The 133,358-nt window shown below is 51.5% G+C and overlaps 14 protein-coding genes across 42 annotated transcripts in view; 7 read left to right on the top strand and 7 right to left on the bottom strand.

The window, feature by feature from the left end:
* The window catches only part of SGF29 (SAGA complex associated factor 29), a 30,269-nt gene extending 27,401 nt beyond the window's left edge, over positions 1-2,868 (top strand). For all 3 annotated transcript variants that reach the window (XM_070362749.1, XM_005894485.2, XM_070362750.1), the window contains exons 5-10: positions 1-13; positions 1,001-1,130; positions 1,206-1,352; positions 1,580-1,615; positions 1,712-1,874; positions 2,666-2,868. The exon at positions 1-13 is cut by the window's left edge and continues 52 nt beyond it. In XM_070362749.1, coding sequence (XP_070218850.1) covers positions 1-13; positions 1,001-1,130; positions 1,206-1,352; positions 1,580-1,615; positions 1,712-1,874; positions 2,666-2,782 — 606 coding nt within the window. In that variant the 3' untranslated portion in view covers positions 2,783-2,868. The remainder of the gene's footprint in view (positions 14-1,000; positions 1,131-1,205; positions 1,353-1,579; positions 1,616-1,711; positions 1,875-2,665) is intronic.
* Positions 2,869-3,021: 153 nt separating this feature from the next.
* LOC102273409 (sulfotransferase 1A1) lies at positions 3,022-6,904 on the bottom strand. Of its 6 annotated transcripts, none has more exons than XM_070362745.1 (8): positions 6,766-6,904; positions 5,283-5,467; positions 5,050-5,175; positions 4,864-4,961; positions 4,222-4,348; positions 4,006-4,100; positions 3,329-3,509; positions 3,022-3,203 (listed from the first exon to the last, which is right to left on the bottom strand). In XM_070362745.1, the coding sequence occupies exons 2-8, from the start codon at positions 5,428-5,430 to the stop codon at positions 3,091-3,093; spliced, it is 888 nt and encodes a 295-aa protein (XP_070218846.1). In that variant the 5' UTR covers positions 5,431-5,467; positions 6,766-6,904; the 3' UTR covers positions 3,022-3,090. The 6 variants fall into 6 exon arrangements, with proteins under 6 accessions (XP_070218846.1, XP_070218847.1, XP_070218848.1 ...); XM_070362746.1 differs by having other exon boundaries at positions 5,283-5,463; positions 6,766-6,884; XM_070362747.1 differs by lacking the exon at positions 6,766-6,904 and adding an exon at positions 6,327-6,466 and having other exon boundaries at positions 3,022-3,234.
* On the top strand, positions 6,028-14,076 carry BOLA2B (bolA family member 2B). Of its 12 annotated transcripts, none has more exons than XM_070362760.1 (5): positions 6,028-6,283; positions 6,783-6,876; positions 11,381-11,478; positions 12,861-12,882; positions 13,393-14,076. In XM_070362760.1, exons 2-5 carry the CDS (start codon positions 6,796-6,798, stop codon positions 13,459-13,461), a joined length of 270 nt encoding a protein of 89 aa, XP_070218861.1. In that variant the 5' UTR covers positions 6,028-6,283; positions 6,783-6,795; the 3' UTR covers positions 13,462-14,076. The 12 variants fall into 12 exon arrangements, with proteins under 12 accessions (XP_070218861.1, XP_070218857.1, XP_070218855.1 ...); XM_070362756.1 differs by having other exon boundaries at positions 13,354-14,076; XM_070362754.1 differs by having other exon boundaries at positions 12,861-12,929.
* On the bottom strand, positions 7,697-10,788 carry SLX1A (SLX1 homolog A, structure-specific endonuclease subunit). 2 transcript variants are annotated; one of them, XR_011462647.1, is made up of 6 exons: positions 10,622-10,788; positions 10,057-10,108; positions 9,557-9,895; positions 8,168-8,295; positions 7,904-8,054; positions 7,697-7,822 (listed from the first exon to the last, which is right to left on the bottom strand). XR_011462647.1 is itself a non-coding variant. In XM_070362751.1 (6 exons), the coding sequence occupies exons 1-6, from the start codon at positions 10,786-10,788 to the stop codon at positions 7,793-7,795; spliced, it is 804 nt and encodes a 267-aa protein (XP_070218852.1). In that variant the 3' UTR covers positions 7,697-7,792. The 2 variants fall into 2 exon arrangements, 1 of the variants encoding a protein (XP_070218852.1); XM_070362751.1 differs by having other exon boundaries at positions 7,904-7,991.
* A 122-nt stretch (positions 14,077-14,198) lies between the features above and the next one.
* Positions 14,199-19,689, bottom strand: CORO1A (coronin 1A). The gene is made up of 11 exons (XM_070362744.1): positions 19,537-19,689; positions 17,807-18,005; positions 16,522-16,644; positions 16,295-16,424; positions 16,024-16,208; positions 15,746-15,865; positions 15,450-15,554; positions 15,191-15,336; positions 15,022-15,079; positions 14,713-14,928; positions 14,199-14,412 (listed from the first exon to the last, which is right to left on the bottom strand). The coding sequence occupies exons 2-11, from the start codon at positions 18,002-18,004 to the stop codon at positions 14,308-14,310; spliced, it is 1,386 nt and encodes a 461-aa protein (XP_070218845.1). The 5' UTR covers position 18,005; positions 19,537-19,689; the 3' UTR covers positions 14,199-14,307.
* A 38,965-nt stretch (positions 19,690-58,654) lies between these two features.
* Positions 58,655-65,431, top strand: MAPK3 (mitogen-activated protein kinase 3). Its single transcript, XM_005894479.3, has 9 exons — positions 58,655-58,843; positions 59,871-60,053; positions 61,892-62,081; positions 62,243-62,359; positions 62,616-62,730; positions 63,342-63,473; positions 63,656-63,765; positions 63,857-64,010; positions 64,809-65,431. The coding sequence occupies exons 1-8, from the start codon at positions 58,671-58,673 to the stop codon at positions 63,977-63,979; spliced, it is 1,143 nt and encodes a 380-aa protein (XP_005894541.3). The 5' UTR covers positions 58,655-58,670; the 3' UTR covers positions 63,980-64,010; positions 64,809-65,431.
* A 146-nt stretch (positions 65,432-65,577) lies between these two features.
* Positions 65,578-71,530, top strand: GDPD3 (glycerophosphodiester phosphodiesterase domain containing 3). Of its 4 annotated transcripts, none has more exons than XR_011462589.1 (10): positions 65,578-66,336; positions 66,614-66,656; positions 66,887-67,022; positions 67,110-67,155; positions 67,293-67,411; positions 67,493-67,582; positions 67,887-68,020; positions 69,371-69,435; positions 69,537-69,588; positions 71,335-71,389. XR_011462589.1 is itself a non-coding variant. In XM_005894478.2 (10 exons), exons 1-10 carry the CDS (start codon positions 66,198-66,200, stop codon positions 71,470-71,472), a joined length of 957 nt encoding a protein of 318 aa, XP_005894540.1. In that variant the 5' UTR covers positions 65,578-66,197; the 3' UTR covers positions 71,473-71,530. The 4 variants fall into 4 exon arrangements, 3 of the variants coding, with proteins under 3 accessions (XP_005894540.1, XP_070218361.1, XP_070218362.1); XM_005894478.2 differs by having other exon boundaries at positions 69,371-69,430; positions 71,335-71,530; XM_070362261.1 differs by having other exon boundaries at positions 66,231-66,336; positions 66,614-66,686; positions 69,371-69,430; positions 71,335-71,530.
* Positions 71,531-72,790: 1,260 nt separating this feature from the next.
* On the top strand, positions 72,791-76,139 carry YPEL3 (yippee like 3). The gene is made up of 5 exons (XM_070362712.1): positions 72,791-72,923; positions 73,590-73,772; positions 73,878-73,921; positions 74,136-74,244; positions 75,644-76,139. Exons 2-5 carry the CDS (start codon positions 73,656-73,658, stop codon positions 75,731-75,733), a joined length of 360 nt encoding a protein of 119 aa, XP_070218813.1. The 5' UTR covers positions 72,791-72,923; positions 73,590-73,655; the 3' UTR covers positions 75,734-76,139.
* A 106-nt stretch (positions 76,140-76,245) lies between these two features.
* Positions 76,246-81,458, top strand: TBX6 (T-box transcription factor 6). Its single transcript, XM_005894476.2, has 8 exons — positions 76,246-77,395; positions 77,482-77,722; positions 78,591-78,858; positions 78,964-79,110; positions 79,209-79,279; positions 80,303-80,376; positions 80,459-80,642; positions 80,736-81,458. The coding sequence occupies exons 1-8, from the start codon at positions 77,278-77,280 to the stop codon at positions 80,947-80,949; spliced, it is 1,317 nt and encodes a 438-aa protein (XP_005894538.2). The 5' UTR covers positions 76,246-77,277; the 3' UTR covers positions 80,950-81,458.
* Positions 81,459-81,740: 282 nt separating this feature from the next.
* PPP4C (protein phosphatase 4 catalytic subunit) lies at positions 81,741-89,973 on the bottom strand. Its single transcript, XM_005894474.3, has 9 exons — positions 89,822-89,973; positions 89,424-89,586; positions 85,729-85,780; positions 84,738-84,788; positions 84,422-84,523; positions 83,658-83,831; positions 83,451-83,577; positions 82,280-82,469; positions 81,741-82,189 (listed from the first exon to the last, which is right to left on the bottom strand). The coding sequence occupies exons 2-9, from the start codon at positions 89,519-89,521 to the stop codon at positions 82,060-82,062; spliced, it is 924 nt and encodes a 307-aa protein (XP_005894536.1). The 5' UTR covers positions 89,522-89,586; positions 89,822-89,973; the 3' UTR covers positions 81,741-82,059.
* A 2,170-nt stretch (positions 89,974-92,143) lies between these two features.
* Positions 92,144-97,859, bottom strand: ALDOA (aldolase, fructose-bisphosphate A). Of its 2 annotated transcripts, none has more exons than XM_070362708.1 (9): positions 97,703-97,859; positions 95,113-95,239; positions 94,816-95,027; positions 93,904-93,958; positions 93,613-93,773; positions 93,196-93,279; positions 92,905-93,079; positions 92,541-92,740; positions 92,144-92,451 (listed from the first exon to the last, which is right to left on the bottom strand). In XM_070362708.1, the coding sequence occupies exons 2-9, from the start codon at positions 95,222-95,224 to the stop codon at positions 92,356-92,358; spliced, it is 1,095 nt and encodes a 364-aa protein (XP_070218809.1). In that variant the 5' UTR covers positions 95,225-95,239; positions 97,703-97,859; the 3' UTR covers positions 92,144-92,355. The 2 variants fall into 2 exon arrangements, with proteins under 2 accessions (XP_070218809.1, XP_005894535.1); XM_005894473.3 differs by lacking the exon at positions 97,703-97,859 and adding an exon at positions 96,604-96,756.
* LOC106700785 (uncharacterized) lies at positions 95,246-105,652 on the bottom strand. Of its 4 annotated transcripts, none has more exons than XM_070362710.1 (8): positions 105,538-105,652; positions 105,033-105,068; positions 103,937-104,080; positions 103,530-103,685; positions 98,333-98,742; positions 97,985-98,068; positions 97,625-97,702; positions 95,246-95,665 (listed from the first exon to the last, which is right to left on the bottom strand). In XM_070362710.1, exons 2-5 carry the CDS (start codon positions 105,036-105,038, stop codon positions 98,629-98,631), a joined length of 420 nt encoding a protein of 139 aa, XP_070218811.1. In that variant the 5' UTR covers positions 105,039-105,068; positions 105,538-105,652; the 3' UTR covers positions 95,246-95,665; positions 97,625-97,702; positions 97,985-98,068; positions 98,333-98,628. The 4 variants fall into 4 exon arrangements, with proteins under 4 accessions (XP_070218811.1, XP_070218810.1, XP_014333334.1 ...); XM_070362709.1 differs by lacking the exon at positions 105,538-105,652 and adding an exon at positions 105,285-105,418; XM_014477848.2 differs by lacking the exon at positions 105,538-105,652 and adding an exon at positions 105,298-105,402.
* A 10,670-nt stretch (positions 105,653-116,322) lies between these two features.
* TLCD3B (TLC domain containing 3B) lies at positions 116,323-127,280 on the top strand. 3 transcript variants are annotated; one of them, XM_014477849.2, is made up of 5 exons: positions 116,323-116,447; positions 121,170-121,253; positions 124,163-124,397; positions 125,489-125,584; positions 126,220-127,280. In XM_014477849.2, the coding sequence occupies exons 1-5, from the start codon at positions 116,323-116,325 to the stop codon at positions 126,505-126,507; spliced, it is 828 nt and encodes a 275-aa protein (XP_014333335.1). In that variant the 3' UTR covers positions 126,508-127,280. The 3 variants fall into 3 exon arrangements, with proteins under 3 accessions (XP_014333335.1, XP_005894533.1, XP_070218414.1); XM_005894471.3 differs by lacking the exon at positions 116,323-116,447 and adding an exon at positions 119,559-120,345; XM_070362313.1 differs by lacking the exons at positions 116,323-116,447; positions 126,220-127,280 and adding exons at positions 119,559-120,345; positions 125,709-126,124.
* A 221-nt stretch (positions 127,281-127,501) lies between these two features.
* Positions 127,502-128,392, bottom strand: C25H16orf92 (chromosome 25 C16orf92 homolog). Its single transcript, XM_070362573.1, has 4 exons — positions 128,329-128,392; positions 127,851-128,009; positions 127,645-127,732; positions 127,502-127,523 (listed from the first exon to the last, which is right to left on the bottom strand). Exons 1-4 carry the CDS (start codon positions 128,390-128,392, stop codon positions 127,502-127,504), a joined length of 333 nt encoding a protein of 110 aa, XP_070218674.1.
* Between the last annotated feature and the right edge of the window lie 4,966 nt (positions 128,393-133,358).

The raw sequence follows: 133,358 nt of genomic DNA, 5'->3' as shown, positions 1-133,358 counted from the left end.
GAGAGGCGGATTGGTGAGTTAGAGACCGCCCGGTGGAGTGATGGTTCCTGAGAGCGACAGTCGGGCTCCCTGTGGGGGCGCCTGTGACTTCAGTCCAGTGGGATTGTCTGGGGGTTTCTGACGGAGCAGCAGCAGCCTGGGGCTAGGAAGGGAATGGGGATGGTCCCCAGTGCTCCCTGCGGACCACGCTGATTGCCCTGCTCTGTCTACTGTCTGGGGCACTTACCCCCACCCCCTTTACTACTGCCACCTCACATTTCTTTCTTTTTTAAATCCACACCCTCAGCCATAAAAGCGCAGAGTTCTAACCATTGGACTGCCAGGGAATTCTCCCCCCTCCCATTTCTTGCTCTGAAGAGAACCTGGCCGTGTTTTGAGAGCTGCACCCTGGGGGTCTTGAAACCAGCCTTCCACATGGAGTTTACCTACACGCGGCGCTGGCTTCCAGATCCCTCAGGCTCCTGGGGCCTTCCCGACTCTCTTGCCCCAGTGAACCCACAAACACACCTGCTCATCCATCAAAAATGCTGTCACACCACCAGCTGGGTTTGTATAACGTGGCTGGGTGTGTTGAACCATGCCCAAGGAGATCAGGGGTCTGTCTACATTCGTTTTTAAAAATTTTTGGTTGTTGAACTACAACATATGTTAATAGGAAAGAACACAGATGTGAACACACAGCTTGCTGAAACTTTTCACTAACTGAACAAAATGTTCACCCAGATCAAGAACTAGAACGTGACCACTGCCCCCCAACCCCAGCTTCTGCCCTTTCCTGTTCCTTCCCCTTAGGGTATCCACCCTCCTGGCGGCTCTCCATCTGTCAGTCTGAATGTTCTCACTGTGGGCATCTTGAGGAAGGGGCAGGATGGCACATGGGCCCTTGGTGCTCACTCAGGCCAGGGTGCTGCAGGCTGAGCTCTGAAGGCCCAATGTGGGAGGGCTGGGGTGGGCGCCCTATCTCTGATATCCTGAGGGCTCACGTCTCTCTTTCCAACAGCGGCCAAGATCGCAGGCCTGTACAATGACTCGGAGCCGCCTCGGAAGACCATGCGCAGGGGGGTGCTCATGACCCTGCTGCAGCAGTCAGCCATGACCCTGCCCCTGTGGATCGGGAAGCCTGGTGACAAGTGAGGGTAGGCCCTGGGTAGGGTAGGGGCTGGCAAGGCGGGGGCTGGGACTGAACATTTTAATTCTGTTCTCAGGCCCCCGCCCCTATGCGGGGCCATTCCAGCTTCTGGGGACTACGTGGCCAAACCTGGAGACAAGGTGGCTGCCCGGGTGAAGGCCGTGGATGGGGATGAGCAGTGGATCCTGGCCGAGGTGGTCAGTTACAGCCACGCCACCAACAAGTGAGTGGTCCCCCAGCCCCATGGGCTGTTCTCCCGTCACCACAGCCGCATGGGCTACACTCTTACCCATCTGCAGGCTGGGAGAAAAGCTACACCCCTGGGTGCCTGTGGGGACCAGGGGACTGCTTCCCCCTCCCTGCCCTCCTCTCCCTTCCTCACGACTCCCTGACTTGGACTGTGACCCTGACCCTTTCTGCATCCAGCCCTTTCCTTTCGTCCACCCACAGGTATGAGGTAGACGACATTGACGAGGAAGGCAAAGAGTGAGTGTGCTGGTGGGGGGTGGGGGGCCGTGGAAGCCGGGGGGGCAGCCAACCTGCGGGGATGGGGCCCCCACCTGACCTCAGCCCCACCCCCAGGAGACACACCCTGAGCCGCCGGCGGATCATCCCACTACCCCAGTGGAAGGCCAACCCGGAGACGGACCCCGAAGCTTTATTCCAGAAGGAGCAGCTTGTGCTGGCCCTGTATCCCCAGACCACCTGCTTCTACCGCGCCCTGATCCACACGCCCCCACAACGGGTAAGGCAGCCCCCACAACGGGTAAGGCAGCCCCCACAGGAGAGGCCGTCCCTAACATCAGGGCCAGGTGGCCACATGGCTCCTGGAGTCACCTTCCTACCTCCTTCCCCTCTTGTCCTCATCTCACAGCCTCTCTGAGCTCAGAGGGCCCTGTAAGTTGCTCTCTGTCTTCTTCTTAGTCTTCCCTCCAGCCCTGCCCTCTGGGGCAACACTGGCCCACCCTCCTCTTCCTGAGTTTCAGAGCCTTAGCGAGCCCTGAGCTGAATGGACATGATGCGTACACTAGTCTAACCTTGCTTTTGCATTGAGATGAGAAGCTCCATGCCCAGGGCCTGTCTTGGAGCCCTTAACTCCAGCCCCACTGCCTTTTCTTTGGCTGAACCGCTTTCCCTCATGCTCTTAACCACATTGCTGATGCCCTGGTCACCTGATGACAGTTTAAAGGCTATTCTTGCCTCTTCCTCCGGGATCCTTGCTGTTGCCCTCTAGGTTGTCCTTGATCCCTTTAACCCAGGCTCCCTGGTGCCACACCCTCCAGTTACGGCCCACCCATGTAGGTGGTGGTCTCCTTGCTCTTCATCCCTTACCCTTGGCCTTTTGTTGCTGAGGAAAGAGTTCTGTAGTAACAGGGACTGTGTTCACACATCTCCACTTCCTGAGTGACTATGAGGACAGGCGTGTCTGGGGGCCACGAGCCAGAGGTTCCTGTCACTAGCTTAGTGGTGGTGCTGTGGGGCGGGGGGCTCGCCTGGAGCTCTCTGACCAGTCCCTCCTGTCTGCCTCTGCTGCAGCCCCAGGATGACTATTCCGTCCTGTTTGAAGACACCTCCTATGCAGACGGTTACTCCCCTCCCCTCAATGTAGCCCAGCGGTACGTGGTGGCTTGTAAGGAGCCCAAGAAAAAGTGAAGTGGCCTAGTAGACTCGCAATCAGCTGACACCCTCAAAGGGGGACGCACAAGATTTTGTGATCAAATAAATATTCTTCCTCCTTGTCCATGTCTCCTGGGTTTTGCTTTTCCAGACCCTTCTCTCCCTCCCCACTAGGGCGAGCTAGAGGCCACCAGGGGAGATGGCCTCATTGGGTCCCAGTGGGCATCTACCCTTCTAGCTCAGGTTTGTTCTTTGCTCCCAACAGAGGCTCTCTGTTTAACACACATCAGATTTTATTTCTGAAGCCATGGCTGGGCTTGTTTCACATGCCTCCAGAGGACCACTCACAGCTCCCAGCGGAAGCGGAGCTTGCAGCCCGCCATCTTCTCAGCATAGTGGGCTTCAAAGAGCTCATTCTGGGCCACAGTGAAGGTGGATTTCCAATCACCAGTGATGCCTGGGTAGAGATGGCAGGAAGGAGGTCCCGGCTGCAGAGGTGGCCCCGAATGGCCGAAGGGCAGCTCCATTTGAGGCTCCCCCACTTCCCAAATGCCCACACCCGCCCCCTGGGGCGGCTCTCACCTTTCCTCATGAAGGCAGAGATGCTGTGGTCCATGACTGCAGTGGGTATGGTGCTGTAGTTGGTCATGGGGTTCTTCTTCATCTCTTTGAAAGATGTGCGCTGGACAATGTGATCCACAGTCTCCTCAGGCAGGGAGCGCCCTATAAACTCCAGGATCTTCTGAATCTCCCTTTTGGGGTCCTGGAGCAGTGGAGAGGCTCTTCAGGGAGGTTTGGATTACTTGCTGAGCAGAAAAGGGAGGCGCCTTTCTAACCCTGAGGGGATCTGGCCATTTCTGCCTAGAGACCTCAGGCCCTGTTCCTTGACTGTGGTCCTCTTTTCCAGGGGCAGGTGTGACTGTCTTCTACCCTGTGATCCTTGATCACAGAGGTCTGGTTCCTTTTGGCTGAGAGGAGGGACAGTCCCCTTTCATAATGGTGGTCCCAGGAGAAGCACTGGCAGTACAGAGCAGATGAATGTCTGCACGTGTTGCTGACTCAGGCGTTAGGACATAAAGGGCTGCACAGGGCGCTGCCGCGGAGGGGGCACTCCTACTCTTCAGTCCTGGGCAGGGGATCCAGGAGGGCTGGTCTGTGGGCTGCCATAGGGGAGGGTGCTGAGTGGGCCTCAGCAGGCCCTGTGAGGTTCCTGCCTTCCTAAGTGTGACACGGAGGGAAATGGGAGCTGGTGGTCTCACCTCCTTTATGTCCTCGTAGAAGAGGTAGAGAACAGGGTGGGTGTGACTCAGCTCCCACCACTCCCGCACGTGCTGGTACCAGGACCCGTAGCACACTGGAGACAGGGCAGATGGCCGGGACACAGAGGTTGGCATAAATTTTAGCTGGTGCCCCTTGACTCCACACACCCCCACACCCCCCCCCCCGGCCCCGCCGCCCTCCAGAGTCAGCCTCACCTTCCCCGGCCATGAACTTCTCCAGGAAGCTGTCCCAGGTGCCAGGGTCAGGGTGCACCTTGGCCATGCGATAGAAGTGGTAATAGGAGACGGCCACATCCTTGGCGTTTCGGGCGATGTAGATCACCTGGAGGGGCAAGTGATCACCCAACCCCAGCGTCGTCACCACATGGCACACCAGGCACTAGGTGTCCCCCCTTTATGGCCTCCTTGCCAGGGAGGTTCTCTCAGTTTGGCCAAAGGAGAAGCAGGTAGAGGCTGACTCGCCTGCAGCCCTGGGGTGCAGGCAAGATCCAGCTGGGACCTGAACCCTGCTCTGATGCTAAACTCTGGGCTGAACTCTGGGTTCCTGAAACTGTTATTTTATACTAATCTAATCCCCTTAACGCCACTCTGTCTGGATTTGGAACAAGGCATGCCGGGTTCCCACCAGCCCCTCCTCCACAGGCCTGTGAGCACCCAGACTGCACAGAGGAGTCTCATTTTCACCAGATACCTGACCCCACTAGAGCATCAGGCAGATGCCCCTCACCCCATCCTTCTTAAGATGAGACCAGGCTGGAGGAAGTGAGACCTTCCCAGAAGGCAGGGCCAAAGCTGGGATGGCCCTAGAAGCCTCCTCTGGCTCCCTCTGCCATTCACCTTGACTTTCTGATCCAGCAGGGTCTTCGGAAGCAGGGCCAGAGGCAAGTGTGTCTTGAGGAGCCGTGGGGCTGGTGTATCTTTCAGAAGCTCAACACCTAAGCCGTAGGTAGGGCAAGATCCGTGAGCTGGAGCCCCAATCAAACCTCCCTCCACTGTGCTTGCCCCCAGCACCCTGCCACACACCTGTGGGAACCCCAGGGGCCTTGAACTCAAGGAAGGGCACCCGCAAGAAGACAGGGGCTCTCTGACACTTCTCCAGGTCACCCTCCTGGTAGATCAGGTCCAGGATCTCGCTCACCCAGGTGGTGCCTGGCAGGTGGGAACGGATGGGGGATGAGCAGGGCTGAGGCCATGCCCCTCCCAGCCCAAGGTGGGGACTGCAGCCCAATGGAGGCCTGGGTATCCCCATCACTTACCCGACTTGGGGTAGGTGCTGATGAGCAAGTCATCAGGCCAGGCTTCAAAGCTCTCCAGTGGCCCCAGGGCCTCTGCAAAGTACTTGATGAGAGGGATGCCCTTCACATACTTTGCTGGAGGGCGGGAGGTATCCTGGATCAGTTCCATGCTGTCTTCTCAGGGGCGCCGGGGTGTGGCCTCCTTCCTTGAACAATATGTCAATGGTGCCAGCTGTTGAATTCTTGCTTTGAAGTAAAGAACCCAAGGCTGAGGGAGCCTGAGCCACTTGCCTGCACTCACAGAGCTAGCTCACAGTGTGGTGGGGCAGGGATTCAAAGCCAGATCCTGTGTTCCTGCAGTGGATCACAACTCAGGGTGCATTTTCATTTGCCTGCAGAGCTTTTAAATCAATTAAATCACTCTCTGGAGATGGGACCCTGATAGCAGTTTTTTGGAAGCTCTCCAGGGGATTTCAATGTGCACTTGAGAAAACCTCTAGGGCCTGCCTGTCTGAACTTCTGGCCAGCTGCTTTGTCTTCTCCCTTCTGCGATAGGCCTAATCCTGATGGGCTCCTCCCTCTCGTTTCCCCCTTGAGCTCCCCTGGGCCCTCACATATGGAAAACTCCCAAAGGCCAGTTGGGCCTGAGATCCAGCTTGCCCAACCAGCCCCTCCCAGTTGGAGAAAAACACAGCCAATTGAGCAACTGTGTCAGAGTTTTGCAGATGAGTGAGCAAAACTGATGACTCAGCGGAGAATAGGAAGTACGAGGAGGAGAGAGATTCAAGCCAGGCTGGACACTGAGTTGAGCACTCCTAGGGGAAAGGGTACTCACTTCAGTGTTCTTGCCTGGAGAATCCCAGGGACGGGGGAGCCTGGTGGGCTGCCGTCTATGGGGTCGCACAGAGTCAGACACGACCGAAGCGACTTAGCAGCAGCAGCAGGGGAAAGGGCAGATGGTGAGAAGTGGGAGTGGAGAGATCAAGTGACAGGACCGGAGCCAGAGCCAGCAGCAGCGAGAGGTGAGCGGGATCCAGCCCTGCTGCCCCCCAGCCTCGCTCTCACCTGATCTCTCTGGATCTTGGCCTTGTGACCCTGCCTGTGTCTGCGTGGGGCTTAGAACAGGCACGGTGTGGTGAGTGCAGGACCGCTCTCTGAGCTGCAAGCTTTGTAGTTCCCAAGTGGGAGGGGCCTGGCGCCAGCACTGGGACTTGGCTGTCCTCCAGGAAGGAGAGGGTTACGTCTGGGGTGGGAGGACCCTCCTCAGCTGGAACCCAGCTTAGCCCGGCCCGAAAACCCAAGATGTGCGTTACTGTGTAGAAAACAGAAGGCTGAAACTAGACACAATGGTGCAATAGTTTTTCGGGGTTTTTTTTGGTGTTTTGAGCTGGAATCCTGACCTGCCCTCTAGACTCCTCCTCTGTTGAGAGGGCCAAGAGACAGCTTTTTCTAATGTGCCTTGTCTAGAAAGGGCAGGGGAGAGGAGGTGAAACGGGGCACTCACGGTTCTGCCGGCTCCAGGCCAGGTTTGAAGATGCCAAGGGTTCAGGTGGAAGGCAGCCCGCAGGCCCCCAGCAGCCTGAACATTCCGGGAACTTCTGGCTCTGACCACAGGGTAAGTCCAGAGTCCAGAGGGATGTATGTGGGCAGGGTGATGGGGTTTGGGGTGGAGCCATGCAAGGCAGGCTCTTTTTGAGGCAGCTTTGGATAGGAAAGAGCCAGAATGCTTGCGTCAACCCTGGGAGTTATTTGACTTCTCCACGTGCCCCTGCTCCACATGTCCCTGGCTCCACGACTCCCATGGAGGGAGCTCCAAGGACAGCGTGGAGCCTCATTTATGGTTGGTAAAACAACAGCCCCCAGAAGGTGCTTTTCTTTCTCTGGGTTTGAACGAGGCTCCGCAGACAGAGACAAGAAGTTGGGGCTTCGAGAGTCACAGGACCTTGTTGGGGGAGAGCACCCTCCTCTCCTCCTCGGCCTTTGTTCTTACTCTTTGGATTAAAGTCCAGAGTCTTCCCTGTTGGCTCAGACAGTAAAGAACCCACCTGCAATGCAGGAGAACCAGGTTCAATCCCTGGGTCGGAAAGATCCCCTGGAGAAGGAAATGGCAACCCACTCCAGTATTCTTGCCTGGGAAAACTGATGGACAGAGGAGCCTGGCGGTCTACTGTCCATGGGGTTGCAAGAGTCAGACACAACTTAGCGACTAAACCACCAGCACCACCAGAGTCAAGCTGGGCACTGGAGCTGAGTGGGCTCTGCAACCAGGGTGTGAGTCTCCTAACCCCTCAAAGGACAGTGTGACTTCAGAGGTTGGGCCATGCTGTGGCCAGCAGCCCCTCCCCGCTCCCCTGTCCTCTTCAGGCCCCAGTTACCAGCAGGGTCTCTGCTTCCTACCCATGCTCCCCACCCCCGGAAAACACCAGCAGGTACCCTGAACTCAGACTTTTTATTGTATTCAAGTAAAAACTGGCCAGAGCCACAAAGGGTGGCAAAGAAAAGGAGTGGGTGGAGGTTGAGAATGCTGGGAATCAGGTCTTGAGCATGTCAGTCCAGTGCTCCTGTGGAGACAAGAGGGTTGGTGAAAGGCAGCCCAGGAGACAGGGTGGGATAGAGAGGCTGGGGTCCAAGCCACTTCTCACCTCTTCTAATTCTGAGTCCTCCTCGTCCTCCTCAGTGCCCATCCGGCACAGCCAGATCAGGTCTCCCCACAGCAGTGAGTTCTTACAGCTACCAGCGGGTATGGTTGATAGGAAACAGAGTCAGGATCACAAGCCTCCTCCAGGCCAGGACCTGGGTGCCAAGAGAAGGCCTTGGCTACCCCCAGGCCTGGACTTGGGCAACTGGGCACCCCCTTCCCACCTTCCTGGAGTTAAACCAGCCTGGAGCAGGGATGTGGGACTCACCCAGGGCATGCGCCCTCTAGAGGCAGGAGCTGCCCTGGTTCCTCCTGCAGGAACTCCTCTGCCAGGCAGATCACATGGGCTCTTAGGGAGCAGCCAGGGTGCGGGCAACATAGGGGGCTCTCTTCATCCTGCAAGAGGTGGCAGGCAGGTAAGAGAGAACGGGGAGTAATCATGTAGCTAACAACGGACCACACACTGTTCCAAGGGCTTTACATAAAAAACCTTATAAGGCATGTGCTACTGTATTTGCATTTATGGAAAAGAATCCACCTGCAATGCAGGAGACCTGGGTTTGATCTCTGGGTTGGGAAGATCCCCTGGAGGAGGACATGGCAGCCCACTCCAGTAGGCTCGCCTGGAGAATCCCCATGGACGGAGGAGCCTGGCGGGCTACAGTCCATAGGGTTGCAAAGAGTCGGACACGCTGAGCAACTAAACACAGCACATAGATAAGGAAACTGAGGCACCGAGAGGCTAAAATACTGGTCCACAGGGACTAAGCTGGCCAGTTTTCTCTGAGTGCTAGCAGTGATTATGTAACAGCATGGCTAGGGCAGCCAGACCTAGAGCTCCTTACAGGTTGAGAGATCTCAGATAGGTCACTTAATCCTTGAATGGCAAGAACTCAACTTACACTTACTGAGAGCTCAGGAGAAGCGGACACATCATCTCAGTTAATTTATTAAATATTTATTGGCCACTTGCTCTGCACCAGACACTGTTCTACAGTAGTGAAAAGGAACTAAATGCCCCTGTGGAGTTTAATATGGGGGTGGGGGTGGGAAAGACTGATAATAAGGTAAATAAAATATACAATATGTCAGACAATAACAGGCTTTAAAGGAAGCCAGGGAGATGTACAAGAAAGAGAGGCAATTTTAGATGGAGAGCCAAGGAAAAGCTGACCAGAGGAGAGGTGGCATTTTCTTAAGATGGAGGGTCTAGGGAAGAATCTTCCAGTCCAAGGGAAAGGACAAAGGCCCTGAGGAGGCCTTGGCATTGAGGAATAGCCGCAAGCACTATTCCCATTGTAGAGATGGGAGCGGGACTTCCCTGGTGGTCCAGTAGTTAAGAACCCGCCTGCTAGGGCAGGGGACACAGGTTCGATCGTTCGTCTGGAAAATCCCACATGCCTGGGGAGCCCGAGCTTGTGCTCCACAAGAGAAGCCATGCCAATGAGAAGCCCGGGCGGCAAGTAGAGAGTAACCCCCGCTCTGAGCAACTAGAGAAAGCCCATTGACAGAAAAGTAGACCGAGCGCAGACAAAAGCAAAAAAAAAAAAAAAAAAAAGGATAGAGATGGGGGTAGAGTGGCCAAAAGGTGTCAGTGGACGGCCCTGTCCCTTGATCCTAAGTCCTCTGAACCCTAAACTGCTCTGACCCATCTTACCTGGAGCGCACGTGCGCACAGGGTGCAGCGGACGTCGACGTCTTGCTGCGGCTCGAATCCCATGTCGTCGGAAGGACCTGCTTGGCTTCTCGGGGGTGGGGCCCGGGGTGGCGGCGGCCCGAAGGCCAGTGGCATGTGAGGTGGCGGCGGCGGGCAGAGGTCCTGGCGGAAGTCAGCGCGCAGCCAGCGCAGGGTGAGCGGAAGGCGCACCCAGGGCGGCGCGCGCAGCATGTGCGCCAGGACGCGCAGGTGGAATGCGAAGGTGGCCTCTCCCCGCACGCGCCGACCCACGTGCGTCAAGCGGCGCGAGGCCTGTGGGTGTTGCCAGGCCCACTCGAACTGCAGGCGAGGGGGTACAGAGCTTCAGGATCAGCTGAGGAAGGGGTCCGCGGGGGGAAAGGGGTCGCCTGGGGAAGGGAGTCGCCCCGGGGAAGGGGGCTGCCCGGGGAGGGCCCTGAGCCCTAGCCCTGATCCTCCCGCTGCCCCCAACTCCTTTTTACCCTAAGGGCGGCCACTGCAGAAGGGAAGCCGTGTACGATGAGCACCATCTCCCTAGGGAAGAGAAGGAGGGCGCGCGACCCGTGAGCCCCCTGCCCCACTCCGTGTCAAACCGAATCCCCTGGCCTACCGGAGAGTGGAGTCACATCGGCTTCACCCCTAGCTCACGAGGCCCTGCTCCCTTCGTGGAGATATAGCCAGCCCCTCGCACCTGCTAACCTCAGGCCCCACCTCTAGTCACAGGTGCTGAACAGCCCTCTTCAGTTCCTCTCCCTTCCAGGCTTTCTCTATTCTAACCCAGTCTTGTTCACCAAACTCCCTGTCACTGACCAAACGTAGATCAGTCCTCTTCCCACCCAATCCCGTCTTCTGAGACCCAGGCCCAAACAGGGCTCCTCCTCCGCGGCGATAGGCCCGCCCCCGTTACTCCCGCCCCCGGCCCTGCCCCCTCGCGGGCCCCGCCCACTGCCACAGGCCTGGCTCCGCCCCTTTCAGCCGGCCTCTCCCTCGCCGGCCCCCGCCTTCTCCTTGAAGTCCTCCTCCAGACAGTGACCCGCCTTCTCTTACCACGGCCCGCGCCCACTGGTCCGCCAGGCCCCGCCTTTTTTGCGGCCCCCGTTGTGCTGCTGCACTCGACGCGCAGGGTTGACGGTGAACCCCACGTAGACGCGGCCCCGGTGCCGAGGGTTCAGACAGTAGAGCAGGTAGACGCCGAAGAAGCATCCGGGGCCCATCGCCAATTTCGGGGTCGATTGTTGTGGCCTGTGACCCGGGGAGGGCTGGCCTGCCACGGCCACAAGATGCTTGTTTCAGAAAAAGCGCTTGGGAGCTATCCCGAGGTACCCTAGAAGTCACAGCAATGCAAACCCGTGCACCCTCTCCTAGTTGGAGCTAGGGTGTCCAAACCAGCGCACAGAACCCGGGTTGCTGTTCAGGCGGCGGGTACCGATTAGAGTCTGCTGGAGCCTCATACTGACTCTGACAGGAGCGGCAACCGAAGGCAGTTGGAAAACGGCTTGGGATAGGGCGGAAGTGCTGAGTTTACGGACGTCTTAGTAAGGGCGGAAGTAGGTGCCTCAGCGGAAGTGGCGCCAGTAAGGGCGGAAGCAGTGTGGCTGGGGTCAGAACTGGGGTCCCATCCCCGGTGGGCTGCCACCCTCCCTGGGCTGCCACAATGGAACTCAGTGCCGAGTACCTCCGGGAGAAGCTGCAGCGGGACCTGGAAGCGGAGCACGTGGTGAGTTGAGCGGCCTGAGCTCGTCCAACGAGGGGAACAGGGCTCCTGGGGGGCGGACTTGGCACCATCCACGCCATTCTGCTCCATAGGAAGTGGAGGACACGACTCCCAACCGTTGCGCGTCCAGCTTCCGAGTCCTCGTGGTGTCGGCCAAATTCGAGGGGAAGCCGCTGCTTCAGAGACACCGGTGAGATTCCGGGAACACCTTCTTCAGCGCGGCCCCAGCTCTGGGACCACATACCGGGCCGCTTCCTGAAACCTTAACTCTCACTCTCATCCATGCGGCCCAACCACAGACCACCACCCCAGGGATCCCGCCTTCGTGGCCCCAGCATCAAATATTGAGACTTAAGCCCTCTACCTCTCTTGTTCCCAGGTCCCGGGGACTACAACCTGGGGGACCCCTCCAGTCTCCCGGCAGACCCTAGCTTCAGGGACTGCGACCCAGGCCCCAGCCTGCCCATTTCTAACCTCATCTCTCTCCCAGGCTTGTGAACACTTGCCTAGCAGAAGAGCTCCTGCACATTCACGCTTTTGAGCAGAAAACCCTGACCCCAGAGCAGTGGGCCCGTGAGCAGCAGAAATAAGGGACCCGGACCTGCACACGCATTAAATTATGAATCAGGGCCAGCTTCTGTGTCAGTGTGTTGTGTGTATGGGAGGTGTGCAGAGGCTGGGTCTAGGGCCTGGCTTCTCCCTGCCCTCCACTCTCCATTGTTTTACTTTGGACAAGTCCCTCTCCACACATAGGCCTGTGTCCCTACTTATAAAGTGAAACGTCTGTCTTTAAAGTCCCTTCCGGCGTGGGCCTTCGTGGACTCCTCGGATACTTCCAATACTCACCCAACCCCCCATTCTTTGACCATTTCTGGGCGTTCTGTTCAGTCCTCTTTCAAAATACACAGATGAGAAAGTGCCCAAGGTTTCAGGACCCTGGGAAACTTGCAAACCTCTCCTTCCTCCCAGTATATCACTCCAATGTCAAAGCATAATAGAGGATTCCACACGCCCCCTACAAGTCCTCCACAGCCTCAGGAACCTGGTCCCCCAGCAGGGCCTTCCCAGCGCCTGGAATGCTGGTGTTTTCTGGCCCCTGGAGAAGGTCCAGTGACCCTTTGGTCCTGGGCTTGATGTGGCCACAGCTGCCCCCGGGGTGAGGTTTTTCTGGGATGGAGAGGTGGGCTGGGCATAGGGGTAGGGTTACAGCAGGAAAGTAAGGTCACCAGAGCCACACAATTGGGGCAGGTGATGCCCTGGTGTCAACAAGGGTGACAGGGTTGCCTAGGCCTTACACAGACAAGGTCTCCACGACCCAAGAGGAATAGCAGGTGTCCTAATTGGGGCCAGGGCTCTTTGGGGGAGAGAAATTGTGGGTTTCAACCATCCCACCCACCCTGTTCCTCTGTTTTCAAGGCCAGTTTCTTGGCCCCTAAATTACTGTCACACACACACACACCCCCCCCCCCTCTCTCTCTTGTTTCTCTGGCTCCTCGGAGCTAGGAGTCATGGTGAGTAGGGGCTAACCTTTCTGAGTTCCAGGGATCCTTTCCTGAACTTTTTTTTTTTCAGTTTCCCTGGACCAGGAGAACTGGTAACTACTCGCAAGTCTGCTTCACTGGGAGAGCCCAACATCGCATTGTGTGTGTGTGTGTGTTGGTAGGGTGGGGGTGGGGAGGTTAGGCTCAGGCTCCAGCTCCAGATGCTCTGCTTCTCTCTATGCCACACCCCTGATTGGATCCACCCCCCGTGTTCACAGAGCTGTGGCAGAATCCCTACCCTTTCTATAGATGAGCAACGGAGGCCTGGAGAAAAGGGACTTGCCCAGGGTCACATGGCTTACATAGAGACTGAGGCTCAAGTGGGCAGACAGGGACATTTGTATGGCAAGCCCAAGGGGAGTAGAGGTTCACATGGGACATTTCCTCCTTGCTGGTCCCTGCATGGATGAACGAAGCCCTGCTGTGGCCAGGACACCCATCGTCAATAACCCTGTGTCCCAGCTCAGGGGGTCACCTGCTAAGTTGGCCATCAAAAACCGACTTCCAACCCCCCTTCCCCCAAGCCCCTCTCCACTCCTTGCCAATACAGGTCCCTCTTACAGAGGCCAGGCCCAGGCAGAAGCCACCGACAAGGCTCAAGTGGCAGCCGCACGGTGCAGGAAAGGCTCTGAACTGGACGGAAGACTGTGTCATAACTCAGGATCTGCCCTCTCCTGCTCTGCCCCTCAGTTTCCTCACTTGTAAACTAAGGTCGGGCCCACTATTTTGGGCCTAAGCTTCCTCCCTACAAAGAACCCCTTATTTTGATCCCTTGGGCCTACAGCTTGACAGCTGTCATGTAAGCGCTGGTTGCTTCATTTCCCCAAGCAGCAGGGTCAGGACAGCTGATGTTGTGGTTGACTAGCAAAGGCACACTGGGGCGTAAACATGAGAATGACTGAGGCGCCGTCCAGGCTAGAGCCCTGAGCAGCTCAGACCTACCGGCTGGAAAGCAGAGCAGGCTCCCCACCCATGTCAGCACAGGGTGGCTCCCCTGCCCCCCAAAGGCCTGTTCCTATCTGCGGAGGGCGGGGGTTCCCAGGCCCCGGGATCTGCTGCCTGATGATCTGGGATGGAGCTGATGTAGTAATAATAGAAATAAAGTGCACACTAAATGAAACGCACTTGAGTCATGCCTGAACCATCCCCCAGCCCACCCCCACCCCCCTGATCTATGGAAAAATTGTCTTCCATGAAACCAGTCCCTGGAGCCAAAAAGCTCAGGGACCACTGGTCTAGGGTCATCTAGAGGCATCTCTCCAGCCCCTTGCCAGGGGTCAGGCTCATCAAGGCTATGGAGAGGGAAGCACAAGGCAGGTCAGTTCAGCATACCCAGCATCCCCTTGACTAGTCATCAGAGTCTGCGAGGTACCAGAAAATAAAGCCATTTTATTATTATTTTTTTATCCGCCATTGTGGCCTGAGGAGTGGGAATGGAAGGGAGGGAGGCGAGGCTGTCGGCCCCAGCCGATGGTCCTCTACTTGGCCTGGACTGTCTCCTCCAGCCTATCCAAGCGCTTCTGCAGCTCCTGCACCGTGGCCTGGAGCTTTCTCATCTCCTCCTCCAGCCGGGATATGGCATCCTGGGGAACCCCAGGCAGCATTAGCCCCAGCCCCTCCTGGGCCACTAGGCCTCCTCCCATGAGCCCCCAGGGCTTGGACCCCTTTGCCTCATCCAGAGAACTGCAGGCCTATAAGCCTGGAACCTGTTTCCTGAGGCCTCAGGATTATCCACTCCCAGCCCCAAAAGGATCCCCAATATTGTGTATGTGGCTGCCCCCAAACGCCAGCCTCTTTCCACTGGGTCAGTGACCACATCAGTAGCAGCCCCTGCCCTACCCCACCTTCCTGCCCTGGTTCCCAGGCTCCCATCTGCCTCTCACCGAGCTGGGAGCACCACTGGCCTCAGGTGCCGTCCTCTTGCGCCCAGTGTCCAGGCCCCGGTTGACCCTCAGTTCCCGGCTCTTGGGGGGCACGTAGCCATCTTTGAGGGAGATGAGGAGGGGCCCAGCATCCCGACCCCCCAGCCACTCCTCAGCCGTGAGGGCAGCATCAGGCCCTGCAGTGGGCGGGTACAGGTCTTCCTGGAACAGGTCCGACTGTGGGGCAAGGCCAGGACTGGTTAAGAGAGTGCTCAGGCCACCCACCACCCGACCACTCCGAGAGCCTGAGGGGGGACCTGGGAGCATCACCTTTCTAGGCACCGTCATGGCAATGGGTTCACACTTCCGCTCGTGCAGCTTGTAGAATCTGTGGAAACGGGAAGGTGAGCAGTGCCCACAGCATGGCTGGGACTAAAGGTCAGCATGGGGGTCAGCGCTGCTCAAGGAGTGCACTCAGGTCAGGGGCAGGGGCAGTCACCTGGCAATCTCACACTTGTTCACCTCCAGACCACGTTTGGGCATGTAGCCCATTCCACGCTGGGACTCCTTGGAACTGAACATAGAGAGATAGTGCAGGAACGGGGCCTCAGAGGTGATCTCGAAGTACCGGATAGAGCTGTCCCCCTGCAGGCAGTAGGTGCATGGGAGGGTCAACACCAGCAGATGCCTCCAGCTGTGGTCCTTTCTAAGTCCCCCTGCCCACCTCACTCCCCTGACCCCCTGCCCAGCAGGGTCACCTTGCCACAGAGGTAGACGATGTTGGTGTCAGGGTCAAAGAAGGGCAGCAGGACACCACTGCTCGTGTCCAGTTCCTGCAGAGACAGTGGCTCCTCCAGGTGCTTCTGTAGAGATGGGCAGGAGACAACCATGAGCCGGGCCGTGTCAGGACTCCACCACTGGAGAAGTGGGGCCCGGGGCTGAGAGGCCAACCAGCGGAAACCCCCATCTCATGGTGGGTAAACAGGCCCTGCCCTTCCAGCCAGGCACGTGGCGGGGCAGAGGGTACTAAACCTGGTCCGTGCCCAGTACTCACCGTGTCCCACAGTGCCACCTGCCGCTCGCTCATGCGGCTGAAGCCTGTGGTCAGGATCTTTCCATCGGATACAAACACGGCACGCACGGGCCGGGTCCCCTCATGGGGACGGTCTTTCTCCTGGAAGGAAAGGGAGGGGACCAGTCAGGCATCCGCACACACCCTCTAAGGGCCAGGCCCCAGCTAGGAGCTGGAGAGGGCAGCATCTAAGGGAGCCTCATCAGGGGTGGGGGGTGGGGGGGATTAAGCTCCTAGGGTCAAAGGTCAAGGCAACTCACAGCTACTATGGTGCCTTTTCGGGGCTCAATGATGCGGACTCGCTTGTCACGGCAGGAGGTACAGATGAGGGCGCCATCTCGGCTCCAGTCCACGCTGTAGATGGTGTCCGGGTGCACGTCGGAGCCCAGCGTCAGCACGGCCGCCCCCGTGCCCACGTCCCACACCAGGATCACATTGTCACAACCTGGGTGATGTCCCCAGTGTCAGAAGCCAGGAGCCTCCCCCCTCACTATCAGGTAGCCAGCCCTCCCCGCATCTCCCCCTTGGCACCTGCGCTGAGCAGCACGTTCTGGGCCGTGGGGTGCCAGGCCACAATGCCCACACGCTTGGTGTGGCCCTCCAGGGTGACGACAGGCTCCCGCAGGGGCAGCATTAGGCCCCCATCGGGGATCTCCCACACCTGCAGAGAAGAGGCGAGCGAGCGAGTCTTGGTGGCACCCAACATCAGCTCTAGTGCCTGAGCCCCCTCCTGGCCCCTGGGTCCCCCCTACACTCACCATGACGGAGCAGTCCTCGGAGCCACTGGCAATGACGTTATCATTGTGTGGGCACCAGGCGATGTCCAGCACCGGGGCCGTGTGGCCACAGACCATAGGCACATTCTTGTCTACACGGCCAGTCTGGAGGACACAGCGGGGCTTCTGAGGGAGGTGCTCTGGCCCTCTAAACCCAATCCCACCTCCCCACGCCCCTTCAGAGAGGCACAGAGGGGAAAGTTGTGGGGTCCCTGGGAGGCAGAGAGGGGCCTAGGGTGGGAGCATTTGGGGCTCCTCCCCAGTCCCAGAGCTGTCTGGGCAACTCAGAGGGCTGGCCACAGGTAGCGCAGGATGGACATGTGGGCTTGGTCCTGCCCCTCTGTCAGACCCTGGCCAAGTTCCTGCCAGCTCCATCTCAGCTTCTTATCCATGTCCTGGGGCTGGTACCCCCACCCTCACCACCACCCCAGATTCTTCCATGGCACAACAGGCCAGGGTCCCCAGCGTGAGACAGGCTGAGGGTGTGGTTATATCAGGGCTGGGGCTCCCCAGGGAAGCGTGTGTGAATGATTGGCCTGTGGGAACAGGTCCCCACGAAAGGACAAGGATGGGGAAGTCTGTTATAACGGGTTTAAAATGGCTGCTTCCGGGGACGGCTGCTACAGCAGGGTTTCCTGTGTGAAGCGCGGGCCCAGCTCTTACTCCGACAACCACTTCCTCTTCTCTATGTTTCCATCGGGCCTTTTAAGGTAACAACTGAGGGCCCATCTCCCCTTCCTGTCTCACCCCCCAAGAGCACGGGAGTGTGCTGGGGCGGGGGGGTCCGCAGACAGCAGGGAGGGCAGGATTTGAGGGAGACCAGGGTTGGGGCCGGGGAGAGGGTCTCTTACCTCATCCCTGCCTGTGAGCTGGGAGCCACTGAGCTCGCTGGGTTCCCAGGGGCTCAGGGAGGTCCCTCCAAACCCTAAGAGCACTGCTGGGCCCGCCCAGACTCCATCCCAGGCCTCTCTCTGTGCAGGAGAAAGCTCCAGGCTGAGACTTGGGAGGGCTAATCCTGGGTCTGCAGGACTTGCTATTTGGCACTTCCCGTGTCACCCCCTACCCTGAGCTTCAGCTCCATCCGAGCGCTGCATGGAGGCGCTGCAGGAAGCGTAAGGTTCATGTGGCTCAACCCGGTTTTGCAGAGGACAGCACTGCGGCCCGGGATGGCTGGGTGACAGTCACCTCATCGGGGCCGCCAGGGAGCCACTAGTGACCTGAGGCCCCCTTAGGAGAAGGACCTGTCCCCAGGGCTCCAGGGGCTCACCTTGCCCAGGGGCAGCACCAGGAAGGCCCCTCCCCCACTGGCCTCACAGATCAGGGCCACGAATTTGGGGTTGACAGCACAGAAGCCACTATCCCAGGTGTTCTGTGAGACGCGCACATCCTCATAGCACTGGTCAGCCTTGGCCGGCTGTCCAAACACGTGGCGGAACTTGCTGGAACGGACCACCTGCCGGCTCATCCTGGTGAAAGAGGGATGAAAAGCTTTTCTCCCCTCAGGTCAACCCTGACCTTCCAGTGGCCCCCATCTCTCCCAGGACACCCACCCCTCAGTCTGGCGGTCATGGTCTCAGCTAACTTCCCTGCCGCTCTCCTCTGTCACTGACATCCGGCTACCCTTATACATGCCTTGCCCACCCCTCCTCATCCCTGGCTGACCTGCAAGGCCCACCGTCTCAACCCATCCCAGGCCTGGCTTCCGTACCCTCGGCCTCCACAGCAGAGCCTGGGGTGAGGGGTAGCACCTAGTGCCAACTTGACCACGGACTGGCTGACAGACACAGGGCCCATCCTCTCTGACGGGCCACCCTCCGGGGCCTCAGGACAACAGCTTGGAGGGTGCACTCAGCCTCAGCGTCCAGACCTCACACCCACATGAGGAGCCGCCTAAAAGGCAGGGGCCCTCCCCACCTCTAGGCCCAGGCTGGATACATGGAGTGAAATGGCATGTGGGTTTGCCTGGGAGGCATGTCCCTCGTGGCCAGAGGGCTTCCCCAGCGGGTCTCGGCACCAGAAGCAGGCAGATGGCTGGGGTCCCAGCATCTCCTCCTTCTCACACCTCATCTTCTTGCCCCAACTTAAGCAGGTGCCCTTAAGTGCCTTCTCCACCCCACTGAAGCCATCCACAGGAAGGAAGCAGCCGGTGCTCACTTCTCGGAGGTGTAGCGAGAACGATTTTCCTCCACGGCTGGGTGGACAGCGAGCAGAGCCAAGGGACCTGCCTCTGGCTCTCCAGGCTCCAGGCCCCATGCTGGGGCCCCAAAGCATCTCCTGCCAGCCTGGTGTGGGGGTCCCACGGCCTCTCCTCCACTGCCTCCCTCGTGCCTAGCCCTTCTCCCTTGGAGCTCCCGCCACCCTCACCCACCCTGGGACTGGAGGAGGCTTGTGGATCCACCTGTCCAGAAAGCGGATGAGGCGCCTGTGAGAGGAGCTGGCTGGGGGCAGGGGACCCGTCCAGGAGGGAAGCCGGGGTCTGGGAACAGGGGAGCCCCAAATTGGAGGCTGGGAGACAGGAAGCCATCGCCCCACCCTGCCTCCTCCCCCACCGCAGGTACCAGGCCCCGGAAACCACGGAAAGGGGAACTTGGCCTTTTCTTGTTTTGCTCTCAACCCCTTCCTGTCTCCAAGCTCAGGGCAGCTACTGGGCTCACCCCACCCTGCCCCTCACCGCCACCCCAAAGACTCCGTTCTGGGGAGAGGCCGGCCGGCGGGTGTCCTGACCCCCGGGCTCCCCCACCTCCATCTTGGCTGCGTGGTCCCTCACCCTCGCCCCCTCACGGAGCTCTGGGACACACGGGTGGACCCTCCCACGCGCACCCACACGCTCAGGCGAGTCCCTCCACGCGGGGCGTGGACGGGCCCCGTCCCCACCTCAGAGCCAGCGGCTCTGACAGTCTGTCCACCCCCACGGCCGGCTTCTGCCAAGCTCTCGCCTGCCCCACAGGTGGCCCAGGGCAGCGATGCCGAGCCCGGGTCGCCGGGCTCCAGCCTTACCTGCGGCTGAGAGATGAGCGACCCCCCAGACGGAGGAGGGCGAGGAGGAGGAGGAGGAAGGAGCCGGCGGAGCCTGAGACCGTCCGCGGAGGATGCTCTTGTCAAGACAATGAATGAGAAGCGGCGGCGCCCGCCTCCTCAGGGGTGGCAGCGCCCCTTTGGGCGGAGCTCTTAAAGGGGAGAGCCCTTCCCTCCGCCGAGGCGCCGCCTCGGCCACCAGCCCGCAGCCTCCCCTCCCTTCCCGCCGCGGCGCTCAGCGCCTCAGCTGCCAATTCCAAACCAAAACAGATGCTGCTGGCCAGTCGCTGAGAATCTAATCTGCACTTTTTTAATGTCAAATATGCAAAAATAGCCTGTTCCTTCTTCCCTTCTCCAGCCCACCCCCAGCCTACTCGCCATCCTTTCCCTGGCATTCATAAAATGGCCCATCAGTTCCCTCAAAGTGGGTCTTAGTTTAGCCCCCATCCCTAGCAAAGGCTGTGTTACCATCTCTCTGCCCCACCTCCAGTCAGGGAACAAGTGGTGGGGGGCAGCAAAGAGGAGGGGGAACGTTGTGTCCACCTGCACCCTGGAGACCTGGGGTCTACTCAGGCCCCTACACGTACAAATGGGTGGCCTTGGGAGGGTCACTTAACCTCTCTGGGTGTGTCTTCACTTAGAAGCACCCCACCCTGCCTGCCTCCCAGGGGCAAATGACATAATTTGGTGTTATAGAGGTGAAAGAGTCAGAGTTTCTGCTCCAAAGAGCTCTCAGCCCACTGGAAGGACAGGCACAAATAACAGCTCCAAGAACTAAGCAGAGGCTGGAGCCTGGGCTTGAGACTCAAGAGGAAGGGGTTCATTCCCATCCTTTGGTTCAGAGACTGTGTCATGGAGGTTGCCATGTGAAGGTTCAAGAAAGGCCACTCCAGAATCAGATGCTTTATGGATTTGACTCTCGGATGTCACACCTCCTGAGTGATCTTGGGCGGATTCCCTAACCTCCTTCAGCAGCCTCAGTTTCTCCATCTGAAACAGTGTCTGACTCACCTCATGACGTTATGAGAACAGAAAGCCTTCTGCACCTCATCCAAAGTGTAGCAAGTGCTTAATAATACTACCTGGCATGTAGGAAAAGTGAGCCCACACAGAGGACTGCAGATGCAAGATATGAGCAGACATATTCTAGACATCATTTGAGTAACTGGTCAAGCTGTGCCTGAATCCCTTAACCTTAAATAGGTTCCCTTTCCCAATTAAGTCAATGCATTTGAGTTGGACTTCTGGCATTTACACCCGAAAGAGTTCTGACTGGTACACCTGCCAGGAAGGAGACAGGACTACAGGCCCTTCCAAGGTGCAAGATACCCATAGTAAAGAGGGACTGAAGTGCTGAACTCAGAATATCCAACCTCGTTAGCAAGGCCCGAAAGATCTCCTCTGGTCTGTCCTGCCCTAAAGGGTCTGTAGAACATGATGCAGTCAGCCCAGAGAACCTTTGCTCCGTGGTTTTCGGGATGCCTCAGCGATGCTTTCTCACCTGTAAAAGGTGCACAGCACTGCTCACTTACCCTAGAGTATGTACCCATCACCCAGGTTCAATAATTACCATCAATCAGGACTCCCTGGTGGACGAGTAAGGTTAAGAATCTGCCTTGTAATGCAGGGGACAATGGTTTGATCCCTGGTCCGGGAAGATTCCATATGCTGCAGGGCAACTAAGCCCATGCACCATGACTACAGAAGTCCGAGCACCTGAGAGGCTGTGCTTCACAAGAGAAGTCACTGCAGTGAGAAGCATGTGCAACTAGAAAGTAGCCCCAGCTCGCTGCAACAAGGGAAAGCCTTCGGGCAGCAACGAAATCTCAGCACAGCCAGAAATAAAATATATAATAAATAAAAATTTAACAGACGTCCCTGATGGTCCAGTGGTTAAGGCTCTCTGCTTCCAATGCAGGGTGCACGGGTTTGATCCCTGGTCGGGGGACTAGGATCCCACATGCTGTCTGGTGCAGCCAAAAATAAAAATTAAAAAATAAAATAATCTTTAAAAATAAAAATAAAGGTCTTAAAAATTTTTTAAACAAAAAAACCCAGTTACCCAATTACCATCAACTGGGAAGCAACAGTTAGAACTGGACATGGAACAACAGACTGGTCCCAAATCGGGAAAGGAGTACATCAAGGCTGTATATTGTCACCCTGCTTATTTAATTTATATGCAGAGTACATCATGAGAAACGCTGGGCTGGAAGAAGCACAAGCTGGAATCAAGATTGCCAGGAGAAATATCAATAACCTCAGATATGCAGATGACACCACCCTTATGGCAGAAAGTGAAGAGGAACTAAAGAGCCTCTTGATGAAAGTGGAGCCTCTTGATGAAAGAGGAGAGTGAAAAAGTTGGCTTAAAGCTCAACATTCAGAAAACTAAGATTATGGCATCTGGTCCCATCACTTCATGGCAAATAGATGGGCTAACAGTGGAAATAGTGGCAGACTTTACTTTTTTCAGCTCCAAAATCACTGCAGATGGTGACTGCAGCCAAGCAATTAAAAGACACTTACTCCTTGGAAGGAAACTTATGACCAACCTAGACAGCATATTAAAAAGCAGAGACAATACTTTGCCAACAAAGGTCTGTCTAGTCAAGGCTATGGTTTTTCCAGTGGTCATATATGGATGTGAGAGTTGGACTGTGAAGAAAGCTGAGCGCCAAAGAATTGATGCTTTTGAACTGCGGTATTGGAGAAGACTCTTGAGAGTCCCTTGGACAGCAAGGAGATCCAACCAGTCCATCCTAAAGGAAATCAGTCCTGAGTGTTCATTGAAAGGACTGATGTTGAAGCTGAAACTCCAATACTTTGGCCACCTGATGCGAAGAATTGACTCACTGGAAAAGACCCTGATGCTGGGAAAGATTGAAGGTGGGAGGAGAAAGGGATGACAGAGGATGAGATGGTTGCATGGCATCACCGACTCAATGGACATGAGTTTGGGTGAACTCTGGGAGTTGGTGATGGACAGGGAGGCCTGGCATGCTGTAGTCCATGGGGTCGCAAAGAGTCGGACACGACTGAGCGACTGAACTGAACTGGGACTTAGCTGGTGGTTCAGTGGTTAAGAAGTCACCTTCCAATTCAAAAGACATGGGTTAGATTCCTGGTCAGGGAACTAAGATTCCACATCACGGGGCAACTAAGCCTGCATATCACAACTACTGAGCCCATTTGCCACAACTAGAGAGAAGCCCTTGCTCTGCAATGAAAGATCCCATGTGCTGCAACTAAGATCCGAGGCAGCCAAAAATAAGCAAATATTAAAAAGAAACAAGAAACAGTTACCAACATATAACCAATACTGGTTCCATCTTCCACATTATTTTCTTGGAATCTATTAAATCCCAGACAGAATAGCACTTCAACTTAAGTACTACTGTATTTATTTTTAACAGATAAAGACTTTTCAACTCAGAGTTTTTAATAAAATTGCATTAACTTTACAGATTGATTTGAGAAGGATATTAAGACTTCCATCCATGAATGTAGTGTATTTTTCCATATATTTATGTCTTTTATATCCTTTAATATAATTTTATAATTTTCTCTGTAAAGTATATCATTAGATTTCTCCTCACAGGTGTTATTATATTTTTGTGGCTATTTTGAGTGGATTCTTCTCATTTGAGTTGTAACCTTATTTCCTTTTATTTAAAAAATATGTATTTATTTCATTTATTTGGCTGTGCCAGGTCTTACTAATACTTGCAGCACATGGGAATATCAGTCTTCATTTCAGCTTTTAGTTGCCGCCTACGGAATCTTTAGTTGTGGCATGTGGGATCTAGTTCCCTGACCATGGATGGAACCCAGGTACTGGGAGTACAGAGTCTTAATCACTACAGCATTACTTAAAAACTAAAATAAACTTTATTTCCATACAATAAAATTCATCTTTATTTCCATACAATATAACACACTCAGTTTAAGTACAATACATGGATCAATTAGTTTTGACAAATGTATATACCTATGTAATTACCAGGCTTCCCCAGTTGCTCAGCAGTAAAGAATCTGCCTGCAATACAGGAGATGCAGGTTCAATCCCTGGGTCGGGAAGATCCCCTGGAAGATGGCATGGCAACCCACTCCAGTATTCTTGCCTGAAGAATCCCATGGACAGAGGAGCCTGGAAGGCTGCAGTCCTCTGGGTTGTAGGGAGTTGGACACAACTGAAACGACTTAGCAAGCACACGCATGTAACTACCACCATAATCGAGATATGATTTTTCCATCATTCCCAAAAGTTCACACCCTTCTACAATCAATTCCCACCCTCAGACCCCAGCAACCATTGATCTACTTTCTGTCAGTATAGACTAGCTTTGCCTGTTCTAGAATGTTCCATACAGATGAAATCATACAGTATGGGTCTGGCTTTTTTCATTCATTTCATGAGAAACCTGTATGCGGATCAAGAAGCAACAGTTAGAACCCTGAATGGAACAACTGATTGAGGATTGAGAAAGGAGTAAGACAGGGCTGTCTGCTGTCACTCTGTTTAATTTATATGCTAAAAACATCACGAGAAATGATGAGGTACAAGCTGGAATCAAGATAGGCCCAACAAACATCAACAACCTCAGATATGCAGATGGTACCACTCTAATGGCAGAAAGCAAGGCAGAACTAAAGAACCTCTTGAAGAGGGTGAAGGAGGAGAGTGCAAAATCCAGCTTAAAACGAAACATTAAAAAAACTAAGATCATGGCATCCAGCCCCATTACTTCACGGCAAATAGAAGGAGAAAAGGTGGAAGTACTGACAGATTTCCTCTTCTTGGGCTCTAAAATTACTGTGGATGGTGACTGCAGCCATGAAATCAGAAAATGATTGCTTCTTGGCAGAAAAGCTATGACAAACCTAGACAATGTGCTGAAAGCAGAGACATTACTCTGCTGACAAAGGTCCATATAGTCAAGGCTATGGTCTTCCCAGTGGTCACATACGGTTGTGACAGCTGGACCATAAAGAAGGCAGAGCACCAGAGAATTGATGCCTTTGAACTGTGGTGCTGGAGAAGACTCCTCCTGAGAGTCCCTTGGACAGCAAGGAGATCAGACCAGCCAATCTTAGAGGAAAGCAACCCTGAATACTCATTGGAAGGACGGATACTAAAGGAGAAGCTCCAATATTTTGGTCACCTGATGTGAACAGCTGACCAACTGGACAAGTCTCTGATGATGGGGAAGACTGAGGGCAGAAGGAGAAGAGGGCATCAGAGGATGAGATGGCTGGATGGCATCACCAATGCAACAGACACGACTGTCTAAAAAATACAACCCAAAAGTGAATTTTGTTTGTTTTTAAAATATATTTATTTTTTAACTGAACGATAATTGCTTTACAGAATTTTGTTGCTGTCAACAAAATTGATGGAGAGAGGTTCAAGAGGGATGGGGCATATGTATACCTATGGCTGATTCTTACTGATGTTTCACAGAAAACAACAAAATTCTGGAAAGCAAAAGTGAATCTTATCATCAAAAGTAGGACAACCAGACATTATATGCCTCCTATAAAATAATAAATTTATGTGTAGCATCACCTTTGCAGTATTCTTGTCAAAATTATCATTGTCATCATTACCACCACCCAGAAACTAATCAAGCCTCTAGATTTAACTTCCCTGGTGGCTCAGCTGGTAAAGAACATGCCTGCCCAATGCAGGAGACACAAGAGACACAGGTTCAATCCAGCGTTGGGAAGATTCCCTGGAGAAGGAAATGGCAACCTACTCTAGTATTCTTGACTGGGAAATCCCAGGGACAGAGAAGCCAGGTGGGCTACAGTCCATAGGGTCAAAAAGAGACAGACACGACTGAGCATGCACCTATACACGTGCATATATATATGCATACACACACACACACACACACACACACATATATATATATATGATCTTAGTTCCCCGACTAGGGATTGAACCTGTGTCCTCTGTACTGGAAGGCAGATTTTTAATCACTGGACCACCAGGGAAGTCTCCCACATAAGTCTTTAAGTAAAGCGGTGCCTGGGTCTCATTTGCAAGAAATTACTCTGATAGCCTGGACCCTGCCCCTGTGACCCCCAGGCCTTCTCACCGTTGTGGTCCTCACCCACCTGCAGGCTCTGCCCTGACCCACATTCAGGAAGCATTCTGGTTTTAAGTGGGAGGCCCCTAAGGATGCCTTGTGCATAGGCTCAGGCTTAAGCCAACCTTGCCCGCCGCTTCTCACCAGCCATCTACTCAAGCAACTTTCCCCAGCTTTATGAGACGATCACTGCTCCAATTTGATGGACAAAAGAGGTGAGAACTCTTTCAACCCCTCTGCTCCCACCAGCGACCACATCTTCATCTCCTATAAACAATCACAGACCGTCATCACAGAGGGGGTGTCCTCCTGGGGTCCAAGGTTAATTCTTCCCTCTTGGGACACATTCCTTCCCACTTCTTCAGTGACCTCACTCTATCGTTTAACCCCCTTCTCCTGCATTACCACATTCTCCTCTCCACAGACCTTCTCTCTTTAGTATCTAAAAACAAGCTGAGGTCCCCTGTGTCTTTGGGGGAACCTCTCTCCACTTAGCAACCTCAAACCACTTCCCCAACTCTGTCTTACTTCACAATCAAGTTACTTGAAAGAGCTGTTTACACTTGTTGAATACACTTCCGCATTTCCTACTTAGTCTCATGGGTCTGTCTTCTGTCCCCACCTTCCCACACAGACGTGTCTTGGCCGCGACCACCAATAATCTCTTGGTCATTACATCAAAGGAGCATGCTACTGATGCTACTCCCTCCCTCTGGAATCTTTTCCTTTCTTTGGTGTCTGGGCCTCACTATCTCATAATCACCTGCAATGCAGGAGACACAGGAGACTTGGGTTCAATCCCTGGGTTGGGAAGATCCCCTGGAAGAGAAAAATGGCAACCCACTCCAGTATTCTTACCTGAAAAATCCCATGGACAGAGGAGACTGTCAGGGTACAGTCCAAAGGATAGCAATGAGTCAGACATGAGTTAGCGACCACGCATGCATGCACGTCTCCTAATTCTCTTCTTTGCACTGCAGCTCTCTCTGGGCTCTGCAGGGTGTCTCTCCCTTTGCTTAACACACTGTCTGTAGGCTACTCCCTAAGACACCACCTCTTCTCCCAAACTCCCTACACTGTCTCTTTCACATCAGCAACTTCAAAATATATATAAAAATAAATAAATAAATATATATATATATATATATATATATATATAATTTAATTTGCTGCACCAGGTCTTAGTTGCCGCACGAGGCCCCCTGCATCAGGAGTGAGGAGTTTTAGCCACTGCACCACCAGGGAAATCCCTGCAACTTCACGCTTTGACAGTCCCCAGGCTGTTTCTGTGGCCTAGTCCTGTTCCTTGTGCTCCCTAGTTCTGACTACCAACTCCATGGCTCAACCAATATGTCCCACTAGAACCTCAAGGAGAGGTTCACAAGAGGAGGAAGTCTTGACCTTGAATCTCTCCCTTTCTCTCTATGCCCACCGTCACCCCCCGAGCTTGCTTGGACCATCGTGCTAACTCCCTGACCAATCACGTTCCTCTGATTCATCTGTCACAGCATCACTAGAGGCAGGTGACACTGTCATAGTGTGATCCCTGGTCATTCTATGCCTACCTTACAAAACTTTACCAGGTCCTCAAGGCTTCCTGGAAAAAGCTGAGACTACCTCAGGATGGCAGACTTCCTTGGTGGCTCAGACGGTAAAGAATCTGCCTATCCCTGGGTGAGGAAGATCCCTGGGAGAAGGGAAGGGCAACCCACTCCAGTATTCTTGCCTGAAGAATTCCGTGGACAGAGCCTGGCGGGTTGCAGTCCATGGGACCACAATGAGTCATACACGACTGAGCGACTAACACTTTAACTTTTTAGCATGGCATCCAAAGCCCTTCATCATCTCCCCCCATCCACTCTTCTGGCTCATTAGTTCAGTTCAGTTCAGTCGCTCAGTTGTGTCCGACTCCTTGCAATCCCATGGACTGCAGCACGCCAGACTTCCCTGTCCATCATCAACTCCCAGAGTCTACTCAAACTCATGTCCATTGCGTTGGTGATGCCATCCAACCATCTCATCTTCTGTCGTCCCCTTCTCCTCCTGTCTTCAATCTTTCCCAGCATCAGGGTCTTTTCCAATGAGTCAGTTCTTCACATCAGGTGGCCAAAGTATTGGAGTTTCAGCTTCAGCATCAGTTCTGGTTCATCATCCAAGCTCAAAATGCTCCCTCATTCCTCTGGTCCATCCAGGGGCTGAGCCCTCAGATATCAACAAGGGGAGGAGTGGGGGTGGGTGTTCTGCTTATCTCTTGCAAAGGAAACCATTCAAAAATTTTATGACTTAAAATGACAACTGCAGGACTTCCCTGGTGGCTCAGTGGCCAAGACTCCATGCTCCCAATGCAGGCGGCCCAGGTTCGATCCCTGGTGAGGGAACTAGATCCCACATGCTGCAACTAAGACTCAGCACAGTCAAATAAATATATGTTAAAATGACAACTGCTTTATTATCTCTCATTATTCTACGGTTTTGAGACAGCGTCCCAAGAGAAAGCACTCAAGAGGCTAGGCCTGTGACTGGCACAGGGTTACTTCCACTGCATTCTGTTAGTTAAGCAGCCCAGGTCCCAGGGGAGGGAAAATTAATGCCTCCTTTTGATGCAGAGAGTTACAAAGAATTTTCAGCCATCTTTAAGCCACCACAAAGACGAGGGGGGTCACACACCTCGCTGATGCAGGCCAGGTTATTTCTAATAGGGGTGGAGGAATTGTGGCTGCCCTAGCCCTCTGTCACCTGGAGGGCCCAGGGTAGCCAAACCTTCTGTTAGAAATACAGATTTTTAAGTGAGAGCTGCAGATCTCTCAGTATTGGCAACCAATTCAAAAATTTCTAAAAATATTACACGAGCAAAACTAAATATATCTTTGGTTTGGATGTGTTTTTTTCTGGCCAACAGTATTTTTGGACTCTATTTTCTGCCCTCAGCACAGGGCTGAAATCTCTTGTTTGCTACCAAATTCTTCTGTATCCTACTTATCTTTTAAGACTCAGGTCAAAACTTCCTTCTCTGTGGGAACTATATAGTCAATGTCTTGTAACAACCTATAATGGAAAATAATCTGAAAAATAATGTATGTGTATATGCATAATTGAACTACCTTGCTATGCAACGGAAACATTGTAAGTCAACTATACTTCAGTAAAATATATATATTTAAAAAACAAAAAGAAATTTCCTTCTCTGTGAAGCCGTCCCTCACAGTCGCCGCCCCCATACAGCCACTCCTCAGATGATCTCTTTTCTCCTCTGTGCCAGTGGCCCCAGTGCATCCCTCTATCTCATTAATTAGTACTTTAGATAGTAACTATTTATAGGTCCAGCTTCTCCATCAGACTGCTGGGCACAGGGCCCAACACGTGATGGGCACTCAATAAACATAAACCCTTTTTTGCCAACACTGCTAATCAACCACCAACTCCTGTCCACGCCACTGCCACCAATTTCCTTTCTGACTGATTCATCCTTTGTCCCAACTGCCATTACAGGAAGTCCTCTACGTATGAACCTTCAAGTTGCAAACTTTCAAAGATCCAAACAAGAGGTCACATGTCCAGTCATGTAAGTCAGTTCACATGAAGTTGCAGCCTGCTGTCTGTCTCCTATTGGTGATGATCCTTCAGCTCTACCATCTCCCACCTCCTCGCCCTCCTCCAGTCAGTAACTCTTCCTGCCTCAATGCCACCCCCTGGATGCCAGCTGTTGTACTGTTACTATTGTGCTTCTCAAGGCACTATACTGGAAGATTAGACATGTTTTCTTGTGTTTGTATTTTTTGCTTTGTGTGAAAAGTATTATAAGCCTATTACTGTACAGTACTCTGTTGTTCAGTCATCAGTTGACTCTTTGCGACCCCATGGACTGTAGCCCTCCAGGCTTGTCTCTTCTTGGGATTTCCCAGGCAAGAATACTGGAGTGGGTTGCCATTTCCTTCTCCAGGGGATCTTCCTGGACCCACATTTCTTGCATTGGCAGGCGGATGCTTTACCACTGAGCCACCAGGGAAGCCCATAGCTGATTGTATTAGTTGAATTACCTAGGTTAACTTTGTGGTACTTATGAACAAAACTGGACTTACAAACACGCTCTCAGAATGGAATTCATTCGTATGTAGGGGACTTATTGTACTCTAGTTCAAACCCTTCTCACTTCTGCCCAGAATGATTCCAAGAGTCTCTAACAAGTCTCCCAACTCCATCTCCTCTGTTGCCCTCAATTCCTGACCTTCACCCAGACTCCTCCCTAACACACAGATCTGACCATGTCAATACCCTACTCAAAAGTTTTAAGATTGCTCCTTTATTCTTCTGAATAAAATTCAAACTCCATGAACTGGGTTAATGGATGGTGATTTTGTGCCTGTTCAGCCCAGCTGGTTCAGGGGTGGGAGCAGGGCCATTTACGGTCTGCCTTGGCTCTTTCTCTGGTTGCCATTTCTGTCACTATGTGGGGCAAGCCTTCCTGCGAATGAAGCCAACAGGCAGAAACCATGTGGGAATGAGAAATGCGGGAGAGAGAGAGACAGAGAGAGATACAGAGGGAGAGAAAGAATGACCTTGTTGAGCCCCCTCGATCTAGCTGTGCCTTATGTACATCACAGGCTTTCCCAGTTCTGAGAGTCAAGGTGAGATCAACAGCCCACTAGTTAAGACTTGGGGGCCTGGTTCGACTGGTCTGAAAAGCAGAATTGATCCACACATAAAACAAGGATGTTCATCAAAGAAGTATCACACTGTATATTCCAAGTATTCCAACCATGCTGCATTCTCAGGGAACCATACCCACCACTGATCCACTTCCACTTTGGAATTGGCAAACCAAGCTCATCACACATGACCTATTAGGAGAATTTTATCCCAAAGCCTGGTCAGTCCCAGGTAGGATCTCTCCACGTGATACAAGTCCTTCCTATAGCTTACCTTGGGAGCTCTGCAATTGCATCTTGGGACATTAATACTAGAAGGGATCTTTGTCCAGCTGCTCCTTTTTATGGGTAAAGAAACCAAGATCCAGAGACCACCATTAATTTAGATAGAGTCTGAACAAAATCCTGGGTGTGGATTTCCATAGTACAACATTACCAAGTTTGAGAGAAGATCCTTGTCTCTTTTTCACACCCTTTTTTTGTGTCGCAGCTTAGACACAAAACAGTCAGTCTTTAGACATTTTCAAAGACCCACAAGGTATCCTGCTTCCTTTCTTATGATAAAGAAAACCAAATAGGGAAAGAAAAGGGGCTGTACTAGCTAGTGAGTAAAAATTTTTTTCACTTCATATGTGGCTATTTATGAACCCATTTTCTTTCATCTATGTACAGATTTTACTCTCATATTTATACCACATCAGAACATCTAATTGAAACTATAAGCAAATAATTGGTCTTTATTATCCAGGTCTTTTGGGTAATAAGTTACAGAAACCAGCTTAAATCAATGTAAGCAAAAAAAAAAGGGGGGCGGGAATTTAGGGGGTCACACCACTGATCAAACGATGCTATCAAGATTATCAGGATTAAAAAAAAAAAAGATCAGGCAAAGATGACCATCAGATCTCCAGGTTTAAAACCTACCAGATGAGCAACTCCAGAAAAAGAAGAGATTCTCTTTCCCAGCAAACGTCATGAACAGACTCTCACTGGACCAACTAGGGTCACTTGCCCATCTTTGCACCAATCTCTGTGGCCAGAGGGATGGAATAGACTGTGGCCAACTTCTGTCAAGTGCCCACTCTTCAGGCCGGGAGGATGGAGTCAATCAGGGCCAAACCACTGGGATTGAAAATACAGGCTTAGACCAATCATTTAAAATAGAATGGGAGGACTTCCCTGGTGGTTCGGTGTAAAGAATCCTCCTTGCAATGCAAGATCCCCAGTTGGGGAACTAAGATCCCACATGCTAGACAACTAAGTAGTTGTCTTAGTCAACTTAGTAGACAACTAAGCCTACTGCAACGAAATATCAACAACAGATTCCCACATGGCATACCAAAGATCAAGATCCCACATGATGTAATGAAGATCCTGCATGATGTAACGAAGATCTTGCATGACGTAACGAAGATCTTGCATGATGTAATGAAGATATTACCTGATGTAATGAAGATCTTGCATGATGTAATGAAGATCTTACCTGAAGAAATGAAGATCTTGCATGATGTAATGAAGATCTTTCATGATGTAATGAAGATCTTACCTGATGTAATAAAGAACTTGCATGATGTAATGAAGATCTTACATGCTATAGCTAAGACCCAACACAAACAAATAAATGAATAAATATTTTTAAAAATTAAATAAAAACGAATATTGGAAGGCAAATACCATGACCGCTACAGCTTCCCAAGTAAAATCAGAGCAGAAGAGACACTAGTGTTCAGCAGGCAAACATATAGACTAAACTGAAATGATGTAGCTACTGTCACCAAATCACCTATGTTTCTGGGAGCCATATGGTAAGTAAATATTAGGGTAATAAGATTTTGAATGGTAGTTACCAAGGTTTTTATGTTCTTCTCTGAGTTGCTGAAAAGCATGAGCCATTTTCCATTGCTAGAAGGCAGGATATATACTAATCACAGTATTTCAAAGCTGGAAAGAACCATTTTATTTGAAGAAACTGAGGACCTAAGAGTGGAATAGTCTCTGGTATGACCCAATAAGGTAGTGACAGAATCCAGGATCCAGGCTGGTGATTTTTCTGTGTTCCAGCTGTTTCTGATGGTACTGCTGCTGCTGCTAAGTTGCTTCAGTCGTGTCCGACTCTGTGCAACCCCATAGACGGCAGCCCACCAGGCTCCTCTGTCCCTGGGATTCTCCAGGCAAGAACACTGGAGTGGGTTGCCATTTCCTTCTCCAATGCATGAAAGTGAAAAGTGAAAGTGAAGTCGCTCAGTTGTGTCCGACTCTTAGTGACCCCATGGACTGGAGTCCACCAGGCTCCTCCATCCATGGGATTTTCCAGGCAAGAGTACTGGAGTGGGGTGCCATTGCCTTCTCCATCTGATGGTACAGGAGACACCTATTGTTTCTGCCTGATTCTTGTGTATCCTCTCTGCTCTATAATAGGAACCAGAATTTCCTTAGTGATTTCCTTAGAAAGTCTGTAGTGACGGTATGATTGTTGTCTACCAACCTCCATTTCACTCCAAATGACTAGCCTAACTTAATCAGGGAAATGGTATTCCCGTGCCAGTAACTGGTTCAAAGATGGAAGTGAAGTGAAGTGAAGTGACTCAGTCGTGTCTGACTCTGCCTCTGTCCAAGGAATTCTCCAGGCAAGATTGCCGGAGTGGGTTGCCATTTCCTTCTCCAGGGGATCTTCCCGACCCAGGGATCGAACCCAGGTCTCCTGCACTGCAGGCAGACTCCTTACCCTCTGAGCCACCAGGGAAGTGGCTCAAAGATGGAGATTTGCCATAAACTGGACAATGAGACCAGAAGTCATTAGCGAGTGTGTCGTGTAAAGACATCCTTGCTCACTAAAAAAAAAAGATACACTGGTGATCACTTCCTTCCGAAACTTCTGATGATTATCTGTTTTATTATAGCCACCCTACCGGATGCAAATGAAATCTTATTGTTCTTTTTATTTGGATTTCCCTGATGATGAATGATTTATCTTTCCACGTGCTCATTGGCCATTTATATATTTTCCTTGGAGGAATGTCTATTCAGATCTTTTATCTACTTTCAGTTGAGTTGTATTTTTAATACTGAATTGTAGGAGTTCTTTACATATTTTGGATATGATTTCTATGTAAGATGTATGATCTGCAAATATTTTATTCTGTGAGTTGTTTTTCACTTTCTTGATGGTAGTTTTTGTCTTTCTAGAACTTTGTCCATTCCATCTACATTATCTAATTTATTGGCATATAATTGTTTATAGTTTTCCTTTATAAACCTTTTTATTTATGTAGTTAGTAGTCATGTCCCCAAAGTATCTCATAAGAAATTGGAAATCTCTTAATTAAATGGAAGCTGACATAAATCAACAAAAATAACTTTTGGAAAGCCAGGTACTATGTTTTAAATCTCTTTCATTTTGCTGATAAGAAAAGCTATCTATAAAAACAAAAAACAAACAAAAAAAACACACACCAGAATCCAGAAGTTAACTAATCAGGGTAAGCAAAAACTTAACCTGTGGCCTGTCCAGAAAAGGCAAATCCAGAGAGACAAAAATTGGATTAGTGGTTGCCAGGAACAGGGAGTCTCAGCAGAGGATAGGGAGTGGCTGCTAATGAGTTTGGGGTTTTTTCTTTTAGATGAAAACATCTGGTACTACCTAAGTGATGACGGATGCACAAATTTGTGACTATGCTAAGGACCAAAACCACTGAACTCTATACTTAGGTAAACTTTATATAATATGTATTTTAATATGCTGTTTTTTAAAAAAAGATTATATGTGACCAGACTCTAATTTTCCTAATTTTAAGGTATTAAATGCCATATTTTTTTACATTCAATGAAAAGAGATAAGGGGTTTCTTTCTATCAACTTATCTTATTACCCATCTAAAATATAAATCTTTTTTTGGGAATTCCTGGCAGTCCAGTGGTTAGGACTCTGCACTTTCACAGCCAAGGGCCTGGGTTTGATCCCTGGTTGGGGAACTAAGATTCCACAAGCCACACAGCACGGCCAATAAATAAATAACATAAAGGTTTCTAAACCAGAATTATTAAATATATTTTAATAATTATGAGGAATTATCAATCAGTGTAGGAGTTTAATATTTCATTAATTTTAACCCCTTCATCACTCCAGGTGAACCTGATTTACAATGAAAATTGTGAGATTTCTCAAAGTTTCTCTTTTGCTCCTTCAAACCATAAAAAGCTGGTACAGCTTTTAATTTTCGAGAAAAGTGAAAGAAAGTGATGTCACTCAGTCGTATCCAACTCTTTGCGACCCTGTGGACTATAGCCTACCAGGCTCCTCCGTCCATGGGATTCTTCAGGCAAGAATACTGGACTGGGTTGCCATTTCCTTCTCCAGGGGATCTTCCTGACCCAGGGATCAAACCCAGGTCTCCCACACTGCAGGCAGACGCTTTACCCTCTGAGTCACCAGGGAGATAACTTTTTTTTTTTTTTTTGAGATCATCGCTACAATTTTCTATCTTCCTTCTGCAGAAGTAAAAAACACCAGCTTAAATTAAAACAACAAAGACAGTACATATGACAGTTTCTAGACCTAAACATATCTTGGAACTTTGTTAACACAACTATTAATACTAGATAGCAATATTTTGTATTGGCCTTGTCAACATTCCTCAAACTGGTTTTCTCTTGAAATGTCTATTTGAAAGACTCAACTAAGAAAACAGAGTATGTTCCCTGTGTCTGGACTCAACCCTTTGACGACTTGGATGTGGGCTAACATCAGTTCAACTCCTTCTCAGGGTCAGGATGATGACTAAAAGAGTGTGAGAAGCAGGGCCTTGGCATCTATCTGAGTCTGAAGTGTCTTTCACAAAATATCCAGATGGTACTCCTGCTCCTTGGCATTTGAAGCATCTCTTAAACTTCACCCACAGAATAGTAAATAATTACATTTTTAATGTTTTCACCATTAAAAATTTTAATCTCAAGAGTGTGTTAGTCACTCAGTTCTGGCTGACTCTTTCAGACCCCATGGACTACAGGAGCCCGTCAGGCTCCTCTGACCATGGAATTCTCCAGGCAAGAATGCCAGAGTGGGTTGCCATTCCCTTCTCCGGGGCATCTTCCTGACCCATGGATGGAACCTGGGTCTCCTGTATTGCAGATTCTTTACCATCTGAGCCACCAGAATTTTAATTTCAAGAATAATACATGCTAATTGTATATTCAATTCCAAAATATACATTAAAAAAAAAGTCATTTCACCACTAACCCTCAATTCCCATTGCCCTGAGGTAAACAAGGTCAACAATTTGATGTGTTTTCAAAAGAGAAATGTTGAATGGGAAATATAATTTTCACACCTGGTAAAGAATATCTTAAATGTGGATATTTCCCAGAGAGCCAAAGAAATTCCTGGGCCACGTAAGTATTCAAAGGAAGATGAGTCTAGAAAAGAGAATAAGATGAAACAGCCAATGGGCGGCAAATGGACCTAAGAAATCTTTCGGGGGTGATTCTAAAACCAGATTGTGGTAATGATTGCACAACTCCAGAAATTTACTAAAGTCATTAAATTGTGCACATAAAATGGGTGAATATAAATTATACCTCAATAAAGTTGGGGTAATTTGTGTGCTTTCGTTTTGCTGTTGTTTTGTTTTTTAAGCAGCCAGGAAGATGGGAGGAAAATCACCAGATGGGGACACAGCATGGATGTAAGCAGAGCTCTGCGCCCTTAGCAGCTACCTAGACAACCAGGCAGGCAGAAAAACGGCCCTTTGAGGATGTCCACACCTAATTCCTGGAATCTATGCTCCCTGACACAGATAAAAGGATTTTATTAGTGTAATTAAGTTTGTGCTGTGCTTAGTCACCTCTGACCCTTTGAGACCCTTTTGGACAGTAGCCGCCAGACTCCTCTGTCCTTGGGATTTTCCAGGCAAGAATACTGGAGTGTGTTGCCATTTCTTCCTCTAGGGGACCTTCCCACCCAAGGAAGGAAATTGCATCTCCTGTGTCTCCTGCATTGCAGGTGGACTGTTTACCCGCTGAGTCACTGGGGAAGCCCATAATTAAGTTTACAGACCTTAAAACAGGGAGATTAGCCCGGATTATTCAGGTGAGCCCAATCGAATCACTTGATTCTTTAAAAGCAAAGAACTTTCTCCAGCTGGAAGCAAGAGCGGTATGGCAGAATACGGAAATTCCCAGCCTGTACTAGCTTTGGGATGACCCCGCCGTGCGCAAGCGCAGGAGTGAGGCCTCTAGGAGCGCAGGACATCCCCCAGGTAAAGTAGCCAGGAAATTAGTCCCATCTACAACCGGAATGAGTGGATTCTTCACTGTGCCTCCCTGCCAGAGTTCAGCCAGCCAACACCCTGACTTCTGCTCAGAAAATTCCAGAATGGAAAAACCAACCAGGCCAACGTGGACTTGTGTACCACAAAACTGAGAGACCAACTGAGAACTGAGATGTGGTGTCTTAAGTCTCTACATTTGTAGTCATTTGTTAGGGTAGCAATAGAAAGCAAATGCAATACCAAAATTATAAATCAGATGTCAGAGCCCACTTCAAACCTTTTAGTGACTTTTTGCTGTCTAAAGCTAAATAGTCTAAACTCCTTAATGTAGCACGTGTGGCCCTCATGACCTGACCCTGGACTCACTTATTAGCTGTAGGCTCTTCACTCACCTACAGGTACCCTGATAACTTTCTCATTCTTGTGGACTAAACTGAGGATTTAATGGATTTCTGTTCCAGGAAGACTCTCTGGTCTGCATTCCATAGCACCTGCTGAATGGTTTCTTCATTATAATACAATATAATAATAATGTGTGCATGCTAAGTCTCTTCAGTCGTGTCTGACTCTTTGTGACCCTATGGACTGCAGCCTGCCAGGGTGCTCTGTCCGTGGGATTCTCCAGGCAAGAATACTGGAGTGACTTGCCATGTCCTTGCCATGATCCCCCTCCAGAGATCTTCCCCACCCAGGGGTTGAACCCCTGTCTCCTGTGGCGCCTGCACAGCAGGTGGATTCTTTACCAATGAGTCATCAAGGAAGTCCATAATAATAATAATATGGCTGCAGTCCATAGGGTCGCTAAGAGTCGGACACGACTGAGCGACTTCACTTTGACTTTTCACCTTCATGTATTGGAGAAGGAAATGGCAACCCACTCCAGTGTTCTTGCCTGGAGAATCCCAGGGACGGGGGAGCCTGGAGGGCTGTTGTCTATGGGGTCGCACAGAGTCAGACACGACTGAAGTGATTTAGCAGCAGCAGCAGCAGCATATAATTCCACTTATAAAGTATAACAATGAACCATTTATATGCATGGATCCCCGTTTAGGTTGTAACTTCTTTCAAGGAAGGATCAAATCTTATTCATCTTTTTTTCCCCAGTACCCTCTACACAGTGGATGCCCCATAAATATTGTTTACATGTCCCATTTGGAAGAAAAAGTTTGGGCAACCAATAAAGAAGTTTATTAATCAACAAGTAGGTTAGATCATGAGGGCTGTTCATATGTTCATTCATCTGTAAGGAAGCAAGTAGGAGTTAGGCTGTGTATCCTAGATTAGATTATTTCTATGAAACAGTACTGTATCAGTCCTCAACTTTAGAACAAGCTCCTCAATCCTCCTTGCAGGTAACTTTATAGGCACTACTGTTGACATTCTCAGCAGAAGAAAATCTCCTTCCTAAATATCTTGGTGTCAGTGGGAAAACCTCACAGCTACCCACATCCACCTGGTTACTCACTTGGATGCTGGCTCTGTAGGAAGGGCCTTGATATATGAAACACCCAGAGTCAGGTGACTAAAGTTTCCACGCAGTACCTTCACTAAGCTTTGCCCATAAGTTTTACTAGTGAATATCAAACTAATATGTATTAGAGGCACTTGCCAATCAGTTTTCCTCCTCTCTTTTTAAAAAATATCTATTTTATTTATTTGGCTGTGCTGGGTCTTAGTTGCAACACATGGTATCTTCACTCTCAAGTTGTGGTATGTGGGATCTAGTTCCCTGACCAGGGATCGAACCCAGACCCTCTGCCTTGGGAGTGCAGAGTCTTAACCACTGGACCACCAGGAAAGTGCCCACTTTTCCTTTTCTCTCTTTTAAACAATGGTCTCTGTCTTGGGCCGCTTTTAAAAAATCGTATTTATTTATTTAGGGCTGTTCTGGGTCTTTGTTGCTTGGCACAGACTTTCTCTAGTTGTAGCAAATGGGTGAAGGGCCCACTCTTCATTGCAGTGCACGGACTTCCCATCGCAGTGGCTTCTCTTGCTGTGGAGCATGGGCTCTAGGCACGTGGGCTTCAGCAGTTGCAGCACAGGGGCTCAGAAGTTGCGGCTTGAGGGCTCTAGAGCGTGGATGGGCTCAGTAGTCATGGTCCACAGGCTTAGTTACTCTGCAGCATGTGGAATCTTCCCAGACCAGGGATCGAACCTGTGTCCCCTACTTTGGCAGGCAGATTCTTATCCACTGTGCCACCAGGGCAGTCCCCTTCTTCTCTTGATGATTAATGTCAATGACACATTTTTGCAGGTTGCATAATTGGATCTTTGTTCTTTAGAACGGATTTCTCTTAGGGAAAAATTCATCCCATATTTGCAAGACCATTCACCATTTTTTATGACCTATTTAGAAAACCACACTTTCTAACTCGGACTTTAACATTCATGAGGCATAGCAGGGTTAGCAATGTTTGTAAAACACCTCAAAACCAAGCACAAACCCAGGAAACACACCAAAGATTAAGAGATAATGCTGATGCTGAGTAATGCTAAAATGAGTGCACATAATTCCATCTGTTGGTTCAGGTGGAGTTGGCACGTGCTTTTTCTTGGTTACAGCTTGGCTTTTCCTATAAAGGTTTATGAGTTGAATAAGTAGAGAAAATTATGTGCTTTGACTTGAAATTAAAATTATGGTATAACATTGCAGCACGTATTCAGAGGCAAATGCTCGAAATGTTCACGATTCATTTCCACAGACTGTTGAAAATGGTGACCCCTGGACTGACAAGTATTGACTTTTCTACACTTTCTCTCACTGGTTCTCTCCTTTCATAAATGAGTTCAGTCTTAAATCTATTACATAACCTAAAAATAGCTGCGTGTGTTGGTAAATGAGCTTCATATTCATGTTTCCAGCACTGCTAAGCCCTTGACAACATCTTTCTTTTCTTTAAAATCCACTTAGGATGCTCAAAGATCAGGTATAATCCTGACATCCTGAAACTCTACTTTTTCACTCATGCTGCAATCCAATGACATCACTAACACCAGCCCGGGAAATAGTACAAATTATCACATTTTATCTATATTTGTAAATGTCTTCATCAACATTGAATGTGTAAATGTTTTCTTGCAACACTCTGAAGCTGAGTGACATGATAAAATGCTTTCTTCTGGCAGAAAATCCAATCTTATTATCTTACTTTTCAGAATCTCATGTCTTATATTTAAGTCTATAAGCCATTTTGAGTTTATTTTTGTGTCTGGTGTGAGGGTATGTTGAAAGTTTCCTAATTTCATTGATTTACATGTGGCTGTGGGTGTCCAGCTTTCCCAACACCACTTGCTAAAGAGACTGTCTTTTTCCCATTGTATGTTCTTGCCTCATCTGTTGAAGATTAATTGATCATAGATACATGGGTTTATTTCTGGGCTCTCTATTCTGTTCCATTGATCCATATGTCTGTTTTTGTGCCAATACCAAATGCTGTTTTGATTACTGTAGGTTTATAGTATTGTCTGAAGTCTGGGAGGGTTATGCCTGCAGGTTTGTTCTTTTCCTCAGGATTGCCTTGGCAATTCTGAATCTTTTACGGTTCCATATAAATGTTAGGATTATTTGTTCTAGTTCTGTGAAAAATGTCATGGGTAATTTGATACGGGCTGCCTTACATCTGCAGACTGCTTTGGGTAGTATGGCCATTTTAATAATGTTAATTCTTCTAATCCAAAAGCATGGCATGTCTTTCCATTTCTTTGACTCATCTTCAGTTTCCTTTATCCATGTTTTTTAAAATTAATTAATTAAATAATTTATGGCTGCGCTGGGTCTTCACTGCTGCTTGCAGGCTTTCTCCTGTTGCAGAGTGGGGGCTACTCTAGTTCGCTGTGCGGGCTTCTCATTGCAGTGGTTTCTCTTGCTGTGGCGCGCAGGCTCTACGTCCACGGGCTTCAGTAGTTGCACCTCCTGGCTTCTAGAGTGCCAGCTCAGTAGTTATGGCACCCGGGCTTAGCTGTCCCACATCATGTGGGATCTTTCTCGATTAGGCATCGAACCCGTATCCCCTGCACTGGCAGGCGGATTCTTTACCACTGAGCCGCCAGGGAAGCCCCACAATGTTTTATAGTTCTCAGCCTTTCACCTTCTAGGTCAGGTTTATTCCTATTTTATATTTTTTGGATGCATTTTTTTTAAATATTTATTTTTGGCTCTGCTAAGTCTTCACTGCTGCAAGCAGGCTTTCTCTAGTTGCAGAGTGGGGATTACTCTCTAGTTGCGGTTCACGGGCTTCTTGTTTTTTTTTTAAATTTTATTTATTTTTAAACTTTACATAATTGTATTAGTTTTGCCAAATATCAAAATGAATCTGCCACAGGTATACACGTGCTCCCCATCCTGAACCCTCCTCCCTCCTTCCTCCCCACACCATCCCTCTGGGTCGTCCCAGTGCACCAGCCCCAAGCATCCAGTATCGTGCATCGAACCTGGACTGGCATCTCGTTTCATACATGATATTTTACATGTTTCAATGCCATTCTCCCAAGTCTTCCCACCCTCTCCCTCTCCCACAGAGTCCATAAGACTGTTCTATACATCAGTGTCTCTTTTGCTGTCTCGTACACAGGGTTATTGTTACCATCTTTCTAAATTCCATATATATGCGTTAGTATACTGTATTGGTGTTTTTCCTTCTGGCCTACTTCACTCTGTATAATAGGCTTCTAGTTGCGGTTCACGGGCTTCTTGTTTTGCTGGCTTCTCTTGTTGTGGAGCACAGGCTCTAGATGGTCAGGCTTCAGCAGTCATGGTGCACAGGCTTAGCTGCCCCATGGCACGTGGGATCTTCCCAGACCAGGGATTGAATTGGTGTCCCCTGCATTGCAAGGTGGATTCTTAACCACTGGACACTAGGGAAGCCCTTGGATGCCTTTTAAAAGGGACTGTTTTCTACTTTCTCTTTCTGATATTTCATTTTTATAATTTAAAATTTATTTATTTATTGGTTGTACTGCACAGCTTGTGGGGTCTTAATTTCCTTACCAAGGATCAAAACTGGGTATCCCGCAATGGAAGCACAGAGCTCTAACCACTGGATGATAAGGGAATTCCCGTGATATTTCATTGTTAGTGTAAAGGAATGCAACAGATTTCTGTATGTTAATCTTGTATCCTGCTACCTTGCTGAATTCATTTATCAGTTCTAGTGGTTTTGTATGGCATCGTTATTTGTATGGCATTGTTCTAGGGTTTTGTATGGCATCGTTATTCCTTAGAGATTTGTACATTGGAGGAAAAACTATAAAGGCAAGCATAGCACTCACAGTGGTCATTATAATTCCAGAGAAGGGACCAGCCTGGGATTGGACTTCTGGGAATACTGTCAATATTTTATTTCTTGACTCAGGTGATATATTTTTTTTAAATGTACATTTCTACAATAAAAAGACAAAATACTTAGGGAATGAATTAATGGGGCCCAACACAGTTAATGGAAACAGATCCAGACCAAGAATATTAGAACACTGGAGCCAGGGAAAATCTTCATAGGTTTCCTAACAATCATGAACCAGAATGGAAATGGATTTCTCAATGCTGACAACAGAAGCCAGAAGCCAGAGCTCTGTGTTCAAAATACCAAGGACAAATCATTTCCAATCTTAAATTCTCTACCCATGCTATTGAGTATGAAAGTAGAATAGAGACATTTTTAGACATACAATGTCTCAAAACTGTATCCTTCTGTATCAAGGTACTAGAGAACATACCCACCAAAATAATAGATAAAGCAAGAAAGAGGGAGATATGGAATCCAGGACACTAGGAATTCAAAACAAGAGAGACATGAAGAACCAAGCACTCCAGATTGAAACCGGTCAGAAGGCTACAGAGAGGTATCTTTTAGAAAACAAAACCAGAGACTTCCCTGGTGGTCCAGTGGCTAGGACTCTGTGCTCCCAATTCAGGGGCCCCAGGGTTTGATCCCTGGGTAGGGAACTGGATTCCACATGCTGCAACTAGAGTTTAAGTGCTGCAACTAAAGATCCTGCATGCTGCAACTAAGACCCAGCACGGCCAAATGCATAAATAAATATTTCTAACAGGAAAGAAAAAAAAAAAATAGAAAAGCTAATGTGTTTGAATGTAATGAGATATTTACACCTCAAGGTAGAGTTAAATCAGGAGACATAAGAGACACGGGTTTGATCCCTGGGCAGGGAAGATCCTCTGGAGGAGGACATAGCAATCCACTCTAGTATTCTTGCCTGGAGAACCCCCAAGGACAAAGGAGCCTGGCGGGCTACAGTCCATGGGTTGCGCAGAGTCGGACACGACTGAGGTGACTGAGCACACATATAACACAAACAAAACCACAAAAAGAGGACACAATTATTAACTCAGTTGCGGGGGAGAGGGAGGAGCAAGAAGTACGGGAAAAGCAGTCATAGTAACTACATGGTTCACCTGTGGCTACACACAGTTACAGTGACGTGAACTCTGAATACGGATGTAACCAAATGGTGTGCGATACAGTAACATGGCGGGAATGAAGGTGGCAAGTACATGAAAGATGAAAGAATTAAAACCCCAACTTCCAAAATAATCATAGAAAATGCCTAAAAGCGAAAACTCAAGAATCAGTAATAGGGGCTACTTAAATTTATTCTATTTAGATACAGAGAGGAAAGAACCAGCTAACAGGGTTGAATCTAGCACCTCTGGGGAACATAATATGATTGACAAGGGAACCCATTTTTCATAATAAGCCTCACAGAATTCCTAAACATGTGCATAGGTACCTTTGGAAAACACACAAACAAACCTAATTGAGATGGAAGAGAATTCTCCCACTTTCTGTATGTCTGCATTTTTATAAAATGCGTGTATATATATATATATATATATATATATATATATGTGTGTGTGTGTATATATATATATATATATATTTTTTTTTTTTTTTTTACCAAAAGATGTTTTAAGTAATCAAAAGAAGAAATTGGTTGGAAAATATTTCTGGTCACTGACTGAGTAACCTTCTATCCAGGGACATACATTTCACCTTTATAAATAATTATCTGCAAAGCTGAGGCAGTTTTAAAATATGGCCCCCAAGTGTTTTTTTAATGACTTAAAGCAATATCTATTCTCTTGAGCCTACAATTCTGTGGGTGGTGGAACAGTTCTTCTGAGCCATAAACTCTCTGACTTTCCTCCCATCAAGAGGTGGGGTCAAGGGAAGTTCCCTGTAGCCTGGTGGTTAGGATTCCAGGCTTTCACTGCCATGGCCTGCGTTCAATCCTTGGTCAGGGAACTGAGACCCCACAAGTCATGCAATGAGGCAAAAACAACAAAAAAGGTGGAGGTCTCGTTTCCTTCCCTGAATCAGAGCTGGCTGTGACTGCTTCAACAGAGTGTGGTGGAAGTGATGCTAGGTGACTTCCAAAGATGGGTCATTAAACGTCATGCAGTTTGCACCTTGCTCAGTGGAATACTTGTTTCTGGAGTTTGGAGCTTCCAGATAAGAAGTCTAGTTACTCTGCTTCAATCATGCTGGTAAGGACACCCATAGGCACTGTGGTAGAGCCTGTCCTTCAGCCAGCCCAGCCCAGGCCACAGTCATGTGAGTAAAGAAGCCATCTTGGGGACTTCCCTGGCAGTCCAGTCATTAAGGCTGAGCTTCCAGTTCGAGGAGCGTGGGTTCCACTTCTGGTCAGGGAATCAAGATCCCACATGTCTTGAAGTGAGGCAAAAAAAATTTTTTTTAAAGAAACAAAGAAAAGAAGCCATCATAGAAGTGGATCCCCCAGTCCCAGCTGTTCCAACCCCAGTTATTAGAGTCGTCCCCAGCTGTTCAGGTCATTCAAGCTGAGACTCAGCCATCATGAAATGGAGTATAGTATATGCCTTTTCCAAATTACTGACCCACAGAATCAATGAGCATTTTTTAAAAAAATGTTTTATACTACTCAATATTGGACTGGTTTGTCACAGAGTAATTGATAAGTGAAATAAAAGCTAGTGACCATAGCAACATATAATTATGTATTAATATACTCAACATGAAGAAGACAATGCCTACAACCATTACGATGCATAAATTAATCATTAAGTGCTAAATTAATGAATACGTATTTCATTGCATGTACTAAATAATTTTCTCTTTATATTCCAACACAAAACTGATATGTATAATTTTAACTATCAAGACTATCCAACCAAAAACAAAAAAAAGTCATTCCTTCATCCCCTTTGGATTCTGATGATGATGCAATGGGAGAACACTGAAAGGAACTAAGTTGTGAAGGAAATTCTACCAGAGAAGATAGAAGAGCTACCTACTCAGGGATAAATACGCAAGACTGGTATAAACCTTTAAGAGTATTGTCAGAATGGGTGAGATTGTGAAGCATGCTACAGACAACAGAAAGGGCTTTGAAAGCTTTATCTGGAATAAGAAGAAGGAAGAGATAGGCCCATTGCCTAGGGTAGATGGTGTAATATTAACAGATGACCAAGAGAAAGCAGAACCTCTCAACTTTCATTCGGTATGCCTTCTATAAAGAAAATGATGCTTAAGATTTTTAAATGGTTTAAGGTTGTGGTTCAGAGGAAACTAAAGCTCCCAAAGTAAAGAATAATGATAAGAGAACACTAACTCGATTAAAGTGTTCAAGAACCCAGATCTGCATGCAGGCATCCTCAGGGTGCCTAAAGATACTGGAGATATGGTTTTGGAACCATTGGAGACAAACCTTGAGAAATTTTAAGAAATAAGTACTGGAGATAGGCAAACACTTTCAGGAAGTTTTAAAAAGTGATTTTTAAAATTATTAACCAGTGACTTTGGTACTAATCTCCTGGACCAGGTTCTAGATTCTATATCCTTCAGACAATTTGTGAGCACCGAGTAGTGGGGACAGTGAGAACTTCTCATGTTAAACAAAGCTCATTTCCCTTTTTCATAGGGTTATGATAGGGTTACCACACTGTGAGACAGGGGGACCCTTTAGCAATTGAATTGCCCTCTACCTTGATTTCAAGGAAGAAGCACAGTGTTTCAGGACACCGCTGCAGATCATAGAAAGGGACCTGGGCACAAGTTCAGGAATTCGGTGGGTCTGTAGTAGTTTGAACGTTAATTTAATTAAATGTTTATTTTGGTGATGTCAGAAAAAGGACCTATGAAAACTCACTCCTACATAAAATCAATAAAGAACCCAGCAAAAATTGTCAGAATCAACTTTTTAAAAACCCTGTAAATGAGCCGAAGGTTAACAGCAACTTGAAGAATGCTGATTCAAGAAAAAATGGCAGAGTCTTGGTGGAAACAGTGAGCTCTGTGACATTTTAATTCGCTCGAGTCCTGTCTCCAGCTCTGTTGCTATCTTGTAAAGTAACTCACATTTCCAGTGCAACCTGGCAGAAACTGGAGGGAATAGAAAGGAGCTGAAGGTCCTGACAAGTTTTTAATTTATTTTAATTGAAGTAACAGTTGAATTACAATAGTGTTTACTGCTATACAGCAAAGTGACTCCATTATATATATATTATTTTTAATATTCTTTTCCATTATTATTTATCAAAGTTCTTTCCAAGTCTTATTTCCAAAGAATTGTCATCACTGGCATTGTCTTGTGGTTCCTTGGGAGACCCAACTTACAAGGCTATCTGTATTTGACTTCACTTGGAGCTTGCTCAGTGTGAAAAATCCTCTTCTCAGGGGACATTTGTCAAAAACACTTAAAGGCAAGTGTTTTAACTTTGCAGCCACCTAAGGTAGTAGGTAGCTGTTAGGGCAAACAACAGACTAACCAAAAAGCTTTAGAGGAAATGCTAGGGGAGATCAAACCCTCTGAGATGACAGTGTGAGGAGCTCTTATATGCCCATTCCCCAGAATAACAAGCAGAATTGATGAAAATTATTTTTTTTTTAAATGTAGTTTCTGGAAATTGTCCTAATGGCACATAGCCAATGAAGAAACATTTATTCAAGAAAATCTACTAAAAGTTGGTAAAACTAGGAAGAGTCTGCGGCATTTGGGCCTAACTAATTCCCTGACACTACCACAAAATTGCACTCATCTCACATGCTAGCAAAGTAATGCTCGAAATTATCCAAGCCAGGCTTCAACAATATGTGAACCATGAACTTCCAGATGTTCAAAGTAGATTTAGAAAAGGCAGAAGAACCACAGATCAAAATGCCAACATCCACTGGATCATCAAAAAAGCGGAAGAGTTCCAGAAAAACATCTGCTTCTGCTTTGTTGACTGTGCCAAAGCCTTTGACTGTGTGGATCACTACAAACTATGGAAAATTCTTAAAGAGATGGGAATACCAGACCACCTGATCTGTCTCCTGAGAAATCTGTATGCAGGTCAAGAAGAAACAGTTAGAACTGGACATGAAACAACAGACAGGTTCCAAATCAGGAAAGGAGTATGTCGAGGCTGCATATTGTCACCCTGTTCATTTAACTTATATGCAGAGTACACCATGAGAAACGCTGGCCTGGATGAAGCACAGGCTGGAATCAACTGGAATCAGGATTGCCAGGAGACATATCAATAACCTCAGATGTGCAGATGACACCACACTTATGGCAGAAAGTGAAGAACTAAAGAGCCTCTTGATGAAAGTGAAAGAGGAGAGTGAAAAAGTTGGCTTAAAACCAAACATTCGGAAAACTAGGCTCATGGCATCTGGTCCCATCACTTCATGGCAAATAGATGGGGAAACAATGGAAACAGTGACAGACTATTTTGAGGGGGGGCTCCAAAATCACTGCAGATGGTGACTGCAGCCATTATATTAAAAGATGCTTGTTCCTTGAAAGAAAAGTTATGACCAACCTAGACAGCATATTAAAAAGCAGAGACGTTACTTTGCCAACAAAGGCCCGTCTAGTCAAAGCTATGGTTTTTCCAGTAGTCATGTATGGATGTGAGAGTTGGACTGTGAAGAAAGCTGAGCGGCAAAGAATCAATGCTTCTGAACTGTGGTGTTGGAGAAGACTCTTGAAAGTCCCTTGGACAGCAAGGAGATCCAGCCAGTCCACCCTAAAGGAAATCAGTCCTGAATATTCATTGGAAGGACTGATGCTGAAGCTGAAACTCCAATACTTTGGCCACCTGATGCTGACTCACTGGGAAAGATCCTGATGCTGGGAAAGACTGAAGGTGGGAGGAGCAGGGGATGACAGAGGATGAGATAGTTGGATGGCATCACTGACTCAATGGACATGAGTCTGAGTAAACTCCAGGAGTTGGTGATGGACACAGAAGCCTGGCATGCTGCAGTCCATGGGGTCACAAAGAGTCAAACGTGACTGAGCAACTGAACTGAACTGAACTGAATTCCCTCCCTCCCACCTTCCCCCAGCTCACCTTAAAGGAAATTCTGACCCAGGTTGGTGTGGCAAAAAGACAAGGCTCCCTTTCCCCTCAGCTCCCTATCAAACCTTACAGTATCTCACCATGAGGGACAGGCCGCCAGCATTTTTTTAACCCCTCCAGCTCCAAGCTGAAGAGGCTAAATTTCTGGTGAGTGTGGCAGAGAAGTAGGGCATTCCCTTCCCCCACGCAAGCCCTACTCATAGGATGAAGGCTCCGTCCCTGGTGTGATGGTCCAAGGATGCCAGGGCCCCAATTGCCCGTATCCCAACTTGCCTGTAGAACAGAGATCCAGTGGTGGGAGAAACATGCCAAGAAGACCAGAAGCTACAGCAGCTAGTACCCAAAGTAGTAGCTGAGAGACTCTGCCCAGGGAGAGACAGCCCATAGAAAAAAAGAGACTTGAGATTCTCCCCCAAAGGAACTGACTTTATTTCAAACTTAGTATAGGAAAGCTCAAGCGTAAGCACACTATCAAAAAAAAAAAAAAAAAAAAAAGCTTCTTAAGGACCACAAGGCCACTTAATTCACAAGAGAGAACCAGGGGAAGAGACAACTAAAAAGAGCCCTCCTGGGGTAAGAACAGACCACAAAGGCCAATCTTAAAACCTATCCCTGCCCAAATTTAACAGAATCAGACTGCTGAGCAATATATACCCTGAAGTGAAGTGAAAGTTGCTCAGTCATGTCGGACTCTTTGCGACCACGTGGACTATACAGTCCACAGAATTCTCCAGGCCAGAATACTGGAGTGGGTAGCCTTTCCCTTCTCCCAAGGACCTTCCCAACCCAGGGACCAAACCCACGTCTCTCACATCGCAAGCAGATTCTTTACCAGCTGAGCCACAAGGGAACCCCAATATACGCCCTGGGCATTGTCAAAAACAACAGAGCAATCAGCCAGTAATCCGTGGAGGCTAACTGGCAGTGTGTATTATCAAATGAATCAGACAGCTTACCAGAGAAATAAAGAAAGTGACAAAGAGAACTTGCTATGACCCTCGTCATCCCAAGGTGACAAGAGCTGAAACAGAAAGGCAAAGTCCAAGGTTGTGCCCTGCAAGGCACAGGACCAAAGCTTTCACGCTGAGGGAAAACTAACTAAAATAGCCAAGTCAAGTCACAAACAGCAAACAATGACAAAAACAACCCCTGGGAGGCAGGGGGAGAAGGAATCAGTATTCAGAATTGCTATAGTACCTAAAATGTCCAGTTTTCAACAAAAATTGTGAGACATGTAAAGAAAAAGTGTGATCTACACACAGGAAAAAAAGAAAAAAAAAAGAGCAGGCAACAGAACCTGCCCATGAGACGGACTAAATGTCAGATTTAACAGGCTTCAAGGTAGGTATTATAAATGTGTTCAAAGAAGCAAATGAAGTATGCTTAAATCAAGAAGGTATGATGATGTATCATTAAATAGAGACTATTGAAAAAGGGATGGAAAATTTTTTAAATAACCAGTTGAAATTCTGGAGTTGAAATGTACATTAACCAAAAGGAAAAATTCATTATAAGGGCTCAAATGCAGCAAACTTGAAGATAAATGTATAGAGCTTATGGAATCGAAAGAACAGAGAGACAATGAAATTAAGAAAAGTGAACACAGCCTCAGAGAAATAGGGACACTTTTAAACATACCAACAAACATGTAATAGGGGTACCAGAGGGGAGGAGAAAGAGAGGAGAAAGGAAAAAACATCTGAAGAAAACTTAAAGACTTACCCAATTTGCTGGAAAATGTAAATCTATATCTCCACGAAACTCAACAAATCCCAAATAGGATAAACACAAAGAGATCAACACCCAGACATATCACAGTTAAAGTGCTGAAAGATAAAGAGAAAATCTTGGAAACAGCAAGGAAGAAAAAAAAAGGTTTATCACATGTAAGAGGGTTACGATATGATAAACAGCTAGATCTAATTGTAAGAACTAAAATGACAAAACCCTTAGAGGAAAACATGGGCATAAATCTTTATGACCTTAGAAAATACAACAATTTCTTAGATAAGAAACCTAAGTACAAGCAACAAGAGAAAAACTACATAAATTGGCGTTCATAAAAATTAAAACACTTTGTGCTTATAGAAAATGAAAAGAGAGTGGGTGAGCGGGGAGCCGCGGAGGTCACTGTGGGGAGGCGGGGCGGGGGCAGCATGGCAGCCTCCTTACGGCTCCGTGGAGCCGCCTCCGGCCTCCGGTATTGGAGCCGCCGGCAGCCTCCGGCAGTGGCCAGCCTTGCAGCGGTGTGTTCTAGGTCAATGGAAAATTAAAAAAAAAAAAAGAAAATGAAAAGAATTTACTGAATGGCAGAAAATATTAATGAATCATTTCTCTGATAAGGGTCTAATATTCAGAAGACATAAAGAACTTTTACAACTCAACAACAGGAAGAGAGACATCCCAATTTAAAATGGACAAAGGACTTGAATAGACATTTCTCCAGAAAAAGATATACAAATGGACAGTAAGCCCAAAGCCATCAGAAAAATGCAAATAAAAACTACGAGATATCATTTTATACCTACTGCTACTGCTGCCGCTAAGTCACTTCAGTCGTGTCCGACTCTGTGCGACCCCATAGATGACAGCCCACCAGGCTCCCCCGTCCCTGGGATTCTCCAGGCAAGAACACTGGAGTGGGTTGCCATTTCCTTCTCCAATGCATGAAAGTGAAGAGTGAAAGTGAAGTCGCTCAGTCGTGTCCGACTCTTAGCGACCCCATGGACTGCAGCCTACCAGGCTCCTCTGTCCATGGGATTTTCAGGCAAGAGTACTGGAGTGGGGTGCCATTGCCTTCTCCGTTACACCTACTAGGATGAGTATAAAAGTATAATAACAATAAAAAAAGACAATAACAAATGTTGACAAGGATGCAAAGAAATGAAAACCCTCACGCACAGCTGGTGGTAATGTTCAGTGGTGCAGCTAGCATGGAAGGAGAGTTTGACAGTTCCTCAAAAAGCTAAACAGAGTCACCATACGATGCAGGCTTCCCAGGTGGTGCTGGTGGTAAAGAACTCCTGCCTGTTCAGGAGACGCAGGTTCAATCCCTGGGTCGGGAAGATCCCCTGGAGGAGGACATGGCAACCCACTCCAGTATTCTTGCTTGGAGAATCACATGGACAGAGGAGCCTGGTGGGCTACAGTCCATGGGGTTGCAAAGAGTTGGATACAACTGAGTGACTTAGCATGCATGCACACACGTACCCCATGATGCAGCAATTCTACATATACCCAAGAGACTAGAAGACATTCACATAAAAACTTGCACACAAAAGTTCACAGCAGCATTATGTATAATAATCTAAAGTGGCAACAGGACTTCCCTGGTGGCTCAGTGGATAGGAGTCCATCTGCCATGCTGGGGACACAAGTTCAATTCCTGGTCCAGGAGGATTCCACATGCCATGACGCAACTAAGCCCACGTGTCACAACTACTGGGCCTGCGCTCCACAACAAGAGAAGCCACTGCAATGAGAAGCCCACGCGCTGCAACAAAGAGCAGCCCCTGTTCGCCACGACTAGAGAAAGCCCACACAAAGCAACAAAGACCCAGCACGGCCATAAATACATAAATAAATATTTTCTAAATTAAAGAGGGAACAACTCAAATGTCCACCAACCGATGAATATATAACCAGTTATATAACCATCAGTTACAGTTATATAAATGGGGCATCCCCATGCAATGAAACATCATTAGGTCATAAAATAAGAATGAAGTCTGACATAGGCTAAAGCCTGGGTGACTCTTGAGAACATGCTAAGGAAAAGAAGCCAGCTGGATAACGGCCACGTAGTACATGGTTCTGTGCGTATGAAATGTTCAGAAGAGGCAAATCCATAGAAACAGACGAGATCAGCTGTTGCCAGGGGATAGGGATGGGGGGACGGGCAGTGACACAACCCTGCAAATATACTGAAAATCACTGCACCGTACACTTTAAAATGATGAATTTTATGGTATGTGTTATATCGCAATGAAAAAGTTGAGTGTTAATATGCATAAGAATGTAATTTAATCTAAAAATATACTGGGCATAAGAAGTCAAACATAAACACTACTTTGTGATTCCATTTATATGAAATCCTAGAAAAAGCCAAACTACAGCGACATAAAGTGGATAGAACAGCGCCTGGAGAAGAGGATCACTGGAAGGGGGCTTTTTAGGTTGAAGAAATTGTTATATATCCTGACTGAGGTGACTGTTACATAATTGTATGCAATTACTAGACTCCATCAAGGCCATAGAGTTTAAGTTTTTAAAATATTTCGTTTATTTATTTATTTGGTTGCCCCAGGTCTTAGTTGTAGCCTGTGGGATCTAGTTCCCGAACAGGGATTGAACCCGGGCCCCCTGTGTTGGGAACTCGGAATCTTAGCCACTAGACCACCAGGGAAGTCTCTGTATACTTAAAACGGGTGGATTTTATTGAATGGAATTATAATTAATTTTATAATTATAATGTATTAATATATACTAATTATAATATTAATTTTAAAACAACAAACATTTGATGTCAGATTAGGGAGTTACCTCTTATAATAAAAGACATCTAACATCTGTATTAGAGGAGCGAACGGCAACCCACTCCAGTTTTACTGCCTGGAGAAGCCCATGGACAGAGGAGCCTGGTGGGCTATGGTCCCTAGGGTCACAAAGATTCAGGCACAACTGAAGCAATTTAGCACGGATGCAACATCTATATACTTTTTTCAGTTTAAAGCCTGCAGATTAAAAAGTCTCCCAGACTTTACTAAATCTCACTTTGTGAAGTAAACAGAATCCATTTACGATCCCAAATTTGCATTTGATGAAACTAAAGTTTAGAAAAGTTATGCCACCCACCCAAGTTCACACATAAAAACATTTAAAGCTCAACATGCCTACAGAGTAAGCAGTATACCCTCTTTTGCAGATGAGAAAACTGAGGAAGAAGTTAAGCAACTGATAAGTGACAACAGGATTCACTCTCCAGTAGTTTGATTCCAGAACCTGAATTTTTGTTCTGCTTTTATTTTTTAAATAAAGGAAAGCAAAATGACACAGGTCTGGTAACATACAACTGCAGGCTGAATATGACCTTGGACCACCGGTTTTCAGCCTCCAGTGAAGAATCAGATAGACAGAGGTGTCCTAGGCCTGACACTTATCACGTGTGTGATCTCAAGGGTTTCACCCACGCTTTCCACCCCAGCTTCCCAGGTGTGAAAAGATAATATTGGTGACACTGGTTTCACAAGGCTTGTGTAAAAATCAGAAAAGATCACTCGGCCTCCAAAATCTAGCACTTGGGAGGCACTCAGTTTCCCCCTTCAATTTAGCCCTTGCCTACCTAGACAGTGTATTAAAAAGCAAAGACATCACTTTGCTGACAAAGGTCCGTCTAGTCAAAGCTATGGTTTTTCCAGCAGTCATGTATGGATCTGAGAGTTGGACTATAAAGAAAGCTGAGTGTCAAAGAATTGATGCTTTTGAACTGTAGTGTTGGAGAAGACTTTTGAGAGTCCCTTGGACTGCCAGGAGATCCAACCAGTCCACCCTAAAGGAAATCAGTCCTGAATATTCACTGGAAGGACTGATGCTGAAGCTGAAACTCCAATACTCTGGCCACCTGATGTGAAGAACTGACTCATTGGAAAAGACCCTGATATTGGGAAAGATTGAAGGCGGGAGGAGCAGGGGACGAAAGAGGATGAGATGGTTGGATGGCATCACTGATTCAATAGACATGAGTTTGAGTGAACTCCGGGAGATGGTGAAGGACAGGGAAGCCTGGTGTGCTGCAGTCCATGGGGTTGCAAAGAGTCAGACATGACTTAGCGACTGAACTGAACGAAACTGATAGTTTTTCCAGTAGTCACGTATGTATGTGAGAGTCGGACTATAAAGAAGGCTGAGAACCGAAAAACTGATGCTTTTGAACTGTGGTGCTGGAGAATACTCTTGAGAGTCCCTTGAGCAGCAAGGCGATCAAACCAGTCAATCTTAAAGGAAATCAGTCCTGAATATTCACTGGAAGGACTGATGCTGAAGCTGAAACTCCAATACTTTGGCCACCTGATGCAAAGAACTGACTCACTGGAAAAGACCCTAATGCTGGGCAAGATTGAGGAGGAGAAGGGGCGACAGAGGATGAGATGGTTAGACAGCATCACCAACTCAATGGAAATGCATCTGAGCAAACTCTGGGAGACAGTGGAGGACAGAGAAGCCTGGCATGCAAAGAGTTGGACACGACTTAGCAACTGAACAACAACAAGCAGCCTGGCCCTAAGGTACTCAGCACATGTTGAAATAATATAACCGGAGCTTCTGCAGTTAATAGGAGTACACCTCATCTCTCCGCAGTTCTAGAAAGTGAATTCACAGAGGCAGAAAGAGAAGGGAACTTGCAGCCCCCACACTTCTAATTACAGTGTTCTATCACTTCACAAATGAATCTCTGACAAACTGTGATAAGTCTCACGAAAGAAAAAGGACACCACGAGGGAGGCATATGAACACTGCATATTTTAGAGGTTCAGGGAGAGGCTCTGTGTGGAAGAGAATAAAATATTGGACCAATACAAAGGAAGCAATACTCCTTTCTACTCCCACTGGTCAGGCTACATATAGAAAATGGTATTCTATTTTGGGTGCTGTGTTTTTAACAGGAACACAGTTAACCCTGAGCTCATACAGAAAAGCGCATCCCAGCTGACGAAGGGTGTGGAGGCCATTCCAGAAATACTTAATTCTCTGTTTTAACAAATATTTATTGAATGCAAAACACCTCTTGGTACTGGAGAGGGTTGAAAAGTAAAGACACTAACGTTCACAGCTTTCAAGAAATTTTACCATCTAGTAGGAAGAGCAAGATGAGCCCATAAATAAATATCATACACATTTGCTCTAAGACATAAGAGCTGCAGACGTAGCATGTATAGCAGGAGCATACCAGGAAACACTTCATAAAAGGGTGGTGTTTGAACTAATCCTGGAAATGGAAAGGAGTCCTCTTTTTTCTTTTTTTGGCTAGATTACCATCCACAGGGTCTCAAAGAGTTGGACACAACTGAAGTGATTTCACGAACACACGCAGTTTCTAATACATGAAGAAGTGCCACAAAAAAATTAGTATGAGGTTTTTTGGATTTAAAAAAGAGATCAGTACTTAAATCTTAATAAATTATTCACTGTGTTGTGATGCCTATTTCTGAACACTTCCTCCCTTCTCAGTCTGTGCTGCAGAGCTGAGTTAGTTGAAACGAGACTGTTCATTTGTGTTGTTACTCTGGGCAAATTACCAACTGGCCTCTCCTGTGACCTTCACATCACAAAGAGATGAGAGCTGGTTTAAGATTTAGTCTAGGGACTTTCCTGGCGGCCCAGTGGTTAACACTCCATGCTTCCAATGCAGGTGGCACAGGTTTTACCCCTGGTTGGAGGACTAAGATCCCACGTGCCACGCTACCAAAAAATAAAATAAGACTTAGTCTGGCTAGATCCAGAGCTAGAGCAGCCATTAGAAAAACTTTAACAACGCGGTGAGCTGGAGGAAATGATTCTACAGTTCCTTCCAACTCCACAGTTCAGTGAGCTGCTGCTTTTTTTTTCTGTTAAATGTTTATAGTATCTACTTCTAGAAGGACAGTCAGAGATAAGGTACATAACAGTGCCTGGCACAGGCTTCCTTGGTGGTCCAATGGTTAAGAATCCCCTTGCAATGCAGGGGACAGGAGTTCGATCCCTGATCCCAGAAGATCCTACATGCTGTGGAGCAACTAAACTTGTGTGCCACAAGTACTGGGCTCTTGTGCTCTAGAGCCTATGCTCTGCAACAGGACAAGCCACCGCAATGAGAAGCCCCTGCACCACAAGTAGAGAAAAGCCCTTGTGTAGCAGCAGAGATCCAGCACAGCCCCAAAAAATTAATTAAAAAAACAAGTGCCTGGCACAGGGAACTTAATGGTTAGGACTCAGTGCTTTCACTGCAGGAGCCCAGGTTTGATCCCTAGTCAGGGAACTAACATCCTGCAAGCTGCCGAGCACAGCCCCCAAAATGGAAAAAAGTACAATACTGACGTCTCCAACTATAAAAGAAGTGTCTAGCACAGAATAGTTGTTTAGTCTCTATTGAGTACCAGTCTATGGAATAGACTGAGAAATCCCAATCCAATCTCCAGGAAAGTACCAACCTCAGCCACTAGAGGGCAATCTCAGTCACACGGCTCGAAATGAGACTCAGATACCGCTGAGGTGGCAGGCACCCCTCCGGATACACCAGCCTTTCCCATGCCGGGAAACTCACTCCTACTCAGGAAACCTGGCTCCACGCTGAACTCCATGGTGTTTTCTCTGAGTCACTATATTCTCCTGTAGTTGCAAAATGATCTGGCAAAAGTCCCTGAAAGGCTTTTTGCTGCTTACTGAGTAACATCCAAACTCCTTGTCGGAATCAGAGGCCTTCCTCAACGTGGTCCCAACCTACCTCTCCAGCCTAAACTCCCCTTAACCCTTCATAGTGCAGACATACTGGACAATTCGTGCTCCTGCCTCCGTGCCATGGTTACCCTGCTCCTCCTTCTTGAAGCCTTTGCTTTATCCTGACCTTCTGAAACTCTGCTCCTTTTCAGCAATGCAATGCTACCTGCTCAATTATCCCCTCCTCACTTCTATAGAGCAGCAGTCCCCAACCTCTTTGGGACCAGGGACCAGTTCCATGGAAGACAATTCTTCCACGGACCGAGGGTAGGGAATGGTTTCATGATAATTCTCATAAGGAATGTGCAACCTAGATCCCTCGCATGCGTAGGTCATAGCAGGGTTCACGCTCCCATGAGAATCTAATGTTACCCCTGGTGTGACAGGAGGTGGAGCTCAGGCAGTAACGTGAGCGATGGGGAGTGGCTGGAAATACAAACGAAGCTTTGCTCCTTGCTAGCCTGTCCCTCACTCCTGCTGTGCAACCTGATTTCTAACAGTTGCGGGAGATCCCTAGAGTGATCTTGCCCACCCCTGAGTTTACCCTACATATTACATCCACCCATTCTGGATTACAGTGATTTCTGTTTGTGCATCTTCAGTGGAAGAGAAACTCCATAAGTAGAAAGGCCAGTGGGGTAATGTGCCCAGGATAACCCAAGTGGCCTAAATGAGATTCTAATCCAGGCAACCTGACTCCAGAGAGCTCTTGCTCTTAACTACTAATTCACACTATCCAGTAATCTTTTATCAGCCCCAGTTCCTAGCTCAGAGCTTTGCACACAGTGCCAGTCAATAGCTTATCAAATGAATACCACCACCAATAAAAAAAAAACATTGATCTAATTAGCACATCTTGAACCTTCACTGACTTGTGGGTTACTGGGAACTAGCAACGCTCAGTGTTAATAATCTGAATTAGAATGCCTGACCATAGATCTAATTATGAGCAATTTCAGAATCATAATTACTGTTCCATTTTGTCTCTTGATCTTTAATGCATCCAGGACCTACTCCCAGCTTCCAAGGAAGACAAAAACAACGTGAATACTTACTGAAGCCTAGGAGATGTGTTTTGTGAAGCTCCCAGCTCACATTTTCACTGTGAAGTGATGGAGATGGACTGGATGGTCTCTGAGGGCCCTCTCTTCAGTTTTAACAGTCTGGGAGACAGAATGCAATTAAAAAGAACTTCTGCCTGTGTGTCAGAAGATACATGTTAGTCTCAGCTCCTCAACTCTCAGATTTCCCATTCTGTAAAACTTGATTCACCTATTCCAAAATTTCTGAGTGTCTACGTTTGACTGTAGGGATGGGGGTGGGTGGGGGCTACAGCAATGAACAAGACAGACATGGCCCCCTGCTCATCCAGCTCAGAAAACCAGATGACACCCACACTGTGGGGTTGTTCTAATGAAGAAACTGACCTGGATCAAATGCTGTGTAAACTATAAAGTCTAGCACAGGAGCAAAAGATGATGATCTCGACAGGGTTCCAATTTTTGTCAAACCCAAGGACAACAAAAATGTTAGCTATCCTGCTGTTTCTGGGTAAAGCCTGAGAGTGTATTTTCACCAAATCCAGTCCACGAATCCCTCACCTCTTCCCTACGCCTCCATGTAAAGGTAGGCTGGGATTATCTGTCCTCAGGATACAAGCATTGCCAGGTTGCTGAGGTCCGGTTCCCAGCCCACTTTGACAGGTCTCCACCCGAAAACCATTAGGCAGGGAGTCAAGATGCCTGGGCTTTCCAGCAATCAAGTCACCTTCAGTTTCCACATCTGTGAAAGAGGCCACATGTGTGAGGAAGCCACCTCCCACGGCTACTATGAAATAAGCATCGTATCACTCAGCATTGGGCCTGGCTCCAGGAGGTTCCACCTCGAGCCCCGGGCCACTCCTCGGGCTGAGTGGGGGCAGCGGGGCCACGTGGCCCGGTCTGGGTCCCGGCTCCAGCACTCATTTGCTAGGTGGCTCTGGGTGAGGTCACCGGGCCGCCCTACAGGTCAGCATTCGGTGAGGGGGTTGGGGGAGGGTCTGGACAGTCTCGAGACTGCCCTGGGGAGCTTCTACGTTGACTGGAGCAGACGAGGCCGACAGGTGCCAGGGACCACAGCCCCAGCGACGGGAAAGCGGTGCGCGCGCGGCGGGGAGGGTCACGTGATGCCGCGGGGGCGGGCGGGGGCGGGGCCTGGCGCGCGCGGCTCCGCGGGTGAGAGGGCGGGCGGGAAGGGGCGGGGCCTCGGGCGGGGCCGCCGGGGGGAGGCGGGCGGGCGGGAGGGGAGGAGTGGAGATGGCGGCGGCGGCGGCGGCTCAGGGGGGCGGGGGCGGGGAGCCCCGGGGAACTGATGGGGTCGGCCCGGGGGTCCCGGGGGAGGTAGAGATAGTAAAGGGGCAGCCGTTCGACGTGGGCCCGCGCTACACGCAGCTGCAGTACATCGGCGAGGGCGCGTACGGCATGGTCAGGTAAGGGGCGTTCAGGGGGAGGGGGCGTCTTTGGGGAGGGGGCGGGGAGGGGTGCTGAGAGCTCTCTGGGCCTTGCGGACTCTGAGCATCCTGAAGAAGCTGGGGCTTCAGGAGGCTGAGGAGCGTCCCAGCCAGAGGGCCTTTGAGTGCTTTCTGGGGGAGGGGGTCACTGCGTAAGGTCTCAGGAGAGGAGGTTTGGGAGCTTTGAACCGACTATTCAATAATGAAGGGTAGGGCATCTGAGTGTATGTGGGGGAGCTCTGGGGACCTTGGGGACCCCATAGACACGGGGTGAGGAGAAGAGAATTAGTCTTCTTGGGGAGGTGATATCCTTAGTGAAGGAGGAGAGAGGGTCCCCTCACTGGGGAGAGGATGCCCTGGATCACCCCCTAGTGAGGCTTGCCAAGGAGTTTGGGAAAAAAGAGCAAAGCTCAGGGCTGGGCGGGGTGGGGTGGGGCTTTGGGCCTGGGGCCAGGGACCCAGTGAGCCATGAGGGGTCCAGGAACACCTTCCTGCAACTTTTAAGAGGGGTCTGTGAGTTTTCCTATCCGCACTGGGTGCTCTGGGCCTTTGTTCATCTGGACATAGCTCTGCTGCCCAGGAACCTCCCCCTGACACCCGCCCCGGCCCTGCCTCTCCCTTCTCTCCAGTCCCTCCTCCGACTCCCTCCTTCTCACTGTATTTGCCTCATTGTCCAGTCCTCCACATCTCCCACCCGCTGGACCTGTCTTGGCTTGAGGGAGCCCATCGTGGGAAGGGGAGGATGAGGGGTCAGGGCAGCTCAAATGGAAAGGGTTGAGGAGAGGGGAAGTCAGTGAGCGGTCAGTCTCTTCCTCTGTTTGTGAAGTCACCGAAGGGCTGCCTGGCTGGTCCCCAGCTTTCTCCCTGGAGATCCCAGGCCTTCACAGCAGGAAGGAACCAGCATTGTTTATGACTGGCCAGAGCCCTCTCCTGCTCCCTCCCCGCCCTGCCAAGGCCTGGGTGGGGCCACCAGGCCTGGACACCAACATCTCTCTGGCCCTCTCAGCTCAGCTTACGACCACGTGCGCAAGACTCGAGTGGCCATCAAGAAAATCAGCCCCTTTGAGCATCAGACCTACTGCCAGCGCACATTGCGAGAGATTCAGATTCTGCTGCGCTTCCGCCATGAGAACGTCATTGGCATCCGAGACATTCTGCGGGCACCCACCCTGGAAGCCATGAGGGATGTGTATCCTTCACCTGGGCCAGACGGCTGGCCAGGCCCAGCCTCAGAGCTGCGCTGGGAGAATGGGGGCTTGTTTTCTCTTCCCTTCTTCCCAACCTCCCTCCAAACAAACCCAGTAAAGGAAACTTTCCAGCGGTCAAGAGGCCACAGAGTAAGAAGGCAGGGAGGCCTCAAATGAATCCTGGCCTGCTGTGGCCAGGCAGTGTGGCCTTGGGCAAGTCTGTTCTCTCTGTCTTGGCTTCGTAGGGGGCTGGGCAAGATGGGCTCTGTGGAAGCTTTGTCCTCTGACATCGGCAATTCTGTGAGGAGATCCAGCCTCTGCCCACAGTCAGCTCTTTTGTTTAACTGATGGCAATTCTTGTTTCTCTGGGTCCTCAGACTGGCAGGAAGGCAGGTGGGAAGAACACTGCCCTGTTTTGAGGGCCTACTGTGAGTCTGGTGCGGCTCAAGCCGAGTGCTTTGACATTTTCTATTCTAACTCCCAGCTGCCCTAGGAGATGGGTCTCAGCAGCTCCATTTCAAAGATGAGGAAACTGAGGCTCAGAAAACTGAAATAAAATCAAGTGCTTCTGTGGCTGCCTCTTCCCCTCCCCAGACGAGAACCTGTCCCCTCTCTGGGCTTCCTGCTCAGAGTCCCACCCCAGTCACCTGTGGACTTGTACCTTGCCCAGGGAGGAACAGACCTGCCTTTGTGGCCACCCCCCACCCCCCCACACACACATTGCTCTCCTAGTTTGTGGTTCACTTCCTGCCTGGCTCTGTTAGGAGCTTATAACACCTATCACCTCTCCCCTGCCCCACCCACCCCCACCATCCCAGTCCTCCACCCAAGTGTGGTGATCTGTACTGCACTGTCTGCAGCCCCCACCACAAACTGTGGGCAGGAAACTTCCACACTCACCCTCAGCTTGTCGTGTGACCTTAACCAAGTCACTGCAGCATGCCGGGCGTCTTCATCTTTAAGATAGCAGGGTTGGTCCAGGTGTTCTCAGAAGGCCCTTTTGAGGCTGACTCTGAAAGACAGCCATAACTGAGTCTTCCAGAAACAACCCACATGGCGTTTATTTGTTTATTTATGTTTAATTCTTTTTTAATCTTAGAGTATAAAAGGACATTTACTCCTCTGTCTTCAGGTGTAGGGCCAAGCCCCCGGAGTAGGAGCGTGCCACTGGGAAGTTTCTCCTCATTCGTCTTGCACAAACCATCCCCATAAGGCAGGCATTTATTTTTAAGCAAACATTTATTGCCTGCCAGATGGTGTTCATACATAATCTCATTTAACCTTCTCAATAGCCATGTGGCTCAGGCTTTTATAACAGCAATACTAGTTCACGTTTGCCGAGCATTTACAACGTGCCAGGCACCAAGCTGGCTGCACTGCCTGGGTCATCTCTCAACTAATCTTTACCCTCACTCTCTAGAAAGGTTTTTTTTCCCCTTACTTTACAGATGAGGAAGAGAGGCACAGACAGGGCTTGAGTTCCTAAAAATGAATGAGCAGTGCAGGAATGGTTGACACTGGCAGGTGAACTCCAGAGTTACTGCTCTTAGCTGGGACGTTCTCCTGCTTCCCATAGTTTATTATCCCCATTTTCTCAATAGGGAGACTGGGGCCACAGAACTGAGATGCTTTGCTCAGGGTCACCAGCTGAGATCCAGCAGAGGCCTTGAGCTCACCTGCTGAGTGTGGGCCTTGCCCAGCTCATGATATGAGCTGGCAGATCTGTTGAGTCCCAGGGGCATCAGCTGGAGGGATGTGAAACCTGGTCAGCAGAGTCTGTTCTTCTTAACCAGTTGCCTCCCACTGCCCCCACCTGGGGGCCCTCTGGCACCCACCTCAGCTACATCGTACAGGACCTGATGGAGACAGACCTGTACAAATTGCTCAAAAGCCAGCAGCTGAGCAACGACCATGTATGCTACTTCCTGTACCAGATCCTGCGGGGCCTGAAGTATATCCACTCCGCCAACGTGCTCCACCGGGATTTAAAGCCCTCCAACCTGCTCATCAACACCACCTGCGACCTTAAGGTCTGAGGGTTGCGTGCCTGTCTCCTTCTGCCCCTGGGGTCTCAGGCTTCAGGGTGACCAGTAGTCCCCTTCCCACCATGGGTAGGAGAGACATGGCGATATGATTAGTTGGGCCCAGGAGGCCTTGAGCACTGAGCTCAGCAGCCTGGTTTGCATTCTAGATCTGTGATTTCGGTCTTGCCCGGATTGCTGATCCCGAGCATGACCACACTGGCTTTCTGACGGAATACGTGGCCACACGCTGGTACCGGGCCCCAGAGATCATGCTTAACTCCAAGGTAGGGGGCCCACCCACCTGTGAAGGGAAGAGACCGGATACCGGAAAGCCCTGCAGCCACCTCTTGAGTCCAGCACTGACCCTCATGATGCAGGAAGTCTCCCCTCTGGGCCTTGTCACACTATTCTGGTCCTTGGGCTATGGAAAGAAACAGGATTCACTCCCCAGGCCTCTGCCCTCTGCTTCCCTGGCTGGTGTTGACCCTAGGGTCAGGGGTGCTGGCTTGGCCCAGGAGCCCACCACTTTCTCCTCCCCAGGGATACACCAAGTCCATCGACATCTGGTCTGTGGGCTGCATTCTGGCTGAGATGCTCTCCAACCGGCCCATCTTCCCCGGCAAGCACTACCTGGACCAGCTCAACCACATTCTGGGTAGGGGGGATTGGCCAGCTGAGTGGGAGGGAAACTCGCTTACTGGAGGTGAGATTTCTATAGGGTCAAAGTTCCCAGGTGGCTCAGAAGATAAAGAGTCTGCCTGCAGTGCAGGAGACCCGGGATCCATCCCTGGGTCAGGAAGATCCTCTGGAGAAGGAAATGGCAACCCACTCCAGTATTCTTGCCTGGAAAATCCCATGGACGGAGGAGCCTGGCAGGCTATATATAGTCCGTGGGATCGCAAAGAGTTGGACACAACTGAGCGACTTCATTTCAGGGTCAGTGAGTCTGCGGGAGTCAGGTCAGGGGGACCACCACGTGTAGTCCAGGAGCCCCTACAGCATTCACAGTGTTTCACTGAGTTACAGATACTGTCCCCATTTGATAGATGGGAAAAGCAAGGCTCCATACACCCCACACTTAGGAAGTGCTTGGGCCAGGATTTGAACCTGGGGCTGCCAGATCCAGACCCCCTGCTCTTCACCCCCATAGTATTGACTGGGAGATAATGGTTGGCCTGGAGCAGGTTGGTGGAGGGCTCTTATTCTTGGCTCCTTCTGTTTGCAGAAGGGAGAGATTGCTTACCACGTCACCTGCCTTACCCACAGGTATTCTGGGCTCCCCATCCCAGGAGGACCTGAATTGTATCATCAACATGAAGGCCCGAAACTACCTACAGTCTCTGCCCTCCAAGACCAAGGTGGCCTGGGCCAAGCTTTTTCCTAAGTCAGACCCCAAAGGTGAGAGAGACTTGGGAACTTGTGTGATAAAAACTGGGTGTAGAGGAAGGTACAAGAGCCCAGCAGCTGTCTGGGACACAGAGGCCTCTGGACCAATAGGCCTCTGAACACAGAGAAGCCAAGTAGTGCTTCCGAGAGCTTCTCTGACCTTCCCTTTGACCTCTGACCCCTGAACTTCCTAGCTCTTGACCTGCTGGACCGGATGTTGACCTTTAACCCCAACAAACGGATCACAGTGGAAGAAGCGCTGGCTCACCCCTACCTGGAGCAGTACTATGACCCAACGGATGAGGTGGGCCAGCCACTAGTAGCAGGGCTGACAGATGGACAGGGGTCTTCCCTCGGTCCCTGCCCTGAGCCACCTCACTTCTTTGCCACCGCAGCCAGTGGCCGAGGAACCTTTCACCTTCGACATGGAGCTGGATGATCTACCCAAGGAACGACTGAAGGAGCTCATCTTCCAGGAGACAGCCCGCTTCCAGCCTGGGGTGCTGGAAGCCTCCTAACCTGGCCGGCTGCCTCTGCTCCTGGGGCCTGGTGAGTGCCTCCCCTGCCCCTGCACAGATTCACCCTGAGACCAGAATGCCCAACGCCTCCGTGAGGTCACAAGCCTGCTCACATCCACGAGCCACGTGTTTGGTGGCAACAGAAGGGCTAGAGCCTGCCTCGGCCACAGACCTGCGGTCCCCAGCCCCGCATGTCTCCCCCATGTCAAAATCTTGCAGACTCCAGCCCCAGGTCACGAAGGGCCCCCCTTACCCACCTGAGGAAACGGAGCCAGGGTTTGGCTCCCCCAGGGCAGGCAGAGAGGCGGGGGAGCAGTAATTGCTTTGGGAGGAGCCAGCAGCACCCAGCCTGACCCACATGCCAGGCTTCTTCTCACCTGGTGTCCAGGTCAGCAGTTCACACACCTGCGGGAACCTGGCTGGGGCTACACCCACACTGCTGTGCGGACCTCCTCTCATTTCCTGTCTGTCTTTGGCCAGCTGTAACCTGATAACAGCAAGGCAGACACACCCGGGTTCAAAGCCCAGCTCTGCTACTTAATAAGGGCTGTGTGATATTGTGCAAGACACCTCACCTTGCTGGGCCTCAGTCTCCTGGAGACAACCTGATAATGAGAGCAAACTCCTGCAAGACGTTTGCCTGTATCGATTCACTTAGTCCCGATAGCAGTACCTTGAAATGGGTATTAATATCACCCGCACTGACAGATAAGGAAAGCCAACTGCATGCCACTCAGCCGCAAGGTGATAGGAGGGAAGTGAGGGTCGGGGCTCTGGCAGGTCAGCCACTGGTGCTAATGGTTCCTTTCCTGCCTGCCTTTTTGTCTAGGCCCTGCCTCCTGCCTGCCCCTCCCCTGCTGGACTGTTAGAAAATGGACTGTGTGCCCAGCCTAGACCCCCCCGACAGCCCAGGTCGGGGTGGAGGGCGGGCCTGGCAACCTCCCTTCGCTTTGCTCAGGCGTCCTGCCTCAGGCAGGCCAACACGCCTTCCTTCCCTCCTCCCACCCCCACCCCCCTGCCCCGGACCTGAGGGGCTCAGGTGGCCCCAAAGCAAATTCCCCTCTGCTGCTCTGCCTTTGTCTGCCCGGCTCTCCCAGTCTCTGGTAGTTCTGGAATCCAAGGGCTCTGGTTGCCTCGGACTGACTGAGGGGCGGTGGGGGAGGGGCAAGGAGGACACGAGATGGGACTCAGGGTCAGCCCTGCCCCTCTGGCCTCGTTAAAACCCCACCCTGTTTTCCCTGAAGGAACATTCCTAAGGCTCAAGGGCTAGTACCCCTGAGGAGCGGGGGCCCAGGTCTCAACCCCTCCCCTACAAAGCTGCCACATCTAACATCCCTGCTGCTTCCGTGTGTGGGTGAACAGAAGTGGAGGTGGGGGCACGTGGAGCGCCCAGGGCCCCCGCCCACCCCTGTGCCTGTATCTAATATATAAATATAGAGATGTGTCTATGGATGGTCCTGGCTCTGTCTGTGTTCGCCGACACCCTGACCCTCACCCTTGCTGCCCTGAGCGCTGCCTCTCCAGCCCGATGCTCTACCTGGCATGGTGGCCTTGGGTCCCCACTGGCCAGGGTTGAGGATGGGAGTGGGATCTAGACTCCTGGACAGAGTGGGGTCTTGTTGTTCGGTCACTAATTCGTGTCCAGCTCCTTGCGACCTCATGGACTGCAGCCTGCCAGGCTCCTCTATCTTCCACTCTCGCATGGAGTTTGCTCCAATTCATGTCTGTTGAGTCGGGGTCAGTTTCCCCCTTAGTCATTGTCCTGTCCCCTCTCTAATAGCTTCCTGTCTAACTGGCTGGAGGTGATTCTAGAGTGACTCAGGGACACCCTGCACACCCACAGATTCTCTGGAAATGGCAAGGAGTGTATATATACTCTGGCAACAGGCACCAGCGGGAAGGCAGTGTGGTAGTGGACCTGCCAGGGGAGGGTTGACTTGATTTCCCTGGTGTGGCCACGGAGACAGGGAGGCTGGGCTGTGCGAAGGGCCTGGGGTACGACGCCCAGAGCTGCCTGGTCTCTTCTGCCTCTACCCCATCCCCAGCTCAGCCCTGCAGTCTGGCCTCGAGCCAGCAGCAGGCTCAGCAGGTCCCTAGGGGTGTGGTGGCAGCTGGTGGTGGAGCCAGCCTACATCAGCCAGGCAGTCAGTGAAGCAGCACAGTTCACCGGGAAAAGCTGAGTTCCACGGCTCCCAGAGCCTGGAGAGGCGGCGTGGCCATGAGCCCTCTGCTGTACTATGCCCTGCCCGCCCTGGGCAGCTATGTCATGCTGTCCTTCTTCTTCCTGCGCCGACCTCGCCTGCTGCACACACCGTGGGTTCCAGCCTTCCGTCCCCGCCTGGGGGCCCACCGTGGAGGTGAGCTGGGCTGGGGTAGGCACGGGGTGGCCACTCCTGAGGACGGAGTGAGGACTGCAAGGCAGGTGGACAGCAGAGAGGGGTAGGTCCCAAGGGCAGGATGTTAAAGGGAGGGCAGAGTTCAAAGTAGGCGGAGATAAGGATGGCAGGGCAAGAGATGGAATAGGGAATAAGAAGCCGTTCAACCTGTCCTGACTGGAAGTGATGAGACAGGGGACAGGGGATATGCGAGGAGGGAGGCCAGGCCCCAGGAACCCACGCTAGCTGCTCCACACAGGGTCTGGAGAACGCCTGGAGAACACCATGGAGGCCATGGAGAAGTGAGTCCACCTGCCTGGCTATGCTGCCGGGTAAGGTTGTGCCAGCTGTGTGAGGCATGATCCTAAGGGGTGCCATCCACTTCCTGATCTGGGTGACTGGAGCTCCTGGGAGTTGTGCAGTGCACCGCCTGCACATCCAGCCGGACCTGACGTTCCCCTCAGCCTCCCTACCACCCTGCCGTCTGGCTCATCCCTGTCCCCCAGCCACTTACTAAGCTTCGCTCTCATAGCTCCATGGCCCAGCGAGCAGACTTCCTGGAGCTCGACTGCCAGCTGACTCGGGATGGCGTGGTGGTGGTGTCACACGACAAAAACCTGTCCCGCCAGACAGGTGTAAACAGGGACGTGGGCAGCCTGAACTTTGAGGTGGGCTTTGCCGCAGCCCCCAACTGTGCCCAGAGAACCAACTCCCCTCCACACCCCTCCTGGTGACTTGCTCCCTGCCCTCCCTAGGACCTGCCCCTCTTAAAGGAAGAGCTAGAGGTCTACTTCTCACCAGGTAAGAGCGTGGGCTGCAAGCGCTGGGCTGAGCCTACTGGAGTGGGGTCCCAGCCTCAACCTCCTGCCCCCTCTTCTCCTCTGGGACCGCCCCCACCCCAGCAATCCTCCTCCCATCCTTCTCCCCACCACCCCCAGGCCACTTTGCACGCGGGGCCGACCGGCACATGATGCGTCTGGAGGACTTGTTCCGGAGGTTCCCACGGACGCCCATGAGTGTGGAAGTCAAAGAGCGAAATGAAGAGCTCATTCACAAGGTGGTGCTGCGGGCAGGGGTGGCTCGGGTCCAGGGCTGGACGGAGGCCTGACTCCCCCTCCGCTCCCCCTCCTCCTCCCAGATAGCATGCCTGGTGAGGCACTATGACCGCAACGAAATCACCATCTGGGCCTCGGAGAAGAGCTCCATCATGAAGAAATGCAAGGCTGCTGTAAGTCCCCATCCCTCTCTGCACCTCTGTGCCTCCCCAGGCAGCCTAGGCCAGGGGGGTCTGGGGATGCTGGAGGAGCCCTGAACAGGGTCTCCAGGGGTAGGGCTGCGGGAGGCAGGGGAAGTGTGTGAGCAGAGTCGTGCGAGAGGGACAGGGCTTGGAACGCTGGGCCCAGATGTGGCTTTGCTCCTGCAGGTGGTACGGTTTCCTGAATGTCAAAAATTGTTTCTCCCACAGCCCAAGCCTCCTCTCCGCTCCCCCTGGAGCAGATTGATCCCCCTTCTTACTTCCTCTTGTTTCCTAGAACCCTGAGATGCCCACCTCCTTCACACTGAGCCGAGGGTTCTGGGTGCTGCTGTTCTATTACCTGGGGCTGCTGCCCTTCATCTCCATCCCCGAGAAGTTCTTCATGTGTTTCCTGCCGACCATCATCAACAGGTACCTACTAGGTCCCCGTCTGTCTTCCAAATTCTCCCCCAGGCTTCTGGCCCCAGAAACCTGAAATTAACGCATTGCTAATCAACTCTACTGTGATATAAAATTAAAAGTTTCAAAAAAAGAGAAATACCCACCACCTCAAACCTGATTGTGCAGCGTCCCATGTAGAGCAGGAGATCCCAATGTCCCCAGCTCCCTGACCACCCTCAAGGATCACCCACAGGGGCTTTTGAAGATAATGGTTCTCACCAAGGATTCGTGAATACCAACCCCCCCAAAAAAACTTCTCTGTAAATGTGTGATAATGTGGATGGAGTTTTAGGACAAGGGTGCATTTATTCATCCATTCATCCAACAAATGTATCTTGAATGCCTACTCTGTTTTACATGCACTTGCACTAGTAAATAAGACCAGCGTGAGTGGGGTAGGGCCCTCCAGGAGCTTACAGTCTGCTTGAGGAGGTGGTTATTAATTATAGCATCACTCTCTGATTTTCAAACAGAAAGGCATTTTCCTGCCTGGAGATAAGGATTAACAAAGTAACAGCTGAGCAAAGTAGCAGGAATTTGGATACTTGGCCAGCTCTCCCTCTGGGACCCTTCCTTTGCCTTCTGAGCCCTCTCTGTAGCTGTCCCAGTGCTTTCTGCTCGCCTCTGTTGTCTTCAGGGAAGCTCCCAGCCAACCCCCAACCCCCACCCCCCATCCCACAAAGAGATCATTTTACTGCAGAACTTGGTGTATATCACGTTTTATCCAGGGTTTGCAAGGTGTTTTCACATCCTTTAGTTTATTTGAGCCTTACCTCTTACCAACCCCAGGAGATACAGGAATCATGACCCCACAGGACCCATGGAGGATCTGAGGCTCAGAGAGGTTCTGTAATTTGCTCAAGGTCACACAGCACACAGACCCTGCTCCTGAGCACTGTAACAGCCTCTAAAGTCACCCCTAGAGTGGGGCAATCAGGGACCAACAGCTGACCTGTGAAGTGCTGTCTGGCCTTGAAATTGGTCAGGCCTAACCATGAGGAGCTCCAGACTGCCTATCCAGTTTGGGAATCTTGCTGGGTCGTGGCCCCAGCCCCACCATGGATGGGCTGTGTGACGTTGGGCAAGTCACTTTCATTCTCTTAAGTCTCTGTTCTTCTGTAAAACAGTGAGGGCAGAGGCATACCCTCAAAGCATGGAGTCAGGGTCACTGAGTAGTGGGTGACTTATTCCTCTGTGCAACCTCAGAGACTCTTCCAGAAGTGGGGTGAGGCTGCTCGAAGGGTCACTACCACCCCACCCCACCCCACCCCTGTGACAGAGAGAGACCCAGGGGCTGACCACACCACCACCTCTCCACAGGACCTACTTCCCGTTTTCCCACCCAGGGCTGAATCAACTGGCAGCTGTGGTTGCCAAATGGTGAGGTGGGCGAGAAGGCTGGGTGGGGTGTCCCCACAGAGACCCATCCCCGCCCTTCCCCTTAGTCCCCTCTCATCATGACCTTTGTGACCCTGCTCCCCTCCAGGCTCATCATGAGGAAGAGTCTGATCCAACACCTGCAGCAGCGAGGGGTGCAGGTGAGCAAGTGGTGGTTCACAGCGTGGGCCTGCTGGCTCTGCTTCTGACTGGCTGGGTCACTTGGCAGGTCACTGTCTGAGTCTCGGTTTCTTAATCTGTAAAATGGGGATAATGGTGTTTTAAACTCCTGTGGATATGTAGGCAATACTTAGTAAGTGCTTTATAAAGGCTAGTCATTGTGATGATGATGGTGTATGGAACTGTCCCAATCCCTGATGAAGGGGCTGGGAAGAGACCACGGGGTCCAGGGAAAGGTCAGATCAGCCCACCCCCTCCTGTCCCCGAGCATCAGCTCTGACAAGGCCATTTAATTAGCAGACCTTGGATGAGAACTGACTGTGTTGAGACCACAGGCATTGTGGTCCTGGAGAAGGAGCAGAGAGTGTACCATCATGGGCAGGGGAGGAAAAGCAGGCATTACAGGGGCAGCCAGTGGGCAGAAAGGGGACAGAGTGCTGTTATCTGTGGGGCCAGAGAAGACCTAGAAGAAGTGAGCCGGCTCGCAGGGAGGGGAAAGGGAGAGTGTCTTGGCAGGAGGCTCAGTGTATGGGAAGGTCAGGAGAAGCAAGAGGCCAGCAGAGGAACTGAGGGGGTCCCACTAGCCTGCAGTCTGAAGAAAGTGGCACCAGGGACCTGGAGAAGGTAGCCCAGGAACCTCAGTGAGGAACTCAGACTTCAACCCAAAGGGAAGGGACGTTTTTGAGGGCCTTAAGCAGGGGAGAGACCTGATTCAATGGAGCCTTGTCGAGTGAGGGTCACGCCAGCCACCACGTGGAGGAGGGATTGTGAGGGCCAGTGTGGAGGCAGTCACTGGGTAGCTGATGCTGCCACTGACGGGACTGGGGCTTAGGTGGCAGCAGCGAGGATGGATGGAAGGGTTAAGTCACAGACAGGCCCAGACTCGGCCACTGATTGGATGTGGGGGTGAGTGAGGCCTGGGGATGACATAGCTCTTTCCGATTAGGCCTTCTGCTCTGCCATCTTCACCGTAACTCCGGACAGTTGGACTGTCATTCTGATTTGTCAAAATAAGAAACTGAGAGGTCCAGCCAGTGACTTAGCCCAGGCTACAAATACTGTCTCCACCTGCTTCAGTGCCTGCAGGAGAGGACTCAGGAGGCAGGGAAGATGCAGTCTGAGCAGCAGCAGATAGGGGCAGGTTGGGAGATATGGGCAGGCTGGTAAATGTTCCACTACCAACTTGGGGGGCTAGGGGGAGGGGAGCCTTGATTTGAACATTAGGTAATTTCCTTGCTGTATACACACCCACCTTGGCGGATTTCAGGTTACCAACCTGAATTCACTGAACGGAGTTGGGAAGAGATATATCATGTGGTAGCATGATATATAGCATTTCCATCTTACACATTCGATAGAGGTAGGTGACTTCCAGAACATGGAATCAAATGTAGTAATCAGGAAGTGATGAGTTTTGAGTGTTGATTACCTTTGTTTTGAATATAATTTATTGAATTGTAAGTTTATATAATACTTAATAGTGATTGTGTTTAGACTTCCCTGGTGGTCCAGTGGTTAAGACTCGGCACTTCCACTGCAGGGGGTGTGGGTTCAATCCCTGGTTGAGGAACTGGAGATGCCCCCACCCCCTGCCAAAAAAAAAGGAGGGTGTGTTTAATAACCAGTTTGCAAAATTCCTGAAAATGTAGGGATCAGTTCCAGCATCTGGATACAAGGGGGAGTGCCCGGTAGTTGTTGGGAAACTTCAAGCTCCTCCCTCCCCCCAGGTGGTATTTTGGTGCCTTAATGAAGAGTCAGACTTCGAAGCAGCCTTCAACCTGGGGGCCACTGGCGTCATAACTGATTACCCAACAGCCCTGAGGTGCTACCTGGACAGCCGTGGACCACCTGCCCTGGCCTCCTAACCTAGAGGTTCCTCATCCTCTCCTCTGTTTCTCTTCTCCAATAAATATATTCTTCTCAGCCACGTCTTTGTGCTTGGGGGGACGGGGTGGGGGTGGGGGGTAGATTCTAGAAGACTACAAAGATGGCAGCTTGTGACGGAAGAGGCCAGCTGAGGGCCACAATCTGAGGCCCTCAACCACCCTGAGCCACTGGTTCCACGACATTCCAGTTTGAGAGTAATGCCACACCCTATGCCAACCTGGCCTCCACTGTACTCAGGAATGTCGCTTGCAAGGCCCCCTGCACCTTCAGAGCCACAGACAATGGGTCCATTCTCCTGAGGACATTAAGAGCCCCAAGCACACAGCAAAGGACCTGACTTGCCCCAGCAAGTCCATCTGCCCATCTGCTACCTTAGCCATTCCAGTGTTCCATTACCAGGTCTCCGACTCCAGAAGCTTCTCCAATTCCTCCACCCCCTGGAGCCCTACTACCCTATTCATTTAATGAATCACGTATTTCACAGATTATCAACTATAGGCCAGGCTGGGTACTGGGACCAACGCAAGGACCAAGACAAGTCTATATGGCAGACACATGTTTAAACATTTTCATTTTAAACCCAGTTAAGAGGTGAGAAAGGGGACAACAGTTAACCCAGCCTGATAACCCTGCAGGGCATCCGAGGAGGCTGCCTGGAAGAGGGGACACACAACAATAGGAATGGGCTTGTTCTGAGGCTCTGGCTCCCAGGGTTCTAACACGGATGGATACCTTTAGCTTTTCCCATCCGAGAGTCTGTCCCTAGTGCTATATAGCAAGAACCATGGACCAAAGTGAGAATCTCAACTTCTCTTTATCAGCTGGATAAGCTCTGGGGAGCTACTGGACCTCTGCGGACCTTAGCTCCCCGGGAAAATGGAAACAATAGCAGAAGCTACCTCCTCCGATTGCTGTGGGGTTTAAGGGAGTGGGCACAAGCGGTGGGTAAACGTTTGCAGATAATTATGACTATTGTTTCCCGGGGCCGTGCGTCCAGTCCAGACACCATCTTCCTCCTAATTCTAGGTCAGGTCAGGTATCTCAGATCCTCGCCCCTTCGAGGACCGCGGGAGGCCAGGTGGGCGACGAGGCCCGGGCCGTGGGGCAGGCCGGCTGGGTTTCGGGCCGCAGCCGCATTTCCGGGCTGGCCTGGGCCGGGAGCAGGGGGAAGGGCAGCCCAGGCCTGCGCTGGCCACTGTGTGACGCGCCCCCTCATTTGCATACTGCACGCCGATTGGTCACGGCGGCCGCCGGGACCAGAGGCCGGCCCCCTCCCCCTCCCGCCGCAGCGGCGGCAGCAGCTGGTCTCGGTGTAAACAAGTCGCGGCGGCTGCGAACCCGGGCCGGGGGGGACGGCGCCCACCAGGAGCGCCCCCCTCTCCCAGGCCAGGCCACCCCGGCAGACCGGACCCCCGCGCGCCCAGGCGAGGTGAGGACCGCATCGTCAGGGCTGCGCGTCGCCCCGCGCCCCCGCCCCGGCGGCGAGGACTGCCCCTTCCCTCGGCGCCCGCCCCCCACCCCTACTCCCCAGGTGAGCCCCGGGGTCTCAGGTAAGGCTCCGCGATGCAGGTAAGATCCCCTTGGCATAGGTAAGGCCCCAACGCCCCCGGGTAAGAGCCCCTCCTCTCCTAGATGACCCTCCACCCTCAGTGAGGCCTCCTGCCTTCTCCAGGTGAGGGATCCTCTCCCCAGGTGAACTCTCTGGACCTCAAGGGAAGTCACCCCCAACCCCTGCAGTTCAGATGAGGTCGTAAGGACCATACAATCCCCAACCCCTTGCAAGCTACCCCTAAACGAAGAACTGACAGTCATCTATTCTGGAGCCCCTTCCTCCAGTTTCAATTGCTAGGTCAGCAGGGGTGAGGCCGAAAGCAGGTGGGTGACTCATTTGAGGCTCCTCCTAGCCTCAGTTTCCCCATTGATGCAACTTGAGGCCTCCTCCATGAGTCAAAACTGAGAGCTCTGGCCCCTGGAGAGGCTGCTGGCTCTGGGGAGAGAACACAGCAGCCAAGTGTGACAGAGAGAGTCCCCGTGGCCCAGGGCGTGCCTGCATGTGTGTAGCCAGGGTCCTGACAGCCCACTCCGTCCCCTGCAGGCACTGGGCTCCCTCTGCTCCCCGTGGGCCGCTCCCCGCGTGGGGCCACTGCCCCCGGCCCCCGCCATGGTGCGGATTTCAAAGCCCAAGACGTTTCAGGCCTACCTGGATGATTGTCACCGGAGGTATAGCTGTGCCCACTGCCGCGCTCACCTGGCCAACCACGACGACCTCATCTCCAAGGTAACCAGGTCACAGCTGGGGCTGGAATGGGAGACTAGAGGGGCTGCCTGGCAGCTCCCCACCAGTAGCCCTGACACCCCTTCCTCTCTCCCTCCCACCCTTTAGTCCTTCCAGGGCAGTCAGGGGCGAGCCTACCTCTTCAACTCTGTGTGAGTATCTACTCTCCCGTCTTCTTTTCTCTGACCTCTGTTGTGAGTTGTGACCCCTGCCATCATACTGAGACTCTCAAGAGTCTCCTGGTTTGGGTAGGAAGCTGTGCTCCCCCTTCTCTTGAGTGCTAAGGACAGATACAGTTGGATCCAAGCTAGAGGGGGGCTTTGTGATGGAGGGACCCTCCCTGGGACTGCTCCCGTGTCCCCACAGGGTGAACGTGGGCTGCGGGCCAGCCGAGGAGCGGGTGCTGCTGACAGGCCTCCATGCTGTCGCTGACATCCATTGTGAAAACTGCAAGACCACTTTGGGCTGGAAATATGTGAGTCAGTGACCTCTGACCTCAGGCTAGCCTTTGACCTGACCTCACATCACCTCCTCCTCACAGGCAGTCATCTGGTAATCTTTCAGGGTGTACAGGTCCAAGTCACCCAAGTCAAACTTGTCTTTTCTTCCCTTGACCATGTTCTCTCCTCTCACATCCTATAAGGGCTTTTAAGGTTTTTCTCTTAACTCATACTTCTCCTCGCAGCCACGAGCATTCCCATTTTTGAGATGAGGATATAATCAGAATGACTGTTTATTGAATACTTATGTGCCAGACACTGTTACATGCTTGGCATATCTTATCTCATTCACTCATTACAGCAATCCTGTAGGTAGTCTGTTATTATCTCCACTTTACAGAAGAAGAAAGGAAGGCCCAGAGATGTTAGGTAACTTCCCCAAGGTCACACAGCTGGTAAGTAACACAACAGGGACCAGAATCCTCATTTTCTCTCTCTTTTTTAAACTCCAAACCCTTGACCCCCAGCTTCGTATTGCCATTCAGAGGATCAGAGAAGTTGCCCCAAACCCCACAGCAACGTAGAGTTTGGGTCCATGAGCCTCCTTTTCCACTGCCCTCATCACTACTGCTGTTCTTCAGCGTCTGATTTCACTATCCTCTCATTTCCTTATTGGTAGTGGAAGATAAAGGGACCCACTGACACCCAAGGTTGTTATGGGAATCAGATTAGATGTAGCAAAAGGAGATGCTCTTGGGAAATTGCGAGGGACAGGAATCCTCGGGCATCTCTTGGAGCTGTAGTGCCTCTGGGAGGTGAATGCCCCAGGCAGAGACAGAAGCGTGCGGCCCTGCCATAGATTTGCTCTGTGTTCCTGGACAGGTGGTTTGCCCGCTCTGGACCTCTGTAAAATAAAGAAGTGGCCTAATCCAGAGGCCAAAAATTCAAGTGCTTGCAGGGCCAAGCAGATTCTGTGGGTCTGCAAAAGGGGCAACGTAGATCTCCAGAGGGGGACATTCTGGCCAAATGGAATGAGCACGACCTTCCCCATGTTTTAGTATCTGAAAGTTATTTTTATTAAACTCTCTGTTGGTTGAACAAAACATATGCATAGGCCAAAATTGGTCCTGAGGCTACCAGTTTGTATTCCCTGGAACTTCTGAGAAGCTTCCATATCCTCTCTCTGTTGGAGCCAACATTAGTATTAATACTTGAAAAGTACCTGTCACTCAGAGAGTTCTGTCTATCCCCTATTAGTGAGATACCTGGCCCTGCCATATACCAGCTCTGTGTCTGTGGGCAGGTGGCTTGGTTTCTTGGGTGATAGTTTCCTCATATGTAAAATGGGGCCCATCATATTCACTCCCCAACCCCTACCCTTTTGGTTAGGCCCTGCCCTACCTCCAAGCATAACAGCCTCTTCCCTCCTTTCAGGAACAGGCCTTCGAGAGCAGCCAGAAGTACAAAGAGGGGAAGTACATCATTGAACTCAACCACATGATCAAAGACAACGGCTGGGACTGACCCCTGCTCCTGACGTATGTGGCGCCAGCCCGGCCTGGCCGCCAGGGGGCGCCACTGGCTTCCCTTCACCCGAACGGAGCTCTGGACCCTCAGGCCTCCTACAGAGGAAGGATCCAGCTCCTGTACATATATTTTATTGCATGCACTGTGACCTTGGGGGGAGATCGGAAGGTGGACAAAGTGGACGACACCCCCGCACCTCCCTGCGATCTGGCTGGCTTGGATCTCGTTTTTAAACCCCTTCCTACCCCGCCTGCCCTCTAGATATGGCCTGTGTGCTGCTCTCTTGGCCCCAGTGCACCATCTGCCCCGTGACGTTCTCCCACCGAGCCCCTCTTACCCTACGCGTGTCTGCTCCCCTTGTTCTGTAGCGTTTGTACATAATAAAACAATGGAGTGGAGACAGCCCCAGGCTCATGTGGAATCGGGAAGGGGGTACTCAGATGCGGATTCCTGCCTCTATAGACCTGTTCCCCTTTGAGTCCCGGAGGCATGGGGTAGGCACGGCGGTCAAAGGTGGGAGCCTTCGCTTCTGGGACTCAGCTGTCTTCTCTAGAACCCGCGACGGATCTCACTGCTGGCAGAGATCCCGGAGCCCTTTCTAGCTCGTTAGGCCTTGACCTCAGCTGATCGGCATCTTCTCAGCCTAAGCGTTTTGACGCCGCCTAGGGGCAGCTCTCCTGGGAGGCAACCGCGCAGCGGGTTTCACCGCCCACCTCGTCTCAACTACAGCTTCCAGCGGCCCCAGCGGCATCCGCCTGTCCCCTTCGCGCCGAAGGTCGGCGCTAAGCCTGCCGGGTAGTGTAGTTCCGAGGGTTCCCCAACGCGGGACCTTCTGGGAAACCGGGACGTCCGCGGTCAGAGACCGTCGAGCTGTGAACGTCTCTAAACTTTTGAGACTTGGCCGAGGCTGGAGGTTTTAGAGAATGGGAGCAGGGAAGGACTCCAGCGTTCAGGCCTCGGCTGCGGACTCTTCGAGGTCCCCAGTGCCCCGCGTAACAATAAGCTTAGGCCGCGTCCCTCCAGCCCTGCTCCTTCCCTCCAGTCATGCTTCCTCCCTCCAAGTCTCGTCCTCCAAGTGAAGTGGGGGGTCACCTGCCAGAAAAGTCTGGGGCGCCAAGGTCTGCCCTAGGATTCCAGGCTCCATCCCAGCGTCCAGGCCCCGCCCCTCAGTAGCTTATCCCTAGCCGGGGCTCCCCCCGTGGGAACGGGGACCAGCTGGCCGGAAGCGCCAAACTGCGTCCCTGTCGAGCCCCGGGGATCAATCAGGCCGAGGAGTTAATTATGTAATGAGGGGGCAGGGGGTCGGGGCTAATGAAGCCTGGGGGGAAGGGGAGGAGGGGAGGGTACCCAGGTATCCGGCCCCCTCTTGGACCCCTTCCAGGCCCCAGGGGTCTCCACCCCGGCCTAACTCCAGGGCCCCAAAGAGGGGAGGGGCTGTGATCCTGGATCTGGAAGGGGCTGAGCTGTGAGCTATAAAGGGGGCATCTCTCAGCACTGGGGCACTGTAGGCAGCGTGTCCCGAGGCCAGACAGGACTACTCCATGTACCACCCACGAGAGTTGTACCCCTCCCTGGGGACTGGCTACCGCCTTGGGCCCCCCCAGCCTGGAGCAGATTCCAGCTTCCCGCCTGCCCTGGCAGAGGGCTACCGCTACCCTGGTGAGCAGAGAGAATTGAGTTCGGTGTAAGAATTGGGGTGGGGGCTGTGGCCCTCAGCTGGCCCCTCATTCTCCTCCCATCTCCAGATCTGGACACTCCCAAACTGGATTGCTTCCTCTCTGGGATTGAGGCTGCTCCCCGAACTCTGGCAGCTCCCCCACCTCTACCCCCGCTGCCCCCAGCCCTGGGCACTGAGCCGCCGCCGCCCCCTTCAGCCCCAGAGGGCCTTCATTCACTCCCTGGAGTCAGCCTGAGCCTGGAGAACCGGGAGCTGTGGAAAGAGTTCAACTCCGTGGGAACAGAGATGATCATCACCAAAGCTGGGAGGTGAGGGGGCTGGGCCAGGGTCAGAGAACCCAGTGTGTTCCTGGTGAGGGAAGGGCAGAGTTCCTGGGGATGGGGCTAGTGTGGGGATTTCTAAGGGGGCTAGACCTCTGCCTGAGTTCAGAGTGTGACTGTGGCCTGGGTCAGGGGTCATTCTGTGGCAAGGGTCAAGGGTCAGTCTGTGGTCTGACTGGTTTAGGAACTAACCTATGGCAAGGGTCCTAGATCTTTCTGGGCTAGGGACAGGAAGTCCAGCTGGGCTTTAAGTTAGTATGTGGTCTAGATAAGGGGTCAGTCTGCACCTAGATTCAAGATTCAGACTATAACGGGGGTCAAGGGCCAGCCACTGACCAGCATCAGGGAAATCTGGCCAGGATCAGGGGTCAGTATGTGACTAGTTCTGGGGTCATCTTGTTGGCAGGGGTATGGTCAGTATGGTCAGTGGGTCTTTCTCTAGCCCAGGGACTCAGGCACTAGCACGTGAGTCCTCTTTTTATTTTCTCTGAAGCAAGTTTGTCCAGCAGCTGTAGATTCTGGTGCTGAAGATGAAGTAAGGAGACCAGGGTGGGGAGCAGAAGGCTCCTGGCAAGATTTCTGGGGGGAAAGTGTGTCACTCCTGCTTCTGCAAGTGGGTTTGAGGGGTTAGGGGTCCAGACTCTGCTCCTACCCTGCTGTCCTGTTTCTTATCTGTAAAATGGGATGAGACAGGGCTTACAGCTCTAAGATCCTGCCTTCTGAGTTCTGATTCCACGTTCCTCGAGTCTCTGTGACAGAACTGGATGAGCCAGTGACTATGCCACCTTGCTGGTGCTGTGCTCACCCCTGACTAGTGGGTAGCTCCAGGACTCTCTGGTCCCTTCCCCCATTCCAGGCGCATGTTCCCTGCTTGCCGAGTATCAGTCACTGGCCTGGACCCCGAGGCCCGCTACCTGTTTCTTCTGGACGTGGTCCCGGTGGATGGGGCTCGCTACCGCTGGCAGGGCCGGCGCTGGGAGCCCAGCGGCAAGGCAGAGCCCCGCCTGCCTGACCGTGTTTACATTCACCCGGACTCCCCTGCCACTGGAGCCCACTGGATGCGGCAGCCTGTGTCTTTCCACCGTGTCAAGCTCACCAACAGCACACTGGACCCCCATGGCCACGTGAGGCCCAGGCTGGAACACCCCCGCCCCCGCCCCCCCCCCCCCCCGCCATGAGGGTTGGAGTGGGACCAGGGTAGGGAGTCACTCCTCTTTCTTCCCTCCCAGCTGATCTTGCATTCCATGCATAAGTATCAGCCCCGCATACACTTGGTGCGGGCAGCCCAGCTCTGCAGCCAACACTGGGGGGGCGTTGCCTCCTTCCGCTTCCCGGAGACCACGTTCATCTCTGTGACAGCCTACCAGAACCCACGGGTGAGTGACCCTGCTGGAGCGGGTGGCATCACCCTGCCCTGGCTGCAAGAGTCTTGATTCTGGGTGTACAGCATCCTCCCCCCACTCCCCACCCCCAGATCACGCAACTGAAGATTGCAGCCAACCCCTTTGCCAAGGGCTTCCGGGAGAATGGCCGAAACTGTAAGAGGTGGGCATCATTCACTCATTCAGTCGTTGTCATCAAATGTTTACTGTGTGCTGGGCACTGTGCTGGACTCCTGGAACCCAACGTAAGTAAACATGTGTTGTCACTCACTGATCTGACAAATACTTATTTAGTACCTGCTTATGTGCCGGGCACAGTTCTAGGCAGTGAAGATGCAGAACAAACCAAAGCCCCGCCCTCATGGAACTGATACTCTAGTGGGCAGAGCAGACAAGTAAACAAGAGAAGTAAATATGTTAGGGATATATATGTGGGATAAGTTCTATAGAGAAAAAAAAGCAAGGAAGATCAGGACTGGAGAGATGAGTCCTGGAAAGCCCTCACTAAGAGGACGTTTGTGAAGACTCGGAGGAAGTATGGAAGGGAACCATGTGAGTATCTGGGAACATGCCAGGGGCCTGGGGTAGGAGCATGCTACAGTATGGCTGGTATGGAGTGAGAGAGGCAATAGGGAGCCAGATTATGGTGGGCTGTAAAGGTTTGGTTAGGACATTAGCTTCTTCTAACTAACCCTAACCCCTCAGAGCTGGCCTTTGCCCTCAAGACACTTAGAGTCAGGCAGAAGAGATAGATATTAACTCAAGGATCACCCTGATGAATGTAACAGTCTCGCTCTTGACAAGTTATCAAGGTAGCCCAGTGGAAAGAACCTGTCTGCCAATGCAGGAGATGTGAATTTGATCCCTGGATTAGGAAGATCCCCTGGAGAAAGACATGGCAACACACTTCAGTATTCTTGCCTGGGCAATCCCATGGACAGAGGAGCCTGGCGGGCTACAATCCGTGGGGTCACAAAAGAGTCCGACACAACTTAGCAACTAAACAACTGCTGTTTTCTAGTCATTTAATTCTCTGTCCTCCCATTCCTTCTTCTGTAAAATGGGTATAATAATGGCACCTACCTGATAGGGTCCCTGGGTGAAGTGCCTGGCACCTGGTTTAAGCGCCATTATTACCATCATCATCACCATTATCATCATCACCATCATCATCACTGTCCCCCAGGGAGCGAGATGCCCGTGTGAAGAGGAAACTGCGGGGCCCAGAGCCGGCAGCCACAGCGGGCTATGGGAGTGGAGGTAAGTGTCGTTCCGGAGGTGATGGGACCAGGCCTGAGATGCCGATCCTCCTTAACCCGCTCTGGCCCTTCTGTCTCCCCAGATGCTCCAGGTGGTCCCTGTGATTCCACACTGGGTGGGGATGTTCGGGAGTCAGACCCAGAGCAGGCCCCAGTGCCTGGGGAAGCTGCCCCTGCCCCAGCTCCTCCCTGCGGTGGCCCCAGTGCTGAGGCCTACCTGCTGCACCCTGCCGCTTTCCACGGGGCCCCCAGTCACCTTCCAACCAGGTGAGTGGGTCAGGGGCACAGGGCTGGGCTGTTCCGGGCTGAGGTGGGGGGGAGGTTCCCTCTCCCCTGTCCTGATATCTTTCCGCTCTTCAGGAATCCCAGCTTCCCGGAGGCTCCAGACTCTGGGCGCCCAGCGCCCTACTCAGCCGCCTTCCTGGAGCTGCAGCCCGGGCCAGCAGGCTCAGGATACCCAGCAGCAGCACCCTCAGCATCCTTTGCCTCGCACTTCCTCCAAGGGGGCCCCTTCCCACTGCCCTACCCTGGGCCTGGGGCTTACCTAGATGTGGGCTCCAAACCAATGTACTGAGCCTTTGCTAAGCCCCCTGCCTGCCTCCCTCCCCATCTTCCAGTTCCCTTCCCCCAGGCCTGTTGCCCCCTCACTTCCACTACCCCTTCCCCCACACCAAATGGCTGCCTTGGGCCTCCCTCACCCCACTTCACACTTTGATTTCGCTCCCACCCCCCTCTGGCTTCAAAGCTCTGGCTAAGCCGCTGGGAGTCCAGCTGGGGCCAGCTTCCCCTTCCAGGCTCTCACCTCGGTGTGAATGGAGGGGGCTCTGCCTGGCCAAATGGGGCCTGGGACCAGCACTCCCACCCCCAGCCTCACCCTTGGGCTCTACAAGTCCTACCCCCTCTCCCCAGGGCGAGCCACACGGGTCTGTTCTCAGGTCCAGAGTATTTTTGTTAATAAAACTCGAAGGACATCAGTGCTCTGGAAACACTGGGCTAATGGTCTTTGGCCCTGAGTGGGGCTGGGTGAGCAGAGGTTTTGTGAGGAGACGCAGGCCCCAATCAAGACTTGTCATTTCCAGCTGCTTGACCTTGTGAATCTAAGTCAATGCTCGGGGTCTGCTTCCTCTTCAGAAAGATGGAGAAATCTGTCTTGACATGCCATTCTGAGAATTAAATGGGGCTGCCTGAGAACCCAGCCCTCTCTCTGGCACTCAGGAAGCCCCCAGGAGCGATCACTGGCACTGGACGGGGACCAGGAGGCTCTGGGCAAGCTGACTGGCTGAGCCTCACCTTGCTGGCAGGATTAGGGTTCTGACACGAATCCCAGGTCCCAGGCTGCTCATACCCAGTCAACACCAACCGAAAGACCATTTTTCTTCTTTTATTAGAATTTTTTTCTTTTTTTTTTTGTTTTTCTCAAAATTTTTATCTAAAAACAAACCAAAAAAAAAAAAAGGAAAAAAAGAAAACCAAAATTATTGGAAACTTCATGGTTCAAGTGGGGAGATGGGAGGAGGAGCATGGAACTGAGGCTCCCAGCCTCTCCAGAAAAGTCCTCACCCTCGAAGTGCCCTCTTTTGCAGGGAGAGCAAAGCTGGGGACAGGCCCCCCAACGCCCAGCCTCCGTCTGAAGAGGGCAGAGTCACAGTGGTCCGGGGGCCGGAGGGGGGCAGGGCCAAAGGGGTCACAGGAAGTAGTCGGCCACGGGCTTTTTGGAGGGGATGCCCCGTGTCTCTTGGGGAGCGGCCTCGAAGATGATGAAGTCTTTCTGGAGATGCTCGTCCAGCTCCAAGATGGCTGCCACATTCCCACAGCTGGAAGGCGGGGGAAGGCAGGGGCAGCAGTGTTAATAGAGTGGCTCAGCCTGGATCCCTACCTCAACCTCCCCAGCCCAGGCAGCTCACCGGTAGCAGTAGTTGGGTGCCGACCACACAGTGAGTACAGTCTCGTTGAAGTGCCACTTGTAACCTTCCATCACCAGTTGGTGGGCACGGCAGATCATGTCAATGTCGTTGGCTGCATTGAACTGGGCCACCACGTCACTGCCAAACAGGTAGCCGGCCCCACGGGGGCTCACGCCCCAGCCTGTTGTGTCTGAGGCAAGCAAGGGACAGGATGGTGAGAGCGCATCCTCAGGGCTGCCCGCTGCTCTTCGCAGAAGAGCCTGCCTCCCTCCCCCAGTGAGGCCTGTGCAGCAAGAACACAGGGCCCAAAGGTATTCTGAGGCAGCCTCGGGACAGGACAGCAAACGCTGAAGCGGATATGCTCCAAAGAAGAAAGAATTACCTGATAGTTGGAGCCGCCTGATTATCAGCGTGACCATCTAATTTACTGTCCAAACAGGTACATGCAAGAGTGAAAGGAGGTGCTGACAGTAAGCACGCTGGACAGCACCTGTGACTCAGGGCAGCCCAGCCAGCAGGGAGGTAGGGACAGGGCAGAGAGGGAGCGGAGGCTGGTGTCACATGTCACAGCACAAGAGGCCCAGACTGGTGCTGGGAGGCCTGGCTCTCATCTCGGCAATGCTCCATACTAGCTGATGCCCACAACACGAGGGCTCCTTGTGTGTACGTGCTAAGTCACTTCAGTTATGTCTGACTTTGTGACCCTATGGACTGTAGCCCACCAGGCTCCCGTCCTTGGGATTCTCCAGGCAAGAATACTGGAGTGGGTTGCCATGCCCTCCCGGGATCTTCCAGACCCAGGGATTGAACCCGCATCTCTTACATCTCCTGCACTGGCAGGCGAGTTCTGGGGGCAATCATTCTGGGAGCCTGATCCTTGCAGAAGCCCCTTCACATTCAGGAAGCCGATGATTCACATTCAACAAACCCCTGAAGTATGACGTACATGCCCCCCACCCCGCCACCCCCTAGCTCAAAGCACCCAGCTACCCTCATCCCTGCTCCTTATAGAGGATGCCAGCCCATTGGCCATCAAGCACCAATGCCAGTAAAGACCAGCCCCGCTCTGCCCCAAACTCACCTGCCCGGGGCCATCCCTTCCAGGCACCAGATCTAACCACAGGACCCCCTAGGTCATTCAGCAAACTAAGAACAGAGCTCTTGACCTCACCTTCAGGGTCGGACCAGAGCAGGTCACACATGGGCCCGTCGTGGGGCACCTCTTGCTTTCGGTCAATTGTCCGGATCTGGTCCAGCGTCTGGATGGAGGGGGAGAGCCCCCCATGCACACAGAAGATCTATGGGGAGAGCAAGACTGGCTCAGGCCTGGCACCTCTCCCAGCCCTCCTGTCCCCAGGGAGCTACACGGCGGGCCTACCTTGCCATCGATGATGGCCGACAGGCTGAGGTAGTCAAAGATCTCAGTGCAGTAGCGCCACACGGTCACCGAGCCGTACTTGCGCAGACACTCGTCATAGAAGCCGTAGACCTGGGTGATCTGACGGCTCTCATGGTTGCCCCGGATCAGGGTGATGCGGTCAGGATAGCGAACCTGGAGGCAGTCACCGTGCAGGGCCTGTCCCTCCCTCCTTGACGTCCTCATGTCTGCCAGCCCCGCTCCATGCTCACCACCACCACCCTGGTCCAGATTCTGGTCATCTCTGCCCGAATCGTGCCACACTCACTTCACAGGCGCCCCGACCCGCCTCCAGAGGATGCGAAGTTGAATCCTCTCACACTCCCTCCCACCTCCCACTTCAAGTACAAACCTAACCGTCCCTCCTTCATCCACCAGGTACGGACCAAGCCCTTAGCAAGACATTTAGAGCACCTTGTCATCTGGCCTCTTACAACCTCTCTCCCACCAACGGATACTGTATCCAGCTGAACTCCACTCCGGGCCACTTTCTGAACAGGGTGAGCCTCTCTTCCTTCCCGCTATGATGCCGCCCCCACCTCGACCTCATCAGATGCCCCCAAGTCAAGGAAAGCTGCCTGACCACCCAAGCAGAAACGGTCCATCACCAGCAGCACAGCTCAAGAGTTGGGGGCGGATGGGGCAGGAGATGAGGGCAGAAAGGATGCAGGCAGGTCAGACCAGAGGTGACCCAGGTCTTGGCTCCAGAAGCCAGGGAGTCCCACCTTAAGTGCCAGCAGCAGGAGAAACGTTTCGACGCTGTAGAAACCACGATCCACAAAGTCCCCCATGAAGAGGTAGTTAGTCTCAGGGACATCGCCACCCACCTGGGGAGGGAGGAAGAAGGTTCAGCTTGGTCCTAAACTCTCCGCAACCCACTGCAGCGGCCCACTTCCAGTCAAGTCGAGGCCCTTCTTCCACAATGGGCCCACCTAACTAGAGGCCTCTGACTCCCAACCCTGTCACCAAAGTCTCCACTCTCAACTAAAGGGGTCTTGCAGTCACCCCCTGGTCGCCTTTCCTGGCGTTTCCCACACTCACTCTGAACAGCTCCTTGAGGTCATAGAATTGTCCGTGGATGTCACCACACACCTGGAAGTGAGGAGGCAGGTCAGAACTCACAGTCTGGAAGCCCTACTGCCAGGGGCTGTCCTTCAAAAACACCCTACTGCTTTACTTGTTTTTAAATTTTGGCCTCATTGCATGGCACATGGGATCTAGTTCCCACCTGGGATTAAACCCACAAGCCCACAACTCCTGCAGTGGAAACACAGAGTCTTAACTACTGGACCACCAGGGAAGTCCTGGCTTCATTTGTTTATGGGTAAGAAATGGATTTATTTAGAGAAACACACTCCACAGACAGAATGTGGGCCATCGCAGAGGGCAAGAGCCACCTGGAAGTCCCTGTTTAGAAGATCCTTATCAGTCTCGGCCGAGCCAAGTGTGTGTACGTGCGTGCACGTGTGCGCATGTGCTCAGGCACGCCCGACTCTTTGCAACCCCATGGACTGTAGCCCACCAGGCTCCTCTGTCTGTGGAATTTTCCAGGTAAGAATACTGGAGCCGGTTGCCATTTCCTCTTCCAGGGGATCTTCCCTGGATTGAAAGCCTCTACTTCCCAGAGTCGAAAATCTATTCTCCCACCCCAATCCCCTCATCCCACTCTGAGTACCAACTATTCTGTGGGCAAGAGCTAAAGCAAATTCTTTCCAGCTAGACCTGCAGCTCCCAGAGGACCTGGCCTCCTCCTCTCCCTACTCCCTTCCAGGCACCCAGAATAAAGTCACTGGTAACACACAGAACATGTGGAGTTCACTCACTCACCAAATTAGAGTCCTTCTGCCCAGGCCAAGAGCATCCCTCCAGTGACTCCAAAGACCATGCCCACAACTGCCATTTCTTCTAGCAAGGCTCTCTTGAAGATGGGGCTCCCAGGGATGAGGGTAGACCCTGGAGCCCACAAGACTAAGGAGGACGCCCACAGGCCTAACAGACCACGCTAGGCTGTGGAGGGACGGCAGGTACTCACTGTGACTGGGGAGTCCACCCTCTGCACGTTGCTCTCCTCCACCAAGATCTCTCTGGAGACAGAAGACCAAAGTTACCAGAGCTGGGCCAGCCCAACCCAATTTCTGACCTTTTCTGCAGGGCAAGAGAGGATAAGGCTTGAACCTCCATGGGCCAGGTCGGAGGTGCACAATTCCCCCAGGCGAGGCTGACCACAGCCCCCAAGTTCGAGACCCTTCTGTGGTTCCCTGCAGTCGACAGGCCAAAGCCCCAGCTCTTGTTCAGCATCCAAGGCCTTCCCAAGGAGTCTGGGACTTTCCTGGCCTTGACCCTCCTGGCTGCTCCCTTTCACACATCTGGCAACGACTCCCAAAAGACAGAGCTCCTCCTCCTGTCCACACAGTGCCTTGGCTGGGCTCTTAGAGCCCGTCTCTCCCCACCCCAGGGGCCTTCTTCCCCTAGAATGCTCTTGGGCACAAGGGTGGTGCCCTGGGCAGGCCAGCCATCGGATCCACCTTCAAGGCGACATGCTGTTGCCACTCTTCCATCACTCAGAGGAAGCGAGAACTCGGTTCCCTCTTTCCTTGCAGCGTGATCTACTTCTGCCTGAACGAGCTTGACACGGACATCACTGTCCATTACGGACACCCAGCTTTAAGTAGCGCTGTGCTTTTAGATTTCGTCCTTGACGATCACAGGAGCCGAGGACACTGCAGTTCGCACCATGTGCCAGGTCAGTAGTTAAAGATTTCTGCATGGATGATGCGGGCACTCAAACCACCACCCTCAAAGGCAGGTGCTATGATGATTCCCACAGCTCAGATGAAGAAACCGGCTGTGGTCACACAGACAGGAACTGAATCAAGGCGGCCTGCTCTGGGGTCTGGCTCTTATCAAGTAAATCTGATGTGGGAGGCACCTGCTCAGCCATCACTCTCTCAGCCAGTCCCTTCCCACCAGACCAGAAGCTCCCTGGGCTCAGGGTGCACTGCGTAACTAAGGCAGCTCCAGGGAGGTGTGCCCTGGTTTCCAGGAATGGGAAGAGCCGCTGGTGGTGATCCAAGGGGCCAGAGAGCAGCCAGGCTCTCCCACCTGTCCTGCATCTTGTACCAAACATCCTCATACCACTGCTTACAATACTTTTCCAACTGACTTGGGAGGTTCTTTCCATCCTCATTGGACAAAGAAACTGAGGTTTAGAGAGAAAAGGGGCAGGATCCAGGTCACAAAGCTGGAGGGTGGCTGGAACTCAGAGAAGAGATCTCCTGAGACTTTATACCAGCCCTTTCCACAGACTTGGTCAAAACCTGCCTCCATGCCAGCAAGGCCTCAGCGCAATGTGGGAACCAGGCCCTGGCACCAGCCCTCTCAGGGCTCACGCTTGCTCACTTTCACTGCTGACCACTGACCAAAGAATGAGATGCTGTCTCTGGATATGCAGGATCTCATCTGAGCTCTGCAAGAATTTCAAAGACTTGGAGACTTAAGAGTGACTGGACCAGGGTCATACCATTTACAGATGACAAAGCTATACTTCATCCTGAAGACCACCTCATTCAAAACCTTCTGCTGTTCTCAACTGCTGATGTTTTTAATACGAGCAAATGCAGCTCCCAGGCCTTTGCAGTTTCAAGGTCTCGAGTCTCGGTATCCACTGGGCAAGCGAAAGTTCTTGACACCACCAGTCTCAGCCTGGGGCCCTGGTTGGTCCCCAGGAGGCCACAGCCAGATGCTTGAGATGGGCCTCTTCCAGACTGGGCTTGGAATAACAGTGGCCATCTCAGGCCCGAGCCGAGTTCCTCCAAGCTCCATCTCATGAGCTGGACAGGGCCCTCCCACTCCTCAGTAGCACCCTGCTGCCATTCACAGAGCCTAAATGTCTGCCAGGCTGTCAGACGGCTGTAGTGAGCATGGAGGACAGTCAAAGACCTGGATCCAAAACCAGCTTTTCCTCCGATCAGCTGTGAGACCAGGGGTAAGAGGCTCAGTTTCCTCTTTTGTGAAATACTCACCTCTGCCCTGCCCAGTGCACAGGGCTGCAAAGAGCAATGAAGACTGAACACATAACTTCTGTTGTTCTGAAAATCCCACACTATCCAAGCGTTAGCTATCATCACTGCCACACTGATCCAGGCCTTGTGAGGGGCATGAAACTTACAGGAAGAAGAACAGTGCCAGGCAGCAATGAGTTTAAGTTCCTAAAAAAAATGCCAATGAAGACTGAGGGAGCAGGGATATCTGAAAACATCTTGGGGCTACTCTGGTCAGGGAAATCTTGAGCTGGCAAAACATGAAGGATCACAGACGAGCATTTAAAAGGGGACCCTGTATGTTAAACAAACCCACACAGGCCCTGCCTGGCCATGACAGGTCTTTGTGAAGCAAAACCAAACAAAGAGCTCAATGGCCACTTTATCGGTGGCCTCAGTCAAGTCACTGCCATGGCTTCCTATTCTGTAAATGGGGAAAATTATTCCAACTTTGTAGGACTGCTATGGGAAGGAAATAGACATAAGGTCTTTGCCAGTATAAGGCAAGGTGAACAGCGGGTCTGTTGTTAAAAAAAAAAAGTGAGGTAATTCTGCTGACCCCTTCCACACAGTTCTCCAGTGTGTAGAAGCCACAGACAGTTCCTCAGGATGCAGGTAACTGGTCTCCTCACAGCTGCCCACACCCTTTAGACCTCTATCCCTGTTCTCCTCCTGCTGTGAATGCCCTTCTTTAGTGGGCCTGCCCCCATCAGCCCTCCAAATTATTTTCAGCTTTCGAGGCCAGCTTTTCTAGTAAGTTCTGTCCTTATCAGCACTGCCCTCTTCCCACAAAGTAGGAACAATAACACCTAATGTTTGTCTAACACTGACATTTAACCAAAACCTAAACACATTCCAAGCACCAACATACTCTTTACAATCATCTTAGTAAGTACTATTATCTTGCTTTAGTATCTCCAGAAGAAGAAACAATCTCAGAGACATCAAGATCACCAACATGGCTAGGAGGTGGTAAAGCTGATTCCAACCCAGTGCTGTCACATTCCAAAGACTGGCTCTTAATCACTACCTCATCCTACTTCCCACAGAACCCTTAGTTGGGCCTCCCTTCACACCTTGCTTATTTCTCCTCTGGCTTATTTACTACTATTTCTTAGGCTCCCACAATCAATGAGTAATCCAATTCCACTTTCTTGCATTATGGCCCGAAAAGGGACAAGACAGGAAAAACTGGCTTTAGGATCCATCCTTCAACTGTTGAATATGAGAGTCCTCACCGGTAAGATGGGATCAATTCCACCCACCTTTTAGGGCTGTTACTGGAATTAAAAGAATACTATAAACCACAAAGGCTTTAGCTTTCCTGCCTTGAACTCCTGTTCTTGCTGACACCTCCTTTTATCATCTTATTCTTCGAGATCTATCCCAAAGTTCAGTTCCTCCAAGAGACATTCTCTATTCCCCGCCCCCACCCCCGACAGGGTTGTTCCCCTGAGCTTCCTAAGTATTTTCTATACTTAACTCCACTGAAAGCACATCATCTAATACTTCAAGTATCTTTATCCAGGCCTGTCCTCACCCAACAGGCTGGTAGCTCCTGGAGGGAAGAGGCCCTATTCTGCTCCTCTCTGGAAAGCTTCCAGGATGAGCCAGGCCCAAAGTTTTCAGCTGGGTTTACCCCAGGCCGAAACCCGAAGTCTCTCTTCCCCGGAGCCAGCGGGCTCACCTGGCTTTAGCGCACAGGGCTTTGACTTCACTCTCCTTGATGAGCTCGCAGCGCCGTAGCTGCTCGATCTGCCGGTCCAGGTCGCTGATCTCCGCCATGGCCCACCCCCCCGGCGCGGGTCAGAGCCGGGGCCGCCGCCCCCTCCGCACCGCACAGGGGTCTCCTGGTAAAGGCGAAGATGAACCCCCGGATCAGAGTGTTCCTAGGGGGCGCCGGGTCAGCGGGGACAACTCGATTCTGGAGCTGGCCCGGGCCCCCCCCACCCCAACTCCCGCCTCCCCTCACATCGGCCCCAGGGCCCCCAGCGTCCCGCAGCCCGGGCCGCCCCCCGCTAACTCCCGTCGAACTCCGCGGGCCCGCGCTGGGGACGGTGGCCTAGAGGGTTCTCCGACGATTACCGCCGCGGCGACTCCGGCTCTGGCTCTCGGGCTCCCTCTCTTCCTCCTTCCCTTCGCTTTGGGCCGCCGCCACCACCGCTTCTACTTCCGGCCCCGCCGCGGAAGCAGCGGGAGACCAGTTCCGCCCCGAGCCGGATGTGGCGTCATACACGCACTCCCCCTCCCTCGCCGCGCCCTTACCCCACCCCCTCAAGCCTAAGAAGGGCAATAAGCCCGAGGAACCGGATGTCGGCAACGAGCGGGCGGAAGTGATGGTAGGCTAAGCTGATTGGCACCGGGAAGGCTGATAGGGACCTCAAACTCAGGGAGCTGGGGCACCGCCTTGTAGCTTTAGGTTACAAGTTTTTGTTTACCTGTTTTAATGGACCTCCCCCCAGTACTGATCCCTCGTGGCTAAGTGATAAAGAATATGTTTGCAATGCAGACCTTGGTTCGATCCCTGGGTTGGCAAGATCCCCTGGGGAAGGGAATGGCAACCCACTCCAGTATTCTTGCCTGGGAAATCTTATGGAGGAGCCTGGTGGGCTACAGTGCATGGGGTCGCAGAGTTGGACACGACTGAGCTACTAACACTTTCACTTTCCCCCGTTACAATCCGTGAGAGATGGAACTTGGTCCTGTTCACACTTGCAGCCCAGTGCTTACTTTGAACAAGGCTGGACCCAGTTGGCATACACAAGTATTTGTTCAGTGGGTGAAGGAATTCCAGTCTCTTTCCAGGGTCCCAGAGAAATCTCTGCCCTGGGGACCTTGGAAATTAGAAGCCAAAAGGACTCCACGTTCCCCACACCAAGTGTATACCTCAGTCAGCATGACCTCCCTGATTCCAGAATGGTCCCTTGAACTCAGCTGCTTATTGTCTGCAGTTTTGTTGGTTGTTTTGAGAGGGAACCTGGCTAAAAGAGGTTAAGTAACTTGTTCACAGTTGCATATCTAAGAACTCTGGATTTGAATCAAAGTTGATTTGAACCCAGGAAGCTGTGTCCTGAGTTCTAATTTCTTCACCTTCTGCCACTTACTCTTTCTGGTGTTCATGTTGTCGTTATAATAAAAACACCTTATACTGGCATTTTAAGTCCTCTGCTTCCCTAGTTTCTTGCTGCAGGCAGAGGAAGTGACTGGTCTTTAAACAAACTTCTTGGTGCTAGAGGCCTTTTGGAATGTCCATTTTGCTATCTTCTATGGCCCCTCAATTTTTATTTGCTTTACTTCAGACTGTTTCACAGAGAGCTGAGTGAGGCTAGGTACAGCTGGCGGATTTGAAGGGACACTAGATACAGTTCGGTTTTGGATGGAGGCAACAGATGCAAACGTGCAGAGAAAAGGAAAGGACAAAGTTCTTAACTCCCAGGAGGTGCTAGGTTTCTATGTAGATGACTCTATAGGGCTTCAGTAGGCGCAGAGATCAAAAAGATGAAAATTTTTTTTCTTCCTCTAGAGTGGAGCTCAGACAGGATAGAGTTCACATCAGGAAATTTGGGCAGTGGCAGGACTAATGCAGTCCCTGGCTATTACTAGAATCTTTAATACCTGAAAAGATCTGATGTCGTAAGTGTACTCCACAGCCTGGGTGAATGGGCAAGGGTTCCTGGCATGACATAGGGTAAGTGCAGGACCCTCATTCTGGCTGCATTGAATGCAGAAGCCACAGAGGTTCAATTCTTAACCTGGAACCTGAGCGCCACAGTTCTGTTGGTACACATTTGTGTGTCTGTGTTGTTGATGTGGGTGTTAGGATCCCAGGTTCTTCAAGGGGTTCCACAGCTCAGAAGTCAGCCCTTCTCCTTTTAAAGATGGGAAGACTGATGAGCTCAACAGCATTAAAGATATGCATTCATAATCTTGTTTCAATCAATAAATTTCCCAGAAAGATGTCCTAAGGGAGAATTGGGAATAATAGCCTATTCCTACAGAATACTTATCATGTTGCCCAGTTTACAGATTCAGGACAGCTTACTTTTTGTCAGTGGCTATTTTTTTGTGTATGTCACAGGGGCCTTCTATACCTATGAGTTCTGGGCCTAAAACTGAGGCTGAGGCTGCAGCCTCCTAAGAATGGCAGTTACACACACACTTCCTAACTGTAAAGGCCTTATCAGATGCTGCTGGTAGAAGGAGCAGAGCACTAGCTAGTTGGAAGAAAATCCACAAGCTTTTCTCATGAAGTCCCGGGTAAGCATCAAACAGAGTACTAAAGGAGCCCATCTCCTTCACCCACTTTTCTGCTCCAGAAAGAAGAACATAAAGCAAGGGCTCTTCTCTGAGTTCTGCCACCTCCCCCAGGCCTCCCCTGCCCTAGAGACCACAGACATGCACACCAGATTCCCCCTTAAATAGCTGTTTATTGGCAGTAGGCTGGAAACGGTGGAGTTAGCGTACACAGACAACACCAGGCACCAATGTCACAAGGAGGCAAGAGTGACGGGAAAGAGCAGCCTGGAGCCCCAGATGAACCCCCCCCCCCTTCTTCAAGAGTGAGTGTGGGAGGGGACGGGGCCTGGAGTGTTGAGGGGGCAGCCTTAGAACACGTCGGCTTAGTAGGCGTGGTTAGAGATGAAGAGGGACTCGCTGGCTGCAGCCCCTGCCTTACCACTTGGGGTGTACTTTCCTTGGCAGGCAAGGCTGTTGGCCTAAGAGGGGAGAGGAGCCAGAGTGAGAAGGTCCCTTCTCAGAATCCCATCCACCCCAGCACCCTGCCCGCCTCCTGACCCATCCTTACCAGGGCTCGCTTGACGTATTCTTCCTGGGCAGCCTTCAGGTTCTCCTTCTTTCCACCCCAGGCCTTCAGGGCAGAGGCCTGCAGGGCTCGGCCATAAGAGAAGGTCAGGGCCCACGGCTTCAGCAGGGGGCACTTGTTGATGGCGTTGAGGTTGATGGATGCTTCCTCCTCACTCTGGCCTCCGGACAGGAAAGTGATCCCTGTAGAATGAGGGGGTGACATGGGGAGAGGGGTTGTAGTCAAGCAACCCAGGGGACTGGAAGGAGGCCCTAGAAGCTGACCTGAAAATCAAGACCACATGGGCACAAGGATCACGGCTAAGTCCATCTACCTCCCAGAGGTCAAGATGAGGAATGGGTCTCACCAGGGACAGCGGGGGGCACTGTGCGGCGCAGCGCTGTGACAGTTGCCATGGCAATCTCCTCGTGAGAATATTTCTGGGTGCAGGCGTGGCCTGGGGTTACCATATTGGGCTTCAGCAAGGTGCCTTCCAGGTAGATGTGGTGGTCACTCAGAGCCTTGTAGACAGCAGCCAGCACCTACAGCAGGGTGGGACCGAAGTGGGGTGAGGTGGAGTTGGGGGACGAGGGTCACCCCAGGGGCCCCGGCCCAGCTCCCTAGCCCACCTCACTGCCCAGGCAGGCAGGCCACCTACCTTCTCGGTTACATACTGACAGCGTTTCAAGTCATGGTCCCCATCAGGGAGGATCTCGGGCTCCACGATGGGCACAATGCCATTCTGCAGGGTGAGGGAAGGGTAGCAGTGAGGCCTCCTAACCCAGAGCCCCACCTCCAGCCCTCCACAGCTATTCACCAAGATCTTATCCCCAGGACTCCTGGCTACACAGCCCTCCCCACTTCAAAACAGATCGGAGGAGATTAGCTGTCTCCACAGATCCACCCACATAATCCCTCTTCTGCCCTTCTGTTTGCAGAGCCCTTCGTGGACGCAAGCCTGGAGCTTGGTGAGGATTCGGAGCCTTGGGGTAAGCTGGCAGGTGGGTGGCAGGCCAGCTGCCACACTGGAATGGAATTAGGTGGGACGTGGCCTGCTGGGGACCTACAGGCCCACCTGCTGGCAGATGCTGGCGTAACGCGCCAGGACGTTGGCGTTTTCCATGATGGCAAGGGAAGAAGGGGTGTGCTCCCCGATCTTCAGCACGCAACGCCACTTGGCAAAGTCAGCTCCGTCCTTCTTATACTGGGCACAGCGCTCCGACAGCCCATCCAGCCCTGAAGAGGGGATGGAGGGGTCAGAGCCAGCCAGCGGAGGGGGCAGGTGGCTCCCACATGGCCTGGGCACCCAGAGGGGTACTGACCAGGGTGGGCTGGTTGGTAGGGCCAGGAGCTAAGCGGTTCTCACCTTGGGTGGTCGTCTCGCCATTTGTTCCTGCCAGGGGCACCACACCTTTGTCTACCTGCGGGGGTGGAGGGCAACAAGATAAGATGGGAGGTGGTCTCTGGTGCCCTTTTTTCAATCTTTGATCAGGGAACTAGATCTCACACGCCGCAACTAAAGAACCTGTGTTCCGCAACGAGGATGGAAGATTCCGTGTGTCGCAATGAAGACCGAGCGCAGCAGATAAATAGTATTTAAAAAACAACAAAAACTCTTGCTCTATAGCCTTTTTCTCCTCTGTAGCCCCACCCTGTCCCAGCTTTACTTCATCTCTCAAGTATCCTTCCTGGTTTGCCAGTGTTTCACTTAGCCATGGTATCTGGTCCCAAGAGGCAAGATACACACAGATAAGCTTGAATTCTACCATTTACTAAGTGTGAGCAAAACACTTCATGGCCTTGAGCTTCTGGTTTTTCAATAGTATAAACATAACCTGTGGCTTTTAAAATCACAAAGATTAAAATGCCAAGCAAGTCCCATAAGTTACTGGCTTCTTACACACAATTTGGAGGCGATCAGGGCAGACTCCACCCAAGTCTCCCCACCCAGTTCATCCCCACCACGACCCCTGCCTGTTATCCTGGATTTCTTGCCCCTCATCCATCTCACTGGGCTTCCCAGGTGGTGCTAGTGGTAAAGAACCCGCCTGCCAATGCAGGAGACACAAAAGACGCAGCAGGTTCAATCCCTGGGTGGGAAAGATCACCCGGAGGAGGACATGATAACCCACTCCAGTATTCTCGCCTGGAGAATCCCATGGACAGAGGAAGCTGTGGGCCATGGTCCATAGGATTGCAAAGAGTCGGACATGACTGAAGCGACTTAGCACATGCACATTCGTCTCACATCTCCCACCCCAAGGCCTAGCCCCCTCACCTTGATGCCCACGACGCCGCCCTTGGCTTTGATAACTTGGGGGAAGGGACGCCCATCATCGGCCTTCTGGTACAGCGTCTCGTGGAAGAGGATGACGCCCCCGATGCAGGGATTCACGCGGTCGTCGGCAGTCAGCAGCAGTTGGCGGTAGAAGCGCCGGTTCTCCTCAGTGTTCTCGGTGCCAATGGACTGCAGTCGCTTGGCAATGCTCCCTGGAGGAAAGCATCACATGGGAATTAAAGGGGTCAGCCCTTCAACCCCACCCCGGACCCTCCTCCCCCTGTGCCCTGCCCGCACCGGTGGACTCATCTGCGGCCAGGATGCCCTTGCCCGGAGCCACAATCCGGTGAGCGATGTCACAGAGCTCCTTCTTCTGCTCCGGGGTGAGTGCTGGGTATTGGTGGGGCATGGTGCCTGTCAGTGCCTGGGCGGAGGAGACACATGGGGGAAGGCTAGTTAGTGGAGTCTTCCCCTGGTCTCCCAACCAGCAGGGCCCCTTGCCTGGAGGTCAGTGGAAAGGCTCCCTACCTCCCCTGCCCAACTCCCGGCAGGTTTCGGGTCACTTCCTGCCCCAGGCTCTCCCTTACACCCAACTTCCCTATAGTAGGCCTGCCTCCTGTACCTTTCCTAACTCTGTTTGTTTCTGGGTGTTACCCAGCTGAGGGTGGGGTTGTATATTGGCATCTGGCCTAAAGGAATAGGCCAGAGCCATGGACAGGCAGGTCATGTGGAAGCTGGACCCTTCTGGCTTGCGCTGTGCCATGGGGGTCACCTTGCCTGGAAGCAAAACCAAACCGGAGTATTTTGGAATTAGAAGTTGTGCCGAAGGCAGAAGGCCCAACGTCCTCATCTGTAAGAAGCCAGAGAAGGGGAAAAGGCTGTGTTTCAAGCCACACAGCAACCCAAGGGCCTGATCTGAGATTAGAACTCAGATCTCTGGCTACGATAAGAGTGTTCCTTCCAATCCACCTGAGATCCCAGGGCTGGCCCAGGCTCCATTGCCTCAAGGACACCCCAAGGTCAGGCTGCTCCCCCCAAGGTGGGGGAGGATGTTAGGAAAAAAGTGGTGGTATGGGGTGGTCCTCGGAAGCCCAGAAAAGGGCGGCGGAGGAAGCCTTAGCCCGGGGTGGGGGTGGGGGGAGGAAAGGAGTGAGGGTTGCCCTCACTGCTCATGCAGGGTAAGAGAACGTGGAGGAGAGGCAAGCGCCCCACCCCTTCCCCTGAAAATGCTCCTGTCTGCTCCGCGGCTGCAGCTGTTCCAGGCTCAGAATCAAGGTCACCCGATAAGGAAAGATAGGGAAAGTGTTAATGGGGCATCATGCGCTGCCAAGGGATTTCCCCTCCTGGCCAGGGGCACCCGTCTCCCAGGACAGGGACCAACCACCCGCTTTTGGGAACCCTGAGGCAGTAAATGAGCTGGCTCCCACCCCTCGATGCCTCCTAGGATCCCTGCAGAGGCAAAGGGGCCATCATCTTTGCACCCGGAGTCCTAACAAGAAAAGGGGTGCGAGGAACGGCCCTTCATCTCGCCTGGCTTCCTTCCTCCCCGCTGTGACTCAGCGCGCGGAGCGGTCGCTGCGTTGCGCAGCAAACCCAGGGAACTCAGGCTGGAAGAGTCCGGGAGGCCCGGCTGGGAGCAAATGTGTGGGTGGTGGCGGAGGAGGAAGATGCTGGGGCCGCGTTGGGGGGCTCCGTGCGGACGCCCGACCCGCGTCTGCCCCGCGTCTGCCCCGGGATCCTTCTCCACGACCCCCTCCCTGACCTTCGCACGTGGCGAGAGGCGCTCACCTGGCACAGGAAAGGGGCGGGCTGGCGGGGCGCAGCGGTGGAGGGCTGGCGGAGTGGACTGAGGGGGCGAACGCGGCAATCGTCACCAGGACTCTGGTTCGGCGGCGCGTTCCAAGAGGAACGCAGCCTATTCTACTCCCGAGGCGGGGCGCAGGGGCAGGCGGGCAGGAGGTGGTTCCCGGCCTTATAAAGGCACCGCTCCGCCCCCCGCCGGGTTTTTCCCTTTGCAGGGGGCCGGAGGCGCCCAGGCGTCCAATGGCAGGCGAGGAAGTGTGCGAAAGGCCGCCCCCGAAAGGCGAAGCCGGGAGGCGGCGCTTGGGCGGGGACTGTCCGGCGAGAACCCGAGCCCTTCCCCCTCGTTCCCCCTCGGACGTGACTCGGGCCACATCCCGCGGGTCGCCAGGGCCCTCCCCTCCCTCCTCTCCTCTCCCGACCCCCCTCCCCTCCTCCTGGCGTGCTTCGGGGCGCCGTGACTCAGCCGATTTTTGGGCCCCGGAGGAGATGAGAATGGGGTGGGGTCGGAGGAAAAGCGGGTGGCAGAGCCCGAAAACAGCGAAGCTCAGCTTCCCTCCCGCAGGCCTATCGGGCGGCCCGGGGCAGCCCCAGCTTCCGGCGGCACTGAGGCAGCGAGTGTCACATTGTAACCGAATGCAGGGGCCCGGCGACTGCCCGCCCCGGCTCAGGAGAGGGCGGCGCGGGCAGGCTCCCGGAGCGCGAGCCGGCGGCAGTTCCGGGTGTCCCGCCCGGCGGGTATCCCCGCCGCGTCCGCGCTCCATCCCGGCAGGTCCGGCTCCCGGGATCGGGAGAGCCAACGTGGCCCGCGAGTGCGCACGCGCCCGCCGCCCTCCCGCGGAAGCCGGACCCGGCGGGAACCCGCTCGGGCCGCCACTCGGCCCGAGCAAGTCTGGGGATGTGAGACCAGAGTCCTTGCAAAATTCCCTGGCGCCGACTTCCCTCTCCAAAATCAAATCCGTCCCCGGCTGTCGGCCTCCCAGATCCTTTCTGAGCCTCCCCATCCTACCGGCCGGGCGGGTCTCCCCTCTTAAATCCCGGAGCCTTCAGCCCAACTCCAACCCTGCTCCGTCCGACTGGTGCCCACCTGTGAGGAGGAAGCCAAAGGAGCGGGCGAGCCTGGTCAGCAGCGAGTGAGCCAGGCCCCGCCCGGGCTGGGTTATAAGGCAGCTACCCCCTCCCCCCAACCGACCTTCTCCGGTGACCCCTGCCCTTTGCTCGCCATAGATCCCCTGGCAGGGACCTATATTTAGGGAAACCTGAAGCCCCTGACATTCAGGCCAGCGTGGGGCCTAAAGTGAAGGATGGGGAAGAAGCTTGTGGGCCTGCCTATTTTGGGGGTGGGGGGAAGGGCCCCCTGCCCACTCACCGGTACTTCAGAGATTTCTTCCTTGGAAATCCAGACTGAGGCCCTCAACAGGCTGTCGAGAGAAATAAATCTCTGGACAGCGATCTGTGAGGAAGGAAGGAGGGGTAAGAGGACTCAGACCTGTGGCCTTCCTTGCCTCCTCCTCAGATACCCCCTCCCCTGACTCTGGGCCTCACACGGGCTGTCCTGATTCTTCAGAGGCAGAGCACACAGGCAGGCACTACACTCACACCTCAAAATAACCAAGAGTCCATGGACAGGGTGTGCCTGGGGTAACCCTACATCCTGATAGTCAAGGCTCAAGTTTGTCCCATGCTCTGGATGGTGAGCAGTGTCCCCCAACCTCACCTTCAAATATGATCAGTTACTTGGGGAGAGGGAGTCAAGGGCAGGGGGACCTGCTGGAGCACCAGCCCCTCTCTCTTCTGGCCCTGCAAAGGGGCTGCTGTCCTGCTCGCCAAGGGCTCTGTGAGTCCCGCTCTGCAGGGAGCCAGGCTCTCCACTGCTGGTTCCCAGGTCGGTGAGCTGGGCAGGCCATTTGTGGTTCCAATGGCCTGGAGAAAGGTGTCCTGAGTCCCCTCAGGGAACAGGGCCTGTGGCCCCTGGGGGCTGGCCACTCTCCAAAGAGCAAGGACCCGGGATCGTCATCGGAGCTTGATCTCAAAGCAAAGGCAGTTGAGGCTCTGGCAGTCAGGAAGTTGGCACGCGCAGGCACAGTCGCAGAGCGGGCAGCAGTGAGGGCAGCGAGGGGCCCAGTCCTGCGGGAGAGGAGGGTGGGGTGAGGGAGGTGGGCGAGGGAGGGGGACCAAAGCCTGGAGCTGTTTCCTTTTCAAGGGAGAAGGGAACAGAGAGGCCTGGAAAGTCCCACTTGCCCAGTGGATCAGAGGGTACCATCCACCACTCATGGGAACAAATCAGCTCCTTGTGATGTTGAGAAATTAGCCAGGAGGCAATGTTCCTAACAACTGGAAGGAGCTGGAAGAAGCCATTTGTGGGGGAGGTCATTTCTTCTAGGCTTCCCAGTTGGCACTAGTGGTAAAGAATCTGCTTCCCAGTGCAGGAGACGCAGGAGACTCTGGACACTCGAGTTCCATCCCTGGGTTGAGAAGAGCCCCTGGAGGGGGGCATGGCAACCCACTCCAGTATTTTTGCCTGGAGAATCCCATGAACAGAGGAGCCTGGCAGGCTATATAGTCCATGGGGAAGCAAAGAGTCAGACCCGACTAAAGCAATTTAGCATGCATGCACATCCTTTCTTTCTTCCCATCTTATAGATGAGGAGACTGAGGACCAGAGATCAGTTAGCCCTGGCCCCACCCTTACACCCCAATGTTCAGCTCAGAGATGGTTCTATACCCTTACGACCTCATACAATTGCAAGTCATTAAGACAGGGAAAGCACACACACTCTATGATGAAAACCACCTGCTGGTTTTGTGGATTTCTTTCTTGGCCTGAGACCAAGCTGGCTGTCATTCACCCTCCATTTCTGAGCACCTACTCTGTGCCAGGCACAGACTGTGTCCATGAATGATTTTAAAAAGTCTTTCTAGTTTTCCTGAAAAATGGTAATTTTCATATTTAATTTTTTTTTACTATTTAAAGGGAGTCACATTTCTTTATCAGAATCTTGAGTAGAGGGCCTCCTTACAAAAGAGGAAATGAAGGTTCAGAGAGGGAGTGATCATGCAAAGGAATATATTAACTAGGGAAGGGGGCTGGGATAGGTCTGGGCCTGCCTGCTTCTAGCCCTGAGATCCCGCTTTGATCCCACTGCTTCCCAGGGCGGTGAATACCAACTTCTTTCAAGCTTGCCTAAGGCAGGGACAATTCACCTTCTATCTCCACTGACCTACCAGGGGACTCAGGCTCAGCAGGTGCCTGAAATACAAATGAACGTTGAATGAATGAATCAATCAAAGCATGTCATTTTTCCCTCTAGGCAAAGAAGAGGGGAGGCAGAAAGTCTGCCTCTCATGGAATAGGAACAGCATGTCCTTAGAGACAGGAAGGGAGAACCGGTCTGCTCCAATCCACTCCTCTCCTGCCGTGGGACACGGACGATCTGCCACTGCTCCAGGCATGGACTGGAGTCAGGCCAAGTGGCTGGAGTGGGTCACACCCAGGATGGGTGACAGAAGATTGGCTCCTTGAGGCCTGAGGCAGGGCTAGTGACAGTCACAGTTGCACAGCTCAATCAGACTCCGGGCCAAGCCAGGAATAGGGAAATGACCTTTAGAAGAGCTTAGGTTTTGGGGTGCGGTGTCAGATGACTGGTGAGATCAGATATCACTAGGGGCTCCGGTGAGGGGAGGGTGCATTGGCCCCTGCCAAAAGAATTCTCTAGGAGGAAGCAGAAGTATATCATGGCGGAGGGGAGAGAGCGAGGCGGCTTCCTTGTGTGTGATGGGGTGTGGTTTGGGGGCGTCTCTGGGGAGTCCTGCTCTGGGCTGAAGTCAGCTCTGTGGAATTTTGGAGGACTGCACCATCAATCTGTGTGCAGAACTGGGGGCTGAGAGAGGCCACACTGCCCTCATCTCAGAGGAAAGGGTATTAAAAGCATTTCTTGGCTCTGGCCCCCTGGCAGGGTTTGGCTCTAGTCATTAAGAACTAGCTAATGGATATTTCGACTCTCGCCGGCAGCCCTGTGGCTTCTGCAAGGAACCTGCTTTTTAAGCCCTTTTTAAACAAGGGCTCTGCATGACCGTTAACCCTCGTATTTCTCTAGTTTTTCACTCTGATTTCTTTCACTCTGGGGTTGTAAAGGCCAGCCACCGTTACTGTTTGGAGCTCGGGGTTTGAATCTAATTCAGGCCCAGGTTTGGCCGATTTGTGATTTGACCCTCAGTTTTCTCATCTCTTGGAGAAGGGAATGGCAGCCCACTCCAGTATTCTTACCTGGAGAATTCCACGGACAGAAGAACCTGGCAGGCTACAGTCCATGGGGTCGCAAAGAGTCGGACACAACTGAGCAATTAACACACACACACACTTTTCTCATCTCTGAAATGGATTTAGGAAGTAGAACACCTCCTTCACAGGGTCACTTGGGGAATCAGTGGAAGGCATGAAGCATGGTGCCTGGTACACAGTGAGTTCTCACCAAGGGGAGCTCTTCTGGTCACAGCTCTCACCCTTGAGCAGTATGATGAATACATATGTTGCACTCTAACCCTGCACTCTAACCCTGGTGTATGTGTCTGCCATGTAAGAACTTGCTAAAGATTCGCAAATTTCAATCTCATTCCAAATCTACTGGGTATGGGGCCCGGATGCCTGGCTTTCTGTTTAAGTCTCATCCCTGCTTTTGATCACACCCGGCGCTTAAGAACCAGAACTGTCCCGGATTGCATCATTTCTCACACTCGAATGTCACTGCCTACTTATTTCTCTCTGTCCTTTGCAGGAATGTAAGCCCCATGAAGGTTAGGGCCACACCTATCTTGTTTCCACTGCACCCCCAGGGCCCAGCACAGTTCTTCAACAGTAACTTCAGAAGTCTTTGGTAGTGTGAAGTGTTAGTCTCTCAGTTATGTCCGACTCTTTGCGACCCGGTGGACTGTAGCCTGCCAGGCTCCTCTGCCTATGGAATTCTCCAGGCAAGAATACTGAAGTGGGTAGCCATTCCCTTTCTCCAGGGGATCTTCCCAACCCAGGGATTGAATCTAGGTCTCCTTCATTGCAGGTGGATTCTTTATTGTCTGAGCCACTAGGGAAGTCTCAACTCTTTGGTAAGTGGATAAATAAATGAACGAATGAATTAGGCCCTCATGACACACTTGTGAAAGATGTAGCGCAGTTGAGTTTCTCCCATAGAGAGAAAGAGAAACCTGGGTTTTTGTCTTGGCCCGGCTTGAGGCCTCTGTGTGCCCCAACTTCTACAGCTGTGAGAGGCAAAGGCTTTGGAATATTTGCAATTGCTTTTGGTACCATAAGGAAACTGAAGAATACAGAGGCCTTACTGTGCTTTGTGGAAAGACAGCCCAAGGATGGAATGACCCCACCCCACCATTCATTATTCTAGAACCTGTCCTGGCTCTGGCAGAAGCTGGGTAGGATCAGGCCCTGTAGTTCTCCTGACTTGGATGCCCCGCAGCCCTGGAGGGGGCAGTGAGAGGAGTCAGTCCCTCCAGACAGCACACCTCATTCTCAGGGAGGAGGAGAAGCCCTTGACCACTCCCTTCCTACAGACAGAAGGTGAAGGGAGTGGGGTCCCCAGGGCAGGGAACAAGAAATCATTTGTAAATAAGCATTTTCTGTAAAATAGGAGGTTGGAGGACCCAGGGTCTTCTCCTTTTTCCCCTTGATCCCTGGAGCCCAAGCCCTGGGCCTCGTCTCTGCGCTACTCCTGAGAAATCAGAAGCAGATTATATCTGAAAGAGGAGAACTCCTTGCCCTGCAATTGATTTTGAAACTCAAAACTTCTTGCAGGAATTTGCAACTGCAGTCTGCCCAAGTTCTGCTTGGGCTTTTCCCCTCACTCTTACCTCCCTAGAGAAGGTCCCCATTTCAAGGGCAGGAGCTTTGCTGTCTAAATCTCTGAGCCCAAAATAAGCATGGCCTAGGAAGGTGGTCAGTGACACTTAACATCTTTAAAGCCACAAATGCAAAAACAGCCTGTCCTCTGTGAGCCAGGCTTCTCCCTGAAGGTTCTGTTTCAACACACGATGGAGCAAGTTGCTCTGCGAGACTGTCCTGTGGAACACTGAAGAAGCAACTAAATGCCCCTGAGCCAAGTTATGCCCCCTGCAAAAGGAGGTTAAAAGCATGGACGGGTAGCCAAGGTGTGATGTCAGGTTAAAAAGGGCAAGTGGCAGTTGGGAGGAAATAGTAGGTGTGGCATACATTTTGTAAAAAAGATTTATTTGGTTGCACCAGGTCTTAGCTGTGGCATGTGAGATCTAGTTCTCTGACCAGGGATCGAACCTGGGCCCCCTGCATTGGGAGTGCAGTCTTAGCCACTGGACCACCAAGGAAGTCCCTGTGGCATACATTTTTACCCACAGTGAAATACAACAGTGATATCACTGTATGTGTATTAGTATATAAGGGACACACACCAAACATAGTAACCTTGGTTAGCGGGCTGGCTTATAAAGTAACTTGTACTTTCTATGTATTTCTACATGTATACTTTGTAATCAAAAAACATATGTACATAAGAGTTTTAAAAATACCCAGCTCTGGAGGTTGTTAATGAAGTTGCACAGTATCTAGAACATTGTACTCACTCCAAGAACAGAAGGAGCTCTGTCTGCTTTAACTACCATTTTCAGAGGTCGCAGTATGCCCTGCATGTTACATAGGTCACCCTTCTCCAGCTACTGCCCTGTTCTTCTTTCTCCAAGTAGCTTTCGTTACCAGAAAATATCTGATATGTTGTTGTTTTCGCCTGTCTCCACCTGACCCAGTACCTGGAACTAGGCCTGGCCTAGAATAGGTGCTCCGTAATAAATTTTGTTGAACCGAAAAAGAAAAAAAAAACGAATGCACTGAGAGTACCAGGATCAGGACTCAGGGGCCAGGGGCCAGGACGAGAACTCACAGCTTCGGCGGGCTGGGGGCAGCAGGCATCCAAGTAGCGGGCTGGGCTGGGCAGGGGGAAGTCACAGGCTTCGGCGCAGGTCTGGCAACAGTCTTGGGGCCTGGAGGCGCCTTGCTTCCTGCAGGGAGAGCTGCAGTCTGTGCAGCAGCCTTGGGCCTAGGAGAGGGCACCGCTCAGGATCCCGGCCAGGTGGCGGGTTGGGAGGGACAGCTGAGTCTCGGTTTTGGAGAGAGGAGCCAGAGAAGATTCAGCTGGGGAGAGGAGAAGAGGGTCTCCTGGCCCAGGTGAGAGGCCGATATGGAGACTAAATGGCAAAGGTGTCTCAGGGTAAGAGCCTGCAAATGGGGGGACAGGCTGACCTCTTCCCCTGTCAGGGCCCACCCTCCAGCCCCCACCAGGCCCCTCACCAGCAGGCAGTGCCTGGTCAGCAGCACAAGACCCAACAGCAACAGATAGATGCCCACGGAGAGCACGACGATGGCCGGGATGGGGAGCAGCAGGGAGGGGCCGCTGACGGGAGCCGGGGTTGGATTCCACGGGCTAGAGGAGGCCTGGACAGCACAGGAAGAAAGGGTGACGAGACGTGGAAGGGCTGTGGGGACACGGAAACACCAGGAGGGACACAGGAGGTAGCTGGGAAACAGGGAGGAACAGCCACCATGTGGTGCGGAGAGAGTAATAGGGCTACACTGTCTGGGCCAGGAAGAGCCCCTGGAGAAGGACATAGCAGCATGCTCCAGTATTCCTGCCTGGGAAATCCTATGGACAGAGGGGCCTGGTGGGCTACAGTTCATGGGGTCGCAAAGAGTCGGACACGATAGCAACTAACATCTTCATCTTCGTCTTGTCCCCAACCCTGCCTTTTCTCTCGTCATCCCCATTTCAGCGCCATCAGAGACCTGTTGGTCATTCTAGACTTTTCCAAGACTTATCGCTCTTCCTTTCAGAATGCCTCTCCAAACAGACCTCTTGTCTCTGTTTCCGTTGGACTACTCTACCACCCTTCAGCCCACAGTACTGGCCTCTGTCTTGCACTCTGCAGTTAGGCTCCTTTCCATACCAGCTGTCCTTGAGTATCCCTCCCTCCCTGACAGTCCATCAGTGGCTCCCACTGACTCGGTCCAAACTTCTTATCTCAGTGACAAAGGCTCTAGTCTAGCCCTGCCTGCCTCTCCCTCTGTCCTCCATTATACTCCAGCCATACTGAAGTCCTGGCAATTCCCTGGCCTCTCTTTCACATCCACGTCTCTGCCCACGCTGTTCCTTTTTCCTGGGATGCTTTTCCTCCTTGATTTCCTAACTCCTCATCTTGCCAGAGTGTGGAGTGCCCTGCCTTGGCAAGGCCACCCCTGCACTCTTTCTGTCTCACAGCTCTTGTCCTGAGCTGGAAGGGTCTATGTTGGGTAAAGAGCTCCAGTCCAGGCGCCAAGGAAGGCAACGTCAGGGTAAGTTAGGGGTGCCGAGGGGACCGCGCCAGAGAGGAGTACGGGGCCTAAGACTCACGTCCATGGGGCAGGACACTGCCGGTCAGTCCAGGAGCTGCAGGGGAGAGAAAGTCCTGGGCCTCAATGACTGAGAGGGGCCATTGGGCTCGGGTGCCCGTTCTCCTCCTCCCATTTCCCCTTTGGGGAAACTGAGGCCCAACGATGGTCTCTGGTCCGAACAGTGAGGATCGCGGGTATGGGACAGCACCTTCTTCGAAGGCCCCAGCCCGACCCTCCGTTTTTCCCTAAACCCCGGGCTCCCTCCACCGACCTAACCCCATCACCTGCGCCCTCGGGGCCACAGGCAGGTCACGGATTCCGCGTCTTTCCCGCTCCAATCCGCCGTGGCGGCTGCACCGCCCAGAGGCCTCCCGCCGCTTCTCGCTGTTGCCATGGAGATGAGAGCACAGCTCCTACGGCGGCCGCCCAGACCCAACATTCCTTCTCCGCGCCTCGCTTCCCTCTTCCTATCTGTGGGCATCAATTCTTTGTAGTAGCGATCCGCTGGACTTTCCCGCACTTACTGAGTAGAAGGGGCGAGTTCCCGCCGCTACACGCCTGGCTCAGATCTACATCGTGTGCTGGGTCCTGCAGCGCCACAAAGGCCAGACTGAATCCCCGGGCTTTGCCGCCAACTGGCTGTGTGACTTCGGCCGAGTCACCGCGCCTCGCTGAGTCCATTTTCTTCTCTGTATAAAGAGGAAACGCCTGCCTCCCAGGGGTATTGTTAAAATCAGAGCTACTTCTTAATGGCATAGAATTATCTAATATTTTTTCAACCTGACCCCCGATCTTTATTGACAGTGCCCAAATTTAAGATTCATCAATCTGATCTCTTCACCCTTCATATCACTATCAGGGTGATTTCCTCCCATCCAGGTCAGATCTTGTGGCTTTTCAATTTTTAACCCCCCAAAGGGTTCCCCACTGACTCCAGGGTAAAGCCCAAATGCTTTAGCCGACTGTCCACACCATCCACTCTAGGTACTGTCTATCTTCGGTTTATTTACTTATTTATAATTAATTTATTTATTTGGTTCCACGAGGTCTTAGTTGGACAGCTGCACGTGAGATCTAGTTCCCTGACCAGGGATGGAACCCGGGCCCCCTGTATTGGGAGTACGGGAGTCTTAGCCACCAGACCACCAGAGAAGTCCCCTGTTGTTATTGTTTAGTCCCTAAGTTGTATCCAACTCTTTGCCACCCCATGGGCTGTAGCTCACCAGGCTCCTCTCTTCATGGGATTTTCCAGACAAGAATACTGGAGTAGGTTGCCATTTCCTTCTCTAGGAGATCTTCCTGACTCAGGGATCTAACCAGCATCTCCTGCTTTCTTTACCACTGAGCCACCTTGGTTTATTCATTCATGATGTATCCAACAGGGTCCCAAGCACTGCTCTAGGCTTTGGGACCCTAGCAGAGACTAAGGCACACAAATTTCCAGCCCTGGTGTTGCTTATTTCCACTGATCAGATCATTTGTAAACAAAATTGTTTTGTGCCCCATCAGCTCATTCATGTTTCCATCATTAGGTCTGCTCAAGGTTCCTTAACCGGTGTATAGGGTTTCATAGCCGCTATTCCCTCTACATAGAACACCCTTCCGTGGTCTCCCCTACCCCATTCCCCTACCACCAACTAACACCCTCATCCTTTGAACCACTGCTCAGTTTTGCCTCGGGGTGGTCTTCCTGCCTGCCTTAGGCAAAGGTGACTGCTTTGGGTACCATATACAGACGGCTGTTCTAGCACTTATCACAAGGTACTGAAATTCTTCATTTTACTGCCTGGCTCCTCAGTTAAGACTGCAAGTGCCTGGGTCTGATTCATCTTCATATCCCAAGGCCTAGCATTTAGTTTGGCTTTGGGGGCTCCACTGAGTACTTACTGATTCTATGAATGAATAGAATCAAACCAATCAGGTAATGTTATCCAGATGTCCTGGTTCCCTTGGCTCTTCAGGCACTTTGACCTCCCACTTTCTTGCTGACCTTTTTGATTATCCACACGTATGCTGTGCATATGCACACACACATGCACACTCATGTAAGCACACCTCCCTCAAAGAGGCCTCAGACCTCACCCTTGGTTACTGCATCCTGGCATGTTCCCCTGAAAGCAACCCAGTACACCTACTTCTGTGCACATTCTCTGCCCCGATATACCTCACCATGGCTGCTGCCTGAGGAGTTTCCTGCACCAGGAGGCAGCCACAAAAATGGCCAGGGTCAGGACTTCCCTAGTGGTCCGGTGGCTAAGACTCTGAGCTCCCAATGCAGGGAGTCTGGGTTTGACCCCTGGTCAGGGAACTAGATCCCACATGCCGCAAGGAAGTTCATATATCACAACTTGGGAGAAGGCAATGGCACCCCACTCCAGTACTCTTGCCTGGAAAATCCCATGGACGGAGGAGCCTGGTAGGCTGCAGTCCATGGGGTCACTAAGGGTCGGACACGACTAAGCGACTTCACTTTCACATTTCACTTTCATGCATTGGAGAAGGAAATGGCAACCCATTCCAGTGTTTTTGCCTGGAGAATCCCAGGGACGGGGGAGCCTGGTGGGCTGCCATCTATGGGGTCGCACAGAGTCGGACACGACTGAAGTGACTTAGCAGTAGCAAAGATCCTGAATGCTGCAACTAAGATTGAAGATCCCACATGCCACAACTGAGACCTGGTGCAGCCAAATAAATAAATATTTTTTTTAAAGGAACTTCCCTGGCAGTCCAGCGATTGGGACTTTGCCTTCCAATGCAGAGTACACAGGTTCAATCCCTAGTCAGGGCGCTAAGATCCCACCTGTCTGTTGGTCAAAGTGCCAAAACATAAAACAGAAACAATATTGCAACAAATTCAATAATGACTTTTAAAAAAATGACCCACATCCAAAAAATTTGGAAAAAAAAAAAGAAAAGGAAATTGCCAGGGGAGAGACCTCCCTGGTGGCCTAGTGGCTAAGACTCCGAGCTCCCAATGCAGGGGGCCGGGTTCGATCCCAGCTCAGGGAACTAGATTCCACATGCTGTAAACTGAAGATCTCGCATGCCACAGTTAAGACCCAACAGCCAAATAAATAAATATTTTAAAAAGAGAGAGACTTCCCTGGCAGTCCAGCGGCTAGGACTTTGCCTTCCAATACAGGGGGTGTATGAAATCACCAGGGTCTGTGCCCCTGGTTCCCAGGTCTCCCCTTACCCCTCGACCACACTGAGAAGGTCCCACTGGCTCTGCCACCCCAGCCCACTCAGAGAGAGCTTCAAGTCCAGAAAACCCGAGTCTAGCTGTTCCCAGTGTCACCTCTGTTGAATCTAAGTCTGGGTCAGACTGCCTGCTTAGGGCTGTCTTCTCGTCTGCCCTTATCTTTGCAGAATCCTGAGACCCAAGATGAAACCAGTTCCCACCTCAGACCAGGAAAAGGCTTCAGGTGACACAGGGCCCCGCCCTCCCTTCACCTCCTGCCAACAGAGAGATGTCAGCCTTGGCAAGACCTCTGGACACATCCATGGGCTGCAGTGGCCAAACTCGCCATGGATGGTATTCTGTTCTTACCACGGGCGCATACATTATGCAGGAGGGTGGACAGGGCACCAGGGCTGCTCTTTGCAAGGCAAGCCAGGAGGAGGGGGATGAATGCACTCCTTTGCCAGGGCCCCACTTCTACCCACATCACACCATTCCCTGGAGGCAGGGAGAAACTGACTTCACAATAGCCAAATAGCCATAAGACCTCCCTTTACCTAAAGTTCAAAGCTGGCAATATCAGATAGCCTCACCTGTAGTTTTACACTGGCCCTGGGAAAGACAGTAAAAGATTGTGTCCTTCCATTCACCGTGCGGTGGGTGGGGGACCTGAGATGCAGAGAAAACCCAGGCAATGAAAGACACCTCTGCAGACCTGGGCTTGGATGTGGGAAGGGAACCTAGCAGTTCTGATTTTTATCGAATACTTTCAACTCCCTCCTCTGGACATCAGATAATATTGCCTCCCAGAGATGAAGAAGGGGTTCATCAACCTCCTCATTATGAAAATGAAAGATCTATGCTTAATTACTTCTTATCACTGAGGGAATAAGAAGCTGAGCTGAGTTAGAGCATCAGTAGAGACCTCTTCACAGCCTTGGTCTTCTTTCATCCTAACAGTAAAATGAAAGTGGAAGAAACTATCATTTCCAAAGTTTCTAATGTTACAGATAGAAACAAATTAGGACTCAGTTGAAAAGGAATTTTAGAACCAGGCAAGATATAGGTTTGAATTCTAGTTATGTCTCCATGTGTCTAGGTGACCTTGGGCGAGTCAGTTGACTTTGCCAAACCTCAGCCTTCCCCTGGCAAATAGGGATTACATAAGAAACTGACAAGGTTCATTGTGATGATTAGAAGACAAGTATGTAGAGCAACTGATACAGAAGAGGACTCAAAAAAAAAAAAAAAAACAGAACGACAGGGGGACTCCCCTGGCGCTCCAAAGGTTAAGACTCCACACTTCCACTTCGAGGGGCACAAGTTCAATACCTGGTCAGGGAACTAAGATCCTGCGTGCTGCAAGGTGCGCGCATAAATACATAACTAAGTGAACAACAGAACCATTAACGACTGTCACAGTGAATATTTACAGTGCCACACTGGAACTGTGTTTCCATACATCTCATTCAGTCATCCCCGAGCCCTGTGTAGAGGGCTGCTCTTGTCCTCATTTTGTAGATAAGAAGCCTGAGGCTCAGAGGAGTTCAATCACTCACATAGGTTCTCCTGGTTAGTAAGTGACAGAACTAAGATTTGAGCACAGGCAATGGGACTCTGGGTATTCAACTGAAGCTCAGAGAGGTTCTGACACTTGATGAAAATCACACAGCCAACCCATGAGAGGAAAAAAGGGTCTGGATGCTTGATTTTCTCACTTTAGCTCACCTGTTGTGCCCTTTTCTATTGTACAGATGAAGACTGGGACTGAACTTGCCTGAAACTAACTTGGGACAGATACCAAAAAAAAGCACTAAATAATAAATGATCTGGCATGCTGGCCAGGACGCACCCCAGAGCACAGGGAGGGGGAATTGAACCCTTTCCTGGGTATCATGTGGGAAACAAGCTTATCGTTTACTTATTCACAGGCTTTGATGATAATCACACCTGCACACCTCCGCAGGGCCGAGGCAGCACAGCACCCAGGCAAAGAAGATGTGCGAGTCAGCATATGGACTTAAAGGAGGCTGAAAGAGCGGGGAAACGGTAAACTCCAGGTCCAGGGTGAACTGTGTGACAGGTGTGTGAGGTCCCCTTGGGGGGTGAGAGAGAGACTCACCTGAGGGGCCAGGCTGGGGCAGGAAAGCTGCGGCTGAAGTCGTCGGAGTCTTGATGGGCACGGTGGCAGTGCCACCCCTCGCTGCCCCTCTCCCTGAGGGCGCTGCCAGCTGCTTCCAGAGGCACTGGTAGCTTGGGACTGCACCCCCAGCCAGGACTGGCTGGTATGTGGGCCTTCCTTCTCAGGATGTTCAGATACTCCTAAAACTCCCGACAGGGGACCAGGGTGTGTGGAATGCGTCCCATCTTGGGTTTATTTTAGATCAAGAGTCCCCAACCCCTGGGCCACCGACCAGGTACTTCCCGTCAAATCAGTGATGGCATTAGATTAGAAATATTGTGCACAAACATATAATGAGCTGGAATCATCCTGAAACCACCCCGCACCCCTCTAACCCACCCTATCCTCCCCCGCGCAACCCACTCTCCCCCTCCACCTCCAACCCCCTGGTCATTGGAATAATTGTCTTCGACCAAACCAGTCCCTGATGCCAAAAAGCTTGGGGACTGCTGTTTTAGATGGTACACCGGTCAGAAAGAAAGCGTGTGTGCACAGGCACACACACACACACACACACACTCACCTGAAAGCCATTCTCTTTCCAGTTCTCTTTCAACACGTCTGATTATTCCAGGACAAAGGCTCCTTTTGCTGCCAGAAGCCCTTTAACACCTCTCTATCCTTGCTTGTCTTGTCTTGTTTTTAACAAAGAGAGAGAAGGCCTCGGGCTCAGAATTCTGAGCGTGGGATGATATCTAGCGAGAATGTAAGAACAAGTTTTTTCATTTTATTTTGTTTACCTTATTTACAACAAGTGATATTGGTTTTCAGTTTTTTCAGTACTGATAAAATGTTTCCTTTCAACAGACATGGTTAAAAGCAGGTACTCTGGAACCCAGACTATAGGTTCAAATCCCAGCATTGCCACTTCTGACCTGTGTGACCTTAGGCAGGACACACGACCTCTCTGTGCCTTGATTCCCTCATCTGGAAAAGGAAATTAATAATGACATCTCCAATGGGACTTCCCTGGTGGTCTAGTGGTTGAGACTTCACCTTCCAATGCAGGGGGTGAGGGTCAGATCCCTGGTGGGGGAGCTAAGATTCCACGTCTTGTGGCCAAAACAAAGCAAAACATAAGACAGAAACAACATTGTCACAAATTCAATAAACACTTAAAAGTGGTCCATATAAAAAATTTTAAAAAAATAGTATCTCCCTCTTGGATTATTGTAAGGATTATATTAGTTAAAATATGCGAAGGGCATAGATTAGTGCCTGACATCTGGTATATACTGTGTGTGTGTGTTAGTCACTCAGTCGTGTCCAACTCTTTGCAACCCCATGGACTGTAGCCCGCCAGGCTCCTCTGTCCATGTAATTCTCCAGGCAACAATACTGGAGTAGGTAGCCAGTATAAATGTTTGTTATTATGAGCTTATATGTGGGGGAGGACCTGAGGCTTAATGAACACTTCTTTGGAAATCCCACCATTTCCCACCTGAGGAAGTGAAGCCTTGGAGAAGATGATTAAGCAGCTGAGCAAGGATCTGGGTTGGTCTCTGGATTCCTAATCCATTTACCAGCCATCTCAATCTTCGATAATTAATATCACCTTGCAGCCTCAGCTTATTCATGGACAGAGTGGAACTAGTACTATCTCACTGGATGTTGGGATGCTGTGTGTAAAGACGGTTCAGACAATGAGTTGCTATGATATCTCCTTGAGAGTCCCTTGGACTGCAAGGAGATCAAACCAGTCAACCTTAAAGGAAATCAGTCCTGAATATTCACTGGAAGGACTGATGCTGAATCTGAAGCTCCAATACTTTGGTCACCTGATGAGAAGAACTGACTCATTGGAAAAGACCCTGATGCTGGGAAAGGTTGAAAGCAGGACAACAAAGGAACAACAGAGGATGAGATGGTTGGATGGCATCACCGACTCGATGCACATGAGTTTGAGCAAGCTCTGGGAGTTGGTGATGGACAGGGAGGCCTGGCGTCCTGCAGACCATGGGGTCACAAAGAGTCAGACACGACTGAGCAACTGAACTGATGATGTCTCCTGTGCATTCTCAACAGAGATAAGAGGGTAGAAATTGGTTCAGGGGTGGGGATCTTTTAAATATTGATATTCTGGAGTGGATAGCCATTCCTTTCTCCAGGGGATGTTCCTGACCCAGGGATCAAACCCAGGTCTCCTGCATTGCAGGCATATTCTTTTCCATCTGAGCCACCGGGGCAGCCCTATATAAAGCGCAGATATATAGGTGCCTACAAAGGTCCACATAGTCAAAGCTATGGCGTTTCCAGTAGTCACGTACAGACATGAGGGCTGGACAATAAAAAAGCCTGAGTGCCAAAGAATTGATGCCTTGAACTGTGGTGCTGGAGAAGACTCTTGAGAGTCCCTTGGACAGCAAGGAGATCCAGCCAGTTGGTCCTAAAGGAAATCAACCCTGAATATTCATTGGAAGGACTGATGTTGAAGCTGAAGCTGCAATACTTTGGCCATAATAAGAAGAATTGACTCATTGGAAAAGACCCTGATGCTGGGAAGGATTGAAGGCAGGAGGAGAAGGGGTCGACAGAAGATGAGATGGCATCACCGACTCAATGAACATGAGTTTGAGCAAGCTCTGGGAGTTGGTGATGGACAGGAAGGCCTGGCATGCTGCAGTCCATGGGTTCACAAAGAGTTGGACACAACTGAGCGACTGAACAACAAATACAGTATATCTATGTTATCAAAAGTACATGAAAAATGGTCATTAGGAAACAGAATGTCTAAAAAAGGGTGGGGAAGCAATAGTGAAAAGAAGTTGAGAAATACTGCCCTTAACCAGCAACTCGGGTTGCTACTCATAAGTGGGTTGTGAAATAGGCTTAATGGGCCATGATAAGCAATTTGGGAGATAAAAAATGATAAAAAGGGAAAATGATACAATATAGTGTGCCCTGCACATAATCAGAATCTGAAAGTATTGTGAGAAAGTTTGGCATGTGTGTGCATGTGCTGAGTCATGAAATGTGTCTCTCTGTAAAAAAATGGTGAAAGCCATTGCTCTAAACCACGGTTTTTCTTTTTCTCCCCTCCTTACTTATCTCTCTCAGGCAAGCCCATGCAGCCTTGGACTGTTTTACTCTGAACAGGAAGAACCTGATAAGGAAAGAAACGTGGAAGAGAATGCCCAGATTCCAGTGAAACTAGGGCCCAACCTTTACCAGCTCATGGACTCTCCCCTTCCTCAGTCTCTATTCCAGGGTAAGCCCATGGCTGCAGAGGGCGACGACTGGCCCTCCGCACCAGAGGGGAAAATGGCTTCCTCTTCACTGCCTCCCCTAATATTCCTCCCTCTGCCTCCCTTGTCTCCTTTCCTCTCTGCTCCCACCTTGGAGGGCAGCAGTCCTGTTGACCAGGGTCTGAGTCCCAGCGCTGCCATTTACTGCACAATCCCAGAACAAGTCATCTAACTTCTCCGAGCCTCAACTGGACAGCTATAAAATGGGGGACATTTTTCAAAAGACTGCAGTGATGCTTAAATGGGATAAAGTATATTAGTATTTTAGTGCCTTGTGTTCAGTGAGTGCCCATGTAGCTAACAGGCTCTGAACCCAGGTTATCCATGTTATCTCTATTTAATCCTTGAAATGAGCTTACACAGGAACAGGGAAGGTGACAGGGCAGACTTGCGTCAGGCTATCTGGTTTCAAACCTCAGTTCTGTATCTTTCACATAGTTCTTTCTTTGTGACTGCGGTGTGTCCCTTTTTAAAAGGTGCCTTCCTCATAACCCCACATAATGATTTCAGTTTACATTATTAAAGTGGCCAGCTGGGAAATATAGTTTTTTAAGTAAGTACACTTCAGTCTCCAGCAAAATAAGATGTTAAAGATGGATACCGGTTAGGCAACCAGAGTCTCATTTTCAACAGTTTTATCTTGCTCTTGATTTAACCTTTAATTTTCAAAGGCCCATCCAGAGGAGGAAATATGGAGTAAACAAGTAAGAACTGTTAGCAGAGATAAGCTCTGAAAATGTGGATGACATGTCTAAATTGTGTTCAGTGATGTTTTGTTCCTTTTTTCTCTTAACCTTTCAGTTTCTTTAGGAAAATGAGTTTATGAGTTTTCTATATCCATTTAACATGAGAGACCAATACATTCAGAAAATATGGTTGAAAAAAACCATATTGCATAACCTTGGAAAAGGTACCAGTTCTCTCCATGCCTCTGTTTCCTCACCTGTAAAATGGGTACAATAATACTCCCCATCTGCAGCGTTGTTTTGAAAAAATGACTTAATATTGCTAAACACTCAGATCAGTGTCTGTATAATTAGCATTTAATGAGCTGGCATTATTATCCTAACTTCACAGATGAAAGAATTGAGGCCCACAGAGATTAGCCAACCACCACTCAGGGAATGGAAGAGCCTAAATTTGTTTAACGTTTTAAAAATTCTAGGAATTTCCCTGGCAGTCGAGTGGTTAAGACTCCATTCTTCCACTGCAAGGGGTAAGGGTTCCATCCCTGGTGGGAAACTAAGATTCCACATGTCTCTGGGCACCATTAAAAAAAAAAAAAAATCCAGTTGACCTTAAAATGCACATAGGAGGTTTATGTGTAAATGCCCACGATCTATATAAGGGCATTCCCAACCCCTCAGAAGGCTCCCTGAGGTCTCTTCTCAGTACATCCCACCAAGTTAAAAGCTGTTCAGATTTTTCACGGAAGTTATTTTGCCCATTTGCAACTTCGTCCAAATGGAGCCATACGGTATGTTTCTTTTATTATCCATTATCCGTGGACTCTGAATTTGAAATTCAGATGCTCCCACCCTAGGACCTGCTATCTTAACTGTTATCCTATACCGCCTGTTAAAGCACTGACTGCTTGGGCTGCTCTCATTTCCCCCACCTCCTCTTCCTGTCCCCTCGTTCAGCTCTACCCTTGAATCCTAGTTGTCCTTCAAACCATCAACGAATTCTAATTGATCTGTTCTGTGTTAGACGGTTTCCGCCCCCTCTGCCCCGCCCCCAAGCAGGCCCCTCTGCCATGAAGCATACGATAGGGCACATGTGTCAAGAAGTGGGCCAATAGGAAGATGGCATTTTCCAAACCGTCCACCAGTCCACCAATAGGAAGGTGATGTTCCCGCCCCCTCCAACTGCCTCTGTAGAACTGCCTCCACCTCGTGCCCTTGCAGTTTGACGCCTTCCTTGTATCCTGAAAGGGTCCCCTCAAAGCTGCTTAAGGGGTGCAGGATGGCAGGCCCTTACTCTCTTCATCCTTCCTGGGCCTTTCCCACCCCTCCTTTCCCTGGAGTGGATGGGAGAAGAGGCTCTTCCAGACAAAAATAACATATATGTAAATGTTTTCAAAGGTTTTCCTATTGTTTGTTTGCTTTTTAAATGGGATAATACTTAAGAGTTTTCCTTTTAAAAGAACTTCTTTTTTTTCTAATTTCGGTTATCTTTACAGTCTAAACACCCGCCTCCTCCTTTTTTTCCAATTTCTGAGTGCAGATGAAAGTCACCAGCCTCCCTCTCTAGCCTCCACCTTGCCCTTCCCAGGTGAGGACCTAGGAGAAGGGAGAGGAGACACAAAGAGGTTAGGGTGGGAGGATAGAGCTTGGATGGGGTGAATTAAGAAATCACAGGCACATACTTAGAATCGAAAGAGAAAGAAGGAATTTTAAGGTGTGAGATGGGCTGGGAGGTATAGACCAGCTTCTTTGATTACAAAGAACATAAATTAATGGAACTGGATTGATAAGACAAAATTAGGATGTCCAGTTGCTCAAGGATGAGGCATATTTAAAGTGCAATAAGGATCTCAGATCAGGAAAGAGCTATGCCTGATGGATTTTGATGGTTACAGAAAAATGCATCCTATAGACCACTGAGTTATAGGGATTGGCGGGGATGTGGTCTGTGAGTCTGAGGGACAATGTGCTGAGGTGTTCTCCCAGCCATCTTACCTTCTCTACCCCAGACAGGCATGCCTCTGCTCTTTGTCCTGGGCTGTATCTTCTTCCCGCTGAGCTTTGCTGTCCTCTGCTGGGGTCTGCAGAACCATTCCAACCTGCGGATGGAGAAACAAGAGGCTGTTTTGGTGGCATCCAAGTAAGAGGACAGGGCAAGGACATCCTTCCTGGGGCCAGGGCTGGGGAAGCTGGTCTCCTACTTCCAGGAAGAGTTAGTGATGAGAGCAGAAGCAGGCTGTGTGTGTATGTGAGGGTGGCTGGGTGGGCGTATAGAATCGAAAGACACTCTCTATGGGATCTCTGGTTTCCCAGGTGGTTCAGTGGTAAAGAATCCGCCTGCCAATTCAGGAGATGCAGGAGACTCGGGTTCCAACCTCGGGTCAGGATATCTCCTGGAGAAGGGAATGGCATCCCACTCCAGTATTCTTGCTAGGATAATCCCATGGACAGAGGAGCCTGGCGGGCTACGGTCCATGGGGTCACAAAGGAGTCTGACACAACTTATCCACTAAATAGCAACAACAATGGGATCTCTTGCAAGCCACTTAACCTCTCTGAACTTCAGAGTCCCCATTAGTAAATGGATTTAACAAGAATACTCACCTTCCATTCTTCATGGAATGTTGTGCGAGGGTAAGGTGAATTCACATCTATAGAATAGGGCTAGGGAATTCCCTGGCAGTCCAGTGATTAGGCTTCAGTGCTCTCATTGCCAGGGGCCTGGGTTCCATCTCCAGTCAGAGAACTGAGATCTCATAAGCTGAGCCACCTGGGAAGCCCTGCATGGCCAAAATAAAAATAAAAATAGTTGTTGCAAACTCCTTCAAGTGACACAAGAGATATAGGCTCTGTGCGGACTGCCTGAGCCAGAGGACTACGTTTATCCCAACGGGGGCAGCAACTGCTCGGCTCCAGCCAAGCATCATGGAATTAAAGTGTGGCCCCAGTGTTGTCTGATCTTCTCATTTTTTCTTAAAAGTTGAACTTTTTATTATTATTCCTGGGTCAGGAAGATCCCCTGGAGGAGGGCATAGCAACTTACTCCAGTATTCTTCCCTGGAGAATCCCATGGACAGAGGTGCCTAGCAGGCTACAGTCCATGGGGTCCAAAGAGTTGGACATGATTGAAGTGACCTAGCATGCATGCACACTACAAATTTATGGTCTATTTGACAAAGATTAGTAAAACACTGGTGAACTATCCCCAAACCTTAGGGAGGAGGAGGAGCTGGCAGAAGGCAGAACTTATAATAGCTAGGTGTCTGAAAGACCCCCCCAAAAAAAAAACAAACCCTACCTGTTTTAATCTCTGCTATCCAAAGTGAAGCCACAGCCCCTTCACCAGGTCGGTGGTCCTCAACCCAGTAGTCAGGGTGGCTCGCTGTCACCTGTCCTCGCCCGAACGCAGCACCATCCTGAAGCTTTGCCCATCTTTGGCTTTGGCCCTATGCAAACATGGGTTTGAAAGCCAGCTTTGCCAATTCTCATAGCTGTGTTATCTTGGGCAACTTTTTTGTCTTCTTTTTTTCCCTTAAATGTCTAAACCTCAGTTTCTTGTTTGTAATATAGACAAAGATGCTATAATCTGGGAAGGTTAAATAAGAATAAATAGAAACCACTTCACCCCGCGCCCAGTACATAGTAAACACTCAGGAAGTTGGGTCCCTTTTTCCTTTAAGTGAAGCCCTGAAGCCAGGAAGCTAGGTCCACTGTTGACTCTTAACTTCTTAACTTCTGCTGCCTAAGGCCAGAGACTTCCCAGGGTCTGTTTCCACAGCAAGCCACTAGAGGGCAGCACAAAATAGCAAATCCCAGTCCTTTGGTTAGGCTTTGGACAGGGAGAGGCAAATCGTACAGTTGCTATGGAAGCATATCTTAGGGCAGACTTGGAAACCAAAGTATGGTTTTGGTAGCAGGACCCCACGTCATGCAGAAGTCTACGGGGAGGTTGAGTTCAGGATGAGAAGGCCGAATTCTAGGGAGGCGGCATGAAAGTGTGAGAAGCTGCTCAGAGGCCGGTGTAGTTCTGGCTGAGTCTCTGAACTGCAGCGAGACCGTGGCCAAGGCACTGGGCCTCAGTTTCCTTGCAGTGGACTGAGGGGCTCAAATCAGGGGCCTTTCCCCCATGGAAACTGGGCTGTGAAGTTGCAGAGGAAGGGGAGCTGGGACCATCATAAACCTGACGAGGAAGAGAGTGACCAGGGCCTTGAGGAAGCCAGGCAGCCTGAAGGACACAGGCAGGGGCATCCTCGGGCTTGAAGTGAGTTTTCGGAGACACTGTGCTTCCTCTTCAAAGCCTGCCACCCAGTATGAGAGGGCTCCTGTCTTCTTAGCTACCTGGTCTTAGGGAGAGTCACTGAAAGCCTCGGGACTATTGCTTGACCTGCAAAAAGGAGATACATGCAGTTACCTCAATGCTGTTACAGTAGTTAGAGGTGGTCACGGGACAGTCTCACAGTGGAGTTGGGACCCAGAGGCACCTCATGTTAAAGTATGTGTTGTTTTGTTTTTAGTCGCTAAGTCATGTCTAACTCTGAGACCCCATGGACGGTAGCCCCACCAAGCTCCTCCATCCATGGGGATTCTCCAGGCAAGAATACTGGAGTGGGTTGTCATTTCCTCCTCCAGGGGATCTTCCCAACCCAGGGATCGAATCAGCATCTCCTGCATTGGCAGGCATGTTCTTTACCATCTGAGCCATCAGGGTCTTATACCTCAGAGTTTTGGAGGTCTCTGAATCTGATACTGTGTTAAGGTGTATTTTTATTCCCATCCATTCCCTAAACTCAACTTTCCGAGACAGCGAGCTGCACTAACTTCTGGTCCCTTCCCAGGGAATCTTCTTACTCTCTGTGGGAATGGGTGCCCCTAAGCTGGGACCCCAAGGCAGCTGAAGAATAAGTATTGAGAGGCCTTGGCGGAGGAGGAGATGGCAGGCATTTGCAAACTGCTGGTGGGAAACGGGCTCAGGCCCATCTTGGGGCCCAGGGCCACCCTCCCAGCTGGCCAAGGAGCCCCAGAGGAGAGCAGTCCGGCCCTTGGCCCTTGTCCTCAGCAGCCCCCTGTGCCTGCCGCAGCGGCTGTCTCTTTAAGGGCCTCCCCCTCCCTCTTTCTCTGCTCCCCCCATCTCTGTCGCAGCCACTGCTGTGGCTCAGAGCTGCATGGGGAGACGCCGCTGCAGGTCCGGTTTCTGGGTGTCTGGTCGGTGCCATCAACTCCCTCCTCCTCCCCCCGCCCTCCCCAAGCTGGTGATTTCCCCTCCCCCCGCCCCCTCCCCGCCGAGGGGGCAGGGGGCTGGGCCCGAACTCTCCATAATGCCCCGGGGCTGCCTCTGGGCCGGGCCGCGGGCACTCTGGTGGCAGCGAGAGGCGGGAGAGCGGTGCTGACCGCTGACCGCCTGCCCGGCCGCTCCTCGGTCTCCCTCCCCTCCCTCCCTCCCTCCCCTTCAGAGCTGGCACCACAGTCCCACCCCCACCCCCACCCCGCCCCCTCGGGCCCTCCCAGCCTCTCCACGTAAGCCCCCCCCCACCTACCTCGCTCCCTCCCCTCCCCCATCCGCAGCCTCCTCGTCCTGTCCCCTCTCCCTCTGTCCTCTCACCCAGTCCTCTCCTCCCCGGCTTGCTCCCAACCCTCTGGCTGGCTCTCTCTGGCTCCCTTGCTCGGATCCTCCCCTTCCCCCAGTCTCTCCCATCTCCCCAGTCTCCATCTAACTCCCTTTCTCTGATCCTGGGCGGGTAGGGCTCTCCAGTCCCATCCCCTCCCCACCCTGTCTGTCCCCTTTGTGCCCCTTTCTCTTCTTCTCTCTCCTTCCCCGGCCTGGCGTCCCTTCTCCACCCCCATAACTCCCTTCAGCTCGGTCTCCCAGCCCTTTCCCAGTTGCTTTCGGGCTTCCTGCTGGAGGGCTGAGCCACCATGCTGACCCCCATGGTGGCCGGGGGGGTGGTGTTCCCCGGACTCTTCCTCCTCTCCAAGAACACGCTCCAGCGGCTGCCCCAGCTGCGCTGGGAGGAGGCCGACGCGGTCATTGTCTCAGCCAGGTAAACTGCCTGCCTTCCCTCCGCCCCCTCCCCTTCCCAGGCTGCATGGGGATGGAAGGGACCCTTGGCCGGATAGGGACCAGGGGCTCCTGAAGTGGTCGGTGGGCTCTGCCTCCAGCTTCCTTCTCTCTGCGCTGCCTTACTCACTGTCCCAGGAGACCTCATCCAAACCCAGCCATCTGGTCTACTAGGATTCAGTCTGCTCTGCTTCCCTTTGCCATTCAGCCTCCTACCCTCCAAAACAGGGCTGGCATGTGACCAAAACATTCCTATAGGATACTAGGGAACACAGGAAGGAGCCATGTATCATTGGGGGAGTTGCTGTGTCTGGGGGAATGAGGGACAGATAAGTGAACGGTGGAACTCTGCACAGTCCTGGAATGCGGGCCAGAGTTGGGGAGGGGAGTGTGGTGGCTGGCAAGCAGAGAGCGGGAAAGTAGCTGGGAGGGGAATCAGGGGCAACCGAGGGGCCAGGGATGACCCACGATGACTAGGCAGCTGAGAGGTGTAAGAACAGGCCCAGGGCTTCCCCCCACCGTCCTGTGCTGTTACCCCCTGACCCCTGTCCCTTCCCTGGAAGGGACCTTGTTATCTGCCACTGGTTCTCGGCATTGTCTCACCTCACGATGACCTCCTGGGTGTCCTGAGAGGAAGGCAACTCCGTAGCAGTCCTGGAGGCTGAAGTGGTGGGGCTGAGTCCCAGGCGAGGCAGCCTGGGGAAAAGATGGGCAGGGAGCACCCGAGAGGCACAGAAGCTGGACAGTAAAGAGGAGGAACCAAGGGGCACATCTCCCTCCTTTACAGCTACTTCCTCTTCCTCCTAGGCTAGTGTCCTCTGTCCAAGCTGTAATGGCCTCCACTGCTGGCTACATCGTCTCCACCTCCTGCAAGCACATCATAGATGACCAGTAAGTGCCATGAGACCACCACTTCCCCCATTCCAGCAGCCTATATGCATGTGACCCTTGAGTGGGGTACAGATCATCCGGGGGACTCCCTCAGTGAACTCCAAGCCCTTAACTTGGGCTTGAGCAAGTTAACTACAATAGCTGCAACTCAACACCCCGAGACAAATTTATCCACATCCTGTCCTTAAAGGTCAACACCAGGAGGAGAAGTGGGGAGCAAAAAGGATTCTCAAGGCAGCTCCTAGGTTTCCCAGCCTCTTGGATCATAGTAGGTTCTGAGTGTCATTTCCTCCCCGCCCTCCTCCCACTCTTTCACCCCCTCAGACCCCATTTCCAACCAGTACCCAACTGGGGTGCTTCCCTACTCGTTCGTGCCAGGCTCACCCCTCATCTCCTCCCAGAATCCAGGTGTCCAGTGCCAGCTCCGTGCGTGAGAGGGACAGATGACACAAAACAAGGCCACCAATGGTTAGACAGTGGGGTGGGGAGTGAAGGGTGAAGAGGCCAAATTTTGGCACTCGGAGCCGATGCAGTGCCTGGTGCTTGCCAAAAGAGCCCAGGCCGGAGACGTGGGGCAGGAGGAGGGAGGAAAGGGGCCCTGTCCGTGGTGCTGACGGGCCAGCTCAAGGTGGACCCAGGCTGTCATTGCTGCGAGTTGCCTGGGAGGGTGCTGATGATGCCCATGCTTAACTTCTGATCCTGTTCCTCCTCTCTGGTGGCTGCTGAGCCCTGGGGACATGGTCTGGATGACCTGACCTAGAGGTGTCTCCTCTTTCCCTTGAATTCCTTCATCTGCGGAGTGAGGTCCACCCCTATCTGGAAGGGCTGCTGCAAGGAGGAACTGACTTTGTGTCAGAAGCCTACAGCAGTCCTGGCCATACAGAGTGGATGCTAAACTTCTTCAGACCCCCCCCCCGGGGACTTGGCTTCCTCCTGCCCTTTTCCCCCATTTCCCCTCCTGAGTCCAAGAGGAGCCTGGATCCTCCCCCACCCCCACGTTCCCTTCTCTCACCTTCTCACAGAGGTCACCTTCCAGCTCTTACATGTTCTCCTCCCCGTCCCCCTAGTCCGTCCTTGTCCCTCCCTACTTAATCCTCAGGTAGGTGGGAGGATCAGGGTTAATCCAGGGGCAACAGCTGTTCTTACCTCTGAGCACCTAATTGCTGAAGAGGGTGGGGATGGGTTTAACCCTTCACACCAGAGCCCAGTGGTGTCACCATGTCTGCTGTGGCTGACTCCCTAGGCCACTCTCTGCTCTAACTTCTCTCAGGCCATTTGGACCCCTTTCCACCTTCCTGCCTTTCATCTCTAACCTGGGCTGCCGCTTCCTCTCCTCTCTCTCTCCCTCCCTCGCTCCTGGTCACGCACTCCAGCATGGCTCTCTGCTTCTTTTTTCCCCTAAAATCACCCCTTCCAGGCCAGCCTTCCCCAGGGTTCACCTTCTCCTTTCATGTCAACCCTGGTCCTTAGCTGGCCCACCCCCAGGTCTCACTCCACTTCTCCCTTCAGCAGCCCCTCTTATTCAGTCCTCATATTTGCGTGCCTTCCAGCTGACTTTGTTTTCATCTATCTGCCAAGCCTGGGGAGTACCGCTGGGTTTGCCTCTTAGACCTCCCGCCCCACCTCGAACCTGTCACAGGACTACAGACTTCTGAGAATGCACTCCATGTGCTGACTCAAGAAGAAAAGTGCAGTGTTGCATATTCATGCACTTTTCATTTTTGTTTACTCTCAAAGCACACGGAACTTTCTCTGCTCTTGGCTCCTTTTGCTCAGCGTTTTCTTCTTAATGCTTAGCTGTACCTGAAAAAACAAGAGGTGGGGCCACATTTGGGCAGAACAAGCAGCACTGACAGCATCACCAGTTTCCATCCCAAATCTTCTAGAGGGCAGCAGGGCTGAGAGTGAGGGCTATGGAGCCAGACTTCTCATGTTCATCCCTTGGTCCGGTGACCTAGCCTCTCTCACCTGTAAAATGGGGTGACAGTCATACTTACTTTTCACAGGCTTTTTGTGGGAAGTAAATAAGTTTGTGCTTGTAAAAGATTTAGAGTATTGGAATAGGGCCCTCGTGTAATAAGTAGTCGATTAATGTCAGTCAAGGCTTCCCTGGTGACTCAGACAGTAAAGAATCCGCCTGCAATGTAGGAGACGCAGATTTGATCCCTGGGTCAGGAAGATCCCCTGGAGGAGGAAATGGCAACCCACTCCAGTAGAATTCCATGGACAGAGGAGCCTGGCAGACTATAGTCCATGGGGTTGCAAAGAGTCGGACACATGACTGAACCACTAACACTTTCACTTAAATGTCAGCCAGTATGATCTCTCCCCACCATTCCTACCACTTCTGCTGTAATTTGTCCTGATCTCTGCTGTCTCTTAGAGCTGGTCTGGCCTGTTTTCTCACTCTGTCTCAGCCCTCAGTTCTGTGACTGTCTTTTGGTCTGTCTGCCTTTTTCTCCTAGCACATTGCAGAGAGACAGAATATGAATGAATTAATATGAAAAATGAGTGAGAGGCTTCCCTGGCAGTCCAGTGGTTAAGACTGCTTGCTTCCACTGCAGGGGGCACGGGTTCAGTCCCTGGTCAGGGAACTAAGGTCCCACTTGCCATGTCGCGTGGCCAAAAAGAAAGAAAGAAAAAAATGTGTGCATTCTGAGCTCAGTCCGGGTTTGAACCCCAGCCCTATTGCTTACCAGCTGAGTGATCTTGTGATCACTTGGGCAAGTTTCTTGCCCTCCACCTTGGGATTCCATTGTGTCATTTGAGAGTCTACTTCTGTCTCAGGGTTCTTACAAGTATCACTGGAGATTTGACTCCTGTGATGCATCCAACATAGCCCCCAGCACTTGGCAGCTGCCTGTCCATCTCCTTCCCTTATTGACCCCACCCCTCTCTCTGCCCGACAGACACTGGCTCTCTTCCGCCTACACGCAGTTTGCAGTGCCCTACTTCATCTATGACATCTATGCCATGTTCCTGTGTCACTGGCACAAGCACCAGGTCAAGGGGCACGGAGGGGACGAAGGCAGCACCAGAGCCCCGGGCAGCACCTGGGCGGTGGCACGTGGTTACCTGCACAAGGAGTTCCTCATGGTGCTCCACCATGCGGTCATGGTGCTCGTGTGCTTCCCGCTGTCGGTGGTGAGTGGGGGCTGCTGGGAACTAGGGCCCTGTGTCCTGCTTATGCTGGTACTGCAGGAGCCTAGGAAGCCCTGGGTCCAGGTCCCCGCAGGATGAAGTGCCCCAGGGAGGGTTTCCTGAGCTCCAGCCCAGCCCCAAACAGCAAGAGGTTAGATCATGCCCAGCTGTGATGTTTTGGAGCTGGTAGCTCAGTTGGTAAAGAATCTGCCTGCAATGCAGGAGACCTGGGTTTGATTCCTGGGTCAGGAAGATCTCCTGGAGAAGGAAATGGCAACCCACTCCAGTATTCTTGCCTAGAGAATCCCATGAACAGAGGAGCCTGGCAGGCTACAGTCCATGGGGTTGCAAGAGTCGGACACGACTTAGCAACTAAACCACCAACCACCACCACCACACACCACTGCAGGCTTCCCTGGTGGCTAAGATAGTAAAGAATCCGCCTGCAGTGTGGGAGACCTGGGTTCGATCCCTGGGTTGGGAAGATCCCCTGGAGAACGGAATGGCAACCCACTCCAGTATTCTTGCCTGGAGAATTCCATGGACAGAGAAATCTGGCAGGCTTCAGTCCATGGGGTCGAAAAGTATCAAACATGACTGAGTGACTTTCACACACATGTACACACACCACTGCCTCTGAGACTCAGGGCTTCCCAGGTAGCACAGTGATAAAGAATCTGCCTGCCAATGCAAGAGACACAAGAGATGTGGGTTCAATCCCTGGGCTGGGCAGAGCCTCTGGAGGAGAAAATGGCAACCCACTTCAGTATTCTTGCTTGGAAAATTCCATAGACAGAGAAGACTGGTGGGCTACAGCCCATGGGGTCACAAAGAGTTGGACACAACTGAATGACTGAGCACACACACATGCCTCTGAGACTCAGTATCCTCATCTGTAGTATCATGGATATCATCTCACCTGCAGGAAGGTTGGAGGGATACGGGGGGTTAGTGCTCCCAGATTTGATACTGTTCATCTGTGCTCAGACTTTCAGAGTGAAGCATCTCCAAAAGGGACAGAGAGGAGACAGGGAAGGAGGACAGGTGTTGCCAGGAATCCAGGCTCAGGCCAGGCTGTTTCCTTCTCCTCTCAGGTGTGGCGTCAAGGGAAGGGAGACTTCTTCTTAGGCTGCTTGCTGATGGCAGAGGTCAGCACCCCCTTCGTCTGCCTTGGCAAGATTCTCATCCAGGTGAGAGGGCGCTGAGGGTTTACTAGCTTGAAGGGAGGATCAGGGAAGGGTTGGGCGCTTTTAGGAACCGATCTGGGATTATCCCCTGGTGGCTTAGTGATAAAGAATCCACCTGCCAATGCAGGAGACACGGGTTCAATCCCTGGGTCGAGAAGATCCCCTGGAGGAGGAAAAGGCAACCCACTCCAGTATTCTTGCCTGGAGAATTCCATGGACAGAGGAGCCTGGCGGGCCACAGTCCATGAGGTCTCAGAAGAGTGGGACAGGACCTAGCAACTAAAAAAACAACTGGGATTTTTTAAAGGACAGGTGGAGTCAGGTCTGGGAGGGGCTATCAGGTAGGATATAGGGGAGCTGTCAGGGCAGAGGGAGAGGGGGAGAGGGGGCGGGTCCTGGGGCCCCTAACCTGGCCCTGTCCCAAGGAGGGAAGGCCGGTAGGTGGGCGGAGGGGGAGGTGGCCCAAGGGGCTGAGTAGGGGGCGTGGCCGGAGGCCCTGACTGCCCGCCCCGCCCCCGTGTGCCTTCCCCGCCCCTCTCCCCGCCCCTGTCTTCCCGCCCCGCCCCCATGTGCCTGCCCCTCCCCTGTCTTCCCGCCCCGCCCCTCACCCCGCCCCTGTCTGCCCGCCCCACCCGCAGTACAAACAGCAGCACACCCTGCTGCACAAAGTGAACGGGGCCCTGATGCTGCTCAGCTTCCTTTGCTGCCGGGTGCTGCTCTTCCCCTACCTGTACTGGGCCTACGGGCGGCACGCGGGCCTGCCCCTGCTCGCCGTGCCCCTCGCCCTCCCTGTCCACGTCAACCTGGGCGCCGCGCTGCTCCTCGCCCCGCAGCTCTACTGGTTCTTCCTCATCTGCCGCGGGGCCTGCCGCCTCTTCCGGCCCCGGGGCTCCCGGCCGCCCTCTCCCTGTCAGACCCAGGACTGAGGGTGGGGCCGAGGGCGGGGGACCCTCCCCATCCCACCCCCATCCCCACTGCGTGGGAACAGGGCTCTGGGGCCGCTGGGCTAGGAGTGGGAGCCAGGGGCCTCTGGCCCTGACAGCCCCCCGGAAACTGACAGATGGACTCCGACGGGGTCGGGTCACGTCCCTTCAGGGGCTGGGGGCCGGGACCAGGGGAGACCGAAGGCAGGAAGAGGGGACCTCTCCCCACAGTGCCTGAGCCGAGGGGTCGACCCCCTCCTGCATACCCCTTTCTCCATCACGTCCCCTGGGCCCTGGAGAAGCGAAGAGGAAGAAGGCGCACCCCTTCCCATCCGCTTAGGGCTTTTGAGGCTGTGGGGGGTCTGAGGGGACCAGGACTCAAAGAATTGTGGGGGAGGCCCTGCTGCCAAGGCCGTCCCAGCCCCCCTGCTGCAAACTCCTCTGGGAGGGAGGCGACACCCCCTCTAACGCCCCTGGTCTAGTCATCTCCACAGCTTCTCTCCAAGGGAGGCCAGCCTGAGGAATCTTATTTATTTTATTTATTTATTCAAATTTGTTGGGGTGGGGGGAGGGAGGTGGCTGCTACCCCCCAGCCTTCCCAGTGCTGAGCAACCCCGGGGGGCAAGTGGGAGAGCACCCAGACCCTTCCCTGTTAAGCTGACATCTTGCCCCCGGGCCCTGGCATGTCCCTGGTGCTACAGACTTCTCGAGGCTTTCTCCAGTCTGGGGTCGGGGGGACCCTGGGAGGTGCTTTACAGACTGCTAATAAAGATATCAGCGTGAACGCCACCAAGGCCCTGTCACCCAGTTCTTTGGGGTTGGGGAGGGATCAAGAGTCTGGGGGCAGACAGAGCCATAACAGGTTGACTGTGGGACAGGGCAGGTCCCCCCAAGCTGAGCAGTCAGGGAGAAAGAAGCAAGGACTCTTATTACATCAGCAGGAGAGGAGAGCAGGCATGGGTGCCCAGGGCAGAATCCAGGGCTCTCCTCTGGCTTTTTAGGCCCCTTTCTCACAGCTCCTGTGGGGTGTGGAGATCAGAGGTTGGTGGTCACGCTGCCTCCCTGGGCTTTGGGTCCCTCAGCCTCTTCCCTGCAATGCTCTGGTGGGCGGTGGGTGAGGGGGTGAGGGATAGACCTTACATGTGAGTGCAGAACTGGAAAAGCAAGAAGAAGAAGGCCACCAGCAGAGCACCGACCAGGATGTGATGGAAGAGCCTGGAGTCAGAATCTGCTCGACAGTGACGGGGAGACAGGGGACCCTGGACTTGACTCCAACCGAAGGGCCAAGGGTGGACATCCTCCAGGCTCTGGCCAGGAGGACAGCCCTTTCTCAAGCTGGGTCATACCTGAGTTAGCAAAGATGACCGGTTTCTCTCCAATGAACTGGGCCACGGCCAGGAGCCTGGCTTGGTCTGAGTCTGGGTAATCAAAGAAGTCAGGTCTGTCTAGGAAGAGCGGAGATTCTGCTCCCCGGCCCAAGGCCTTGGCACTCTCCAGACTGGGTGCTGGGGACACAGAGCGAAGTCTATGAAAGAGCCAAGCAGAGCCCTGAACCCCACCCAAGAGGCTGAGACAGACCCAGGGCCCTGCCAGGCCACACAGCCTTCGTGTAGCTGTGGAGGGCCTTGATTTTGTTCCCAGAACTTCTTAGGGGTTGGCTGAGCCCTCCAGGAGAAGGCCTGTGCTGGGCAGGGAGGATGGGATAGAAGTGTGGAGAACAAACAGAAGAGCCGAGGCGTGGCCTCCCAGCCTCTGGGGGCGGGGGCCGGGGTGTGGGGGTCGGTGGCGGCATTGACCCCGATCCCCAGCCTTCCTCCTCCCCACCTGATTCTAGGGGCCCCAGCCTGAGCAGCCATATCCACACCCACACCCACTGCCCTGGCCTCATCACCCCTCCACTCCTGTGAAGAGGTGAGAGTTCTGTGATGTCACAGCCCAGAGCCATTCTGATTACACACTCTAGGGTGAGGGGAGAGAGGAAGTGCTAGGATCCAGGACCCTCCCCCACAAGCCCCTGGATTCAGAGGGGAGAGGTTGGGGCTCAGAGAGTCTTCGGGTTGATGCTGTTGATAGAACAGTAAGAGTGGAAGCCCCAGGATTTACAAATGAGGAGCTTGGTGGGACAATTTGCTGAAAGCCAGAACTGAGGAAAGCAGCATTTGTATAGCAGGCACAGTGGATTGGTGCGGGGGGGATGGAGGACAAGGCTAAACATCTCCAGTTACCCCCTTGGATTGACCGCAGATAGCATTTATTGAGCACTTGCCACGATGCCAAGTACTTTTCATGGACTGACTCATTTAACCATCATAACATCCTCTAAGGTAGGTACTATGTCCTCATCTTACAGAGGAGGGAGCCAAGACAGAGAGTGGTGATGTAGGCACCACACACTTCCAAAGGGCACCTATCTTTTTCCCTGGGCCCCCTCCTTGCCTTGTGTCCTCAAATGCAGGGGCCCAGGGATCTCCCGCATGACCCAAACTCCACCTCTTGGTGCTCCGCTGAGGACAACGCTGGGGTTAGCCACCTAGAGAAACAACAAGCATCTCCGCTAGGTGGCAGCAGTGTCTATGTCTGCCTGTCTGTTTCTCTCTCCTTACCTAAGGAAGACTCGGCTCCCAGTTTCCAAGCCCTCCCTCATCCCATCAGGTTGCCTCAGGGGGAATGGCAGGCTTGGGGGTGGTCAGAGGAAGTCCCCTGACCCATCTCGGGGCAGGTCTCTGGTCACGCCTAGAGGCTTCACAGACTCCCCGTCTCTGGGTAGGCTCCCCCACGGTCCATTCTGTTTTCCCTTTCTGGTTTCTTTTTTTCCTTTATATGTCACTTTCCAACAGTCACTTTCACTCTTGTGGGCTTCCCTCAGCGTAATAGTTAGCTTCCCTTCGATTGGCAGGTAGGCCTGTCTGTCAAACATCTGTCCCGCTCCATCCAAGCCCAGGGAGACTTCAGGGTCTTCTTGGTTTTGCTACACAATTGCCTGTTCAACAGTGTCTGACAAGTTCTGTGACATGCCCCAGTCAGACATGTGTCTGCGGTGTGTGAGGTCCTCTGTCCTATGGAAGGAGGCTCCTTCCTCCACTGGATCCCCACCTTCATCTTTCCGACCCTCAGGGACTACCCACCTATTCTCCTCACAGCAACCCTGGGAGGTACTTGTCAGGGTCAGCGTCTACTTCCTAAACAAGGAAAAGGTGCAGAGAGAAAAAAGAGGGGAAAGGAGGAGGCCGACTAACATCTACGGGGCCTTCTGGGGAACTGGCTCTGTGTCTATGTGCTCAGTCATGTCCCACTCTTTGTGACTGCATGGACTGCAGCCTACCAGGCTTCTCTGTCCATGGGGTTTTCCAGGCAAAAGTACTGGAATTTGTGGCCATTTCCTTCTCAAGGGATCTTCCTGACCCAGGGATTGAACCCTACATATATCTCTTCTCAGAAAAAGGAAGTGACTTGCCCAGTGTCATGTGAGGGGCATCAGGGACTCAGCCTGATTCCTAGCTCTGGCCCAGGGCTCCCTCTGCAGGCCTGTAGGCAGTTGTCCTCCAGGACTTAGCTGGGAGAAGGGGTCCTGGGAGAAGGGATCCAGACTCTTTATTTAGCCTTTGGAGTGAATTTGACAGTTTCCTGAGTTGCCTCAAAGGAACACAGCTGCCCTCTCTGCCAGAAAAGGCCCTTTGGACACAAGCAGTGAATTATCCATTCATTTATTCATCCAACCATTAAATAAATGTATCGAGCTCCTGTTATGTGCTGGACTCTATTTATGGCTTAGATAGAAATCACCAGGGCATGGTCTCTGCCCTGGGGGACCACAGGGGAGAGAGAACTCAGGGATGCACATTATTTGAGTGTAGACAGACTAACCCTAAGAGGCTGTCTACACTTGCTGTCATTGCTCACTCAGCTTTAATGTATCCTTCAAACTCTTCACAACTGGCTTCATCCCCACCGCTCCACTGAAGTCACTTTCGGTGGGTGCACCAAGGACCCCATAACTTGCCAAATCTAACCCTCACTTCTCTGTTGGTTCTGACTGTCAGCAGAGTGCGCACATTTTTGCCTCTAGGCACTCACCGATTTTCTTGACTCCTCCCCCTCTAAGCTGCTCAGGCTTGGACCTTCTCTTTTCTATCTATACCCTCTCTCTCTAGGTGATCTCATCCAGTCGCATGGCTTTAAATACTATCTATATGCTGGTGACTCACAGATGTATATTTCCAGCCCGGCCCTCTCCTCTGAGCTCCAGACTCCCCTACCCAACTTCCTGCTTCATGGCTCTGTCCAAAAACATCTCAAACTCAGTAGATCCCAAATACAGCTCTCAATTCTCCTATCCCAAACCTGTGCCTTCTTCCCATTGCAGCAAACAAGCTCGCTGTTGCTCTAGATGTTTTGCTCAACATAAAAACTTAGGAATTGCCTCAAACCCTTCCCTGTTTCTCTCCTGATAAACCCATAATCAAGGCCTGTTGCTTCAGGACTTCCCTGGTGGTCTGGTGGCTAAGACTCTGCGCTGCCAGTGCAGGCAGCCTGGGTCTGATCCCTGGTCAGGGAACTAGATCTTGTGTGCTAAAACTAAGAGTTCCCATGCAGCAACTAACAACAACAACAAAAAATCCAGCATGCCTCAGCTAAGACCCAGCACAGCCAAATAAGTAAGTAAAATGTATATATTTTAAAAAGAACTGTTGGCTCAATTTCCAATCTAAATCTCAAGTTCATCTACTTCCCTCTTCTCATTCAAGCCAACCCCATGTCTCATCTGGCTTATTGCAACATTTTGTGGACTGCGTGATCTCTATTCACTCTTCCCCCATTGAGAACAAACCAGAACATACGGAGCCACTACTTAAAACTCTCCAGTGGCTTCCCTTGAGCTTGTTACCCTGATCGGTGAGTCTCTTGTCTACCTACCCACTTCAGTTCTTTCCCAGCTTCCCTTCCTTAGCATACCCCAGCTTTTGCATACACCTCTGCCTCCCACTCTCTTGCCCCTTACTTGGCCCAGAAATTCTTCCTCATCTCCCAAGTCTCAGCAGAGACAACACTTCCCCTGGGAAGTGAACTTGAATTTTCTGACCGTCCCCCATCACCACATCAGTCTCACTGCACTGGAGTTGTCTGTGTATTTGTCTATTTCCCCTACAAGCCTGTGAAGCTAGAGATCATCGATCTTGGTCATAGCCATAGCACCACAATATAGAGTTAGGTATTCAATAAATATTTATTGGCTTAATGGATGGATGAAAAGCCTTTCCACCTCTAGACATACCAGGGCTCAGCACTGTCTGCATGCCCCCTACAACCAGCCAGAGCTCCAGCCTCATCCTCACCTTCCTGCAACAAGGCTTTCTGGAGGAAGCAGGTGTGGGCTTCTCGCCCAGCTTGCCCCTCCTCTCACTGCAGACCTAGGTCTGCCTTTCCTCAAACTCACCAGCTCTGATCATGGATAGCATCTCCCTTAGTCCTGCCTCCTTTCTTATCCTGGAGAAACTCAAAGGAAGCCTTATGGCTGCTTTTATTTTAAAAAGATATTATTTCAGGGTTTCTCTGGTGGCTCAGTAGTACATAATTTGCCTGCCAATGAAGGAGACACAGGTTTGATCCCCAATCTGGGAAGATCCCACATGCCGTGGAGCCACTACGCCCGTGCACCACGACTACTGAGCCTGTGCTCTAGAGCCCGGGAACCACAGCCACTGAGCCCACACCTCAGCTACTAAAACGCAGGTGCCCTGGAGCCTGTGTTCCACAGCAAGAGAAGCCTGCGCACCACAACTAGAGAGTAGCCTCTGCTCCTTGAAACTAGAGAAAAGTCCAAGCAGCTGTGAAGACCCGGCACAACCAAAATAAATAAATAAAATTATTTTTTAAAAGATGCTATTTTAGTGTATTCTTTTGAGTAGGTAACATACGCACATGGTACAAAATAAACATTTCCTATTCCTGCCCTCACCTGCCTCATGACAGCCTCCTCAGAGGTCACCATAGCTACCATTTTCCTGTGCAGCCTTCCATAAATTTATGCACAAATAAACAAACATATATAAGTTCTCTCTCTTTTTTTACTCAACGGCAGTATTCCATTCATGCTCCTCTGTAGCTTACTTTTTTCAGTTACCATGAGATTGTGATGATGATTCTGTATAAGTACATAAAGAGCCTGCTTGTCATGGCTGCATGCTATTTCATTGTGTGGAACTGTGACATGACTGATTGAATCAGGTGGACATTTAAGCTGCTTCCAATCTTTTGCCATGACAGATAGGGTGCAGTTAATAATTTTGAACTTCTATTATTTTGCTCATGGGCCAAATCCTAAAAGCGGAATTACTGGATCAAATCTAACAGTGGTTACAGAGATGGTACCCATTTATCCACAGCCTCATCAACATTGTGTGTTAACGTTTGCTTTGATGGTTACCATGTGATCAATGACAAGTGGTATCTCAGTGTAGTTTGGTTTAACATTTCCTTTACTTCAAAAAAAAAATGGGGTAGGGACTTCCCTGGAAGTCCAGTGGTAAGGCTCCATGGTCCCACTGCAGAGGACATGAGTTTGGTTCGGCAACTAAGATCCTGCATGCCACACAGCACAGCCAAAAAAAAAGGGGGGGAGGGCGTAAAAAATCCATATATGAATAGTTATACTGGGTTGGCCAAAAAGTTCATTAGAGTTTTTCCTTAAAATGTTACAGAAAAATACGAACTTTATGGCCAACTCAATATCTTAGCCATTTTCAAGCACCAGATTCAGCAATACTAAGTATATTCACATTGATACACAACCTAAAATCACAATAGTTAATGATGACAACCTAGTGCCAGGCCCAGCTTGGGACAGCCTCTCTCCC

Source organism: Bos mutus, chromosome 25 (assembly GCF_027580195.1).
Source record: "Bos mutus isolate GX-2022 chromosome 25, NWIPB_WYAK_1.1, whole genome shotgun sequence".
Lineage (NCBI taxonomy): Eukaryota > Metazoa > Chordata > Mammalia > Artiodactyla > Bovidae > Bos > Bos mutus.
This window is presented reverse-complemented; position numbering and strand designations above follow the sequence as displayed.

What these genes read in the sequence shown, in the direction of transcription:
- MAPK3 (XM_005894479.3), top strand. Translation starts at nt 58,671, where the DNA reads ATGGCGGCGGCGGCGGCGGCTCAGGGGGGCGGGGGCGGGGAGCCCCGG. An exon ending in GGCGCGTACGGCATGGTCAG is followed by an intron (nt 58,844 to 59,870) that starts GTAAGGGGCGTT and finishes TGGCCCTCTCAG; the next exon opens with CTCAGCTTACGACCACGTGC. An exon ending in TCCTAAGTCAGACCCCAAAG is followed by an intron (nt 63,474 to 63,655) that starts GTGAGAGAGACT and finishes TGAACTTCCTAG; the next exon opens with CTCTTGACCTGCTGGACCGG.
- BOLA2B (XM_070362752.1), top strand. Translation starts at nt 6,796, where the DNA reads ATGCCAAGGGTTCAGGTGGAAGGCAGCCCGCAGGCCCCCAGCAGCCTG. An exon ending in CCGCTGCTTCAGAGACACCG is followed by an intron (nt 11,479 to 12,860) that starts GTGAGATTCCGG and finishes TTTTTTTTTCAG; the next exon opens with TTTCCCTGGACCAGGAGAAC. An exon ending in GGAGAGCCCAACATCGCATT is followed by an intron (nt 12,930 to 13,353) that starts GTGTGTGTGTGT and finishes CCTTCCCCCAAG; the next exon opens with CCCCTCTCCACTCCTTGCCA.
- LOC106700785 (XM_070362710.1), bottom strand. An exon ending in TGACCAGGCACTGCCTGCTG is followed by an intron (nt 103,686 to 103,936) that starts GTGAGGGGCCTG and finishes GCCCTCTCCTAG; the next exon opens with GCCCAAGGCTGCTGCACAGA. An exon ending in GCCCCCAGCCCGCCGAAGCT is followed by an intron (nt 98,743 to 103,529) that starts GTGAGTTCTCGT and finishes CCTCTCCCGCAG; the next exon opens with GACTGGGCCCCTCGCTGCCC.
- TLCD3B (XM_014477849.2), top strand. Translation starts at nt 116,323, where the DNA reads ATGCCTCTGCTCTTTGTCCTGGGCTGTATCTTCTTCCCGCTGAGCTTT. An exon ending in AAGCACATCATAGATGACCA is followed by an intron (nt 121,254 to 124,162) that starts GTAAGTGCCATG and finishes TCTGCCCGACAG; the next exon opens with ACACTGGCTCTCTTCCGCCT. An exon ending in TGTGCTTCCCGCTGTCGGTG is followed by an intron (nt 124,398 to 125,488) that starts GTGAGTGGGGGC and finishes TTCTCCTCTCAG; the next exon opens with GTGTGGCGTCAAGGGAAGGG.
- LOC102273409 (XM_070362745.1), bottom strand. Translation starts at nt 5,430, where the DNA reads ATGGAACTGATCCAGGATACCTCCCGCCCTCCAGCAAAGTATGTGAAG. An exon ending in CAGCACCTACCCCAAGTCGG is followed by an intron (nt 5,176 to 5,282) that starts GTAAGTGATGGG and finishes CCCACCTGCCAG; the next exon opens with GCACCACCTGGGTGAGCGAG. An exon ending in GAAGTTCATGGCCGGGGAAG is followed by an intron (nt 4,101 to 4,221) that starts GTGAGGCTGACT and finishes CCCTGTCTCCAG; the next exon opens with TGTGCTACGGGTCCTGGTAC.
- ALDOA (XM_070362708.1), bottom strand. Translation starts at nt 95,224, where the DNA reads ATGCCCCACCAATACCCAGCACTCACCCCGGAGCAGAAGAAGGAGCTC. An exon ending in ACGCCAGCATCTGCCAGCAG is followed by an intron (nt 93,280 to 93,612) that starts GTGGGCCTGTAG and finishes CTCACCCTGCAG; the next exon opens with AATGGCATTGTGCCCATCGT. An exon ending in AATACGTCAAGCGAGCCCTG is followed by an intron (nt 92,452 to 92,540) that starts GTAAGGATGGGT and finishes CTCCCCTCTTAG; the next exon opens with GCCAACAGCCTTGCCTGCCA.
- TBX6 (XM_005894476.2), top strand. Translation starts at nt 77,278, where the DNA reads ATGTACCACCCACGAGAGTTGTACCCCTCCCTGGGGACTGGCTACCGC. An exon ending in AGAGGGCTACCGCTACCCTG is followed by an intron (nt 77,396 to 77,481) that starts GTGAGCAGAGAG and finishes TCCCATCTCCAG; the next exon opens with ATCTGGACACTCCCAAACTG. An exon ending in AATGGCCGAAACTGTAAGAG is followed by an intron (nt 79,280 to 80,302) that starts GTGGGCATCATT and finishes ACTGTCCCCCAG; the next exon opens with GGAGCGAGATGCCCGTGTGA.
- GDPD3 (XM_005894478.2), top strand. Translation starts at nt 66,198, where the DNA reads ATGAGCCCTCTGCTGTACTATGCCCTGCCCGCCCTGGGCAGCTATGTC. An exon ending in TGAAGAAATGCAAGGCTGCT is followed by an intron (nt 67,583 to 67,886) that starts GTAAGTCCCCAT and finishes CTTGTTTCCTAG; the next exon opens with AACCCTGAGATGCCCACCTC. An exon ending in CTGCCGACCATCATCAACAG is followed by an intron (nt 68,021 to 69,370) that starts GTACCTACTAGG and finishes ACCTCTCCACAG; the next exon opens with GACCTACTTCCCGTTTTCCC.
- CORO1A (XM_070362744.1), bottom strand. Translation starts at nt 18,004, where the DNA reads ATGAGCCGGCAGGTGGTCCGTTCCAGCAAGTTCCGCCACGTGTTTGGA. An exon ending in TGGTGCTGCCCCTGGGCAAG is followed by an intron (nt 16,645 to 17,806) that starts GTGAGCCCCTGG and finishes TGTGTCCTCCAG; the next exon opens with ACTGGCCGTGTAGACAAGAA. An exon ending in CCGAGGACTGCTCCGTCATG is followed by an intron (nt 16,425 to 16,521) that starts GTGAGTGTAGGG and finishes TCTTCTCTGCAG; the next exon opens with GTGTGGGAGATCCCCGATGG.
- C25H16orf92 (XM_070362573.1), bottom strand. Translation starts at nt 128,392, where the DNA reads ATGAGGCCAGGGCAGTGGGTGTGGGTGTGGATATGGCTGCTCAGGCTG. An exon ending in GCTGGGGCCCCTAGAATCAG is followed by an intron (nt 128,010 to 128,328) that starts GTGGGGAGGAGG and finishes CTGTGTCCCCAG; the next exon opens with CACCCAGTCTGGAGAGTGCC. An exon ending in TTCCAGTTCTGCACTCACAT is followed by an intron (nt 127,524 to 127,644) that starts GTAAGGTCTATC and finishes CACACCCCACAG; the next exon opens with GAGCTGTGAGAAAGGGGCCT.
- SLX1A (XM_070362751.1), bottom strand. Translation starts at nt 10,788, where the DNA reads ATGGGCCCCGGATGCTTCTTCGGCGTCTACCTGCTCTACTGTCTGAAC. An exon ending in CTGCAGTGGCCGCCCTTAGG is followed by an intron (nt 9,896 to 10,056) that starts GTAAAAAGGAGT and finishes CCTCGCCTGCAG; the next exon opens with TTCGAGTGGGCCTGGCAACA. An exon ending in TGTGCGCACGTGCGCTCCAG is followed by an intron (nt 8,296 to 9,556) that starts GTAAGATGGGTC and finishes CACCTCTTGCAG; the next exon opens with GATGAAGAGAGCCCCCTATG.
- YPEL3 (XM_070362712.1), top strand. Translation starts at nt 73,656, where the DNA reads ATGGTGCGGATTTCAAAGCCCAAGACGTTTCAGGCCTACCTGGATGAT. An exon ending in ACGACGACCTCATCTCCAAG is followed by an intron (nt 73,773 to 73,877) that starts GTAACCAGGTCA and finishes CCCACCCTTTAG; the next exon opens with TCCTTCCAGGGCAGTCAGGG. An exon ending in GCCTACCTCTTCAACTCTGT is followed by an intron (nt 73,922 to 74,135) that starts GTGAGTATCTAC and finishes GTGTCCCCACAG; the next exon opens with GGTGAACGTGGGCTGCGGGC.
- PPP4C (XM_005894474.3), bottom strand. Translation starts at nt 89,521, where the DNA reads ATGGCGGAGATCAGCGACCTGGACCGGCAGATCGAGCAGCTACGGCGC. An exon ending in GCCCTGTGCGCTAAAGCCAG is followed by an intron (nt 85,781 to 89,423) that starts GTGAGCCCGCTG and finishes TTCTGTCTCCAG; the next exon opens with AGAGATCTTGGTGGAGGAGA. An exon ending in ACCTCAAGGAGCTGTTCAGA is followed by an intron (nt 84,524 to 84,737) that starts GTGAGTGTGGGA and finishes CTCCCTCCCCAG; the next exon opens with GTGGGTGGCGATGTCCCTGA.